Consider the following 124,287-nt stretch of genomic DNA (forward strand, 5'->3'; position numbering starts at 1 on the left):
GCTGAATGGTCTAACAACAGTAGTACCTAATATGTTAATCTATAGCTGAATGGTCTAACAACAATAGTACCTATTATTTTATTCTATAGCTGAATGGTCTTACAACAGTAGTACCTAATATGTTAATCTATAGCTGAATGGTCTAACAACAATAGTACCTATTATTTTATTCTATAGCTGAATGGTCAAACAACAGTAGTAGCTAATATGTTAATCTATAGCTGAATGGTCTAACAACTGTAGTATCTAATATTGTAATCTATAGCTGAATGGTCTAACAACTGTAGTATCTAATATTGTAATCTATAGCTGAATGGTCTAACAATTGTAGTATCTAATATTGTAATCTATAGCTGAATGGTCTAACAACTGTAGTATCTAAAATTGTAATCTATAGCTAATTGGTCTAACAACTGTAGTATCTAAAATTGTAATCTATAGCTAATTGGTCTAACAACTGTAGTATCTAAAATTGTAATCTATAGCTAATTGGTCTAACAACTGTAGTATCTAAAATTGTAATCTATAGCTAATTGGTCTAACAACTGTAGTATCTAAAATTGTAATCCATAGCTTTATGATCTAACAACAATAGTCCTGAATTACTATAATCTATAGCTTTATGGTTTAGCAACAATAGTCCTGAATTACTATAATCTATAGCTTTATGGTTTAGCAACAATAGTCCTGAATTACTATAATCTATAGCTTTATGGTTTAGCAACAATAGTCCTGAATTACTATAATCTATAGCTTTATGGTCTAACAACAATAGTCCTGAATTACTATAACCTATAGCTTTATGGTCTAACAACAGTAGTCCTGAATTACTATAATCTATAGCTTTATGGTCTAACAACAATAGTCCTGAATTACTATAATCTATAGCTTTATGGTCTAACAACAATAGTCCTGAATTACTTCTCTTTGTTTTTCATATTTACCAAGATTGTTAAGGATGTTTTAAATAAAAGAATTATGGTTGATGGGGTATTACTCAAGAGCTGTTCAGGTCATTAATATAAACAATCAACAACTAAGAGACCTCTCTCTATGTTGAAAGTAGCTACCTATCATAACTAAACCAATTACTTGTCTCCTTATTTATGTTGTTTGAGTGTTTCATGCTTCAAGATACTGTGAGTCAAATAGATTATATAACATCATTTCATATAGTTGAGTAATAAAGCCGTTAGAGAGTATACAACAGATTCTGATAACACATTCTTCCTTTCAAGAAAAAACTACAAGTAACAGAATATCATTTTGATCAAAGTATATCCAAGTGTGGTGATTTTTTATGTACTTCATCATGTAACACAAGGGATGTATACATGTGTCTCTTTGTCTTCTTGTAATAATATAGTATTTATTTTGTTTATGTACTTCATCATGTAACACAAGGGATGTAGACATGTGTCTCTTTGTCTTCTTGTAATAATATAGTATTTATTTTGTTTATGTACTTCATCATGTAACACAAGGGATGTAGACATGTGTCTCTTTGTCTTCTTGTAATAATATAGTATTTATTTTGTTTATGTACTTCATCATGTAACACAAGGGATGTAGACATGTGTCTCTTTGTCTTCTTGTAATAATATAGTATCTATTTTGTTTATGTACTTCATCATGTAACACAAGGGATGTATACATGTGTCTCTTTGTCCTCTTGTGATAATATAGTATTTATTTTGTTTATGTACTTCATCATGTAACACAAGGGATGTAGACATGTGTGTCTTTGTCCTCATGTAATAATATAGTATTTATTTTGTTTATGTACTTCATCATGTAACACAAGGGATGTATACATGTGTCTCTTTGTCTTCTTGTAATAATATAGTATTTATTTTGTTTATGTACTTCATCATGTAACACAAGGGATGTATACATGTCTCTTTGTCTTCTTGTAATAATATAGTATTTATTTTGGTTATGTACTTCATCATGTAACACAAGGGATGTATACATGTGTATCTTTGTCTTCTTGTAATAATATAGTATTTATTTTGGTTATGTACTTCATCATGTAACACAAGGGATGTATACATGTGTCTCTCTGTCTTCTTGTAATAATATAGTATTTATTTTGTTTATGTACTTCATCATGTAACACAAGGGATGTATACATGTGCCTCTTTGTCTTCTTGTAATACTATAGTATTTATTTTGTTTATGTACTTCATCATGTAACACAAGGGATGTATACATGTGTATCTTTGTCTTCTTGTAAAAATATAGTATTTATTTTGTTTATGTACTTCATCATGTAACACAAGGGATGTAGACATGTGTCTTTTTGTCTTCTTGTAATAATATAGTATTTATTTTGTTTATGTACTTCATCATGTAGCACAAGGGATGTGTACATTTGTCTCTTTGTCTTCTTGTAATAATATAGTATTTATTTTGTTTATGTACTTCATCATGTAACACAAGGGATGTATACATGTGTATCTTTGTCTTCTTGTAAAAATATAGTATCTATTTTATTTATGTACTTCATCATGTAACACAAGGGATGTAGACATGTGTCTGTCTGTCTTCTTGTAATAATATAGTATCTATTTTGTTTATGTACTTCATCATGTAACACAAGGGATGTAGACATGTGTCTCTTTGTCTTCTTGTAATAATATAGTATTTATTTTGTTTATGTACTTCATCATGTAACACAAGGGATGTATACATGTGTCTCTTTTGTCTTCTTGTAATAATATAGTATTTATTTTGTTTATGTACTTCATCATGTAACACAAGGGATGTAGACATATGTCTCTTTGTCTTCTTGTAATAATATAGTATTTATTTTGTTTATGTACTTCATCATGTAACACAAGGGATGTATACATGTGTCTCTTTTGTCTTCTTGTAATAATATAGTATTTATTTTGTTTATGTACTTCATCATGTAACACAAGGGATGTATACATGTGTCTCTCTGTCTTCTTGTAATAATATAGTATTTATTTTGTTTATGTACTTCATCATATAACACAAGGGATATATACATGTGTCTCTTTGTCTTCTTGTAATAATATAGTATTTATTTTGTTTATGTACTTCATCATGTAACACAAGGGATGTAGACATGTGTCTTTTTGTCTTCTTGTAATAATATAGTATTTATTTTGGTTATGTACTTCATCATGTAACACAAGGGATGTAGACATGTGTCTCTGTCTTCTTGTAATAATATAGTATTTATTTTGTTTATGTACTTCATCATGTAACACAAGGGATGTAGACATGTGTCTCTGTCTTCTTGTAATAATATAGTATTTATTTTGTTTATGTACTTCATCATGTAACACAAGGGATGTATACATGTGTCTCTTTTGTCTTCTTGTAATAATATAGTATTTATTTTGTTTATGTACTTCATCATGTAACACAAGGGATGTAGACATGTGTCTCTTTGTCTTCTTGTAATAATATAGTATTTATTTTGTTTATGTACTTCATCATGTAACACAAGGGATGTATACATGTGTCTCTTTTGTCTTCTTGTAATAATATAGTATTTATTTTGTTTATGTGCTTCATCATGTAACACAAGGGATGTATACATGTGTCTCTCTGTCTTCTTGTAATAATATAGTATTTATTTTGTTTATGTACTTCATCATATAACACAAGGGATATATACATGTGTCTCTTTGTCTTCTTGTAATAATATAGTATTTATTTTGTTTATGTACTTCATCATGTAACACAAGGGATGTAGACATGTGTCTTTTTGTCTTCTTGTAATAATATAGTATTTATTTTGGTTATGTACTTCATCATGTAACACAAGGGATGTAGACATGTGTCTCTGTCTTCTTGTAATAATATAGTATTTATTTTGTTTATGTACTTCATCATGTAACACAAGGGATGTAGACATGTGTCTCTGTCTTCTTGTAATAATATAGTATTTATTTTATTTATGTACTTCATCATGTAACACAAGGGATGTAGACATGTGTCTCTTTTGTCTTCTTGTAATAATATAGTATTTATTTTGTTTATGTACTTCATCATGTAACACAAGGGATGTATACATGTGTCTCTCTGTCTTCTTGTAATAATATAGTATTTATTTTGTTTATGTACTTCATCATATAACACAAGGGATATATACATGTGTCTCTTTGTCTTCTTGTAATAATATAGTATTTATTTTGTTTATGTACTTCATCATGTAACACAAGGGATGTAGACATGTGTCTTTTTGTCTTCTTGTAATAATATAGTATTTATTTTGGTTATGTACTTCATCATGTAACACAAGGGATGTAGACATGTGTCTCTGTCTTCTTGTAATAATATAGTATTTATTTTGTTTATGTACTTCATCATGTAACACAAGGGATGTAGACATGTGTCTCTGTCTTCTTGTAATAATATAGTATTTATTTTGTTTATGTACTTCATCATGTAACACAAGGGATGTATACATGTGTCTCTTTTGTCTTCTTGTAATAATATAGTATTTATTTTGTTTATGTACTTCATCATGTAACACAAGGGATGTAGACATGTGTCTCTTTGTCTTCTTGTAATAATATAGTATTTATTTTGTTTATGTACTTCATCATGTAACACAAGGGATGTATACATGTGTCTCTTTTGTCTTCTTGTAATAATATAGTATTTATTTTGTTTATGTGCTTCATCATGTAACACAAGGGATGTATACATGTGTCTCTCTGTCTTCTTGTAATAATATAGTATTTATTTTGTTTATGTACTTCATCATATAACACAAGGGATATATACATGTGTCTCTTTGTCTTCTTGTAATAATATAGTATTTATTTTGTTTATGTACTTCATCATGTAACACAAGGGATGTAGACATGTGTCTTTTTGTCTTCTTGTAATAATATAGTATTTATTTTGGTTATGTACTTCATCATGTAACACAAGGGATGTAGACATGTGTCTCTGTCTTCTTGTAATAATATAGTATTTATTTTGTTTATGTACTTCATCATGTAACACAAGGGATGTAGACATGTGTCTCTGTCTTCTTGTAATAATATAGTATTTATTTTATTTATGTACTTCATCATGTAACACAAGGGATGTAGACATGTGTCTCTGTCTTGTAATAATATAGTATCTATTTTATTTATGTACTTCATCATGTAACACAAGGGATGTAGACATGTGTCTTTTTGTCTTCTTGTAATAATATAGTATTTATTTTGGTTATGTACTTCATCATGTAACACAAGGGATGTAGACATGTGTCTCTGTCTTCTTGTAATAATATAGTATCTATTTTTAATTTATCCATTATTATGTATGTATGAAGATTTCACCTAACTTGTGGTCCAGAAACTATTAAGTTGAATTTGTTGTAGCTGTCTTTGTTTTGTTTTTGTTAGTCTTAAAGTGATAATACTTGTTTTCTCTGTGGTAAGTATTGCTGCAATGTTGTACATTGTCAAGAATGTATCCTTCAGCTGTTATTCAGGTGATATCTCAAGGCCTTGGTGATGTTTGAGTTTAACAATCAGTCTTGTGGGTAGTTTTAATTGTTCTATATAAATACAGTGTGTCTTTTGAAACAAGGAAAGTTGGATTTAGTCAGTCTAGAAGAAGAACATGCAATTTAAATAAAGAATCCACTAACATTGGCAGTCTCTCATTACATCAAAAACAAATGAATACAGTCTTTATAATTGTGAATTAATAATGTCTTTTTCTCATGACCATTAATAAGAGGATAATATTACTCTGTGTAAAATATCCTAATAGAATCTCCTGTTACTTTGTGGAGGTGTTCTGCTGCTTTTAACTAAATTGAATTTTGCTTTGTGGATGTTTTCATATGGATGGATGGTTTTAGCTAAAATTTCATTTGATTTAGATACTTGGAGAACTCTGCTTACAAAAAGTCCATTGCAAAAACATAATTTTTTTACATCTTATCAGGGTGTGGATAATGAATCAAGTCATAAGACAGCAGGTGCAGCAAAACAGAATATTCCAAAACCTTCCCCATGTATGGACAGTTACAGATTGTCTATGGCCAACTTAGAATGTAAGTTTAGACTGGACTATGTGTGACATCTGGTTTTAAATAGTCGATGATCGTGAGAAGTATAAGTGGAAGAGAGAACAGTTTATTGTCCTGTGTGTGGTTTGTTTGATTTGTATTGATAATTCTTATCACTTTATTGGTTTTTAACATCATGATTATATTTTAAAGCTGTTTCACTGTTAGTTTCAGCCCATTATAATCTGTTTCAAATTATTGTTTAACATCATGATTATATTTTAAAGCTGTTTTACTGTTAGTTTCAGCCCATTGTAATCTGTTTAAAGTTACTTTTTAACATCATGGTTATATTTTAAAGCTGTTTTACTGTTAGTTTCAGCCCATTGTAATCTGTTTAAAGTTATTTTTTGACTTCATGATTATATACTCTTCAAAAAAAGAAACTCAAAAGGCAAAATTTGAGACATATTGTTAACAAGTTTATTCGGGTAGTTCTGTATGACATGTGTGAAACTTTGCACATTCACTGCTGAACATCCAAAGTCTGTAAAGGGCGAAGTCCACGCTCACTAGTTGACGTTTAACGTCACTCATCATCAATAACGAGTATGCCCCCCGTGAGCATCAATAACTGCTTGGCATCTCCTGCCCATGGAAGCGATGAGATGACGAATCACATCCTGTGGAATGGCTGTCCACTCAGCCTGCAAAGCTGCTGCAAGCTGAGGTAGAGTCTGCGGTTGAGGTTGTCGCTGTCGCAGACATCGGTTCAACTCGTCTCAAAGATGTTCAATGGGGTTTAAAATCTGGTGATCTGGAGGGCCAGGAAGAATGTTGATGTTGTGGTGTCTCAAGAAGACAGTGGTGAGTCGGGCTGCGTGAGGACGGGTGTTGTCATGTTGAAAAACGTAGTTGACGTTCACCATGATGGGTTGCACATGGGGCCTAAAAATCTCGTAGACGGTTGCGTATGGTCTGATCGGAAATCCTACGCAGCCCTGGTATGGTTGAGGCAGTAGACGTCGCAGTAGTCATCCTATCCCGAAGGTGACATAACCAGATGTAGCGATCTTGTGCGGGCGTGGTCACACGAGGTCTGCCAGATTGTGGACGGTCACAAGTTGATCTATGTTGTTAGTGACGATTCCATAGCCTTGTGATGGTGCTTGGGTGGACATTCACAGCTCTGGCAACATCTGATCGAGATTTGCCTGCTTCCAAGCAACCAATGGCGTTTTTGCATTGTGCTTCAGTCAGTCTTGGCGTAACTGTATTGTGTGTCGGTGGCTTAACACTGAGCTATGGAAACCGAGAACCTGTCTCTTTTATAGGGATTTTGCACATGTTGCACTTGCAGAACATGCAGATCTCAAACAAATTTATTGGACACAAATGCATTTTGGCGAAAAATCCGATGTTTTCCTCCGTTTTCAAAGTGCACAACTTTTATTGTCATTTTGGTCTGACAATCAGTGCCTTAACACGTGTAACATCACATACTCTGAGCTTGTAATGTTATTACATATATTTTTCTTTAAAATAACAAAAATATCCCTTTTACGTTTCTTTTTTTGAAAAGTATATTTTAAAGGTGTTTTACTGTTAGTTTCAGCCCATTGTAATCTGTTTAAAGTTACTTTTTAACATCATGGTTATATTTTAAAGCTGTTTTACTGTTAGTTTCAGCTCATTGTAATCTGTTTAAAGTTACTTTTTAACATCATGGTTATATTTTAAAGCTGTTTTACTGTTAGTTTCAGCTCATTGTAATCTGTTTAAAGTTATTTTTTAACATCATGGTTATATTTTAAAGCTGTTTTACTGTTAGTTTCAGCTCATTGTAATCTGTTTTACTGTTAGTTTCAGCCCATTGTAATCTGTTTAAAGTTACTTTTTAACATCATGGTTATATTTTAAAGCTGTTTTACTGTTAGTTTCAGCTCATTGTAATCTGTTTAAAGTTACTTTTTAACATCATGGTTATATTTTAAAGCTGTTTTACTGTTAGTTTCAGCTCATTGTAATCTGTTTAAAGTTACTTTTTAACATCATGGTTATATTTTAAAGCTGTTTTACTGTTAGTTTCAGCTCATTGTAATCTGTTTAAAGTTACTTTTTAACATCATGGTTATATTTTAAAGCTGTTTTACTGTTAGTTTCAGCCCGTTGTAATCTGTTTAAAGTTACTTTTTAACATCATGGTTATATTTTAAAGCTGTTTTACTGTTAGTTTCAGCTCATTGTAATCTGTTTAAAGTTACTTTTTAACATCATGGTTATATTTTAAAGCTGTTTTACTGTTAGTTTCAGCTCATTGTAATCTGTTTAAAGTTACTTTTTAACATCATGGTTATATTTTAAAGCTGTTTTACTGTTAGTTTCAGCCCATTGTAATCTGTTTAAATTTACTTTTTAACATCATGGTTATATTTTAAAGCTGTTTTACTGTTAGTTTCAGCTCATTGTAATCTGTTTAAAGTTACTTTTTAACATCATGGTTATATTTTAAAGCTGTTTTACTGTTAGTTTCAGCTCATTGTAATCTGTTTAAAGTTACTTTTTAACATCATGGTTATATTTTAAAGCTGTTTTACTGTTAATTTCAGCCCATTGTAATCTGTTTAAAGTTACTTTTTAACATCATGGTTATATTTTAAAGCTGTTTTACTGTTAGTTTCAGCCCATTGTAATCTGTTTAAAGTTACTTTTTAACATCATGGTTATATTTTAAAGCTGTTTTACTGTTAGTTTCAGCCCATTGTAATCTGTTTAAAGTTACTTTTTAACATCATGGTTATATTTTAAAGCTGTTTTACTGTTAGTTTCAGCTCATTGTAATCTGTTTAAAGTTAGTTTTTAACATCATGGTTATATTTTAAAGCTGTTTTACTGTTAGTTTCAGCCCATTGTAATCTGTTTAAAGTTACTTTTTAACATCATGGTTATATTTTAAAGCTGTTTTACTGTTAGTTTCAGCTCATTGTAATCTGTTTAAAGTTACTTTTTAACATCATGGTTATATTTTAAAGCTGTTTTACTGTTAGTTTCAGCCCATTGTAATCTGTTTAAAGTTACTTTTTAACATCATGGTTATATTTTAAAGCTGTTTTACTGTTAGTTTCAGCTCATTGTAATCTGTTTAAAGTTACTTTTTAACATCATGGTTATATTTTAAAGCTGTTTCACTGTTAGTTTCAGCTCATTGTAATCTGTTTAAAGTTACTTTTTAACATCATAGTTATATTTTAAAGCTGTTTTACTGTTAGTTTCAGCTCATTGTAATCTGTTTAAAGTTACTTTTTAACATCATGGTTATATTTTAAAGCTGTTTTACTGTTAGTTTCAGCCCGTTGTAATCTGTTTAAAGTTACTTTTTAACATCATGGTTATATTTTAAAGCTGTTTTACTGTTAGTTTCAGCCCATTGTAATCTGTTTAAAGTTACTTTTTAACATCATGGTTATATTTTAAAGCTGTTTTACTGTTAATTTCAGCCCATTGTAATCTGTTTAAAGTTACTTTTTAACATCATGGTTATATTTTAAAGCTGTTTTACTGTTAGTTTCAGCTCATTGTAATCTGTTTAAAGTTACTTTTAACATCATGGTTATATTTTAAAGCTGTTTTACTGTTAGTTTCAGCTCATTGTAATCTGTTTAAAGTTACTTTTTAACATCATGGTTATATTTTAAAGCTGTTTCACTGTTAGTTTCAGCTCATTGTAATCTGTTTAAAGTTACTTTTTAACATCATAGTTATATTTTAAAGCTGTTTTACTGTTAGTTTCAGCTCATTGTAATCTGTTTAAAGTTACTTTTTAACATCATGGTTATATTTTAAAGCTGTTTTACTGTTAGTTTCAGCCCGTTGTAATCTGTTTAAAGTTACTTTTTAACATCATGGTTATATTTTAAAGCTGTTTTACTGTTAGTTTCAGCCCATTGTAATCTGTTTAAAGTTACTTTTTAACATCATGGTTATATTTTAAAGCTGTTTTACTGTTAATTTCAGCCCATTGTAATCTGTTTAAAGTTACTTTTTAACATCATGGTTATATTTTAAAGCTGTTTTACTGTTAGTTTCAGCTCATTGTAATCTGTTTAAAGTTACTTTTTAACATCATGGTTATATTTTAAAGCTGTTTTACTGTTAGTTTCAGCTCATTGTAATCTGTTTTACTGTTAGTTTCAGCCCATTGTAATCTGTTTAAAGTTACTTTTTAACATCATGATTATATTTTAAAGCTGTTTTACTGTTAGTTTCAGCCCATTGTAATCTGTTTAAAGTTATTTTTTGACATAATCTCCATATTTAGAAATGATACATTTAACAATATTTTTCTATTTCACAAGAGATTTTCTTTAAAAAATAACCATCTAATTATTTCTTTTTGTACTTACTTACTGTCCAGCTAGCCAGGATGGACAGCTTGATGCAATATTAGGAGACCTTTGTGCCCTTGGATCCACTTTTAACAAAGAAATGCCTAGAGGTCATGCCAGAAGTGTTTCAGGAGTGGCCGAAAGCTTGAGAGTATCAAACCATGCTACTGGAGTGACTCCAGAATGTCATGGTGCTGTACATCATCTCTCTCATCATTACAGTTCTGTGGGATCCACGTTTGAGACTCAAGAAGATATATTGGAAAGGGATGAAGGGAGAAAAGTTCAAAAACAGGAGTTTAAGCTCAGAACTGACAGCCCAGATAATGATTCAGCCTTTTCTGATAATGTTTCAATGTTGTCCTCAGAATCTTCAGCTTCTTCAGGAGGTGGGGCCATCAGAAGTGATGCTATGTATGGACAGAGTGTTCATGTACCCTCACAGGTATCACTTGTATGTGTTTTGTGGTTGATTGAAGTGATGCTGTGTATAAACAGTGTTCATATACCCTCATTGTATCACTTATACACTGCTGGCCAAAATCTTAAGGCCAATGAACATAAAGAAAAAAATATGCATTTTGTTTTGTTAGACCCAACCTCTTATTTGAGTAGAGCTTTGAAAGATGAAAATAATAAAAGGGAACATAAAAATAAAAAACATTTTTAGCATTTAATAGACAAAATGTGAACACTATGAAATTAGCCTAAATACTAGCTGGTCAAAAGTTTAAGACCATACTGAAACGAAGCATTAATTGGTAAACATGTAACAAAATTTAGTCATTTCTGTTTAATCAATAGCATTGTCAACATCTTCCACTGACATCTCCTGTGTTACATTGGGTAAAAACATGGCAAAGGCTAAAAAGTTGGCAGAGTTTGAATGTGGCAGAATTGTTGAGCTGCAAAAGCAAGGTTTCTCTCAACTTGCCATCGCTGGTGAGATTGGGCATAGTAAAACTACTGTTGCAAATTTCTTAAAAAATCCTGAGGGATATGGAACTCACTGCTGAGACTGTTTAGGACTTCTTTTGGGTAGGGACATAAACTTTTGACCAGCTAGTATTTAGGCTAATTTCATAGTGTTCACATTTTCCCTATTAAATGCTTAAAAAGTTTTTTATTTTTATTTTCCCTTTTCTTATTTTAATCTTTCGAAGCTCTACTCAAATATTTAGTGGAATTTAACAACACAAAATGCATATTTTTTTCTTTATGCTCATTGGCCTTAAGATTTTGGCCAGCAGTGTATGTGTTTATATGGTTGAATGATGTGCTGCTATGTATAGACAGAGTGTTCATATACCCTCACATTTATCACTTATATGTGTATATGTGGCTGAATGAAGTGATGGTGTGTATAGATAGTGTTCATGTACCCTCACATGTGTCACTTATATGTGTTTATATGGTTGAATGAAGTGATGCTGTTTATAGATAGTGTTCATGTACCCTCACAGGTATATGGTTGAATGAAGTGATGCTGTGTAAAGAGAGTGTTCATGTACCCTCACAGGTATATGGTTGAATGAAGTGATGCTGTTTATAGACAGTGTTCATGTACCCTCACAGGTATTACTTATGTATGTTTATACGGTTGAATGATGTGATGCTGTTTATAGACAGTGTTCATGTACCCTCACAGGTATTACTTATGTGTGTTTATATGGTTGAATGATGCAATGCTGAATATTTTTTATCAAGGTAAGTAGAAATCAGAATATAAAGAACTACATTAACATACAATGTGGAGAAGTGTATCATATTGGTGTTTCATGATAAACTTAACATGTAACATACATTAACATACAATGTAGAGAAGTGTATCATATTAGTGTTTTGTGACAAACGTAACATGTAACATACATTAACATACAATGTGGAGAAGTGTATCATATTGGTGTTTCGTGATAAACTTAACATGTAACATACATTAACATACAATGTGGAGAAGTGTATCATATTAGTGTTTCGTGATAAACTTAACATGTAACATACATTAACATACAATGTGGAGAAGTGTATCATATTAGTGTTTTATGATAAACTTAACATGTAACATACAATAATATACAGTGAAGAGAAGTATATCATATTAGTGTTTTATGATAAACTTAACATGTAACATACATTAACATACAGTGTGGAGAAGTATATCATATTAGTGTTTGATGATAAACTTAACATGTAACATACATTAACATATAATGTGGAGAAGTGTATCATATTAGTGTTTCATGATAAACTTAACATGTAACATACATTAACATACAATGTGAAGAAGTGTATCATATCAGTTTTGTGATAAACTTAACATGTAACATACATTAACATACAATGTGGAGAAGTGCATCATATTAGTGTTTCGTGATAAACTTAACATGTAACATACATTAACATACAATGTGGAGAAGTATATCATATTAGTGTTTTATGATAAACTTAACATGTAACATACATTAACATACAATGTGGAGAAGTGTATCATATTAGTGTTTTGTCATAAACTTAACATGTAACATACATTAACATACAGTGTGGAGAAGTGTATCATATTAGTGTTTTGTGATAAACTTAACATGTAACATACATTAACATACAATGTGAAGAAGTGTATCATATTAGTGTTTCATGATAAACTTAACATGTAACATACAATGTGGAGAAGTGTATCATATTAGTGTTTCATGATAAACTTAACATGTAACATACAATGTGGAGAAGTATATCATATTAGTGTTTCATGATAAACTTAACATGTAACATACATTAACATACAGTGTGGAGAAGTACATCATATTGGTGTTTCATGATAAACTTAACATGTAACATACAATGTGGAGAAGTATATCATATTAGTGTTTCATGATAAACTTAACATGTAACATACATTAACATACAGTGTGGAGAAGTGTATCATATTAGTGTTTCGTGATAAACTTAACATGTAACATACACTAACATACAGTGTGGAGAAGTGTATCATATAAGTGTTTCATGATAAACTTAACATGTAACATACATTAACATACAGTGTGGAGAAGTGTATCATATTAGTGTTTCATGATAAACTTAACATGTAACATACAATGTGAAGAAGTGTATCATATTAGTGTTTCGTGATAAACTTAACATGTAACATACACTAACATACAATGTGGAGAAGTGTATCATATTAGTGTTTCATGATAAACTTAACATGTAACATACATTAACATACAATGTGGAGAAGTATATCATATTAGTGTTTCATGATAAACTTAACATGTAACATACACTAACATACAGTGTGGAGAAGTATATCATATTAGTGTTTCATGATAAACTTAACATGTAACATACAATGTGAAGAAGTGTATCATATTAGTGTTTCATTATAAACTTAACATGTAACATACATTAACATACAATGCGGAGAAGTGCATCATATTAGTGTTTCGTGATAAACTTAACATGTAACATACATTAACATACAGTGTGGAGAAGTCTATCATGTCAGTGTTTCGTGATAACCTTAACATGTAACATACACTAACATACAGTGTGGAGAAGTGCATCATATTAGTGTTTCGTGATAAACTTAACATGTAACATACATTAACATACAATGTGAAGAAGTGTATCATATTAGTGTTTCATGATAAACTTAACATGTAACATACATTAATATACAGTGAAGAGAAGTATATCATATTAGTGTTTCATTATAAACTTAACATGTAACATACACTAACATACAATGTGGAGAAGTGTATCATATTAGTGTTTCGTGATAAACTTAACATGTAATATACATTAACATACAATGTGGAGAAGTGTATCATATTAGTGTTTCGTGATAAACTTAACATGTAACATACATTAACATACAATGTGAAGAAGTGTATCATATTAGTGTTTCATGATAAACTTAACATGTAACATACATTAATATACAGTGAAGAGAAGTATATCATATTAGTGTTTCATTATAAACTTAACATGTAACATACACTAACATACAATGTGGAGAAGTGTATCATATTAGTGTTTCGTGATAAACTTAACATGTAATATACATTAACATACAATGTGGAGAAGTGTATCATATTAGTGTTTCGTGATAAACTTAACATGTAACATACATTAACATACAATGTGGAGAAGTGTATCATATTAGTGTTTTATGATAAACTTAACATGTAACATACATTAATATACAGTGAAGAGAAGTATATCATATTAGTGTTTTATGATAAACTTAACATGTAACATACATTAACATACAGTGTGGAGAAGTATATCATATTAGTGTTTGATGATAAACTTAACATGTAACATACATTAACATACAGTGTGGAGAAGTATATCATATTAGTGTTTCATGATAACCTTAACATGTAACATACATTAACATACAATGTGGAGAAGTGTATCATATTAGTGTTTCATGTTATGTCTGACAGCAGTTTGTTACAACTGTTTTCTTGTGACATCTGAAGAAATATTTCTTGTGTTTGCTAATAGAAAATAATCAATTATTAAATATTGATAATATCTGAAGGATGCTCAACACCGAAGAAAATCAGAAAGAATCAAGCTTGCCACAGAAAACATCCAGGAGTCAAATACTAAAAAAGTGAGTTTCAGATTGTTGGTAATTTTGACATAAACTTTAAGCTAAATGATATTTATCATTTTATGTTGTGTTACATATGGTGTGGTATTTGAGACCACTAGAAGGTAGTCTGTGTATTCAAACTTTAACTTCTATGCCTTCATTGCTCTGGCAGGTATCTTAAATGAAATGATTTATTAAAATATTAAGTTAGTGAAAATGCTATAATTCTGTGTTTCCAAAGGTTGTGATAGTTGTTAGAAACTTTCCTTGGTCATATCAGATGTGGCCTTAGATTTGTATGTAAAGTTAAATTAAAGAATTACTTTCATAGTAAATACAACCTGTTTCAATAGCTTAGATTTTCATATCTTGTAAAATAACAAGTGTTAAATACTGTTTTCATGTAACTGCATATTCTGTATTCTTTGACAGCACTTATATTTTTGTTCAGTTCTAACACTACCTCAGAATTTCAGTCAAATACTATATAACTTATTATTTACTCTATCTTTCACTTGGCATTCTCTTTATTATGTTCACCTTTCTTATGTTGAGCTGGCTTGTCTATTTGTCATTTTGTTATGAGAGGTGGTTCACCTTCCTTATGTTGAGCTGACTTGTCTACTTGTCATTTTATTATGAGAGGTGGTTCACCTTTCTTATGTTGAGCTGGCTTGTCTATTTGTCATTTTGTTATGAGAGGTGGTTCACCTTTCTTATGTTGAGCTGACTTGTCTACTTGTCATTTTGTTATGAGAGGTGGTTCACCTTTCTTATGTTGAGCTGACTTGTCTACTTGTCATTTTGTTATGAGAGGTGGTTCACCTTTCTTATGTTGAGCTGGCTTGTCTATTTGTCATTTTGCTATGAGAGGTGGTTCGCCTTTCTTATGTTGAGCTGGCTTGTATATTTGTCATTTTGTTATGAGAGGTGGTTCACCTTTCTTATGTTGAGCTGGCTTGTCTATTTGTCATTTTGTTATGAGAGGTGGTTCACCTTTCTTATGTTGAGCTGACTTGTCTATTTGTCATTTTGTTATGAGAGGTGGTTCACCTTTCTTATGTTGAGCTGCCTTGTTTACTTGTCATTTTGTTATGAGAGGTGGTTCACCTTTCTTATGTTGAGCTGGCTAGTCTACTTGCCATTTTGTTATGAGAGGTGGTTCACCTTTCTTATGTTGAGCTGGCTTGTCTACTTTTGACAAATGTTTACTTTTAAACATTTCTATTGTCTGTTAGATTAACTATTTTTGATAGAGATTAGTTTCAGGTTGATTGACTCTTCACATTTTGTTATTTATAGAAGTAATCTTATTTGAAAGCATTACAAAAAATTATTTTAAAAACACACTCTCATAAATCTTCAAATTACTGTGTTTGGTATGTATTAATCATCAGTGAATATGTGCTCTTTAAATACAACTTTCCCACTCTTGTGACTCATGGAAAACACACAGGTATATCCAAGGTACATTTTGTTGATTTACATTGTTATAGGGTAACATTTAGCTGACAGTTTTTGAACCTGAATATAAATATTCTTTTCTCCAACAAAATAAGTCCCCTGCTGGGATAGTTGTAAGTCTATAGAGTTACACTGCTAAAATCAGATGTTTGATTCCTGTCGGTGGACAGAGCAGATAGCCAGATGTGGCTTAGTTATAAGAAAAACCAACTGACCGAACAAAATAAAATATTCATTTCAATTACATTCTGGTCTTTAATATTTTTATCAAGTATTAAAACTGTCAATGTGGTTCTTAAGTAGAAACTTGAAATGTAAATATTTTCATGGTGACAAGTTTAATGTTTTCAAAAGATTTCTAATATAACATGAGTTTGTGTCATGTTATTTGAAAATACAAAGTAATAAATATCTGCCCAGTTCTTATTAGCCCATGTTGTGTGATGCATGTAGAGTATTTATATAATGATTTTGTAACAATATTTAGATATGTAAACATCTATGAAATTATAGACACTTGTTTTGGTTTCTTCACAGCTGTTTATCAAAGCATACACTGATGATGGTCGTGCCAGAAGCTTACTGGTTGATGAACGGATGACGGTGGCTCACGCGTGCCGAATTTTATCTGAAAAATGTTGCACCAAAATGGATCCTCATTGGGTTGTTGTTGAACGAAATTATGACTTACACTTAGGTATACACCCACTTAGTTGTACTTCCACTTATATATGCATCAACTTAGGTGTACGTCCATTTTCTTATAAATAGCCAAAAAATAGAAGTTTAATTTAGGATCTCAGTGCTATAACACTGATAGTCACACCATTCTGTTACTGTGTACGTAACACTGATAGTCATGTCATTCTGTTACTGTGTATGTAACACTGATAGTCATGTCATTCTGTTACTGTGTATGTAACACTGATAATCACACCATTCTGTTACTGTGTATGTAACACTGATAGTCACACCATTCTGTTACTGTGTATGTAACACTAATGGTCATGTCATTCTGTTACTGTGTATGTAACACTAATGGTCATGTCATTCTGTTACTGTGTATGTAATACTGATAGTCACACCATTCTGTTACTGTGTACATAACACTGATAGTCATGTTATTCTGTTACTGTGTATGTAATACTGATAGTCACACCATTCTGTTACTGTGTATGTAACACTGATAGTCACACCATTCTGTTACTGTGTTGGTAACACTGATAGTCATGTCATTCTGTTACTGTGTAGGTAACACTGATAGTCATGTTATTCTGTTACTGTGTATGTAACACTGATAGTCACACCATTCTGTTACTGTGTTGGTAACACTGATAGTCATGTCATTCTGTTACTGTCTATGTAACACTGATAGTCATGTCATTCTGTTACTGTCTATGTAACACTGATAGTCATGTCATTCTGTTACTGTGTATGTAACACTGATAGTCATGTTATTCTGTTACTGTGTATGTAACACTGATAGTCACCCCATTCTGTTACTGTGTATGCAACACTGATAGTCATGTGATTCTGTTACTGTGTAGGTAACACTGAGAATTATACTGGTGTACTACTATATGTTAATAATTGTAGATAAAAGTGTTTATCACATCAATAACTGCTATTTGTTATGAAACTACACCTACTTTAAACTTGACTTTATTGAATAAGCAGTAATGTGATTTGATGAACCAATAATATTTATGAAACTTAGATTTTTGTATGATTTGTCAGATCGAATTTTTGAAGATCATGAAAACTTGTTAGAAAATATATTAATGTGGACTCCAGATGCAACGCACAAGTTGTTTTTTGTCAAGGAACAGGACAAAAATGACGTTTTTGTAAACCCAGAGGTATGGCTTATTATGTTAAGTAGCAAAGTCACTTCTGTGCTATCTGCTGAATGACATTGTAAACACAAATTTACAATTTAGATAATTATAAACATAACTGTGGTATGTATAACAACTATTTCTTTATGATAGAACAGAGTTTTAAATAAAAGTACCCTAGTCCAACAAATACACAGCGTGCACTAGGACTGTATGTCAGGTTTGTTTATATATTTACTGAGGTAATTTTTAAATCTACTTAAAAAACAACAACTATTAATATTCAGTTAATGGTATCACTTTAAGTATATAAAAACATTACAGTTTGTATGAATTAAACTTATGAACATTTTGAGCTCTGTACATTGAAACAATTTGATGGAATGTATGACTAAAGAATACTCCAGTGTATTCTACTTCCAGTAGAGTACTTCCCAGAAAAAATTCTGTTTTTTTAGAAAATGTCCAGTCTTGTAGAGAAAACTCTTCACCCTCCTTTATTGTACTGTTTGTTTATGAAGATTGTTTAATTAATTTATTGTACTGTTTGTTTATGAAGATTGTTTAATTAATTTATTGTACTGTTTGTTTATGAAGATTGTTTAATTAATTTATTGTACCTGTTTGTTTATGAAGATTGTTTAATTAATTTATTGTACTGTTTGTTTATGAAGATTGTTTAATTAATTTATTGTACTGTTTGTTTATGAAGATTGTTTAATTAATTTATTGTACCTGTTTGTTTATGAAGATTGTTTAATTAATTTATTGTACTGTTTGTTTATGAAGATTGTTTAATTAATTTATTGTACTGTTTGTTTATGAAGATTGTTTAATTAATTTATTGTACTGTTTGTTTATGAAGATTGTTTAATTAATTTATTGTACTGTTTGTTTATGAAGATTGTTTAATTAATTTATTGTACTGTTTGTTTATGAAGATTGTTTAATTAATTTATTGTACTGTTTGTTTATGAAGATTGTTTAATTAATTTATTGTACCTGTTTGTTTATGAAGATTGTTTAATTAATTTATTGTACTGTTTGTTTATGAAGATTGTTTAATTAATTTATTGTACCTGTTTGTTTATGAAGATTGTTTAATTAATTTATTGTACTGTTTGTTTATGAAGATTGTTTAATTAATTTATTGTACTGTTTGTTTATGAAGATTGTTTAATTAATTTATTGTACTGTTTGTTTATGAAGATTGTTTAATTAATTTATTGTACTGTTTGTTTATGAAGATTGTTTAATTAATTTATTGTACTGTTTGTTTATGAAGATTGTTTAATTAATTTATTGTACTGTTTGTTTATGAAGATTGTTTAATTAATTTATTGTACTGTTTGTTTATGAAGATTGTTTAATTAATTTATTGTACTGTTTGTTTATGAAGATTGTTTAATTAATTTATTGTACTGTTTGTTTATGAAGATTGTTTAATTAATTTATTGTACCTGTTTGTTTATGAAGATTGTTTAATTAATTTATTGTACTGTTTGTTTATGAAGATTGTTTAATTAATTTATTGTACTGTTTGTTTATGAAGATTGTTTAATTAATTTATTGTACTGTTTGTTTATGAAGATTGTTTAATTAATTTATTGTACTGTTTGTTTATGAAGATTGTTTAATTAATTTATTGTACTGTTTGTTTATGAAGATTGTTTAATTAATTTATTGTACTGTTTGTTTATGAAGATTGTTTAATTAATTTATTGTACCTGTTTGTTTATGAAGATTGTTTAATTAATTTATTGTACTGTTTGTTTATGAAGATTGTTTAATTAATTTATTGTACTGTTTGTTTATGAAGATTGTTTAATTAATTTATTGTACTGTTTGTTTATGAAGATTGTTTAATTAATTTATTGTACTGTTTGTTTATGAAGATTGTTTAATTAATTTATTGTACTGTTTGTTTATGAAGATTGTTTAATTAATTTATTGTACCTGTTTGTTTATGAAGATTGTTTAATTAATTTATTGTACTGTTTGTTTATGAAGATTGTTTAATTAATTTATTGTACTGTTTGTTTATGAAGATTGTTTAATTAATTTATTGTACTGTTTGTTTATGAAGATTGTTTAATTAATTTATTGTACTGTTTGTTTATGAAGATTGTTTAATTAATTTATTGTACTGTTTGTTTATGAAGATTGTTTAATTAATTTATTGTACTGTTTGTTTATGAAGATTGTTTAATTAATTTATTGTACCTGTTTGTTTATGAAGATTGTTTAATTAATTTATTGTACTGTTTGTTTATGAAGATTGTTTAATTAATTTATTGTACTGTTTGTTTATGAAGATTGTTTAATTAATTTATTGTACTGTTTGTTTATGAAGATTGTTTAATTAATTTATTGTACTGTTTGTTTATGAAGATTGTTTAATTAATTTATTGTACTGTTTGTTTATGAAGATTGTTTAATTAATTTATTGTACTGTTTGTTTATGAAGATTGTTTAATTAATTTATTGTACTGTTTGTTTATGAAGATTGTTTAATTAATTTATTGTACTGTTTGTTTATGAAGATTGTTTAATTAATTTATTGTACTGTTTGTTTATGAAGATTGTTTAATTAATTTATTGTACTGTTTGTTTATGAAGATTGTTTAATTAATTTATTGTACTGTTTGTTTATGAAGATTGTTTAATTAATTTATTGTACTGTTTCCTAGCACTATCTTCTTGGCAGCACCTCGTCACAGAACAGCATGGAATTTGACGATGAAGGCAGGGCAACATTAATTGAGGTATATTGTGTAGGACATTTACTAGTTTTAACATCACTAGAATGAAACCTTTCTAAATTAATTATAATTATTTATAGGAAGCTGTCAAGTGTCATGCGGAAGTCCGTGGTACTTGTGTTTGTTTTAGGTAGGTTTGGTATAGGTACAAGAGTAAGGGCCCAATTTATGTTAACATGAATGATGTGAAGCTATGTTTGATCATAATTATAATTCATCTAAAAAGGTGGTTCTAAGTTATTGGTCCATGGATTGTACCACTCCACAGGGAAATTTCAGTTAGTCTGCATGATGATTGAAAAAAAAATCAAAATAGCTACTGAAGTATATTATTTTCTAATGTAATTTAAAACTAATCTAAAAGTTAAGAGTTTGCAAAGTGGTCCATGTAATTTTGTGATCTGTGAAAATAAAAGGTTGAAAACCACTAATCTAGAATAAACAGAAAAGTGTTATAATTCATGTTAGAAAATAGCATCAGATGGATTATGTATTTGTTATATTCGATAAAAACTGATGCACTACAGTGCAGTATTGAGAAAATAGTATCGCTATAATGTATCACTGACTAGGGATGTGAAATAAGTACAACACAGTAGTGGGACTTTTATAATGTATTACTGACTAGGGACGTGAAATAAGTACAACACAGTAGTGGGACTTTTATAATGTATTACTGACTAGGGATGTGAAATAAGTACAACACAGTAGTGGGACTTTTATAATGTATTACTGACTAGGGATGTGAAATAAGTACAACACAGTAGTGGGACTTTATAACATTATCACTGACTAGGGATGTGAAATAAGTACAACACAGTAGTGGGACTTTTATAATGTATCACTGACTAGGGATGTGAAATAAGTACAACACAGTAGTGGGACTTTTATAATGTATCACTGACTAGGGATGTGAAATAAGTACAACACAGCAGTGGGACTTTTATAATGTATCACTGACTAGGGACGTGAAATAAGTACAACACAGTAATGGGACTTTTATAATGTATCACTGACTAGGGACATGAAATAAGTACAACACAGTAGTGGGACTTTTATAATGTATTACTGACTAGGGATGTGAAATAAGTACAACACAGAAGTGAGACTTTTATAATGTATCACTGACTAGGGACGTGAAATAAGTACAACACAGAAGTGAGACTTTTATAATGTATCACTGACTAGGGATGTGAAATAAGTACAACATAGTAGTGGGACTTTTATAATGTATTACTGACTAGGGATGTGAAATAAGTACAACACAGAAGTGAGACTTTTATAATGTATCACTGACTAGGGACGTGAAATAAGTACAACACAGTAGTGGGACTTTTATAATGTATCACTGACTAGGGACGTGAAATAAGTACAACACAGAAGTGAGACTTTTATAATGTATCACTGACTAGGGATGTGAAATAAGTACAACACAGTAGTGGGACTTTTATAATGTATCACTGACTAGGGACGTGAAATAAGTACAACACAGTAGTGAGACTTTTATAATGTATCACTGACTAGGGACGTGAAATAAGTACAACACAGTAGTGGGACTTTTATAATGTATCACTGACTAGGGACGTGAAATAAGTACAACACAGAAGTGAGACTTTTATAATGTATCACTGACTAGGGACGTGAAATAAGTACAACACAGTAGTGGGACTTTTATAATGTATCACTGACTAGGGATGTGAAATAAGTACAACACAGAAGTGAGACTTTTATAATGTATTACTGACTAGGGATGTGAAATAAGTACAACACAGTAGTGGGACTTTTATAATGTATCACTGACTAGGGATGTGAAATAAGTACAACACAGTAGTGAGACTTTTATAATGTATCACTGACTAGGGATGTGAAATAAGTACAACACAGAAGTGAGACTTTTATAATGTATTACTGACTAGGGATGTGAAATAAGTACAACACAGAAGTGAGACTTTTATAATGTATCACTGACTAGGTATGTGAAATAAATACAACACAGTAGTGGGACTTTTATAATGTATCACTGACTAGGGACGTGAAATAAGTACAACACAGTAGTGGGACTTTTATAATGTATTATTGACTAAGGAAAATACGTTACTAAAGTAAATTATGTTTTCAGTGGTATAAATTTTATGAAGTTGTCACAAATAGATTGTGTAGCTGGTGTCAGACATGTGTTAATGTATAATTATTGAGTTGTATTTGTATTTTAAAGGAGTATTTCTCAGCTACAAGAATAACGGCTCCAGAAATAGAAGGTTTTCTCTATTTAAAGAGTGATGGGAAGAAGACTTGGAGAAAGTATTTCTTCATCCTGAGAGCATCAGGGTTGTATTACAATCCTAAAGGAAAATCTAGAGTCAGTACCAGTTTTAAATATTATAATGTCAAGGTTTCTGTAAATCACCAGCACTACTGTATTTCTTAGCTCTGATTTTAATTTGTCTCATACTAGTTGAGTGTTCAAAAGGGCCAGTTACTTATTAATATCAAAACGATAAGTAGAAAGCATTAACTCTTGTATAGCTCTTTTCAGGTCAGTTATCTAAACCAACTGAATTACAACTACATTTGTTTCATATTAAAAAATGTGTATTCATATATGTTTAAATAAGAATGGTTGAATTTTAACAAACCTACCATTGTAAAACATACTTAGGTATATTGCTTAGTTTATTTAAGCCACCTTTTACCTGTCTCATGCACATATTTCTGTATGTCTTATGAAACTAGGCTGGTTCTCTAAATAAATTAAATGATTACCACCCTGGTTATCAATCTAATAACTAGTGTAACATTAATTTTTCAGACACAAAACACCTTTAATCATTATTTTTGTATACCAGATTGAGGTCACTTGTTGTTCTACTTCATATACAAATTTTGGTTTGTGAGTTTTACTTTCTGTAAATCAGAGACACATTCGTGAACATTGGTTTGTAAGTTTACTACCTGTAACTTAAAGACACACTCATGAATATTGGTTTGTTAACTTTGTATAACTTAGAGCAATGTTCATGAACATTGGTTTGTAAGTTTACTACCTGTAACTTAAAGACACACTCATGAACATTGGTTTGTAAACTTACTTTGTATGACTTAGAGCCATGTTCATGAACATTGGTTTGTTAAGTTAGAGCAATGTTCATGAACATTGGTGTGTAAGTTTACTACCTGTAACTTAAAGACACACTCATGAATATTGGTTTGTTAACTTTGTATAACTTAGAGCCATGTTCATGAACATTGGTTTGTTAACTTACTTTGTATAACTTAGAGCCATGTTCATGAACATTGGTTTGTAAGTTTACTTCCTGTAACTTAAAGACACACTCATGAATATTGGTTTGTTAACTTACTTTGTATAACTTAGAGCCATGTTCATGAACATTGGTTTGTTAACTTACTTTGTATAACTTAGAGCCATGTTCATGAACATTGGTTTGTTAAGTTAGAGCAATGTTCATGAACATTGGTGTGTAAGTTTACTACCTGTAACTTAAAGACACACTCATGAATATTGGTTTGTTAACTTTGTATAACTTAGAGCCATGTTCATGAACATTGGTTTGTTAACTTACTTTGTATAACTTAGAGCCATGTTCATGAACATTGGTTTGTAAGTTTACTTCCTGTAACTTAAAGACACACTCATGAATATTGGTTTGTTAACTTACTTTGTATAACTTAGAGCCATGTTCATGAACATTGGTTTGTTAACTTCCTGTAATTCAGAGCTACTTCTTCATTTTAAATGTTCTGCTGATAACTGAAGGATCTTATATATTTACTTTACTTATGGAGAAAGTTTGACTTTAAGTAAAATAACACTTTCCACTGTTTTATCAGTTTATAAATATCTTTATATTTTGTATCTACCAATCAAAGGTTAAAGGTTCTTGTATCTCTGGTTAGTTTGATTATGACAGTAACTGTTCTGCTCTTGTGTTATACAAGTCATTAATTTGACTTTGTTTGTTTCAGTCTGTCAAGCATCATAATAAAAACTACCATATTATAGATTGTGACACTTTCTCTGATATTCTAAATAGCTTTCCAAAGATTTGGTGTGTCTTACCAACTTTGATGTGAACCACGTGTACAAAGGTTTCAACTGGAGAAAGAAGTACAAAGCACCAACTGATTTTGGATTTGCTGTAAAGGTAAATGTTTTATATTATTAATTATAAGTTAGGTCACTCGTAGCATCTAGAGTAGTGTTCTTCAGTATCAGAGACTAGCTCAGTGATTCCATTAACTGTCATGGTCACTAAAATGCAAGTACAGTGGAAAACATTACAATTTATTTTTCATTATTGTTTTGAGTTTTTATGTATTTGTTTTTATAAATCTCATTGGACATGCAGTAAAAGTTTAATATTGTTTTACGATTAATGAAAGTAAGTAATATGAAATAATTAACTGAAGTGGTTTTTGTTTTCCATAAAATGTATCCATAGTTAAGGTAGGCTTAGCTTTCTAACAAAATAAACTCTCATTATTATGATATTCAAAGGCTTAAGTTTTTGGATTGATATTTAAGCTTGAGAATATATTTCAAATAATAAAGAGGAACATGGGGACATTTTAAAGATCTAGACCTGTCCAAGAAGAAACAAAAGAGGGATCATTATGAGTACTTTTTTTGTGAAGGAATGTTTTAAACTTGTATACTTAAGGCCCAAGATTCATTGGATCACTATTCAGTCATTAGTGTAGATAGACAAACCATTGTTGATTAAACGGATGTAACTAGAACAGTGTAAACAGGTTTAGAATACTTAGATAAAACTATTTTTTTTAAAAAACAAATTATATGATTCTCAATAATGGTGGTTAATTCATGACTGGCAAGGAATACCTTCAACATTGTTAGCACTGCTGTTGACTGTTGACATGAAACGTTGAATACCTTTTCTCTACCCATTTAGAAGAAGTGGCTTGTTCAACCTAAACATTCGTTCTGCTTATAGAAGGTGAATTTTTTTATAAAGAAATGACACTTTCCCAATTTACTTTCATTTGGTAGTGTGTGTTAACATATCATTAACATGATTTTTGTTTAATCTAATTACTAGCACCTAGTCTTATGTTAAAGTGTTTATCTTTTTATAATCTATTTATCAGCATCCAGAAATCCAGGTGAAATCCTGTAGAAACATTAAATTCTTGTGTGCAGAGAATCCTCATTCCCTGAAACTCTGGATGACTGGAATACGTGTAGTGAAGGTAAATAGAACTTTATTTAATAACAGACTGACAGCTTAGATCCAGTTCACTAAAATTAGTTTGATTGGTTTTAGGATGATAATTGACAAATCACATGTAATCAGTTTTTTGGTAATTGAGACATTTATAGCAATACAACATCATAAAACAGTTAATTCTAGTAGATTCACATAGAGAGAATGAACTTTCAAGTTTATCATTCTATTTACTCTTTAGAAATTAATGAAAAATATCTTATAAGAATATTCTGATGGTTTTGTCGTACATTCTGTGATTTTTATATTATTCTTCATTAAATTATTAAATTAATGTTTAATCTATGTTCTGTATGAACTGTTTTGTGATGCACATTTCTCTTTTTGTATAAATCTTTTACTGTCTCTAATTGTATTTGTTTTATTTAGTTTGGTCACCAGCTGAAAGAAAACTATGATGATATAATGATGGATATTGACGAAGAAGATTTGGATACACTGGCTCACGCTCGCAGTTTTTCTGTTAGTTCTGTGGCTAAAACCTCATGTACTGCTTCCAGTGGAATGGAACCTATTGACCAACAAGATCCCGTTGTACAAAAGGTTATGACACATTCGTCTACTCGGAGACGTAGCCTGGGTTCTGATTCAGCCTCAAGTCGTGTATTATTTGAACACGGCCGGCCGAGAAGTTCATTCCTTCGAAGAGACTCGATAAAGTCTAGTAGCAGCAGTAGTGGGTGCTCCAGTATAAATACTCCAACCAATGAACAAATAGTGTTTGAGGTAGATTTTCCTATTGGGACCATTAAACGAAAACCTACCTTGACACCAAAGATTCCACTTACTAGCACGACTCGCATCATAGCCAAACAGTCAATGACTGAAGATTCTCTCAACAGTGTTGTTAGCCTAGATACTGTACAGGAAACTGTTGGTAATAACACACATGGCAGAAACTCTATGGCTCGAATGAGCTTACATCGGTCTCACCCAGTGGATGAAATTACTTTACGTGGTTTATCAAAAGGTTTTCAGAAAAAGCTGTCTGTTGATTCAGATACTCTAACAAAACATAAGGAGAAACTTCAAGGAGTTATTTATGGAACCAGTGCTGAAACTTCTTCTGTGGACAGTCGTACGGAAACATCGATTAATATTACCAGTATTCGTGATGAATTTCCCCTTCCTCCACCACCACCAGAATTTGAATCTGGTGATGCATTACCTCCACCACCACCAGAAGCTTTCAACAGTGGAGGAAGTACCCTCAGCCTGGACTCCTTACCTCCACCTCCTTCGTCACTTGATGACCAGGTTAGTTGGCCCAGTACGTCAAGTTTAAATTCACTGCCCCCTCCACCTAGTGAAATTTCACAGAGGTTAGAAGACAGTAGATCACTCGAGGCAGGCTCTTATCTAACATGTCAGGATGAGCTGAAATATCTACAGAATGCCCCAGCTGTGCCACCTAAACCAGTATGTTGTACAGATTACAGGTCATCAGAGTCAGAAAGTCTTGTATTCTGCTTGCATCAAGGTCAGAGTAGTATTATACCACTGTTGTGTAAGAATGTTGAAACTCCTGTAGCTAACTGTTGTGCCACTCAGCAACAGTTTTCAGAATGTCCAATAGGCCCTGAGCATGGGTCTCTGAAAAGACGCATTTCTTCTTCCTACTCACCAAACGAGAGAGAACCTAGTGTTCAACTTGTGGTGGCTTCAAGTCCTAGCCAGTCAGCACCCTCAGACCAAGATATCATCAACCCTAACTATGTTAATAATATTAACCAAAAACCTGAACCTCCCAGAAGAAGTGAAACTACAAGACTGTCGGGTCGATTCCCTGCTGTGCGTAGATCTTCCTTCTCTATCGTCAGCTGTTGTGGTAAAAAAGACCAGCAGCGAAATGTAACGCCTTCTCCTCATTTTCTTCATGATTTACAACAAGTTATGGAAAAGAAGTGGAAGGTTGCTCAGCAGTTATCAGCTGATCTAACAACAACTCCACACCAAATAATGGGTTTCAGAGCCCCATGTTTCCTGCCCCCTGAATTCTCCACTCTTTCTCACACACCACCTCATCCCTGTCCAAAACTCCATGAAGTCCAACAGTTTACAGATGGACGTCCAGAGCAAAATGTTTTGGGCAAAAAGAAACTGCCTCCACCACTACCAAAACGAAGTGAAACTACTTACTTAACTAGAAGACAGTAACTATTCCCTGAATAGTGTTTGAGCCATTTACTTTGATGAACCCAATAGTAGGATCTACTTAACAATGCACAGTTTGTTAAAAGAATACCATCAGTGTGTGCTGGGTCTTCCCTCAAAGAATACCATTAGTGTGTGCTGGGTCTTCCCTCAAAGAATACCATCAGTATGTGCTGGGTCTTCCCTCAGATGGTGCTACCATATTTACTACAAGATTCCTCATGGGGTTTGCAATAATTCTTTAGGAAAAGTTGTTTTTAAAGTTTTTTGTGGATTATGTTGAATGGGCTTGTTTAACAAAGATGTGATTGAAAATGGGAGATGTTAAGCAGTATAAACAGAAGTTATTAAATAGAATAAAGAAATGGCTGCTTCCTTGTGGTTGGACAAATTTTGTGAGTGCTCAGAAATTCTGTGAAGTCAACATTGTGTCGTATAAATCTCTACCACACATACCACATTGATGTTTACATGTTTGTGTTTGTTTTATTGCCAATTTAAGTTTTTCATGTTAAAGTATAGTTTGGAAATAGAAGCATTTAGTTGAGAGAGTGAAACAAAAATAAAAATACAGGAACATGGACTGTGGATTCTTGCCAAGTTACTTTCAATCAAATAGGTAGTTTTTGTTATGTAATTCTGTTTAAAAGGAACTATGATTTTTAATGTACTTAACAAGTTGACTCCCACATGATGCACCATCATTGTCTTCCAGTAAGACCCACTGGCAAGTAGTGCTCTATTTTCTTTTTAAAGGGCCACTTATTAGTTGGAAAACAATGGTTACATATACAGTCTTACTATGAAAAGTAATGTAAAATGACTAGTGGGACAATAGGAAGTATCAGCAAAACAGGCTTGGGGGCCAATGTGTTAATAATTGGAAATTGTAGTGTTTTACTGAACATTTTCAATTAAATTTTTAAAACAACGTTTTGAGAATCACACATGTTTTTGGTTTGTTAATTCTGAAACTGATAATTTTGTGATAAAATTACATAATGTGATATTACGGACATCATAGTTTTTAAGATACATGAAAAGGTTTCAGTTTTGAATTTACAGAATACAAGAGAGATGTTTTGTGTGTCTAAACCTGATACGATTGTAAGTTGTTTCAGTGTATTAATAACTACATATAATTGTTTAGGGTACCTAAAGGATGTTAGAACTTACGAGCACTGCACTTGTTTGGAGAAGCAGAAGTTCTTATGTAATATTCATAAACAAAATCCAGTAAGCTTATAGTAAAATGGTCCAACAATACGTATACGAGTCCAGTTTTACCTGCTGGTCAGGTTTTACAAAATCTTAAAATTTTAAGGATGAAGTAACGGATATTTGTTTCCATGATTATATAAATATAACATTTTGAAAGTAATTCTTTAAGATGATGTGATCTTCATGAAGTCACATCCAAGATACTTTATTAGTATTCAGAATATCTCAAGCATCAATAGTAAAGAACTGAAGGTGACTATGAGTGTATATTAACATTCTTGTGAAAGTTGGTAAATCTTACCATTAACCACTATTTCTGCAGCAGTTCTTGTATTTAAAGTGTGATTGACCAAACTAAGCCACATTTTTTATGTTTTCTGTACTGTGTTTCCAAGATTAAACTTTACACATAAAGGTGATTTAGCTTTTGAACTTAATTTAGTGTAGTTGTTTCCACTGGTGACACTCCATCCTGATGTGTGTGACATCTCATGTGATAATGTTGACTTTATGTTATTCTTTGTTTGGTGGAACCCTTGTGATGCTCACAGACTGCTTCAATATGAAATATACAGAAGACTGCCTCAACACAATAATATTTATCACTAACTTGTATAATTGTCTTGTTAGTAGGGCCTGTGAAGTCTATACTTGGGACTCCAGGGGCATGTGTAGTCCGCCAGAAGAGTCAATACCAACAATTCACTTCAGGCGTAAGAGAACAATTCATATTTTGTGCAGGCTAAAATGTTAGATAAAAGTTTTTTGTTACCTTAGTTGCAAATAAATAAAACAACTGTATACTCCAGAATATCTTACAAACTGTTTTAGTTGGTTCAGCCTCACACCTTCAACAAATAAATAAAACAACTGTGTACTCCAGAATATCTTACAAACTGTTTTAGTTGGTTCAGCCTCACACCTTCAACAAATAAATAAAACAACTGTGTACTCCAGAATATCTTACAAACTGTTTTAGTTGGTTCAGCCTCACACCTTCAACAAATAAATAAAACAACTGTGTACTCCAGAATATCTTACAAACTGTTTTAGTTGGTTCAGCCTCACACCTTCAACAGGAGAATAGATTTTCTGTAATAAACTAGTTCATAATTAGAGTTCACTCATGATAAAGATGTTTACCAATGAAATGACTTGTACAATTTTTTGTGGTTCATGGTTGCTTTGTTTGTAATGATGTGTAACATGCTCCAGTCATCAATACTTAAATCAAATATTAAAAAAACATTCTTTTATCTTATCGAGCTCCTGACAAATTACAATTAACTTTGTAAAATAATCATTCTATCCCATTATTAAACTGAATCATAAACACACATAACACTGATGTTAGAAATTATTATTTTTACATTTCAAAATTTTATGTGGCTCAAACTTATTAAATGTCTTAAATACAGAACATGCCCTCTGACATTTTAATAGTTGTTTTGTACTTGTTTTAACTGACTTAAAGAAAAAATTCAACAAGGTTATTAACTTCCCCTCTGTTTATAACCACATACTTGTGCAATGACAGAAGTCGTACTGTAAGTTAATTAAGTAATTAGTTTTGTAGAATACATTATCCCATCAATTACAACTGTAATATGATTTTTAAAACAAATCATTTTGTTTTATCAAGTCTTGTACTTTTTTTTTAAATCAGTTTCATAATAAATGCGATCTTTATCAGAAGTACTTTTGTTAGATTTTCTACAAGTACATAAATATGCCAAATGTTTAGAAATATTTACATGTTTTACAGTAGTTTTTTCTTAAAACTTTTAACAGATTTTCTACTGACAATTAAATTAACACTTTTAAAAACTTTTGGAAACTTGATTGGTTCTTCTTTGAGTGTTACAAAAAGTTATCTTAGGTAAACAGAACAACAAACACCACCTTAGAAAAAAAACACCATGTAGTTTTCTCAAAGTTACCTTTAGGCTTAAGATAACACTTGGTGAATTTTGGACATGGTGATATTTAACTGTTTGCTTTGTATTCAGCTGTATAATATCCTTCATGTTTTTCTTCTATTGAGCTTGTAGGTAATTATTTTTACTTACAGCTTTGTATTCATCTGTATAATATCCTTCATGTTTTTCTTCTATTGAGCTTGTAGTTAATTATTTTTACTTACAGCTTTGTATTCATCTGTATAATATCCTTCATGTTTTTCTTCTATTGAGCTTGTAGTTAATTATTTTTACTTACAGCTTTGTATTCATCTGTATAATATCCTTCATGTTTTCCTTCTATTGAGCTTGTAGTTAATTATTTTTACTTACATATTCTACACTATCATTCAAACACTATTTTTTGTATTAACTTGCTGTTTTGATGAAAAGTTAAATACATGGGTTATGTGTTCTTTATCCAGTGCAGGGAATTAAACCCCAAATGTTGGAGAATTTCTGATATTAAAAGCAACAAATACTAGAGCACAGTAAAGAGAAATAGTTCTTTACCACATTTTTACAACCTGTCAGCCACAGGTTTGAATCCTTTCATCAAATGTGGGAGCTTATACTAAAATGGTCAATCCAGCTTTTCCTTGTTGAACATTTAGCAGTGGGTGTTATAGGCTAGTTGTCTTTCCTGCGATCTAACTTAGTTGGCACATATGGTCCCTTGGTGGGAAATTAACAATTTTTAAAAATAATATCTTTCTCAATCCTGGGTTGTTCCCAAAAGCTAATATTAGAGTTTCTGGTCTGAGAAGCTTATCAGGTTTTCATTTTTATCTCATACTGCTGAGTAGTGTGAAACAGTTACTGTAAATCATACTACTGAGTAGTGTGAAACAGTTACTGTAAATCATACTGCTGAGTAGTGTGAAACAGTTACTGTAAATCATACTGCTGAGTAGTGTGAAACAGTTACTGTAAATCATACTGCTGAGTAGTGTGACACAGTTACTGTAAATCATACTGCTGAGTAGTGTGAAACAGTTACTGTAAATCATACTGCTGAGTAGTGTGAAACAGTTACTGTAAATCATACTGCTGAGTAGTGTGAAACAGTTACTGTAAATCATACTGCTGACTAGTGTGAAACAGTTACTGTAAATCATACTGCTGAGAAGTGTGAAAGAGTTACTGTAAATCATACTGCTGAGTAGTGTGAAACAGTTACTGTAAATCATACTGCTGAGTAGTGTGAAACAGTTACTGTAAATCATACTGCTGAGTAGTGTGAAACAGTTACTGTAAATCATACTGCAAAGTAGTGTGAAACAGTTACTGTAAATCATACTGCTGAGTAGTGTGAAAGTTACTGTAAATCTTACTGTTGAGTAAACCTTTACCTATAATACACAAACCACTAAGAATCTCATGGTTTTCTGTGTTCTATTTTCATTTCTACTTCACAATACAGGATGTACTTGACAGTGTTTGTGGAGCATTTCAAGTCTGCAACAGTTTGTAGACAGTCCAACCACCATCATGTAAAGCTTGTGTGTGAACTCTGATCATCTGACAATTCTCTACACTTCTTTGGCCTGGCACGACAACAGAACTTAATATATAATATTAAACACCATTTTTATCAAGGTTTATTTGTGCAGTGCTATTAAATTTATTTATTTTAGCATATAATGGTACCATATCTTAGCTCCTTGCTAATTTATTTCTATATAGTTAAGAAACTGCAAGGGGTACCACAACAGTTATTTCAAACCCTAAATTTGATCAGTATGTTCATTCAAGTAGAACCCTCATGATGTGCCCTTGGTACGTGTATGTGGGAATTATAAACAATGATAAATATTCTCTAACTCATTCAATTATCAACCTGGATCAGTGAAACATTATCATTATAATGGTATGGAAGAATTGGCTTATAACATGTAGAGTGACAAAATATTCTTTTGTCCTAACACTTTTGTACTGTACTGTAATTTTCATGTCCTAACACTTTTGTACTGTACTGTAATTTTCATGTCCTAACACTTGTACAGTACTGTAATTTTAGGACATAATGGAGATGTTAGTAATAAAAATGTTAGCAATATATAATATTTATATATTTTATATCCTTAAGGTAATGGTCAGAGTTAAGGTTAATAAGAAACAAGGTAACCTATGGAAGGTTATTTTGTAAAGGTTAATTCATGACTTGTTTTGAAATAGTTATACAAGCATTTTTTTCTTTCAAAAAACAACCAAACATTTATGATTGTTGAATTAAATTAGGGTTAGGATTGTGCATGTTTTCTAATTTTGCTACCATCATTATTAGGGTTAGTAGTGTGCATGTTTTCTAACTTTACTACCATCATTATTAGGGTTAGTAGTGTGCATGTTTTCTAACTTTACTACCATCATTATTACGGTTAGTAGTGTGCATGTTTTCTAACTTTACCACCATCATTATTAGGGTTAGTAGTGTGCATGTTTTCTAACTTTACTACCATCATTATTAGGGTTAGTAGTGTGCATGTTTTCTAACTTTACTACCATCCTTATTAGGGTTAGTAGTGTGCATGTTTTCTAACTTTACTATCATCATTATTTTACTTGTATGTCATCGCCTTCACCTCCTTCCTTAATGTCCCTCAGTTGTTCTGTATAAAAGAAAATCTCTGGGTATTAGAAATATTGTGCTAGGCTTAAGTTATGTTGAACCATTGTTGTTGTTGCAGTAGAAATATGTTTCTTCATGTTGATGAAACTGTAGTAGAAGTGAGATAATTATAAACATCAGTCGTTCTTGTAAACTGATACACCATAGGCAGATTCAGTTACCAACCAGTACTAAGTAATACTGTCTTACTTACACCTGAAATCAGCATGAGATGTAGCAGATTCAGTTACCAACCAGTACTAAGTAATACTGTCTTACTTACACTTGAAATCAGCATGAGATGTAGCAGATTCAGTTACCAACCAGTACTAAGTAATACTGTCTTACTTACACCTGAAATCAGCATGAGATGTAGCAGATCCAGTTACCAACCAGTACTAAGTAATACTGTCTTACTTACACTTGAAATCAGCATGAGATGTAGCAGATCCAGTTACCAACCAGTACTAAGTAATACTGTCTTACTTACACCTGAAATCAGCATGAGATGTAGCAGATCCAGTTACCAACCAGTACTAAGTAATACTGTCTTACTTACACCTGAAATCAGCATGAGATGTAGCAGATTCAGTTACCAACCAGTACTAAGTAATACTGTCTTACTTACACTTGAAATCAGCATGAGATGTAGCAGATCCAGTTACCAACCAGTACTAAGTAATACTGTCTTACTTACACTTGAAATCAGCATGAGATGTAGCAGATCCAGTTACCAACCAGTACTAAGTAATACTGTCTTACTTACACTTGAAATCAGCATGAGATGTAGCAGATCCAGTTACCAACCAGTACTAAGTAATACTGTCTTACTTACACCTGAAATCAGCATGAGATGTAGCAGATCCAGTTACCAACCAGTACTAAGTAATACTGTCTTACTTACACCTGAAATCAGCATGAGATGTAGCAGATCCAGTTACCAACCAGTACTAAGTAATACTGTCTTACTTACACCTGAAATCAGCATGAGATGTAGCAGATTCAGTTACCAACCAGTACTAAGTAATACTGTCTTACTTACACTTGAAATCAGCATGAGATGTAGCAGATCCAGTTACCAACCAGTACTAAGTAATACTGTCTTACTTACACTTGAAATCAGCATGAGATGTAGCAGATCCAGTTACCAACCAGTACTAAGTAATACTGTCTTACTTACACTTGAAATCAGCATGAGATGTAGCAGATCCAGTTACCAACCAGTACTAAGTAATACTGTCTTACTTACACCTGAAATCAGCATGAGATGTAGCAGATCCAGTTACCAACCAGTACTAAGTAATACTGTCTTACTTACACCTGAAATCAGCATGAGATGTAGCAGATTCAGTTACCAACCAGTACTAAGTAATACTGTCTTACTTACACCTGAAATCAGCATGAGATGTAGCAGATCCAGTTACCAACCAGTACTAAGTAATACTGTCTTACTTACACTTGAAATCAGCATGAGATGTACATAAAAAGTTTATGAATAAAAACTTCCTGCTGAAGATCTGTATTAAAGTTCTCAGTTTTGGAAAATGGTTGTTTGGGAATAAAAATGTTTGTGTGGAGCATGTCTACAGGTGTACAGAATGTAAGTACAAGAATCCAGGATAACATCTCATCAGACACTGTTCCACCTTGGTGATTACTGACTCTCACTTTAAAACAAACTAACTTTTGATGTTGTATTCCTATTCATAAATATGGTTTTTCAAACATTACAAGTTACTTTGATAAGTTGCATACTTTGTGATAAACTATAAGACTTGAATGTGTTAATTAAATGAAGTCAAACACCAACATTTCTCTATTTTTATCAATATTCAAGAAGTGTTTCTGAACAATGTTTCAATTGTGGACAGTTGCTTAAGTTTTTCTTTACATGAATTGTCATATTTTTTGTTTTGTGTTCAGACAAATTTTTTTTCACATAAGTATGTATTTTGTATTTTAGAATCAATTTTTGAAAGCTTTTTAGTCTTTGTATTCAAATGAAAAATGTGTTTGATAATTATTTTATTGAAATAGAAACATTTATTTTTAATGAGATGTCAATTTTATGTAACAATGTGAAATTTCTCATCTTTAAAATTACAAGCTATAATTACATACATAATTAGGTTTTCACTTGGAAACAAACAAACTTTCAATATGTCTTCAAAAAATTTATAAAAAAATATATAAAAAGGTAGACCATATAAAAATATTTGGGTGAGACTTTGGCTGTGTCCCTAAGCATGCACACATTTTATTTTACAGATCTCTGAAAGTACTTATTGTGTTCTTTAACAATATTATTAACAGATTTACCAAACAATATTTTAAATTAACCTAAACTGTTAATTTAAAGATATAGTTCATATAATTTGTGTAATCACAAGGTTTTAAAATTTCCTATAAAGACTTGTAATTATAGTTTTGGAGGGTGGAGTTCTGCATTAGTGTACCAGAATTCTATCATGTATTTTTGTACACCAGGCTTCAACATAAAATTCCAATATTTATTCCCAAGAGTCAATATGTACTCATCTTGAAAGGCTTAACACAATATTTAGCAATGAAAATTACTTTGTTATGTTGGGCAGATACAGTTAAAAAATTAAAAACTTTAAAAACAGAATGAAATGTAAAAAAGGATGAAGATTTATAAATATGATTTCCCCTAACATTGTAATGAGTTATAAAGTTTGGTTAGTTAAGTTCAGTTCATGAAATAAAACTAGTGAAAACTCAAAGGAATGCTTAATCATCTGGTTAAGTAACTTGTTGTTAGAATACTAGACTGGTTCATGGACTAATGAAATCTGAAACAAAGGAATGTTTCATCATCTGGTTAAGTAACTTGTTGTTAGAATGGTTCATCGACTTATGAAATCTGAAACAAAAAAATGTTTCATCATCTGGTTAAGTAACTTGTTGTTAGAATGGTTCATCGACTAATGAAATCTGAAACAAAGGAATGTTTCATCATCAGGTTAAGTAACTTGTTGTTAGAATGGTTCATCGACTAATGAAATCTGAAACAAAGGAATGTTTCATCATCTGGTTAAGTAACTTGTTGTTAGAATGGTTCATCGACTAATGAAATCTGAAACAAAGGAATGTTTCATCATCTGGTTAAGTAACTTGTTGTTAGAATGGTTCATCGACTTATGAAATCTGAAACAAAAAAATGTTTCATCATCTGGTTAAGTAACTTGTTGTTAGAATGGTTCATCGACTAATGAAATCTGAAACAAAGGAATGTTTCATCATCTGGTTAAGTAACTTGTTGTTAGAATGGTTCATCGACTAATGAAATCTGAAACAAAGGAATGTTTCATCATCTGGTTAAGTAACTTGTTGTTAGAATGGTTCATCGACTAATGAAATCTGAAACAAAGGAATGTTTCATCATTTTAGTAACTAATGACTTAGACTGGTAACAGATCAACAACTGAAGACTTTTACTGGCTCTGTTGTAAAGTTAGATATTTTATAGCTTTGTAGGTTTAGCAAGAAATAAACTATGGCAGGTTTTGTAAAAGTGTGAGAACTGTCACAATTTATAGTACTAGTTGTTCACTCTGTTACTTTTATACAAAACTGGTTAATTAGAATGTACAATCTAAAGAGAAGAATGAACAGTTTATTATAATTGAAAACATACAGTACAGTGTATGAAAAATTACACCATTGGTAACAATTTCATTGTAGTAACAAAAAAATTATTTGTGTGGTTACAAACTAATTATCTCAGCAGAAAAGACATGGATGCTCGTACAAAGTTTGTTACTACTTGGATTGTTAAAATCTGGTTACATACAAAACATTTGATAAAATAAATCATAGATCAACAAATACAGAAACTTAGTTTAAAAAACAGCTAAATTAGAAGTAGAAAGTTATTTGTAAAAATTGTGAAATTTATGGTGTTAAACAACATTATAATACATTAACCTCAGAAGAAGCCCATCAGTGGCTGCTGACAGGTCGCACCTCCTTGGTTGGCTGTCTGCAGCAACACTGTTTTGTAATATCAAAACTTAATATAGAAAAATAATTTCTATCTTTACAGCAAATATGGATTTGATGTCTTATCAAGTCTACTAGACACACTGGAACAGCTGGAAAATTTTTATATAGACTTGTACAGGTCATCAACAATTCTTAAAAGCCAAGCTAACGACTGTGGACTTGGGAAGGGTATATTACTAAAGTAAACATAAACATTTTGAGAGTTAAACTTTGGTCTCTCCAATCTACATGTTGCTGCAGATGTACAGAAACCAGAAGATGTAATATATTGTCATTTATCAGTATGTTCCATAAAATCTACACTAGCTGCAATTTGGCTACTTTCAAAGTTTTTCTCAATAACTTTCTAATCTCAAGTACACCATTTGATATATGTGTGTGGGGATCCTCAAGGGAAGATATTTACAGCTGGTCCTAACTTCTATCTAATATACATTTTAAGAAATATTTAATTATAAGTTATACTCGTGGAAGCTAAATTTATGAACAAACCATCATCCTATCTTTCCACCAAATATCCCATGTGCAGGGCAAGACCTTAAAGAAATATCTCAGATTACTAGTGTTTAAATGATGGGTTTATAACTTCATTATTCTCTAAAGATGTACAGTATTTTATTAGTGTTACTAATGTTCTATTAAACCACAGCTCTGTTGTAATATATAAACAGCAGGACTGGTCAGTATAAATATTCACTCTAAAGATGTACAGTTTTTTATTAGTGTTACTAATGTTCTATTCAACCACAGCTCTGTTGTAATATGTAAACAGCAGGACTGGTCAGTATAAATATTCACTCTAAAGATGTACAGTATTTTATTAGTGTTACTAAAGTTCTATTAAACCATAGCTCTGTTGTAATATATAAACAGAAAGACTCATCAGTATAAATATTCACTCTAAAGATGTACAGTATTTTAGTAATGTTACTCATGTTCTATTAAACCATAGCTCTATTGTAATATATAAACAGCAGGAGTGGTCAGTATAAATATTCACTGTAAAGATGTATAGTATTTTAGTAATGTTACATATGCCCTATTTAAACAGTCACTACTTTCTGGTAGCAGAGGGTGAATTACACAAATAGTTTAAATCAAGCACAACTTCCTGTTATCAGGTTGTGAATTACACAACGAGTTTAAATCAAGCACAACTTCCTGTTATCAGGTTGTGAATTACACAACGAGTTTAAATCAAGCACAACTTCCTGTTATCAGGTTGGGAATTACACAAATAGTTTAAATCAAGCACAACTTCCTGTAATCAGGTTGTGAATTACACAAATAGTTTAAATCAAGCACAACTTCCTGTTATCAGATTGTGAATTACACAACGAGTTTAAGTCAACCATAGTCCAATAAATTCTGTGTGGTAAAACAGTAGTCAGTGGGAAGTATTGTAGTTATTTATAAAGATTAGTATGGTCTGTTTGAAACCAAATCTCTTCTCAAATCCAGAAATAAAAAAGGATTTTGTCATTAATATATAAAATAAGGGCAATCAGCATGGTTCAAAGTGTTACAACTAAATCATTAGAAACATGTTTGATTTATTACATTTTCTCTGTTAATTAGTATTGAATGTAATTGAAATCATGTACACTAAAACGGAGAAACGAATTAACAAGTCTACAGAATATATTCTGATGATAACCAAATGAAACAAGGACTACTTGCGTACAGATGAAAATAACCAAATAAAACAAGGACTATTTGTGTACAGATGAAAATAACCAAATGAAACAAGGACTACTTGCGTACAGATGAAAATAACCAAATAAAACAAGGACTACTTGTGTACAGATGAAAATAACCAAATGAAACAAGGCCTACTTGTGTACAGATGAAAATAACCAAATAAAACAAGGACTACTTGTATACAGATGAAAATAAGCAAATGAAACAAGGCCTACTTGTATACAGATGAAAATAAGCAAATGAAACAAGGACTACTTGTGTACAGATGAAAATAAGCAAATGAAACAAGGACTACTTGTGTACAGATGAAAATAACCAAATGAAACAAGGACTACTTGTGTACAGATGAAAATAAGCAAATGAAACAAGACCTACTTGTGTACAGATGAAAATAACCAAATGAAACAAAGCCTACTTGTGTACAGATGAAAATAACCAAATGAAACAAGGACTACTTGTGTACAGATGAAAATAACCAAATGAAACAAGGACTACTTGTGTACAGATGAAAATAACCAAATGAAACAAGGACTACTTGTGTATAGATGAAAATAACCAAATAAAACAAGGACTACTTGTGTACAGATGAAACTTCTCTATTTTAATTCTCCAATTTTCAATATTCTCAAAAACTCCACAAGTGGATATTTGTAACCACTTTGAAATGTTTTGATGTATGCAGTAAAACTTGAACAACAGGAGGGGATGTTTTATGTAAACCTAGATTATTAGTGTAGGTGAGAAAATCAGTCTCTGTAAAACTTGAACAACAGGAGGGGATGTTTTATGTAAATCTAGATTATTAGTGTAGGTGAGAAAATCAATCTCTGTGAAACTTGAACAACAGGAGGGGATGTTTTATGTAAATCTAGATTATTAGTGTAGCTGCGAAAATCAGTTTCTGTAAAACTTGAACAACAGGAGGGGAATGTTTATGTAAATCTAGATTATTAGTGGAGATGACAAAATCAATCTCTGTAAAACTTGAACAACAGGAGGGGATGTTTTATGTAAATCTAGATTATTAGTGGAGATGAGAAAATCAATCTCTGTAAAACTTGAACAACAGATGGGGATGTTTTATGTAAATCTAGATTGTTAGTGGAGATGAGAAAATCAGTCTCTGTAAAACTTGAACAACAGGAGGGGATGTTTTATGTAAATATAGATTATTAGTGGAGATGAAAAAATCAGTCTCTGTAAAACTTGAACAACAGGAGGAGATGTTTTATGTAAATCTAGATTATTAGTGTAGCTGAGAGAATCAGTCTCTGTAAAACTTGAACAACAGGAGGGGAATGTTTATGTAAATCTAGATTATTAGTGGAGATGAGAAAATCAATCTCTGTAAAACTTGAACAACAGGAGGGGATGTTTTATGTAAATCTAGATTATTAGTGTAGTGGCGAAAATCAGTCTCTGTAAAACTTGAACAACAGGAGGGATGTTTTATGTAAATCTAGATTATTAGTGTAGGTGAGAAAATCAGTCTCTGTAAAACTTGAACAACAGGAGGGGATGTTTTATGTAAATCTAGATTATTAGTGTAGGTGAGAAAATCAGTCTCTGTAAAACTTGAACAACAGGAGGGATGTTTTATGTAAATCTAGATTATTAGTGTAGGTGAGAAAATCAATCTCTGTGAAACTTGAACAACAGGAGGGGATGTTTTATGTAAATCTAGATTATTAGTGTAGCTGCGAAAATCAGTTTCTGTAAAACTTGAACAACAGGAGGGGAATGTTTATGTAAATCTAGATTATTAGTGGAGATGACAAAATCAATCTCTGTAAAACTTGAACAACAGGAGGGGATGTTTTATGTAAATCTAGATTATTAGTGGAGATGAGAAAATCAATCTCTGTAAAACTTGAACAACAGATGGGGATGTTTTATGTAAATCTAGGTTGTTAGTGGAGATGAGAAAATCAGTCTCTGTAAAACTTGAACAACAGGAGGGGATGTTTTATGTAAATATAGATTATTAGTGGAGATGAAAAAATCAGTCTCTGTAAAACTTGAACAACAGGAGGGGATGTTTTATGTAAATCTAGATTATTAGTGGAGATGAGAAAATCAGTCTCTGTAAAACTTGAACAACAGGAGGGGAATGTTTATGTAAATCTAGATTATTAGTGGAGATGAGAAAATCAGTCTCTGTAAAACATGAACAACAGGAGAGGATGTTTTATTTAAATCTAGATTATTAGTGGAGATGAGAAAATCAATCTCTGTAAAACTTGAACAACAGAAGAGGATGTCTTATGTAAATCTAGATTATAAATGGAGATGAGAAAATCAGTCTCTGTAAAACTTGAACAACAGGAGGGGATGTTTTATGTAAATCTAGATTATTAGTGTACGTGAGAAAATCAGTCTCTGTAAAACTTGAACAACAGGAGGGGAATGTTTATGTAAATCTAGATTATTAGTGGAGATGCAAAATCAATCTCTGTAAAACTTGAACAACAGAAGAGGATGTTTTATGTAAATCTAGATTATTAGTGGAGATGAGAAATTCAGTCTCTGTAAAACTTGAACAACAGAAGAGGATGTCTTATGTAAATCTAGATTATAAATGGAGATGAGAAAATCAGTCTCTGTAAAACTTGAACAACAGGAGGGGATGTTTTATGTAAATCTAGATTATTAGTGTACGTGAGAAAATCAGTCTCTGTAAAACTTGAACAACAGGAGGGGAATGTTTATGTAAATCTAGATTATTAGTGGAGATGACAAAATCAATCTCTGTAAAACTTGAACAACAGAAGAGGATGTTTTATGTAAATCTAGATTATTAGTGGAGATGACAAAATCAATCTCTGTAAAACTTGAACAACAGAAGAGGATGTTTTATGTAAATCTAGATTATTAGTGGAGATGACAAAATCAATCTCTGTAAAACTTGAACAACAGAAGAGGATGTTTTATGTAAATCTAGATTATTAGTGGAGATGAGAAATTCAGTCTCTGTAAAACTTGAACAACAGGAGGGGATGTTTTATGTAAATCTAGATTATTAGTGTAGGTGAGAAAATCAGTCTGTGTAAAACTTGAACAACAGGAGGGGAATGTTTATGTAAATCTAGATTATTAGTGGAGATGAGAAAATCAGTCTCTGTAAAACTTGAACAACAGGAGGGAATGTTAATTTCGTATGTTAACATCTGTCTCTCTTTATAGTTCTATCTATCTCTAAATATATATCTATATATACATATATATTATACACAGTCAAGTTAAAGAACACCACTAAAATATTCATTGTCTATCTTGAACAACAAAAACATTCATCTTAATGGAATTGATAAAAATATTTTACAAGTACTGGCATTGAGTGTGTAAAAATTAAGATCAATGTTTGTTTATAATACAAATCTACCAGTAACTATCATTGTTAATCGTGGTGTTTGATACGACTACATGTTAAGATTAATTATCAATACACATGTACAGTTACATGAGGGAAAGTGTTTACAGTTAATTCAACGCTTTCTTGGAAACTAACACTTATTAATATAATGTATTCAACATGCTCAGTGATCCACTACTGTCAGCTGTGACGATCACATGATGTAGGACAATAATAACTACTGGTACCTTAACATCACTAAAGTTAGATACGTCCATTTACATGGCTCATTCTCCTTCAGTCTGAGTACACCCCTTTGAAACAGTTATTTCTCCTGTGGGATCTTCTTCTATCCTGGAGGAGATTTCTCCATCTGTAACCAAAGCACATGAAGGACTTTATACAGTTCAGGTATCTTAAAATATCATTATAATGTATTCTTCAACTGAACAGGTTATTTTAAATTATTGGAAAATTATGTCTAGTTTCTAGATAAAATCTTACACCTTAAGATAAATCACAGCTGGAGTTTTCTAGATAAAATCTTACACTTTAAGATAAATCACAGCTGGAGTTATCTAGATAAAATCTTACACTTTAAGATAACTCACAGCTGGAGTTTTCTAGATAAAATCTTACACTTTAAGATAACTCACAGCTGGAGTTTTCTAGATAAAATCTTACACTTTAAGATAAATCACAGCTGGAGTTTTCTAGATAAAATCTTACACTTTAAGATAAATCACAGCTGGAGTTTTGTAGATAAAATCTTACACTTTAAGATAAATCACAGCTGGAGTTATCTAGATAAAATCTTACACTTTAAGATAACTCACAGCTGGAGTTTTCACGATAAAATCTTACACTTTAAGATAACTCACAGCTGGAGTTTCTAGATAAAATCTTACACTTTAAGATAACTCAAAGCTGGAGTTTCTAGATAAAATCTTACACTTTAAGATAACTCACAGCTGGAGTTTCTGGATAAAATCTTACACTTTAAGATAAATCACAGCTGGAATTTCTAGATAAAATCTTACACTTTATGATAACTCACAGCTGGAGTTTCTAGATAAAATCTTACACTTTAAGATAAATCACAGCTGGAGTTTTCTAGATAAAATCTTACACTTTAAGATAAATCACAGCTGGAGTTATCTAGATAAAATCTTACACTTTAAGATAACTCACAGCTGGAGTTTTCACGATAAAATCTTACACTTTAAGATAACTCACAGCTGGAGTTTCTAGATAAAATCTTACACTTTAAGATAACTCAAAGCTGGAGTTTCTAGATAAAATCTTACACTTTAAGATAACTCACAGCTGGAGTTTCTGGATAAAATCTTACACTTTAAGATAAATCACAGCTGGAATTTCTAGATAAAATCTTACACTTTAAGATAACTCACAGCTGGAGTTTCTAGATAAAATCTTACACTTTAAGATAACTCAAAGCTGGAGTTTCTAGATAAAATCTTACACTTTAAGATAACTCACAGCTGGAGTTTCTGGATAAAATCTTACACTTTAAGATAAATCACAGCTGGAATTTCTAGATAAAATCTTACACTTTATGATAACTCACAGCTGGAGTTTCTAGATAAAATCTTACACTTTAAGATAAATCACAGCTGGAGTTTTCTAGATAAAATCTTACACTTTAAGATAAATCACAGCTGGAGTTATCTAGATAAAATCTTACACTTTAAGATAACTCACAGCTGGAGTTTTCACGATAAAATCTTACACTTTAAGATAACTCACAGCTGGAGTTTCTAGATAAAATCTTACACTTTAAGATAACTCAAAGCTGGAGTTTCTAGATAAAATCTTACACTTTAAGATAACTCACAGCTGGAGTTTCTGGATAAAATCTTACACTTTAAGATAAATCACAGCTGGAATTTCTAGATAAAATCTTACACTTTATGATAACTCACAGCTGGAGTTTCTAGATAAAATCTTACACTTTAAGATAAATCACAGCTGGAGTTTTCTAGATAAAATCTTACACTTTAAGATAACTCAAAGCTGGAGTTTATAAAATAAAATTTTACACTTTAAGATAAATCACAGCTGGAGTTTCTAGATAAAATCTTACACTTTAAGATAACTCACAGCTGGAGTATCTAGATAAAATATTACACTTTAAGATAAATCACAGCTGGAGTTTTCTAGATAAAATCTTACACTTTAAGATAACTCACAGCTGGGGTTTCTAGATAAAATCTTACACTTTAAGATAAATCACAGCTGAAGTTTTCTAGATAAAATCTTACACTTTAAGATAACTCACAGCTGGAGTTTTCTAGATAAAATTTTACACTTTAAGATAACTCACAGCTGGAGTTTTCTAGATAAAATCTTACACTTTAAGATAAATCACAGCTGGAGTTTTCTAGATAAAATCTTACACTTTAAGATAACTCACAGCTGAAATTTCTAGATAAAATCTTATACTTTAAGATAACTCACAGCTGAAGTTTCTAGATAAAATCTTACACTTTAAGATAACACACATGGAATTTCTAGATGAAATCTTACACTTTAAGTAAAATCACAGCTGGAGTTTTCTAGATGAAATCTTTCACTTTAAGATAAATCACAGCTGGAGTTTTCTAGATAAAATCTTACACTTTAAGATAAATCACAGCTGGAGTTTTCTAGATAAAATCTTTGACTTTAAGATAAATCACAGCTGGAGTTTTCTAGATAAAATCTTTCACTTTAAGATAACACACATGGAATTTCTAGATAAAATCTTACACTTTAAGATAACTCACAGCTGGAGTTTTCTAGATAAAATCTTACACTTTAAGATAAATCACAGCTGGAGTTTTCTAGATAAAATCTTACACTTTAAGATAACTCACAGCTGAAGTTTCTAGATAAAATCTTACACTTTAAAATAACTCACAGCTGGAGTTTTCTAGATAAAATCTTACACTTTAAGATAAATCACAGCTGGAGTTTTCTAGATAAAATCTTACACTTTAAAATAAATCACAGCTGGAGTTTTCTAGATAAAATCTTTCACTTTAAGATAAATCACAGCTGGAGTTTTCTAGATAAAATCTTTCACTTTAAGATAACACACATGGAATTTCTAGATAAAATCTTACACTTTAAGATAACTCACAGCTGGAGTTTTCTAGATAAAATCTTACACTTTAAGATAACTCACAGTTGGAGTTTTCTAGATAAAATCTTACACTTTAAGATAACTCACAGTTGGAGTTTTCTAGATAAAATCTTACACTTTAAGATAACTCACAACTGGAATTTCTAGATAAAATCTTACACTTTAAGATAACTCACAGCTGGAATTTCTAGATAAAATCTTACACTTTAAGATAACTCAAAGCTGGAGTTTCTAGATAAAATTTTAGACTTTAAGATAACTCACAGCTGGAGTTTTCTAGATAAAATCTTACACTTTAAGATAACTCACAGCTGGAGTTTATAAAATAAAATTTTACACTTTAAGATAAATCACAGCTGGAGTTTCTAGATAAAATCTTACACTTTAAGATAACTCACAGCTGGAGTATCTAGATAAAATATTACACTTTAAGATAAATCACAGCTGGAGTTTTCTAGATAAAATCTTACACTTTAAGATAACTCACAGCTGGGGTTTCTAGATAAAATCTTACACTTTAAGATAAATCACAGCTGAAGTTTTCTAGATAAAATCTTACACTTTAAGATAACTCACAGCTGGAGTTTTCTAGATAAAATTTTACACTTTAAGATAACTCACAGCTGGAGTTTTCTAGATAAAATCTTACACTTTAAGATAAATCACAGCTGGAGTTTTCTAGATAAAATCTTACACTTTAAGATAACTCACAGCTGAAATTTCTAGATAAAATCTTATACTTTAAGATAACTCACAGCTGAAGTTTCTAGATAAAATCTTACACTTTAAGATAACACACATGGAATTTCTAGATGAAATCTTACACTTTAAGTAAAATCACAGCTGGAGTTTTCTAGATGAAATCTTTCACTTTAAGATAAATCACAGCTGGAATTTTCTAGATAAAATCTTACACTTTAAGATAAATCACAGCTGGAGTTTTCTAGATAAAATCTTTGACTTTAAGATAAATCACAGCTGGAGTTTTCTAGATAAAATCTTTCACTTTAAGATAACACACATGGAATTTCTAGATAAAATCTTACACTTTAAGATAACTCACAGCTGGAGTTTTCTAGATAAAATCTTACACTTTAAGATAAATCACAGCTGGAGTTTTCTAGATAAAATCTTACACTTTAAGATAACTCACAGCTGAAGTTTCTAGATAAAATCTTACACTTTAAAATAACTCACAGCTGGAGTTTTCTAGATAAAATCTTACACTTTAAGATAAATCACAGCTGGAGTTTTCTAGATAAAATCTTACACTTTAAGATAAATCACAGCTGGAGTTTTCTAGATAAAATCTTTCACTTTAAGATAAATCACAGCTGGAGTTTTCTAGATAAAATCTTTCACTTTAAGATAACACACATGGAATTTCTAGATAAAATCTTACACTTTAAGATAACTCACAGCTGGAGTTTTCTAGATAAAATCTTACACTTTAAGATAACTCACAGTTGGAGTTTTCTAGATAAAATCTTACACTTTAAGATAACTCACAACTGGAATTTCTAGATAAAATCTTACACTTTAAGATAACTCACAGCTGGAATTTCTAGATAAAATCTTACACTTTAAGATAACTCAAAGCTGGAGTTTCTAGATAAAATTTTAGACTTTAAGATAACTCACAGCTGGAGTTTTCTAGATAAAATCTTACACTTTAAGATAACTCACAGCTGGAGTTTTCTAGATAAAATCTTACACTTTAAGATAAATCACAGCTGGAGTTTCTAGATAAAATCTTTCACTTTAAGATAACACACATGGAATTTCTAGATAAAATCTTACACTTTAAGATAACTCACAGCTGGAGTTTTCTAGATAAAATCTTACACTTTAAGATAACTCACAGTTGGAGTTTTCTAGATAAAATCTTACACTTTAAGATAACTCACAACTGGAATTTCTAGATAAAATCTTACACTTTAAGATAACTCACAGCTGGAGTTTTCTAGATAAAATCTTACACTTTAAGATAACTCAAAGCTGGAGTTTCTAGATAAAATTTTAGACTTTAAGATAACTCACAGCTGGAGTTTTCTAGATAAAATCTTACACTTTAAGATAACTCACAGCTGGAGTTTTCTAGATAAAATCTTACACTTTAAGATAAATCACAGCTGGAGTTTCTAGATAAAACCTTACACTTTAAGATAAATCACAGCTGGAGTTTCTAGATAAAATCTTACACTTGAAGATAAATCACAGCTGGAGTTTTCTAGATAAAATCTTACACTTTATGATAACTCACCACTGGAGTTTCTAGATAAAATCTTACACTTTAAGATAACTCACAGCTGGAGTTTTCTAGATAAAATCTTACACTTTATGATAATTCACAGCTGGAGTTTTCTAGATAAAATCTTACACTTTATGATAACTCACAGCTGGAGTTTCTAGATAAAATCTTACACTTTAAGATAACTCACAGCTGGAGTTTTCTAGATAAAATCTTACACTTTAAGATAAATCACAGCACAGCTTGCTCGTTGCAGCAAATATACCTTATAATCACCTGATGGATGAAAAACATGTCACTATACATGTGTGTGTGTGTATTTTGACAATAAATTCTGATCCTAGTAAACAAAACTCAAAGTAATTCTGAACATCAGTACAGTCACTTGAGTTTCTTCTTGTAGTTTAGAATGTATTGTGCCCTCCTTCTCAGTTAACAAACTTTTAAGCCATAATGCCCACAACATCTCAAGAGGTTAAGCCAACTTAGAAGATTTGGGTTAGTCATAAATAAAAATGTTAAAAGCTAAAGTTCAAATCAATTCTAATAATAATAAGAAATGTATGTAGTCTGATATTATTAATATTGAATCAATATAGTATACTGCAGTTTAAAGTTATTCAAGTACACTCAAGTGTAGAAAACATACCCTAACAGTCATAACTGTTTCAGAAATGGTTGAAAATGTAACATAACTAACAGAGGACTTGTTGCTTTTACTTTTTGTCTTTAGAGTTTACAGAATACCTTTGTTAAAAACATTCATCAACACAACTCACCAGCTGTTTTCAACACCAGAAACTTAAGGATGTCTGAGAGAGAGACAACACCAATGACATGGTCCCAATCATCAACCATCACAAGACGATGAACCTATTGAAAATAATGGACATAAATGCCAAGCCACCTTACCTTGAAACTGAAATTTGTCAAAGTTATTGAGAAATCAAAGTACTGAATATTTCAGTCGTGTTTTAAGTTATTAAAGAGATGACCTTGCCAATTTCAACATCTTATTCAACAATTTCTAATTATATTTTATTTGTAAGTTTTACAAGAACTTTCTATTTCTTACTTAACTTGATATTTTTTGAAAAACAAAGTTCTCAGGTTATATTAATATAAGAGAGGATTAAGTAAAAACTTGGCTGAGTTTGTGACACATTTATTAAAAACACATCACTACAACATGCTCCAGAAGGGTCAGGACCAACTGGAAATCAGACAAGTTCACTGAACAAGAAAATGGATCTCTCAAACTAATCTTCCACTGAGGAAGAACTTACACCTTTTTGTTATTTTGAAAAAAACAAGAAATTTAAATTTGAAAATTATTATGACTATGTGGGAAACTGGAGACAATTCAGTTCTATAGTAACCTCTCACTTTAGTAAGGTTAAGTCAGTTCTACAGTAACTAAAGTGTAGTGCCACTTTAGTAAGGTTAAGTCAGTTCTATAGTAACTTGATGTGTAGTGCCACTTTAGTAAGGTTAACTCAGTTCTATAGTAACTTGATGTGTAGTGCCACTTTACGAAGGTTGAGTCAGTTCTATAGTAACTTGATGTATAGTGCCACTCTAGGAAAGTTGAGTCAGTTCTATACTAACTCAAGTGTAGTAGCACTTTAGGAAGGTTGAGTCAGTTCTATAGTAACTTGATGTGTAGTGCCACTCTAGGAAGGTTGAGTAAGTTCTATAGTAACTGAAGTGTAGTGCCACTTTAGGAAGGTTGAGTCAGTTCTATAGTGACTTGATGTGTAGTACCAGTTTAGGAAGGTTGAGTCAGTTCTATAGTAACTTGATGTATAGTGCCACTCTAGGAAAGTTGAGTCAGTTCTATACTAACTCAAGTGTAGTGCCACTCTAGGAAGGTTAAGTCAGTTCTATAGTAACTTGATGTGTAGTGCCACTTTACGAAGGTTGAGTCAGTTCTATAGTAACTTGATGTGTAGTGCCACTCTAGGAAGGTTGAGTAAGTTCTATGGTAACTGAAGTGTAGTGCCACTCTTTTAGAAAGTTGAGTCAGTTCTATAGTAACTGAAGTGTAGTACCACTTTAGGAAGGTTGAGTCAGTTCTATAGTGACTTGATGTGTAGTAGCACTTTAGGAAGGTTGAGTAAGTTCTATAGTGACTGAAGTGTAGTACCAGTTTAGGAAGGTTGAGTCAGTTCTATAGTAACTTGATGTATAGTGCCACTCTAGGAAAGTTGAGTCAGTTCTATACTAACTCAAGTGTAGTGCCACTCTAGGAAGGTTGAGTCAGTTCTATAGTAACTGATGTGTAGTGCCACTCTTTTGGAAAGTTGACTCAGTTCTATAGTTACTTGATGTGTAGTGCCATTCTAGGAAGGTTGAGTCAGTTCTATACTAACTGAAGTGTAGTAGCACTTTAGGAAGGTTGAGTCAGTTCTATACTAACTGAAGTGTAGTAGCACTTTGGGAAGGTTGAGTCAGTTCTATAGTGACTTGATGTGTAGTGCCACTCTAGGAAGGTTGAGTCAGTTCTATACTAACTGAAGTGTAGTTGCACTTTAGGAAGGTTGAGTCAGTTCTATAGTAACTTGATGTATAGTGTCACTCTAGGAAAGTTGAGTCAGTTCTATAGTGACTTGATGTGTAGTGCCACTCTAGGAAGGTTAAGTCAGTTCTATAGTAACTTGATGTATAGTGCCACTCTAGGAAAGTTGAGTCAGTTCTTTAGTAACTAATGTGTAGTGCCACTCTTTTGGAAAGTTGAGTCAGTTCTATAGTAACTGAAGTGTAGTACCACTTTAGGAAAGTTGACTCAGTTCTATGGTAACTTGAAATGTAGTACCACTATAGGAAAGTTGAGTCACTTCTATGGTAACTTGAAGTGTAGTACCACTATAGGAAAGTTGAGTCAGTTCTTTTATAGCTGAAGCGTAGTACCACTATAGGAAAGTTGAGTCAGTTCTATATTAACTTGAAGTGTAGTACCACTATAGGAAAGTTAAGTCGCTTCTATAGTAACTGAAGTGTAGTACTACTCTAGGAACGTTGAGTCAGTTCTTTTGTAGCTGAAGTGTAGTACTACTCTAGGAAGGTTGAGTCAGTTCTTTTGTAGCTGAGTATAGTGGCACTTTAGAAAGTTTGAGTCGCTTCTATAGTAACTGGTACTTTAACAGAAAGGACTGGATATGAGATATTACGTGTTTTCTCAGTTTAGAAACTTTGTATATTGACTTTCAAACATTCAGACAACTGTATTATCCAAACTTCTACAGAACTGGCTTGGGGAAACAAAAAGTAGTTTAATCTTATAAGATTATATGTCTTATCACAGTAGAAATCCTTTAAATATGAAAACCAACTTAATTTTGCATGACACAATCCAGAAAACTAAAAGACACAGTGTTCTGTGAAAGTCAGTATGATGGTTTAATAATGTTACTCACCTCAGCTTTCACGAGAATCTCCAACACTGAACCAAGTGTGTCATGAGATCTACACTTCACCACTCCTTCAAACCACTAGTAGGTAAAGTAAAAACAGAAAACACAATCACTAACAATTTAATTTAAAATATTGAACTCTGACACTTAGTGTCGTGCATTATATGCGATGCCATGTTTGTTCTTTATTATTACAATTAAAAAAAAAGAATTGTTGTAAACTGTCTGTTACAGTTTCTAGTGTGGAAAGAACTTGGCTATTATGTTTCACACACCTACTTTTGTGCAATTTGTGTTCCATGTGCTACCAACTATGAGAAATACTAAATATCAATAAAAATACATATTTATCTGCTGTACACACACAATTTATCTGCTTTCAAATAAAACATAACATTGCTTCCATATGCCACTTTTGTAAGAGAAAGTATCAGAACTTTGTTTAAAAGCATGTATAACTCAAGATAACATGTCTCTTTCTAGTAGAAAACACACCATATTAATACATAGAAACAATGACAATTAGAGAGAAAAAACCTTACTGTAAATAAACAAAAGCTAGTACAGAAGTAGATGTGACAAATATAAAACTTTAGTTGTGTACCTAATTTCGATGTTCTAATGCTTTAAGTTCTGTACCTGATTTCGATGTTCTAATGCTTTAAGTTCTGTACCTGATTTCGATGTTCTAATGCTTTTTTTACAGTTACATCAAGATTGTTGTAAGTTTTCTCAGCTGCAAGATTCTGAAACACAAGAAAGTAGCATTAGAAAACTGTTACTTTTACACCTACTAATGTCTTTACTCAAAGTTCTTCTATTAAAGTGGTGAAAGGAAAAACATATTACATAATTAAAAGGAAGGTTAATAAAATACACCCGATAAAGAAAGGTTAGTAAAAAGTTAAAATTAAATTTAGTAAAGTTCATAAAAGGAAATTAAGGTAAAACAAAACAAAGTTAAAAAAACCCATAAATATCATAAAACTAATGTTTACATCAAGTCTACAGTGGTATGAGATAAACTACAGAAATACAAGATGTAAAGAACTTTCTGTAACATAACTGTAATTATCATAACTCACCAGGAAGACTAACAGGTAAGTACAAAAACCACCGTTAGTCACCTAAAGTTGGCCTTACTAGTCCTGGTTCTGAGTTATTTGATGTTATAGCCATTTTCAGAAAGTAAAGTAATAAAAAGGTTTTAAAAGACATCTAGCAAAATTATAAATAATAACTCGCTAGGATGACTAACTGGTAGTTCAAACAGCAGTGTTAGTCACCTGAAGTTGACCTTTCCAGTCATGGTTTTGAGTCATTTAATGTTATGTCCAGTTTCAAATCATACTAGATGAACTGTGATTTTTAAAAGGGAACCACATTAAAAAGGTGTAGTGTATAAATAAAAAAACTGAAACGGTATTAGAAAGTTTAATGGTCTTTAAAAATCTAAAAACTTTACCCAGATGGACAGTGTCACCATCACCAATAACACTGTCTAATGTTATGGATAAACCTTGGGACAGAACATGTTTAAAATGGTGCTGTCGTTGAGAGTCATAACGACAGCAAGACAGTAAAATATGGCTTACAGTGATTTGAGTGTCACACAAACTACACACTGGTGCATCAGTTCCAGATTAAAATGTTGAGAACATCCAACAATGGTATTTGGTTGACCCTAGCCCGAGTGGACCAGCCAATTGACCAAAGTGGTGTGTTATGGTTGGACCCCTCAACCACCAGGATCCTCTCCTCCCATTCATGGTTTGCCATGCACAGCAAACATGTGGATGAATGTTTATATCACAGAGGATGTAAATTGAAAGAACAGAACCTTCCCTGGGAGGTTCTGTGATCACGTACAGGAATCCACACTGAGGGGAATCTCTTCTGTTCTAGAGAAAGTAAAATTGTCACCATAGTGACACTTTGACAGTGATTTCTTTTATATGTAATGTCACAATAACAAAATGACACAATTTTACAATGGTGACTGTCCTATGTCACAATAACAAAATGACACTGATAGTGTTTGCCATCATAATCACAGTAGGAATGCAACATTTTAATAAATGGAAGAGTCCAGTAGTAGATCTAGGATTTTGGAAAAGGGTGCAGTCATGTGGGTGGGAAACATACAATTTATACTCTTACATATAATAAGTTATCGGTCTGTAGCTAGAAGAGGCAGGAATCAATATACGTAAATTTGTTTTTAAATAAATGCACTTTAGAAAAATACAAAATTATGAAAGAGGGACAAAAGCACTCCCCTGAATCTGCTATTGGCACATTCACTCACTTATATGGACTATTTTGGTATTCAGTAAAAAATTCCCATTAAAAACACTTTTATTATCTCAACTTTTATAAGTACAATTCAGTATTTTTTGTTAAAATTAAAAATACTATAAAAGAACTATGAATGTGCATGTCAAGATTAATTACAAAATTAAAAATACTATAAAAGAACTATGAATGTGCATGTCAAGATTAATTACAAAATTAAAAATACTATAAAAGAACTATGAATGTGCATGTCAAGGTTAATGATAAAATTAAAAATACTATAAGAGAACTATGAATGTGCATGTCAAGGTTAATTATAAAATTAAAAATACTATAAGAGAACTATGAATGTGCATGTCAAGGTTAATGATAAAATTAAAAATACTATAAGAGAACTATGAATGTGCATGTCAAGGTTAATGATAAAATTAAAAATACTATAAGAGAACTATGAATGTGCATGTCAAGGTTAATTATAAAATTAAAAATACTATAAGAGAACTATGAATGTGCATGTCAAGGTTAATGATAAAATTAAAAATACTATGAACTATGAATGTGCATGTCAAGGTTAATGATAAAATTAAAAATACTATAAGAGAACTATGAATGTGCATGTCAAGGTTAATGATAAAATTAAAAATACTATAAGAGAACTATGAATGTGCATGTCAAGGTTAATGATAAAATTAAAAATACTATAAGAGAACTATGAATGTGCATGTGGTTAATGATAAAATTAAAAATATTATAAGAGAACTATGAATGTGCATGTCAAGGTTAATGATAAAATTAAAAATACTATAAGAGAACTATGAATGTGCATGTCAAGGTTAATGATAAAATTAAAAATACTATAAGAGAGCTATGAATGTGCATGTCAAGGTTAATGATAAAATTAAAAATAGTATAAGAGAACTATGAATGTGTATGTCAAGGTTAATGATAAAGTAAACTACATTTATTGTTCTTACAATAACATCGAACTTGGCATAAATATCGACGACTCTGCCGTGTTCGTTCACTACTGGCAGAGCCGATACTCTCCTCTCTATGAACTGGTTTAGTGCCACAATAACAGGAGTGTCTTCTCTGGCCTGGAAACAAACCATAATAATGACATCACTCTCGACATCACTGACCATAATAATGAATACCTTTTGTACAATGAAGAATAACATTTATTTTTATTTTACATTAAATGTGAAGCGTTTGTGTATTTAGAAGTTAAAAATATCACATTTTTAGCAAAAAAATTATTCATGTGAAGTTAATGTGAAAAATTAAACTAATTTACAACTGGATTAAAACTACAATATCCATGAGGGAATAGATTCCATTACAGATATTCTGAACAATGTATCATAAGAAAGCTTACTGCTGCTATGTTGGTGTAAGTTCCTATCTGCAGGTCTTGTAAGGTCTGGTTGAGATAACTTGGTTTTGGTAGCTCAGAAAACTAAAAGAAATGTAGAAATAGATTTGAAGATGATATAGAAAAGTGGTTTATACTTAAATATAGCTTATAACACTAGAACAATATTCTTCCACTGCAAAGTTGTTTGTTTTCTGATACTAATAATTTCACTTTAAAAAAAAAGTATGATTCATTTGTCATCAACCATTCACTAATGAAAAAACAGGTTTAGTGGGTTTGCAAGAAGTTGGGCCAACCAAGATTAACAACAACTAAAGTAATGTCATAGTACAAGCAAGGAATTAAAGGGAATTTGTTAGTGTACCGTCGCCTGTCCTTCCTCTGCTAGTGTACCATCACTTGTTCTTCCTCTACTAGTGTCCCGTCGCCTGTCCTTCCTCTGCTAGTGTACCATCACTTGTCCTTCCTCTGCTAGTGTACCATCACTTGTCCTTCATCTGCTAGTGTACCATCACTTTTCCTTCCTCTGTTAGTGTACCATCACTTTTCCTTCCTCTACTAGTGTACCATCACTTCTCCTTCCTCTGCTAGTGTACCATCACTTTTCCTTCCTCTGTTAGTGTACCATCACTTGACCTTCCTCTGCTAGTGTACCATCACTTGTCCTTCCTCTGCTAGTGTAACGTCACTTGTCCTTCCTCTGCTAGTGTACCGTCGCCTGTCCTTCCTCTGCTAGTGTACCGTCGCCTGTCCTTCCTCTGCTAGTGTACCGTCGCCTGTCCTTCCTCTGCTAGTGTACGGTCGCCTGTCCTTCCTCTGCTAGTGTGTGCTGGTCGCCTGTCCTTCCTCTGCTGTGTGTGCTGTTGCCTGTCCTTCCTCTGCTAGTGTGTGCCGTCGTCTGTCCTTCCTCTGCTAGTGTGTGCCGTCGCCTGTCCTTCCTCTCTTCTAGGTGTGCCGTCGCCTGTCCTTCCTCTCTGCTAGTGTTGTCTGTCGCCTGTCCTTCCTCTGCTAGTGTGCCGTCAGCCTGTCCTTCCTCTACTAGTGTGTGCCGTCACCTGTCCTTCCTCTGCTGGTGTACCATCACTTGTCCTTCCTCTACTAGTGTGTTATCATTTGTCCTTCCTCTGTTGGTGTAATTCTCACCTGTTTTCTTTCCTCTCTACTAGTGTAATTGTCATTGTCCTTCTCTGCTGGTGTGCGGTAATTGTCATTGTCCTTCCTCTGCTAGGTGTGCCATCACTTGTCCTTCCTCTGTTAGTGTAATTCACCTGTCCTTCCTCTGTTAGGTGTGCCCTCACCTGTCCTTCCTCTACTAGTGTAATTCACACCTGTCCTTCCTCTACTAGTGTAATCACACCTGTCCTTCCTCTGCTGCTAGTGTACCGTCACCTGTTCTTCCTCTGTTGTTAGTGTACCGTCACCTGTCCTTCCTCTGTTAGTGTACCGTCGCCTGTCCTTCCTCTACTAGTGTACCCTCACCTGTCCTTCCTCTGCTAGTGTACCCTCACCTGTCCTTCCTCTGCTAGTGTACCCTCACCTGTCCTTCCTCTACTAGTGTACTGTTGCCTGTCCTTCCTCTGTTAGTGTACCATCGCCTGTCCTTCCTCTGCTAGTGTACCGTCGCCTGTCCTTCCTCTGTTAGTGTACCCTCACTTGTCCTTCCTCTGCTAGTGTACCCTCACTTGTCCTTCCTCTGTTAATGTAGTGTCCTGTCATCTGTCCTTCTGCTGTTAGTATAGTGTCATCTGTTTTTCAATTGTTAGAGTACCATCATAATTTCAATTTCAATCTACTTATTCAGAAAAGATGAGTAGGACCTGAACAATACAATAATAATAATATTCTAAGTTACAATCTACTCGGTCAGTTTATGCAGAGAAAATGACTAGAACCTGAACCATACAATAATAATAATAGTTTTAGTTACAATCTACTACTAGGTCAGTTTATTCAGAGAAGGTGAGTAGGACCTGAACCATACAATAGTAATAATATTCTAAGTTAAAATCTACTCGATCAATTTATGCAGAGAAAATGACTAGAACCTGAACAATACAATATTAATAATAATTTAAGTTATAATCTACTCAGTTAGTTTATTCAGAGAAGATGAGTAGGAACTGAACCACACAATAATAATAATAGTTTAAGTTAAAATCTACTGGGTCAGTTTATTTCTATTAATTACAGTAACAAGTTTACATATATTACTGTTATTTTTTCAATGCATCACAAGAAAAACATACATATCTGTATTTGCTGATGTAAAAAAAAAGTGACTTGTTTGTAATAACATAAACTTCGTATGTTTCAGAACTGTAAACCTTATCTTGTAATAACATACTCTTCGTATGTTTCAGAACTGTAAACCTTATCTTGTAATAACATAAACTTCGTATGTTTCAGAACTGTAAACCTTATCTTGTAATAACATAAACTGTAAATCTGAATTCTCAAACTTTCTTCTTTATACTTTCTAGTTGATCTTGTTAATGATGTCCTACATTTAGGCCTAAAACCAAGATTTATAGAAAAACCTAAGTTACCTGAGTAACTGGGTCACTGTCAGTTAATTTCAGCATGAACTACTCCATCTGTTTAATCATGTTTGATCACAGTAATGAATCTAAAAAACTTACATAAAGAAATAGAAACTTGAGTATCCTCTTGTGAGTAAGGATGTACAACACATTTCTTGACTGAGGGTCAATTACTGGCAGTCGATGAATCTTATACTGAATCAGCTTCTTAATAGCTTCATACAGACTGTGCGGGTGAATTTAATTAGTTACATCACGAGGATAAAACACACTGTTAAAAGAAACTTTTGATTTTAAAATGTTTCTGTTCTCAATAATATTTAATGTCTACCAGAATGACCGTTACTTTGTTTATTAAGAATTATAACAGACTGTACAATATGTATATGTCTTATGTTTTTATATCATGGAAATTTTAATAAACTGAACAATACTAAGAAAAGTTAGAAAAACTCGTGAATCCAACCGTTAATCTTTAACAAACTCCCTAATACAACTGTTAATGTTCAACTAACTCCCTAATACAACCGTTAATGTTCAACTAACTCCCGAATCCAACCGTTAATGTTCAACTAACTCTAGAATACAACAGTTAATGTTCAACTAACTCCCTAATACAACTGTTAATGTTCAACTAACTCTGGAATCCAACTGTTATTGTTCAACTAACTCTGGAATCCAACTGTTATTGTTCAACTAACTCTGGAATGCAACCGTTAATGTTCAACTAACTCTAGAATCCAACTGTTAATGTTCAACTAACTCTGGAATACAACTGTTAATGTTCAACTAACTCCCTAATACAACTGTTAATGTTCAACTACCTCTGGAATCCAACTGTTAATGTTCAACTAACTCTGGTATACAACTGTTAATGTTCAACTAACTCTGGAATACAACTGTTAATGCTCAACTAACTCCCTAATACAACTGTTAATGTTCAACTAACTCTGGAAATCAACTGTTAATGTTCAACTAACTCTGGAAATCAACTGTTAATGTTCAACTAACTCTGGAATACAACCGTTAATGTTCAACTAACTCTGGAATCCAACTGTTAATGTTCAACTTACTCTGGAATACAACTGTTAATGTTCAACTAACTCCCTAATACAACTGTTAATGTTCAACTAACTCTGGAATCCAACTGTTAATGTTCAACTAACTCTGGAATCCAACCGTTAATGTTCAACTAACTCTGGAATCCAACCGTTAATGTTCAACTAACTCTGGAATCTAACTGTTAATGTTCAACTATCTCTGGAATCCAACTGTTAATGTTCAACTAACTTTGGAATACAACCGTTAATGTTCAACTAACTCTGGAATACAACTGTTAATGTTCAACTAACTCTGGAATACAACTGTTAATGTTCAACTCACTCCCTAATACAACTGTTAATGTTCAACTAACTCTGGAATACAACCGTCAATGTTCAACTAACTCTGGAATACAACTGTTAATGTTCAACTAACTCTGGAATACAACTGTTAATCTTCAACTAACTCCCTAATACAACTGTTAATGTTCAACTAACTCTGGAATCCAACTGTTAATGTCCAACTAACTCTGGAATCCAACTGTTAATGTTTAACTAACTCTGGAATACAACCGTTAATGTTCAACTAACTCTGGAATACAACTGTTAATGTTCAAGTAACTTTGGAATACAACTGTTAATGTTCAACTAACTCTGGAATCCAACTGTTATTGTTCAACTAACTCTGGAATGCAACCGTTAATGTTCAACTAACTCTAGAATCCAACTGTTAATGTTCAACTAACTCTGGAATACAACTGTTAATGTTCAACTAACTCTGGAATACAACTGTTAATGTTTAACTAACTCTGGAATACAACTGTTAATGTTCAACTAACTCCCTAATACAACTGTTAATGTTCAACTAACTCTGGAATCCAACTGTTAATGTCCAACTAACTCCGGAATACAACTGTTAATGTTCAACTAACTCTGGAATACATCCGTTAATGTTCAACTAACTCTGGAATACAACTGTTAATGTTCAACTAACTCTGGAATACAACTGTTAATGTTCAACTAACTCCGGAATACAACTGTTAATGTTCAACTAACTCCGGAATACAACTGTTAATGTTCAACTAACTCCGGAATACAACTGTTAATGTTTAACTAACTCTGGAATACAACTGTTAATGTTCAAGTAACTTTGGAATACAACTGTTAATGTTCAACTAACACCCTAATACAACTGTTAATGTTCAACTAACTCTGGAATACAACTGTTAATGTTCAACTAACTCTGGAATACAACTGTTAATGTTCAACTAACTCTGGAATACAACTGTTAATGTTTAACTAACTCTGGAATACAACTGTTAATGTTCAAGTAACTTTGGAATACAACTGTTAATGTTCAACTAACTCTGGAATACAACTGTTAATGTTCAACTAACTCTGGAATACAACTGTTAATGTTCAACTAACTCTGGAATAAAACCGTTAATGTTCAACTAACTCTAGAATACAACTATTAATGTTCAAGTAACTTTGGAATACAACTATTAATGTTCAACTAACTCCGGAATACAACTGTTATTGTTAAACTAACTCTGGAATACAACTGTTAATGTTCAACTTACTCTGAAATACAACTGTTAATGTTCAACTAACTCCCTAATACAACTGTTAATGTTCAACTAACTCTGGAATCCAACTGTTAATGTTCAACTAACTCTGGAATACAACCGTTAATGTTCAACTAACTCTGGAATCCAACCGTTAATGTTCAACTAACTCTGGAATCCAACTGTTAATGTTCAACTAACTCTGGAATCCAACTGTTAATGTTCAACTAACTCTGGAATCCAACTGTTAATGTTCAACTAACTCCCTAATACAACTGTTAATGTTCAACTAACTCCCTAATACAACTGTTAATGTTCAACTAACTCTGGAATCCAACTATTAATGTTCAACTAACTCTGGAATACAACCGTTAATGTTCAACTAACTCTGGAATACAACCGTTAATGTTCAACTAACTCTGGAATCCAACTGTTAATGTTCAACTAACTCTGGAATACAACTGTTAATGTTCAACTAACTCCCTAATACAACTGTTAATGTTCAACTAACTCTGGAATCCAACTGTTAATGTTCAACTAACTCCGGAATACAACTGTTAATGTTCAACTAACTCTGGAATACATCCGTTAATGTTCAACTAACTCTGGAATACAACTGTTAATGTTCAACTAACTCTGGAATACAACTGTTAATGTTCAACTAACTCCGGAATACAACTGTTAATGTTCAACTAACTCTGGAATACAACTGTTAATGTTCAAGTAACTTTGGAATACAACTGTTAATGTTCAACTAACTCTGGAATACAACTGTTAATGTTCAACTAACTCTGGAATACAACTGTTAATGTTCAACTAACTCTGGAATAAAACCGTTAATGTTCAACTAACTCTAGAATACAAGTGTTAATGTTCAAGTAACTTTGGAATACAACTATTAATGTTCAACTAACTCCGGAATACAACTATTAATGTTTAACAAATGTTTAAGAAGGCTAATAATCTTAATACACAAGCACATTTAAAACACACCAATAAAAAACTGTTAAAAATATACAAACCTTTCATTTGGTCCAATACTGACAAATTCTTTTATCTTGTCTTTCAACATACCTACAAATACACACCATAAGTGAAGTCTGAATAGTTAGAACATCACACTTCATTATTCACTAAAGAACAACATAATTAATCAAAATGTAAATAATATACAATTACATGAGAAACATTTGGTTTTAATAAATGGCCAGTAAATAAGTGTATTACATTGCTTTCTTATATATTCACATCATAATATGACAGATAAATAAACAATAAACATGTCACAATTTGTTCTCTATAGTTTACACTTAGTTGTGTACTTGTTTAGTTTTAGTTTCCTTCTTTTTATAAACAATGACTCTTTCTCTGTTAGTTTTGTTTTCATAAACTACAAAACTTAACATTTTTTTATATGTAAGCTTAATGTCAAGTATTTTCTGAAAGGTAACACCTTCAGAATCACTATGGCTGTGGATTTGATAATTTAAAGTTCTGTCACTAGATATTTATAAAAACAATACTTTCTTCTCCAGGTGTATAGATATTTATAAAAACAATACTTTCTTCTCCAGGTGTATAGATATTTATAAAAACAATACTTTCTTCTCCAGGTGTATGGATATTTATAAAAACAATACTTTCTTCTCCAGGTGTATAGATATTTATAAAAACAATACTTTCTTCTCCGGGTGTATGGATATTTATAAAAACAATACTTTCTTCTCCAGGTGTATAGATATTTATAAAACAATACTTTCTTCTCCAGGTGTATAGATATTTATAAAACAATACTTTCTTCTCCAGGTGTATAGATATTTATAAAAACAATACTTTCTTCTCCAGGTGTATAGATATTTATAAAAACAATACTTTCTTCTCCAGGTGTATAGATATTTATAAAAACAATACTTTCTTCTCCAGGTGTATGGATATTTATAAAAACAATACTTTCTTCTCCAGGTGTATGGATATTTATAAAAACAATACTTTCTTCTCCAGGTGTATAGATATTTATAAAAACAATACTTTCTTCTCCAGGTGTATAGATATTTATAAAAACAATACTTTCTTCTCCAGGTGTATAGATATTTATAAAAACAATACTTTCTTCTCCAGATGTAGAGCTGCTGTTCCTCTAATTCCTCCATCCTAACCTGTCATAAATAAAATATTTTATTTACTTACTAAATAATCTTTCAATTTAATTAATAACAAGAACAAAATGTGTTTCAAATACAACAAATGTTATTTCAGAAATAAAATACAAATTTGTCCATAATTTCAAAAGTGCAACATGTTGGTTCGTGACGTAGCACCACCATTTAATATTAATTTTAATGGAAAAACAATTATTAACAATAACAGAAGTTTGAAATACAGAAAAGAACAATATTTCTACAAATTAAACAAAAATACACATCACCATAAAATCAATGAAATGTCTGACACAGTTAGGAAACTTAAATAATTATATGTTACAGCTGATCAGCCCACTTACCAAGGGGGATTTATAGTATGTTCTGAGGATATGAATGAAATCTGTGATTGTTAACAACCCTAAAAACAGAAAGAATATTAAACTTCAATAAAACAATACACTGGTCTATATACTGACGAAGGTATATATAAGTGTAATGAAATGCATTACGTCTTTTAAATGAATACAACAAGTCAAAATAAGTTGAGAATAACTAGATATTGATATGTTTCCATAAAGTACAATATTACAAGTCAACTGGTGTACTTCAAAAAGAAAATGTCATATAGTGTTATACATGTCGACAACTGTAGTGCAAAAAGAAAATATGATAGTGTTATACATGTCGACAACTGTAGTGCAAAAAGAAAATATGATAGTGTTATACAAGTCCACAGTTCTGGTTCAAAAAGAAAATACGATAGTGTTATACAAGTTAACTGGTGTAATTCAAAAAGAAAATATTATATAGTGTTACACAAGTTGACTGATGTAATTCAAAAAGAAAATGTTATATAGTGTTACACAAGTTGACTGGTGTAATTCAAAAAGAAAATGTTAGATAGTGTTACACAAGTTGACTGGTGTAATTCAAAAAGAAAATGTTATATAGTGTTACACAAGTTGACTGGTGTAATATAAAAGAAAATATTATATAGTTTTACACAAGTTGACTGGTGTAATTCAAAAAGAAAATGTTATGTAGTGTTACACAAGTTGACTGGTGTAATTCAAAAAGAAAATGTTATATAGTGTTACACAAGTTGACTGGTGTAATTCAAAAAGAAAATGTTATATAGTGTTACACAAGTTGACTGGTGTAATTCAAAAATAAAATGTTATATAGTGTTATACAAGTTGACTGGTGTAATTCAAAAAGAAAATGTTATATGGTGTTACACAAGTTGACTGGTGCAATTCAAAAAGAAAATGTTATATGGTGTTACACAAGTTGACTGGTGCAATTCAAAAAGAAAATGTTATATAGTGTTACACAAGTTGACTGGTGTAATTCAAAAAGAAAATGTTATATGGTGTTACACAAGTTGACTGGTGTAATTCAAAAAGAAAATGTTATATAGTGTTATACAAGTTGACTGGTGTAGTTCAAAAAGAAAATGTTATATAGTTTTATACAAGTTGACTGGCAAGTCTAACCTTCACATTGTCATACGATATTTTTAATACTCCTGTCTTTATATGACTTCCCTGGTCTTAAACTGCTAGGAGTAAGAAGCTTCTACTCTAATCTGCACAAGTGTATTCTGTATCAAGTTTAGTAATCTCTCCTGTCCTGACTGTACTACACTTACAAATAAGCACAGAGATTTTCTGCAACATATAAGATGTCATTTGTTTCTTATAATACAGTTTTAAAGGTATTTGTAGAAATGACATTTCTCTACATATAAATATTTTTATCTTGCTTCTTTAGACAATTAATATTCTATAAATCCATAAACTTACCCACAAATTCTTGTCTGTTGCTGTCCCAAAGTGGTGCAGCCCGGACTCCTACAAATAATGTTATATGGTTCACTTATTTTTATAACTAATGAAAAATAATTTACGATTTTTTAATTAATCAAAATATATTAAACTACAGGAGCTTTAGAGTTTGCTAAGCTTATTAAATTATAGATTGTTTAGGTTAACGTAATGCTGTATATATTCGTATATATAAACTATAAATTGTTCAGGTTAACGTAATGCTATATATATATATAAATTATAGGCTGTTCAGGCTAACATAACGTTGCATGTATATATTTAAATTATAGATTATTTAGGCTAACGTAATGCTACATATATATTTGCATTATAGATTGTTTAGGCTAACGTAATGCTACATATATATTTAAATTATAGATTGTTTAGGTTAACGTAATGCTACATATATATTTAAATTATAGATTGTTTAGGTTGACGTAATGCTACATATATATTTAAATTATAGATTGTTTAGGCTAACGTAATGCTACATATATATTTAAATTATAGATTGTTTAGGTTAACGTAATGCTACATATATATTTAAATTATAGATTGTTTAGGTTGACGTAATGCTACATATATATTTAAATTATAGATTGTTTAGGCTAACGTAATGCTACATATATATTTAAATTATAGATTGTTTAGGCTAACGTAATGCTACATATATATTTAAATTATAGATTGTTTAGGTTAACGTAATGCTACATATATATTTAAATTATAGATTGTTTAGGTTAACTAATGCTACATATATATTTAAATTATAGATTGTTTAGGTTAACGTAATGCTACATATATATTTAAATTATAGATTGTTTAGGTTAACGTAATGCTACATATATTTTTAAATTATAGATTGTTTAGGCTAACGTAATGCTACATATATATTTAAATTATAGATTGTTTAGGCTAACGTAATGCTACATATATATTTAAATTATAGATTGTTTAGGTTAACGTAATGCTACATATATATTTAAATTATAGATTGTTTAGGCTAACGTAATGCTACATATATATTTAAATTATAGATTGTTTAGGCTAACGTAATGCTACATATATATTTAAATTATAGATTGTTTAGGCTAACGTAATGCTACATATATATTTAAATTATAGATTGTTTAGGCTAACGTAATGCTACATATATATTTAAATTATAGATTGTTTAGGTTAACTAATGCTACATATATATTTAAATTATAGATTGTTTAGGTTAACGTAATGCTACATATATATTTAAATTATAGATTGTTTAGGTTAACGTAATGCTACATATATATTTAAATTATAGATTGTTTAGGCTAACGTAATGCTACATATATATTTAAATTATAGATTGTTTAGGCTAACGTAATGCTACATATATATTTAAATTATAGATTGTTTAGGTTAACTAATGCTACATATATATTTAAATTATAGATTGTTTAAGTTAACGTAATGCTACATATATATTTAAATTATAGATTGTTTAGGTTAACGTAATGCTACATATATATTTAAATTATGGATTGTTTAGGTTAACGTAATGCTACATATATTTTTATATTATAGATTGTTTAGGCTAACGTAATGTTACATATATATTTAAATTATAGATTGTTTAGGCTAACGTAAGCTACATATATATTTAAATTATAGATTGTTCAGGTTAACGTAATTCTACATATATATTTAAATTATAGATTGTTCAGGTTAACGTAATGCTACATATATATTTAAATTATAGATTGTTTAGGCTAACGTAATGCTACATACATTTTTAAATTATAGATTGTTTAGGCTAACGTAATGCTACATATATATTTAAATTATAGATTGTTTAGGCTAACGTAATGCTACATATATATTTAAATTATGGATTGTTTAACTAATGCTACATATATATTTAAATTATAGATTGTTTAGATTAACGTAATGCTACATATATATTTAAATTATGGATTGTTTAGGTTAACGTAATGCTACATATATTTTTAAATTATAGATTGTTTAGGCTAACGTAATGTTACATATATATTTAAATTATAGATTGTTTAGGCTAACGTAAGCTACATATATATTTAAATTATAGATTGTTCAGGTTAACATATATATATTTTAAATTATAGATTGTTCAGGTTAACGTAATGCTACATATATATTTAAATTATAGATTGTTTAGGTTAACGTAATGCTACATATATATTTAAATTATAGATTGTTTAGGCTAACGTAATGCTACATACATTTTTAAATTATAGATTGTTTAGGCTAACGTAATGCTACATATATATTTAAATTATAGATTGTTTAGGCTAACGTAATGCTACATATATATTTAAATTATGGATTGTTTAACTAATGCTACATATATATTTAAATTATAGATTGTTTAGGTTAACGTAATGCTACATATATATTTAAATTATAGATTGTTTAAGCTAACGTAATGCTACATATATATTTAAATTATAGATTGTTTAGGCTAACGTAATGCTACATATATATTTAAATTATAGATTGTTTAGGTTAACTAATGCTACATATATATTTAAATTATATTGTTTAGGTTAACGTAATGCTACATATATTTTTAAATTATAGATTGTTTAGGCTAACGTAATGCTACATATATATTTAAATTATAGATTGTTTAGGCTAACGTAATGCTACATATATATTTAAATTATAGATTGTTTAGGTTAACTAATGCTACATATATATTTAAATTATAGATTGTTTAGGCTAACGTAATGCTACATATATATTTAAATTATAGATTGTTTAGGTTAACGTAATGCTACATATATATTTAAATCATGGATTGTTTAGGTTAACGTGATGCTACATATATATATTTAAATTATGGATTGTTTAGGCTAACGTAATGCTACATATATATTTAAATTATAGATGGTTTAGGTTAACTAATGCTACATATATATTTAAATTATAGATTGTTTAGGTTAACGTAATGCTACATATATATTTAAATTATAGATTGTTTAGGTTCACGTAATGCTACATATATATTTAAATTATAGATTATTTAGGCTAACGTAATGCTACATATATATTTAAATTATAGATTGTTTAGGTTAACTAATGCTACATATATATTTAAATTACATTATGTAACAAACGTTTTACTTTTCGTGTTTTCTGGACAGAAAGTGTTATTTCCCAATTGCTTATGCCTAAACTAAATGAAAAAGACCTATTTTACTTTTCAAACTTTGCTTTTGTGACCTGGGTAATGAAATTTTCAAATTTACTCATTTTCCAGAACATTCCAGGTAGATTCAGTGCTGAGTAGCTGATAGAGAATTTTCTCAAACTTACAAGAATTTTCAAAAACTTTCTAGAATGTTGTAGAACTTTCAAACATTTTCTAGAATTTTGTAAAATTTACAAAAATTTTCAAGAACCTTTTAGAATTTTCTAGAACTTTCCATAGTAATATATATACAGGGGCTCACCACTCACCACTTCAGTTTAGTTCTAGCTGCCTAAGTGAACACATAGATCTTGATGCAATCTGCTATGTATGTGGCCAATTTATCAAGACAAGAGTGAAAAATTACTCTGTGACAGCATCTGCTAAAATGTGTGAAGCCTACAAGGTATATTTTGGCATGGCTGTCAGGGATCAAGACAAACTCTGGGCACCTCATTGTACCTGCGAGCATTGCAAAAAACTGTAGAAGGTAAGACGGACAATTTTTGCTTGCTTGAATATAAAGGTTTTATATTATACAAATTATAAACCTTTTAAAATTTAAATCTTTTTTGTTTAATTTCCAATAGAATATAAAAAATATCACATAAAATATTGTGCATGAACCTTTAACACATCAGTTGTGGATGAAATAAACTTTCTTCATAATAATTTTATTTTGCTCTTTTGCAGGATGGTACAGAGGGGGAAAAGAGAGCCATGAAGTTCGCTGTTCCAAGAATTTGGCGTGAACCCACTGCCCACTCAAACAATTGCTACTTCTGCATGGTGGACACTTCCAAACGTCGGGCTGACAAAAATGCTTCTGTTATCATGTATCCAGATCTTCCATCATCCATCGCCCCAGTGCCACACTGTCCTAGGCTCCCTGAACCCACTCCGCCAGAGAACAAGCAGCCATCCTTACAAGAGGGCAGCAAATCAGAAGAGGAGGTAGACGTTGAAGATCAGATTACAATTTCAGAGGTGCCGCTGGAGAGAGAAACCCATACTACCCCAACCAAAGAGACCTCAATGACTTGATCAGAGATCTTGGTCTAACAAAGACTACATTTGGGGACTAATACATGAAAGTGATTTACATTACAAATCTCGAAAAACTACTCACTTCTAAACATTTGTGTATAACTTTAGTATAAATACATGTAAATCTTGATTCATATGTTGTTTTATTCAGACCTTATGTAAATGAAAATGATCAAATTTGCCTGTTTTTACATAGAAAATAGATTAATTTCTAAATTTCATTATCCAAGTCACAAAAGTAAAGTTTGAAGGAAATAAATGACCATTTTCTGTACTTTTACAACATAAGTAATTAAGAAATAACACATACTATCCAGGAACAAAATTTGTGTTATATAGTGTTATAGATTGTTGAGGTTAACGTAATGGTATATGCATATTTAAATTTATAGATTCTTTAGGTTAACGTAATGTTACATATATAGACTATAATGTGTTTAGGTTACTGTAATGGTATATATATATTTAAATTATAGATTGTTTATGTTAACATAATGCTATATATATAGCAATGTTAATGTTTTTAAAACTTATTAAAATGACCCTAAATTAGGACAGCAACAAGCTCATAAACGATGAAACATTGTAGCAGAAGCCGTCTGCAGCCCCCACTACAAGCATAAAATCGTGCTTTATGGCATAACCACGTCTCGTTTGTCTGAGCCTCTGAGTCTCCTTATTTAGATACACACACACACACACTTATATTGTCATCCTCTAGTTGTCAGACAACACGTTAAGAGGGCAAATTAACGGTTTTCCCACATCCATTTTATAATAATCAAGAAATGTGATTCTAACTTACCATTGTCAACAAGTGCAAAAAATGCTTTCTTTACCTAGAGAAACAAAAACAGACTATACAAACAACTGTTTATGTTGTGAACATTGTCATATTTACCACTAAGCCAGGGAGAGTTACTGAATGTTTGTTTCTCCTTTAGGACAAGTTAAATATTTGAAAACCTTGTGTGAAATACTAATATTACTCAAAAACTACTGCATCTAACTTCCTGACTTATTTTAACTCATGGTTGTCACACATCATCTCTTAAGAAAACAGAAATATATTTAAATAAAACATGCAGAAATTCCTACGACAACAAGTTTGTGGTCTAATGATCCTTCAATATAACAACATGTCAATCCTACACTAACCATCATTGCATCAACACAATTTTTTTAAAACTGAATTTGTTTGTTTTCAGAATTTTTTTAAACTTTCGTTTCTGAAAGTTGACAGCAAGTATAGCTAGGATGTCACATATTCTATCTGAAATATGCCACCTATCGTAGAATATTCTATCTGAAATATGCCACCTATCGAAGAACTATTCTATCTGAAATATGCCACCTATCGTAGAAATTATTCAGTATTATTTTCTCAATAATTAAATAGATATAAATTTATATCTTACACACAAGTCGTTGGGGAAACTTTTTTACTGCTATTTTTAATTTGAAATTTAAAATCAGTTTTACAAAGATAAATAAATGAAACGTTCTTGACCAGGATTCAGTAATATCTGTAAACACATAACACTCTATGTGGTGCATTGTTATATTGTAATGTGATCCAAGCTTAACACCTTCAATATTTTAAGTACAATGAGAAAACATTTATGAAACAGTTTTAGTTTCTTAAAATTACCAATAGTATAATAACCTTAACTGTTAACACTAACTCTAAGTGCTAGAACAGTGGTTCTTAACCTGGGTTCAATCGAACCCCAGAGGTTCGGCGGAGGTCAAGACACACACACTGTGTGTCTGTCCATTCCGTTCACCCTACTCGTATGGTTCATGACGTCATGCTCCACTTGGCCATCATTAGCTGCGACTGATCACGTCACGTCACTTGGCTTTAATCTGTGCTGCAGGGAACTTCGTGGGCTTAGCAGTCGACTTGTGACTGTAATAACCTTGCGTCATTTGTGATTTTTTTCCTAATCTTTCAATATCTTCATACTAACTATGTCAAGCAAAAACAGAAAGTGGTTGGACAAATACGTACAATATGGATTCACGTGTATAACGAAACATGATTGGAGTCAGCGTCCTCAATACATGATTTGCAATGTCAAGTTGAGCAATTCTAGTCTAGCACCAGCAAAACTAAGAGAACACTCCCTAGAGCTGCATGGAGATGGGAAATACAAAAATACAAGGCTTGCTGAAATCAAGGTAAAAAAAGCCAGGTTCGATGAAAAGGCTACTTTGCCTGTTCTCGGTTTTGTACCCATTGACAAACCAATCCTCACAGCATCGTACAAAGTTGCGTACTTGATCGCAAAGCAGGGCAAACCACACATCATTCATTTCGTAAAACCAGCTCTGTTGAAGATGGTGAATATCATGCTGGGAAAAGTTGGTGAAAATAAGTCATCCCAAATTCCTCTTTCAAATGACAACATCAGCAGCAGAATAGATGACATGAGCGATGCCATCTTGGCTCAAGTAGTTACAGATCTGATTTCAAGCCCAGCAAAATTCAGCCTTCAACTCGACGAGACCACCGACGTTTCCAATCTAAGCCAGCTTGTTGTATCCGTGCGATATGTGAAGAACGACGAGATAAAAGAGCTTTTATTTTGTAAACCTCTTACAACAACAACTAAGGCAGCTGACGTGAAGAAACTTGTGGATGACTTCTTGAGAAACAACGATCTTTCGTGGGATATGGTTTCTGCAGTTTGTTCGGACGGAGCTCCAGTCATGCTGGGACGAAACTCTGGTTTTGGTGCACTGGTGAAAGCCGATGCACCACACATCATTGTAACGCACTGTGGTCTGCACAGGCAATATGTTGGTAACAAAAACCTTGCCTTCAAAACTGGCAGAAGTATTAAATATTGTAATGGAATGTGTGAACTTTGTGTGAAATAGTGCTCTGAAGCTCCGCATCTTCAAAGAGCTGTGTAATGAAATGGACTATGAATTCGAGGTTCTTCTGTACCATTATAACGTTCGGTGGTTAACCCCAGGGAAAGGTGCTGAATGGTGTTTTTGCCATGCGTGTGTAATTATCCCTGTTTTTCCGAGGGCACCAACATTGTCATGCAGATTGCTTCGAAAAATCTAAGTTCATTCTTATTTTGTCGTACATGGCCGATATCTTCAATGCTCTCAATCAACAGATGCAGGGCGGTGAAGTCAACATCATCGAAGCGGAAGAAAACCTGAAGGCTTTTCCAAAAAAGCTACCGTTATGAAAACGACGAACAGAGGATGATAACTTCGCAAACTTTCCCCTGCTGGACAACTGTGTAACTAAGATCGAATATGTGTCTGAAATCGGAGACATTTCTGTACCCGTGGAACTGAAGCAAGCAATTACCATGCACTTAGATGAGCTCGCAAAGTCTCTCAACAGATACTTCCCCACCAGAGAGTCATATCCAGCATGGGTGAGACAGCCGTTCACGTTTAGTGTTGCGACAGCAGATGTCAATGATGAACACCTCGACGAAATCATTGAACTTCAGCAGAGCTAGGTTCAACAGCAACTTTTCAGAACAACAACGCTCTCAACGTTTTGGTGTCACCAGATTGTAGCGTACCCTATTATTGCTAAGAAAGCCCTTGAGGTACTCATACCGTTTGTTACAACGTATCTTTGCGAGCAATCCTTTTCGAGGATGGAAGACATAAAAACGAAGAAAAGGATCATACTTTGTTGCGAAAATGATATGAGAGTGGCACTTGTCAAGGTGAAGCCGCGCATTTCTGAACTTGTCTCTGAAAGGCAACAGCAAAAGTCACATTGATTTGCAGTAAATATTCATTGAGTTATATTTTTGTGTGAAATTCATCTTTTGTTGGTTTTGTTCTTTCAACACAATGATGTTGTGTATAACTGATGTATGGTTCATTTTGTGCACTAATAAAATATCTACTTATGTGTTGAATTTGAAAAAAAAAATCATATTTTATTTTTCCAACTATGAAGGGTTCAGTGAATTGAAGTACGAAACTTCCGGGGTTCTGTACCTCCAACAAGGTCAGGAACAACTGGTCTGGTTCAGTACCTCCAACAAGGTTAAGAACCACTGGTCTGGTTCAGTACCTCCAACAAGGTCAGGAACCACTGGTCTGGTTGTGTGCCTCCAACAAGGTTAAGAACCACTGGTCTGGTTCAGTACCTCCAACAACGTTAAGAACCACTGTGCTAGAATAATCTGATATAATCTCAACGTTCCAACTAGATTCACTGGTACTGCAAACTCAAGGTAGAATAAATATATTCAGCTGTTGGTGTTTAAAGTTATTACCAAAAACGGTAAACTATCTTAATAGCAGTCAAACGCACGAGATTCTAACTTACCAGCAACTGGGTGTCAAAGACAACTAGCTTGGCACTAATAGGAATGATATCATAGCAGTGAAAGTGACGAAAAAACTTATAATAGATCAAGTTTTCATCTTTCCCTGTAAAATTCAGCAACCAAACAACTGTTAAAAAGTTTAACAAGTTAAAAACCAATGTTGTCTTAAATATCATATTTCTCAAAACAACATAATGAAACCTACTTTTAACATTTATTTTGTTAATATTTCATATTTTGGTTTTGTCTGTACTGTACCAGAATTCATATTTTGGTTTTGTCTGTACTGTACCAGAAGGAGAGTTTTAATGGCTAATATAAATGATATCTTGCCTATTGAAAATAACTGCAGTATTTTAGTTGTTTGAAAGTTACCATGGGACAACTGGTTTCAAATAAATACAAAATAAGTAATGTAACCACATTAGTTTAGAACACCTTACCAGATGCTTAGCAGACTCAAGTTTATAATTAACCAAAACCACACAACATACAAGTTTTTGTTTGTTTTTCATATTAAATATCAGTTATCTCGTATGAAACATTTGTTCTTATGTTTTCACACTTATTTAGTTTCACATGATACTTATAAATATAACTTTGTATTTGTATCATTATTAGTTTAGATTTTGTTAACAAAAGCTGACCACAAAAACTATAAATCTCTAGTTGGAGATTATTCATAACTATTCCCCATATATTGTTAAAACACTTCACCACATTTTCAATTAAACCCAATTTTAGAATTTCTAAAAGTAATTTTTCTGATACACACACACACACATATATATATATATACAACTGCAAGTTAACTGGTTTAAAACTACTTGTAATGTAGTTCGTTTGTGAGGGAGCGTTTACATTATCAGTCAATTATTTGAAATGTCCAACTTGGTCTGAATGACGTTATGTCTCTCTAACTACAGTTCTAGGGCTAATGAACAATTAATCCATCTACTGTTACAATATAATGTGATATCTATTATCACAGAACATCATTTTATAATCTATGTTAGTTATAGACGTTTCGAGGAATAAAGTGAACATTACATCATCAAAAATTCTCTGATTAGCAAATAAATTACATTAACAATATAGCTTATGATTTGTTCTCTCTTGTTCTTGTAAAATATGTTTACATATCGTGAAGTATATACTACAGTAAACAAAAACTAATATATATTTTAAAAGCGAATGTAACTTGAAAGACTTACCCAAATTATCTATGTCAATTTTAGTAGAGAAAGGATCGCATGAGAACTAGAGATAAATAATGTGTTATTAGAGGTAATTATAACTGGTAGGAACACTAATTCTTAAATTTTTAGTTTATGACCGTCAACGTCATAAGTAGAAAACCACCATAGATGTATCGTTTAATTTTATATCTAATATTTTAGCACTTCATAAAAATGTATAAATAGAAATTATATCCCTTCACAACCAAATAAAACACTGGAAACATCAAGGTTATATTTAATATCTGGTTAATTTTATTTTTACTACTGAAAAACAACAGCTCAGACAAATAATATCTTTTTATATAAGAGTTAAGATAATTAGAGTGTGTGTAAATAATGTTTGATAATAACAATCCGAAGTTGTAACTGTAGATAAAGGTTGAGTGTAACACATTAACATGTATCGACAGATAACACACGTGTGGTTTCCAAATTAAAACGATTCTACACAAATTAAAGAAATCAACAGTTACATACGTCAGCAAGTCAAAAACAAATGACAACATATAAAAAACAGTTAATATCGCTGTAACAATAATTAATTTATTTGGAGATTTTCCTCCCAGTTCGATTCACAGCTTTGGATTTTAGAAAAATCAACCATAATGAATCTGTCCGTATTAATCATTCAGTTCTTTTACCAAATTAAAGAGAAAGTGAATCAACTACTACCAATTCACCATATATCTGTTATCAGAATTATCTTCACATAGTAGGAAACCAAGTAAGAGTAGATCTAACATAAAGTGTCCTCTCACGTTCACTGGTAGGAAACCAAGTCAGAGTAGATCTTACGTAAAGTGTCCTCTCACGTTCACTAGTAGGAAACCAAGTCAAAGTAGATCTAACGTAAAGTGTCCTCTCACGTTCACTAGTAGGAAACCAAGTCAGAGTAGATTTAACATAAAGTGTTCTCTCACGTTCACTGTAAATCAATACAGAACCATATCAAGGGCTAGAGTTGCCATAAAGTGTTCTCTCACGTTCACTGTTAATCAATACAGAACCAGATCAAGGACTATAGTTACCATAAAGTGTTCTCTCACGTTCACTGTTAATCAATACAGAACCAGATCAAGGACTAGAGTTACCATAAAGTGTCCTCTCACGTTCACTGTTAATCAATACAGAACCATGTCAAGGGCTAGAGTTATCATAAACTGTCCTCTCACGTTCACTGTAAATCAATACAGAACCAGGTCAAGGGCCAGAGTTGCCATAAAGTGTTCTCTCACGTTCACTGTTAATCAATACAGAACCAGGTCAAGGACTAGAGTTACCATAAAGTGTTTTCTCACGTTCACTGTAAATCAATACAGAACCAGATCAAGGGCTAGAGTTGCCATAAAGTGTTCTCTCACGTTCACTGTTAATCAATACAGAACCAGATCAAGGACTATAGTTACCATAAAGTGTTCTCTCACGTTCACTGTAAATCAATACAGAACCAGATCAAGGACTAGAGTTACCATAAAGTGTCCTCTCACGTTCACTGTTAATCAATACAGAACCATGTCAAGGGCTAGAGTTATCATAAACTGTCCTCTCACGTTCACTGTTAATCAATACAGAACCAGATCAAGGACTAGAGTTACCATAAAGTGTCCTCTCACGTTCACTGTTAATCAATACAGAACCATGTCAAGGGCTAGAGTTATCATAAACTGTCCTCTCACGTTCACTGTAAATCAATACAGAACCAGATCAAAGACCAGAGTTACCATAAAGTGTCCTCTCACGTTCACTGTAAATCAATACAGAACCAGGTCAAGGGCCAGAGTTGCCATAAAGTGTTTTCTCACGTTCACTGTAAATCAATACAGAACCAGATCAAGGGCAAGAGTTGCCATAAAGTGTTCTCTCACGTTCACTGTTAATCAATACAGAACCAGATCAAGGACTATAGTTACCATAAAGTGTTCTCTCACGTTCACTGTAAATCAATACAGAACCAGATCAAGGACTAGAGTTACCATAAAGTGTCCTCTCACGTTCACTGTTAATCAATACAGAACCATGTCAAGGGCTAGAGTTATCATAAACTGTCCTCTCACGTTCACTGTAAATCAATACAGAACCAGATCAAAGACCAGAGTTACCATAAAGTGTCCTCTCACGTTCACTGTAAATCAATACAGAACCAGGTCAAGGGCCAGAGTTGCCATAAAGTGTTCTCTCACGTTCACTGTTAATCAATACAGAACCAGATCAAGGACTATAGTTACCATAAAGTGTTCTCTCACGTTCACTGTAAATCAATACAGAACCAGATCAAGGACTAGAGTTACCATAAAGTGTCCTCTCACGTTCACTGTTAATCAATACAGAACCATGTCAAGGGCTAGAGTTATCATAAACTGTCCTCTCACGTTCACTGTAAATCAATACAGAACCAGATCAAAGACCAGAGTTACCATAAAGTGTCCTCTCACGTTCACTGTAAATCAATACAGAACCAGGTCAAGGGCCAGAGTTGCCATAAAGTGTTCTCTCACGTTCACTGTTAATCAATACAGAACCAGGTCAAGGACTAGAGTTACCATAAAGTGTTTTCTCACGTTCACTGTAAATCAATACAGAACCAGATCAAGGGCTAGAGTTGCCATAAAGTGTTCTCTCACGTTCACTGTTAATCAATACAGAACCAGATCAAGGACTATAGTTACCATAAAGTGTTCTCTCACGTTCACTGTTAATCAATACAGAACCAGATCAAGGACTAGAGTTACCATAAAGTGTCCTCTCACGTTCACTGTTAATCAATACAGAACCATGTCAAGGGCTAGAGTTATCATAAACTGTCCTTTCACGTTCACTGTAAATCAATACAGAACCAGGTCAAGGGCCAGAGTTGCCATAAAGTGTTCTCTCACGTTCACTGTTAATCAATACAGAACCAGGTCAAGGACTAGAGTTACCATAAAGTGTTTTCTCACGTTCACTGTAAATCAATACAGAACCAGGTCAAGGGCTAGAGTTGCCATAAAGTGTTCTCTCATGTTCATTGTTAATCAATACAGAACCAGATCAAGGACTAGAGTTACCATAAAGTGTTCTCTCACGTTCACTATTAATCAATACAGAACCATGTCAAGGGCTAGAGTTATCATAAAGTGTCCTCTCACGTTCACTGTAAATCAATACAGAACCAGGTCAAGGGCCAGAGTTGCCATAAAGTGTTCTCTCACGTTCACTGTTAATCAATACAGAACCAGGTCAAGGACTAGAGTTACCATAAAGTGTTTTCTCACGTTCACTGTAAATCAATACAGAACCAGGTCAAGGGCTAGAGTTGCCATAAAGTGTTCTCTCATGTTCACTGTTAATCAATACAGAACCAGATCAAGGACTAGAGTTACCATAATGTGTTCTCTCACGTTCACTTTTAATCAATACAGAACCATGTCAAGGGCTAGAGTTGTCATAAAGTGTCCTCTCACGTTCACTGTAAATCAAGACAGAACCAGATCAAGGACTAGAGTTGCCATAAAGTGTTCTCTCACGTTCACTGTTAATCAATACAGAACCAGATCAAGGACTATAGTTACCATAAAGTGTCCTCTCACGTTCACTGTAAATCAATACAGAACCAGGTCAAGGGCCAGAGTTGCCATAAAGTGTTCTCTCACGTTCACTGTTAATCAATACAGAACCATGTCAAGGGCTGGAGTTGCCATAAAGTGTTCTCTCACGTTCACTGTAAATCAATACAGAACCATGTCAAGGACTAGAGTTCCCATAAAATGTTCTCTCACGTTCACTGTTAATCAATACAGAACCAGATCAAGGGCTAGAGTTATCTTAAAGTGTTCTCTCACGTTCACTGTAAATCAATACAGAACCATGTCAAGGACTAGAAATACCATAAAGTGTTCTCTCACGTTCACTGTAAATCAAAACAGAACCAGATCAAGGGCTAGAGTTACCTTAAAGTGTTCTCTCACGTTCACTGTTAATCAATACAGAACCATGTCAAGGACTAGAGTTCCCATAAAATGTTCTCTCACGTTCACTGTTAATCAATACAGAACCAGGTCAAGGACTAGAGTTACCATAAAGTGTTTTCTCACGTTCACTGTAAATCAATACAGAACCAGGTCAAGGGCTAGAGTTGCCATAAAGTATTCTCTCATGTTCACTGTTAATCAATACAGAACCAGATCAAGGACTAGAGTTACCATAAAGTGTTCTCTCACGTTCACTTTTAATCAATACAGAACCATGTCAAGGGCTAGAGTTATCATAAAGTGTCCTCTCACGTTCACTGTAAATCAATACAGAACCAGGTCAAGGGCCAGAGTTGCCATAAAGTGTTCTCTCACGTTCACTGTTAATCAATACAGAACCAGGTCAAGGACTAGAGTTACCATAAAGTGTTTTCTCACGTTCACTGTAAATCAATACAGAACCAGGTCAAGGGCTAGAGTTGCCATAAAGTGTCCTCTCACGTTCACTGTAAATCAAGACAGAACCAGATCAAGGACTAGAGTTGCCATAAAGTGTTCTCTCACGTTCACTGTTAATCAATACAGAACCAGATCAAGGACTAGAGTTACCATAAAGTGTCCTCTCACGTTCACTGTTAATCAATACAGAACCATGTCAAGGGCTAGAGTTGCCATAAAGTGTTCTCTCACGTTCACTGTTAATCAATACAGAACCAGATCAAGGGCCAGAGTTATCATAAAGTGTTCTCTCACGTTCACTGTAAATCAATACAGAACCATGTCAAGGACTAGAAATACCATAAAGTGTTCTCTCACGTTCACTGTAAATCAAAACAGAACCAGATCAAGGGCTAGAGTTACCTTAAAGTGTTCTCTCACGTTCACTGTTAATCAATACAGAACCATGTCAAGGACTAGAGTTCCCATAAAATGTTCTCTCACGTTCACTGTTAATCAATACAGAACCAGATCAAGGGCTAGAGTTATCTTAAAGTGTTCTCTCACGTTCACTGTTAATCAATACAGAAACAGGTCAAGGACTAGAGTTACCATAAAGTGTTTTCTCACGTTCACTGTAAATCAATACAGAACCAGGTCAAGGGCTAGAGTTGCCATAAAGTGTTCTCTCATGTTCACTGTTAATCAATACAGAACCAGATCAAGGACTAGAGTTACCATAAAGTGTTCTCTCACGTTCACTTTTAATCAATACAGAACCATGTCAAGGGCTAGAGTTATCATAAAGTGTCCTCTCACGTTCACTGTAAATCAATACAGAACCAGGTCAAGGGCCAGAGTTGCCATAAAGTGTTCTCTCACGTTCACTGTTAATCAATACAGAACCAGGTCAAGGACTAGAGTTACCATAAAGTGTTTTCTCACGTTCACTGTAAATCAATACAGAACCAGGTCAAGGGCTAGAGTTGCCATAAAGTGTCCTCTCACGTTCACTGTAAATCAAGACAGAACCAGATCAAGGACTAGAGTTACCATAAAGTGTTCTCTCACGTTCACTGTTAATCAATACAGAACCAGATCAAGGACTAGAGTTACCATAAAGTGTCCTCTCACGTTCACTGTTAATCAATACAGAACCATGTCAAGGGCTAGAGTTATCATAAACTGTCCTCTCACGTTCACTGTAAATCAATACAGAACCAGGTCAAGGGCCAGAGTTGCCATAAAGTGTTCTCTCACGTTCACTGTTAATCAATACAGAACCAGGTCAAGGGCTAGAGTTGCCATAAAGTGTTCTCTCATGTTCATTGTTAATCAATACAGAACCAGATCAAGGACTAGAGTTACCATAAAGTGTTCTCTCACGTTCACTATTAATCAATACAGAACCAGGTCAAGGGCCAGAGTTGCCATAAAGTGTTCTCTCACGTTCACTGTTAATCAATACAGAACCAGGTCAAGGACTAGAGTTACCATAAAGTGTTTTCTCACGTTCACTGTAAATCAATACAGAACCAGGTCAAGGGCCAGAGTTGCCATAAAGTGTTCTCTCACGTTCACTGTTAATCAATACAGAACCATGTCAAGGGCTGGAGTTGCCATAAAGTGTTCTCTCACGTTCACTGTAAATCAATACAGAACCATGTCAAGGACTAGAGTTCCCATAAAATGTTCTCTCACGTTCACTGTTAATCAATACAGAACCAGATCAAGGGCTAGAGTTATCTTAAAGTGTTCTCTCACGTTCACTGTAAATCAATACAGAACCATGTCAAGGACTAGAAATACCATAAAGTGTTCTCTCACGTTCACTGTAAATCAAAACAGAACCAGATCAAGGGCTAGAGTTACCTTAAAGTGTTCTCTCACGTTCACTGTTAATCAATACAGAACCATGTCAAGGACTAGAGTTCCCATAAAATGTTCTCTCACGTTCACTGTTAATCAATACAGAACCAGGTCAAGGACTAGAGTTACCATAAAGTGTTTTCTCACGTTCACTGTAAATCAATACAGAACCAGGTCAAGGGCTAGAGTTGCCATAAAGTATTCTCTCATGTTCACTGTTAATCAATACAGAACCAGATCAAGGACTAGAGTTACCATAAAGTGTTCTCTCACGTTCACTTTTAATCAATACAGAACCATGTCAAGGGCTAGAGTTATCATAAAGTGTCCTCTCACGTTCACTGTAAATCAATACAGAACCAGGTCAAGGGCCAGAGTTGCCATAAAGTGTTCTCTCACGTTCACTGTTAATCAATACAGAACCAGGTCAAGGACTAGAGTTACCATAAAGTGTTTTCTCACGTTCACTGTAAATCAATACAGAACCAGGTCAAGGGCTAGAGTTGCCATAAAGTGTCCTCTCACGTTCACTGTAAATCAAGACAGAACCAGATCAAGGACTAGAGTTGCCATAAAGTGTTCTCTCACGTTCACTGTTAATCAATACAGAACCAGATCAAGGACTAGAGTTACCATAAAGTGTCCTCTCACGTTCACTGTTAATCAATACAGAACCATGTCAAGGGCTAGAGTTCCCATAAAGTGTTCTCTCACGTTCACTGTTAATCAATACAGAACCAGATCAAGGGCCAGAGTTATCATAAAGTGTTCTCTCACGTTCACTGTAAATCAATACAGAACCATGTCAAGGACTAGAAATACCATAAAGTGTTCTCTCACGTTCACTGTAAATCAAAACAGAACCAGATCAAGGGCTAGAGTTACCTTAAAGTGTTCTCTCACGTTCACTGTTAATCAATACAGAACCATGTCAAGGACTAGAGTTCCCATAAAATGTTCTCTCACGTTCACTGTTAATCAATACAGAACCAGATCAAGGGCTAGAGTTATCTTAAAGTGTTCTCTCACGTTCACTGTTAATCAATACAGAAACAGGTCAAGGACTAGAGTTACCATAAAGTGTTTTCTCACGTTCACTGTAAATCAATACAGAACCAGGTCAAGGGCTAGAGTTGCCATAAAGTGTTCTCTCATGTTCACTGTTAATCAATACAGAACCAGATCAAGGACTAGAGTTACCATAAAGTGTTCTCTCACGTTCACTTTTAATCAATACAGAACCATGTCAAGGGCTAGAGTTATCATAAAGTGTCCTCTCACGTTCACTGTAAATCAATACAGAACCAGGTCAAGGGCCAGAGTTGCCATAAAGTGTTCTCTCACGTTCACTGTTAATCAATACAGAACCAGGTCAAGGACTAGAGTTACCATAAAGTGTTTTCTCACGTTCACTGTAAATCAATACAGAACCAGGTCAAGGGCTAGAGTTGCCATAAAGTGTCCTCTCACGTTCACTGTAAATCAAGACAGAACCAGATCAAGGACTAGAGTTACCATAAAGTGTTCTCTCACGTTCACTGTTAATCAATACAGAACCAGATCAAGGACTAGAGTTACCATAAAGTGTCCTCTCACGTTCACTGTTAATCAATACAGAACCATGTCAAGGGCTAGAGTTATCATAAACTGTCCTCTCACGTTCACTGTAAATCAATACAGAACCAGGTCAAGGGCCAGAGTTGCCATAAAGTGTTCTCTCACGTTCACTGTTAATCAATACAGAACCAGGTCAAGGGCTAGAGTTGCCATAAAGTGTTCTCTCATGTTCATTGTTAATCAATACAGAACCAGATCAAGGACTAGAGTTACCATAAAGTGTTCTCTCACGTTCACTATTAATCAATACAGAACCAGGTCAAGGGCCAGAGTTGCCATAAAGTGTTCTCTCACGTTCACTGTTAATCAATACAGAACCAGGTCAAGGACTAGAGTTACCATAAAGTGTTTTCTCACGTTCACTGTAAATCAATACAGAACCAGGTCAAGGGCTAGAGTTGTCATAAAGTGTCCTCTCACGTTCACTGTAAATCAAGACAGAACCAGATCAAGGACTAGAGTTGCCATAAAGTGTTCTCTCACGTTCACTGTTAATCAATACAGAACCAGATCAAGGACTATAGTTACCATAAAGTGTCCTCTCACGTTCACTGTAAATCAATACAGAACCAGGTCAAGGGCCAGAGTTGCCATAAAGTGTTCTCTCACGTTCACTGTTAATCAATACAGAACCATGTCAAGGGCTGGAGTTGCCATAAAGTGTTCTCTCACGTTCACTGTAAATCAATACAGAACCATGTCAAGGACTAGAGTTCCCATAAAATGTTCTCTCACGTTCACTGTTAATCAATACAGAACCAGATCAAGGGCTAGAGTTATCTTAAAGTGTTCTCTCACGTTCACTGTAAATCAATACAGAACCATGTCAAGGACTAGAAATACCATAAAGTGTTCTCTCACGTTCACTGTAAATCAAAACAGAACCAGATCAAGGGCTAGAGTTACCTTAAAGTGTTCTCTCACGTTCACTGTTAATCAATACAGAACCATGTCAAGGACTAGAGTTCCCATAAAATGTTCTCTCACGTTCACTGTTAATCAATACAGAACCAGATCAAGGGCTAGAGTTATCTTAAAGTGTTCTCTCACGTTCACTGTTAATCAATACAGAACCAGGTCAAGGACTAGAGTTACCATAAAGTGTTTTCTCACGTTCACTGTAAATCAATACAGAACCAGGTCAAGGGCTAGAGTTGCCATAAAGTGTTCTCTCATGTTCACTGTTAATCAATACAGAACCAGATCAAGGACTAGAGTTACCATAAAGTGTTCTCTCACGTTCACTTTTAATCAATACAGAACCATGTCAAGGGCTAGAGTTATCATAAAGTGTCCTCTCACGTTCACTGTAAATCAATACAGAACCAGGTCAAGGGCCAGAGTTGCCATAAAGTGTTCTCTCACGTTCACTGTTAATCAATACAGAACCAGGTCAAGGACTAGAGTTACCATAAAGTGTTTTCTCACGTTCACTGTAAATCAATACAGAACCAGGTCAAGGGCTAGAGTTGCCATAAAGTGTCCTCTCACGTTCACTGTAAATCAAGACAGAACCAGATCAAGGACTAGAGTTGCCATAAAGTGTTCTCTCACGTTCACTGTTAATCAATACAGAACCAGGTCAAGGACTAGAGTTACCATAAAGTGTCCTCTCACGTTCACTGTTAATCAATACAGAACCATGTCAAGGGCTAGAGTTGCCATAAAGTGTTCTCTCACGTTCACTGTTAATCAATACAGAACCAGATCAAGAACCAGAGTTATCATAAAGTGTTCTCTCACGTTCACTGTAAATCAATACAGAACCATGTCAAGGACTAGAAATACCATAAAGTGTTCTCTCACGTTCACTGTAAATCAAAACAGAACCAGATCAAGGGCTAGAGTTACCTTAAAGTGTTCTCTCACGTTCACTGTTAATCAATACAGAACCAGATCAAGGGCTAGAGTTACCTTAAAGTGTTCTCTCACGTTCACTGTTAATCAATACAGAACCATGTCTAGGACTAGAGTTCCCATAAAATGTTCTCTCACGTTCACTGTTAATCAATACAGAACCAGATCAAGGGCTAGAGTTATCTTAAAGTGTTCTCTCACGTTCACTGTTAATCAATACAGAAACAGGTCAAGGACTAGAGTTACCATAAAGTGTTTTCTCACGTTCACTGTAAATCAATACAGAACCAAGTCAAGGGCTAGAGTTGCCATAAAGTGTTCTCTCATGTTCACTGTTAATCAATACAGAACCAGATCAAGGACTAGAGTTACCATAAAGTGTTCTCTCACGTTCACTTTTAATCAATACAGAACCATGTCAAGGGCTAGAGTTATCATAAAGTGTCCTCTCACGTTCACTGTAAATCAATACAGAACCAGGTCAAGGGCCAGAGTTGCCATAAAGTGTTCTCTCACGTTCACTGTTAATCAATACAGAACCAGGTCAAGGACTAGAGTTACCATAAAGTGTTTTCTCACGTTCACTGTAAATCAATACAGAACCAGGTCAAGGGCTAGAGTTGCCATAAAGTGTCCTCTCACGTTCACTGTAAATCAAGACAGAACCAGATCAAGGACTAGAGTTGCCATAAAGTGTTCTCTCACGTTCACTGTAAATCAATACAGAACCATGTCAAGGACTAGAAATACCATAAAGTGTTCTCTCACGTTCACTGTAAATCAAAACAGAACCAGATCAAGGGCTAGAGTTACCTTAAAGTGTTCTCTCACGTTCACTGTTAATCAATACAGAACCATGTCAAGGACTAGAGTTCCCATAAAATGTTCTCTCACGTTCACTGTTAATCAATACAGAACCAGATCAAGGGCTAGAGTTATCTTAAAGTGTTCTCTCACGTTCACTGTTAATCAATACAGAACCATGTCAAGGGCTAGAGTTGCCATAAAATGTTCTCTCACGTTCACTGTTAATCAATACAGAACCAGATCAAGGGCTAGAGTTACCTTAAAGTGTTCTCTCACGTTCACTGTTAATCAATACAGAACCATGTCAAGGGCTAGAGTTGCCATAAAATGTTCTCTCACGTTCACTGTTAATCAATACAGAACCAGATCAAGGGCTAGAGTTACCATAAAGTGTTCTCTCACGTTCACTGTAAATCAAAACAGAACCATGTCAAGGACTAGAGTTCCCATAAAATGTTCTCTCACATTCACTGTTAATCAATACAGAACCAGGTCAAGGACTAGAGTTACCATAAAGTGTTCTCTCACGTTCACTGTAAATCAATACAGAACCATGTCAAGGACTAGAGTTCCCATAAAATATTCTCTCACATTCACTGTTAATCAATACAGAACCAGGTCAAGGACTAGAGTTACCATAAAGTGTTCTCTCACGTTCACTGTAAATCAATACAGAACCATGTCAAGGACTAGAGTTGCCATAAAGTGTTCTCTCACGTTCACTGTTAATCAATACAGAACCAGATCAAGGACTAGAGTTGCCATAAAGTGTTCTCTCACGTTCACTGTTAATCAATACAGAACCAGATCAAGGACTAGAGTTACCATAAAGTGTTCTCTCACGTTCACTTTTAATCAATACAGAACCATGTCAAGGGCTAGAGTTATCATAAAGTGTCCTCTCACGTTCACTGTAAATCAATACAGAACCAGGTCAAGGGCCAGAGTTGCCATAAAGTGTTCTCTCACGTTCACTGTTAATCAATACAGAACCAGGTCAAGGACTAGAGTTACCATAAAGTGTTTTCTCACGTTCACTATAAATCAATACAGAACCAGGTCAAGGGCTAGAGTTGCCATAAAGTGTCCTCTCACGTTCACTGTAAATCAAGACAGAACCAGATCAAGGACTAGAGTTGCCATAAAGTGTTCTCTCACGTTCACTGTTAATCAATACAGAACCAGATCAAGGACTAGAGTTACCATAAAGTGTCCTCTCACGTTCACTGTTAATCAATACAGAACCATGTCAAGGGCTAGAGTTGCCATAAAGTGTTCTCTCACGTTCACTGTTAATCAATACAGAACCAGATCAAGGGCCAGAGTTATCATAAAGTGTTCTCTCACGTTCACTGTAAATCAATACAGAACCATGTCAAGGACTAGAAATACCATAAAGTGTTCTCTCACGTTCACTGTAAATCAAAACAGAACCAGATCAAGGGCTAGAGTTACCTTAAAGTGTTCTCTCACGTTCACTGTTAATCAATACAGAACCATGTCAAGGACTAGAGTTCCCATAAAATGTTCTCTCACGTTCACTGTTAATCAATACAGAACCAGATCAAGGGCTAGAGTTATCTTAAAGTGTTCTCTCACGTTCACTGTTAATCAATACAGAAACAGGTCAAGGACTAGAGTTACCATAAAGTGTTTTCTCACGTTCACTGTAAATCAATACAGAACCAGGTCAAGGGCTAGAGTTGCCATAAAGTGTTCTCTCATGTTCACTGTTAATCAATACAGAACCAGATCAAGGACTAGAGTTACCATAAAGTGTTCTCTCACGTTCACTTTTAATCAATACAGAACCATGTCAAGGGCTAGAGTTATCATAAAGTGTCCTCTCACGTTCACTGTAAATCAATACAGAACCAGGTCAAGGGCCAGAGTTGCCATAAAGTGTTCTCTCACGTTCACTGTTAATCAATACAGAACCAGGTCAAGGACTAGAGTTACCATAAAGTGTTTTCTCACGTTCACTGTAAATCAATACAGAACCAGGTCAAGGGCTAGAGTTGCCATAAAGTGTCCTCTCACGTTCACTGTAAATCAAGACAGAACCAGATCAAGGACTAGAGTTGCCATAAAGTGTTCTCTCACGTTCACTGTAAATCAATACAGAACCATGTCAAGGACTAGAAATACCATAAAGTGTTCTCTCACGTTCACTGTAAATCAAAACAGAACCAGATCAAGGGCTAGAGTTACCTTAAAGTGTTCTCTCACGTTCACTGTTAATCAATACAGAACCATGTCAAGGACTAGAGTTCCCATAAAATGTTCTCTCACGTTCACTGTTAATCAATACAGAACCAGATCAAGGGCTAGAGTTATCTTAAAGTGTTCTCTCACGTTCACTGTTAATCAATACAGAACCATGTCAAGGGCTAGAGTTGCCATAAAATGTTCTCTCACGTTCACTGTTAATCAATACAGAACCAGATCAAGGGCTAGAGTTACCTTAAAGTGTTCTCTCACGTTCACTGTTAATCAATACAGAACCATGTCAAGGGCTAGAGTTGCCATAAAATGTTCTCTCACGTTCACTGTTAATCAATACAGAACCAGATCAAGGGCTAGAGTTACCATAAAGTGTTCTCTCACGTTCACTGTAAATCAAAACAGAACCATGTCAAGGACTAGAGTTCCCATAAAATGTTCTCTCACATTCACTGTTAATCAATACAGAACCAGGTCAAGGACTAGAGTTACCATAAAGTGTTCTCTCACGTTCACTGTAAATCAATACAGAACCATGTCAAGGACTAGAGTTCCCATAAAATGTTCTCTCACATTCACTGTTAATCAATACAGAACCAGGTCAAGGACTAGAGTTACCATAAAGTGTTCTCTCACGTTCACTGTAAATCAATACAGAACCATGTCAAGGACTAGAGTTGCCATAAAGTGTTCTCTCACGTTCACTGTTAATCAATACAGAACCAGATCAAGGACTAGAGTTGCCATAAAGTGTTCTCTCACGTTCACTGTTAATCAATACAGAACCAGGTCAAGGACTAGAGTTGCCATAAAATGACTCCCTTTTGTGAAGAAAGCAATCTATTCATACGTATTCACCAGTGAGAACTTTCATCAGAAAAGTTAACACAAGTTTGGATATAGGTATGAAAATCTGAGACAAGTGGTCTGACGACAACCTAGTTCATGTACTCCTGAGACAAGTGGTCTGACGACAACCTGGTTCATGTACTCTGGAAATTCACCAAAGTAATTATGGGTTGATAAATAAGACAATCTGTGGAATAGAAATCCCAGTTCATGTACTTCACGGGCTCTACACAGTAAGCCTTGCCATGACCCTAATCATCCTATGGTATTGTGGTCACTATATGTTTAGAATAACAGTATTTCTCCCCTTCTTCAGTCCTTTGGAGTTTTGTTGTAATTGGCTGAAAGACTTTTTTTCAGCTCGGAAAATAAAGTTTTATCATTCTTGTAGTTGAAACTAGGGTGAAAATTCCAAACTTCTGTGATACCGTCTCAAACAAAGTGCAGGTAGAAATGCTCTACCTGGACTTCGTGGCCCGGCATGACCAGGTGGTTAGGTCACTCGACTCCTAATCTGAGGGGTCGCGGGTGCGAATCCCTGTCACACCAAACATGCTCGCCCTCTTAGCCGTGGGGGCGTTATTATGTTACGGTCAATCCAGCTATTTGTTGGTAAAAGAGTAGCTTAAGAGTTGACGGTGATGACTAGCTGCTTTCCCTCTAGGGACGGCTAGCGCAGATAACTCTCGAGTAGCTTTGCGCGACATTCAAACCAAACCTGGACTTCGTTTCCCAAGCATACGTTCTCTATAAGTGACGAGTTTATAAAAATGGATGAAATGGAGCTATTCTCAAAATAATTTCGTTGAAGAATGTTCTTGTGTTGTTAAACTGATTTTTTAGCTGTCTAAATTTGGCATGTGTAAATATTTTCCTCACAATTACAGCACCTAGATAAAAAAAAGAAAAGAAACACATCTAGTTTGTTGACCAGAGAGGACAACAGGAACCTGGAATTTTAATGTTTTGTAAATTATGAATTTTCTGTAATTGATAGGAACCTTACATTGTGTTTGTTTACTCAATGAACTATACTTGTCGAACCCACTACAAGTATTCAAACCCGGTTTATAACGTCACAAGACCCCAGACATATCAATGGGAGTGATAATTTAAATCGAAGAGATTTTAGTGAAACTTTACCCACTTCGACATCATTGTGACTTACAAAAGTTAGTTGTGACGTGTTAGAATAACATTGGTTATAGTGCTCTGGGGTATAGCTGGTAATATTAAATAACGATACAGAAAACACTGGCTAAGTTCGTTATGAACGTTATATAGAACTAATGGGAATTAATATGTAAGATGAAACACCAAGTTCCACGACAAGTTGTGACGTAATAATCTGTCATGTACAGATGTCTCAGCGTGGTAGAGGGTAATGATGTTCGGCCGACATTATGACTGAATTTTATTCTGTTAGAATTAAAATGGTACTTGACACGTGAAGACAAACACAACACAATACGATGTAATCTACAAGTAACGTTTAAACGTCTGTGTGTGTGCGATCACAGTCGCCATGATGAAAATCTGTAACGTTTCAATATCCAAAATAGGAAGATAGAGTCTACATTAATTACAGTTATATGATCCTAATACAGATAGTTAAACAAGTATAAAAACGAACACTGAGGAATTTAACACCTCTGAAATGTAATGTTATAAGTAAGGTTAAGTAAGGTAGAACCATACACACGGTAATGAGTACTGAAACCGAACCTGTAAGTTCTGAAGATTACAAGAAATAACCATGAATAATCTTTATTATAAACATGTCGTGAAGTAGATAAATATTTGTGTTAAACAAAAAAATTCAAAATACGAAATCCAATAAATCAAGTTATAGAAAATAACCTACAATACCCATTAGAACAACTCTTGAAGACTTAATAATGAACTATTTTAAGGTCCAGTTGAGAATTTTGTACGAACTAGTCTTCGGATTTACAACGCTATAAACAGGAGTTCAACTACTCTCGGTGGAAACAGAATAACTCTCACACACTATGAAATAGAGTTTAAGTCTTCCAGAAACAACCTGTGATAACGCTGGCCAAGTTGGAGCACCCATGTATCGAAGGAAGAGAGGTGTGTTTATATCAGTCTTACCAACATCCATCTTTATAAGATTGTTCTCTTTGGTACATTTCACTTACTGATTAAAATATGAGTCAACCACAATTTAAAGAGCCGTTGCACATCGAGAACAACAACATTAACAATAAATGTTTCCTTTATAACTGTGATTGTTAACAACAACAACTAGACATTAATAAATGGTTCTTAACAAAATGACATGAAAATAGAAGTAGAAACCGAGTCTTCAAAACGGACTTTCCCTTAACGACACAATCTGCCATGATGAAGAAAGACCCACCTTTATATCTCAGGGCGGCTGGTATGGATATTAACACTTTTACCAAAATAACCTGAAGATGGCCTAAGAACAACAGTTTAAAATATTTTATAACTCATCAGTGAAAGTGTCCTACGCATGCTCGTTGGAATCCCACAGTCAACTATGAAAAGCAGCTCTCAACAACAAATGATGACCATTCCTTGGAATGAAAGAAAACGAAAACTCAACATACCAGAACACCTAATAAACACAGCCACAAGACGTTGTTCATTAGATAACCTTATTGGAACTCGACTCATGAAAGAAAACGAAAACTCAACATACCAGAACACCTAATAAACACAGCCACAAGACGTTGTTCATTAGATAACCTTATTGGAACTCGACTCATGAAAGAAAACGAAAACTCAACATACCAGAACACCTAATAAACACAGCCACAAGACGTTGTTCATTAGATAACCTTATTGGAACTCGACTCATGAAAGAAAACGAAAACTCAACATACCAGAACACCTAATAAACACAGCCACAAGACCTTGTTCATTAGATAACCTTATCGAAGAAGTCAATCAAGTGAACAGATTTTATCAACATGAATAAATACCCAACAAACAGTATGGAAATACTTAACCACAACAACCAACACAATCCAAGAGACAACAGAACACTACACTCCCGCATACAATGCACTTCAAATATCTAACATGTCGGAAAACCAAACATAACATAAATTAATTCAGAAATCAGGTAAAAATAAAATTATATTCACAATCATAATAACAGCGTCATGTATAAAATGCAACGTAACAACTGATATCATTTATATATAGGAGAAACAAGCCGAAAAATAGAAACCAGGTTTAAGAAACACAAAAAATAGCCCTTGTATGTTTTTGAACATTGTATCTCAAATAAACACAGCATAACCACAGAAAACAATAATGCATAAAATAATAAAACACACGTAAACAAAGGAAAAATGAAAAACTCTGCTAATACAAGAACTTAAACCCACATTAAACCAGAGCCAAGAAACACTTTTATATATCTACTAATTGTTACTTAATATTAACTACCATATAATAGGTTTATTTATAACGTCACCTATTATTACTAATGTGCCATTCTCAACCTGATGGTAACCTAACGCTATTAGTTGTTTTCAAATTAAAGTTTTTTATACCATACCACTCGTCTCTACTATATCTAGACTCTTCGTCATAAGACAGAGAATGGTTCTTCCTACGAGAGTATTGTAAAAATTTCTATTGTTCCTTTGGTTAAATATTAATAACAAAAACACTTTACTTCTAGCTTTACTAACATTCAACGACAGCCATAACTGTACAGTACGTGCGTACACAATTCACTTTCTTACAATACCTTACTTCGAACGTCGTATTTTGTTGAAATGCGCACTTAGTATTAAAACAACTGAAGCGAAAGACAACTGACTGATAAACCTGTTAGCTCAATACCGACTGTAATAAAATCGTTGACCAATAAGTATTCTAATATAGTTTCACCTAAACATGTTTGATTCTAGTAATTAAGCCGTATGCTAGTCCAATCGCCTCGGAGGTTCCCTCTAGCTATAATTAATATAAATATTTAGATTGGAAAATACAGCTCACAACAATGCCTCCTTCCAAGACTGTGAAGGCCGTTGAACAATTTTTTTACACAAATAAGATAATGGTTTATTAAAGAGGGATACTCTGCTAAGATGTTTGAAACAAGTCTAACTTCACACCTATGTTACAGCATGAAGTTTATTCTCAATCATAGTTAGAAAACTAGTGTCGACTGATACATTACAGGATTCATACGAGGGTTTATTTAATTAATGAAATTTGTATTTTAATTGGAATAGACGGAGTATTCTTATTCTTAGGATATCATCTCATTGGCTTATTATCAATGATTGATCAATCACAATTTACTTTTTCCCAACTATCTTTTGGCAAGCCACTTTATTTTGTTTTATGCGTTGTCTAATGTTTATGGAAATATGTCCTTTTACATTGATATTGAAACACCTATTGGTCTGTGGCTTATTACTTTCAATTAGAGTAACAAATTGTAGAATTAATTCTCCAAACATCCACCAGAGAGAGATAAAGCTCGAAACCTATTTGATCTCATGCTCTTAATCTCTGGATGACTCACTTAGTTGTTTATTTAAAATTTTAATATATTTTGGCTGTATAAACAACAGTACAAATTTCCTAAAACAGGTACACGTACTCTGTTTTAGCCTAATTTGAATATTCTCATCCACTATGACATCTGAGAATTTGTCACGTGCCAACAATAAATCCATTATTTCACTTGGAGCATTTGAATATTAATACGTTAATAATAATAAGTCTAACTTCCCTGTAGATGTTAATACGTTAATAATGATAAGTCTATCTTCCCTGTAGATGTTAATACGTTAATAATAATAAGTCTAACTTCCCTGTAGATGTTAATACGTTAATAATGATAAGTCTAACATCCCTGTAGATGTTAATACGTTAATAATGATATGTCTAACATCCCTGTAGATGTTAATACGTTAATAATGATAAGTCTATCTTCCCTGTAGATGTTAATACGTAAATAATGACAAGTCTAACTTCCCTGTAGATGTTAACACGTTAATAATGATAAGCCTAACTTCACTGTAGATGTTAACACGTTAATAATGATAAGCCTAACTTCACTGTAGATGTTAATACGTTAATAATGATAAGTCTAACTTCCCTGTAGATGTTAATACGTTAATAATGATAAGTCTAACATCCCTGTAGATGTTAATACGTTAGTAATGATAAGTCTAACTTCCCTGTAGATGTTAATACATTAGTAATGATAAGTCTAACATCCCTGTAGATGGTAATACGTTAATACTGATAAGTCTAACTTCCCTGTAGATGTTAACACGTTAATAATGATAAGTCTAACTTCCCTGTAGATGTTAATACGTTGGTAATAATAAGTCTAACTTCCCTGTAGATGCTAATACGTTAATACTGATAAGTCTAACTTCCCTGTAGATGTTAATACGTTAGTAATGATAAGTCTAACTTCCCTGTAGATGTTAACACGTTAATAATGATAAGTCTATCTTCCCTGTATGTGTTAATACGTTAATAATGACAAGTCTAACATCCCTGTAGATGTTAATACGTTAATAATGATAAGTCTAACTTCCCTGTAGATGTTAATACGTTAATAATGATAAGTCTAACTTCCCTGTAGATGCTAATACGTTAATACTGATAAGTCTAACTTCCCTGTAGATGTTAACACGTTAGTAATGATAAGTCTAACTTCCCTGTAGATGTTAACACGTTAGTAATGATAAGTCTAACTTCCCTGTAGATGTTAACACGTTAATAATGATAAGTCTATCTTCCCTGTATGTGTTAATACGTTAATTATGATAAGTCTAACTTTCCCGTAGGTGTTAATACGTTAATTATGATAAGTCTAACTTTCCCGTAGGTGTTAATACGTTAATAATGATAAGTCTAACTTTCCCGTAGGTGTTAATACGTTAGTAATGATAAGTCTATCTTCCCTGTAGATGTTAATACGTTAATAATAATAAGTCTATCTTCCCTGTAGGTGTTAATACATTAGTAATGATAAGTCTAACATTCCTGTAGATGTTAATATGTTAATAATGATAAGTCTATCTTCCCTGTATGTGTTAATACGTTAATTATGATAAGTCTAACTTCCCTGTAGATGTTAATACGTTAACTTCACTTGCTAACATTCTCGAATGTACGGTACTTTTTACATTTCCTGTGCATCGTTGAAACACAAAACTGAAATAGCACAAACCATTGACTATCGAACTCGCTGACCAACCCACCTCTTTATCATGAGTATCGAACTCGCTGACCAACCCACCTCTTTATCATGACTATCGAACTCGCTGACCAACCCACCTCCATATCATGACTATCGAACTCGCTGACCAACCCACCTCTTTATCATGACTATCGAACTCGCTGACCAACCCACCTCCATATCATGACTATCGAACTCGCTGACCAACCCACCTCCATATCATGACTATCGAACTCGCTGACCAACCCACCTCTTTATCATGACTATCGAACTCGCTGACCAACCCACCTCCATATCATGACTATCGAACTCGCTGACCAACCCACCTCTTTATCATGACTATCGAACTCGCTGACCAATCCACATCTTTATCACACTCACTACTATTCAACCGATGAAAACCTTAACCTTGTGTCGTCTCTTCCATATGTTTCAAAATTGAGGAACTTAAGTTATTCAGTTGGCACTAATCACCTGACAAAACTCCCTCTTGCCAAAAACAATACAAGTGGCTACATTAAAAGAAAATAAGAAAAAAACTGGGTGAATGCGAAGAATATCCGCCAGGAGCTTGAAAACTGTCAAAACTATTCTTACCCACTTCAAACTCATCACCAGTTTTTCTCTTTGAATCCATATTATGCATTAATCTGATCTTCGAAACTGAAAATGTAAAGCCACGCTATATAAATCACTGACGTAAGAAAAATTACCATAAATAATTTTCACCTTCGATTTTCTCGTGAATCATAACAAACATCCAGATGTTATTATTATAAATCTGCTGATAAATAGCTTGAATACTCAATGATACAATCACTTGACCTCGTCCAGATGGAGACAACAGTTACGACAGTAATTTAGTGGAATAGTGCAATAAATCAGTTGTTCCATGTTTGTATTTCACATAAAGTCACTCAAGGTCTGTCAGCACTAGCCGTCCCGAAATTTGAAGCGATGGTCTAGAGAGGAAGGGCAGCTAATCCACACCATTCACCGCCAACTCTTGGGCTACTGTTTGTCAATGAGCAGTAAGATTGATCATCATAATATAGAGCTGAAAAGGTAAGCATGTTCTGTGACGGTATTCGAACTTGGGACCCACAGACAGCGAGCCGAGTGCTCTAGCAATCTGAACATGCCACGCCTTAAAGTTATTTACGTTCTGTTCACCACGCCCACCCCTTTGGAAACTGCCAGTTAACACTTTTATTTCATTACCGGCAGTGATTCAACCTTTACGTTTTAGTTTGTTTTGAATTTAGCGCAAAGCTATCTGCAATAGCCGCCTCTAATTCGTCAATGATAGACTGGAGGGAAGACAGCTGGTCAACATCATCAGCCCTTGGGCTAGCTACTCTTTTACCAACGAATAGTGGGGTTGACTATCGCATTATAATGTTCCCAAGGCTAAAGGGGAGACTATGGGTGGTGTAAGGGGGATTCAAACCTGCAAATCGAGCGCGCTATTCCACCAGTCCTCAATCTTTAGGCTAGTTATTGCTTTTAATTTAGTGATAACACCAGATAGTTTTCTGCCTGGTTAGATAATTCATTGTTGTTTAACTACATGGTAGCAATTAAAAAAGTAAAAGCATATTTTTAAAACTTAATTGCGCCATAACTCAAGATTAATTTGGAACTAACTGTCTTTGTAACGTATGATTTTATATTTCCTTGAGTCTCACATATTTAGGTCACTTGAATAAATGCAAAGTTATAATATGTATTTTTAATGTTGTAATTTAAATGTTTGCTAGAGGGAGCAGTGGTCCTAATGATCATGTAATGATCCTAGAACAGAGCTTAGATTATAAATGTGATATGAAAGATAGTGTAAGAGAAATAAAGTAAGCTTGTAGCGAAATGTTTTTTCACAATAGAAAATTGAATAAATTAGCATGTTTATATAAGTATTTAGACATGTGTTTGCTATCGTGCGTGTTGTTACGTCAGACAAATAAGTTATTTTCTTTCACGTTCGTTAAAATTACTTGCAAAGTAGACCTATAACAATTTACAAGAGCGTTCAAACATGAATAAACTGTAATGGATAAAAGAAAGTAAACTATAATATTACATGGACTGGACGTTACATTATTTTCACCAGGTAATTTGAAAGAATCCGCCAACGAATGTACAATGTTACTATTTGATATATCATTTCACATATTATAGACTTTTTCCTTTATATTAAAATGGGAGACATTTGAAAATAACACAGTAAGAACATTGATCTCGCTACTTCCCTGATCTCAAGATGATCGGGCTGAGGAAGACACCCACAAAAATAAACAATTCCATAGAATTTTTCACAAACAAACAGGGCCTACAATATGATTCAGTCATTTGACACTTACTCATCTACAGACATACCACAGGAATGAAGTAAACTGTAAACAGGGCCTACAGTATGATTCAGTCATTTGACACTTACGCATCTACAGACATACCATAGGAATGAAGTAAACTGTAAACAGGGCCTACAGTATGATTCAGTCATTTGACACTTACTCATCTACAGACATACCACAGGAATGAAGTAAACTGTAAACAGGGCCTACAATATGATTCAGTCATTTGACACTTACTCATCTACAGATATACCACAGGAATGAGGTAAACTGTAAACAAAGCTTACAGTATGATTCAGTCATTTGACACTTACTCATCTACAGACATACCACAGGAATGAAGTAAACTGTAAACAGGGCCTACAGTATGATTCAGTCATTTGACACTTACGCATCTACAGACATACCATAGGAATGAAGTAAACTGTAAACAGGGCCTACAGTATGATTCAGTCATTTGACACTTACTCATCTACAGACATACCACAGGAATGAAGTAAACTGTAAACAGGGCCTACAATATGATTCAGTCATTTGACACTTACTCATCTACAGACATACCACAGGAATGAAGTAAACTGTAAACAGGGCCTACAGTATGATTCAGTCATTTGACACTTACTCATCTACAGACATACCACAGGAATGAAGTAAACTGTAAACAGGGCCTACAGTATGATTCAGTCATTTGACACTTACTCATCTACCGACATACCACAGGAATGAAGTAAACTGTAAACAGGGCCTACAGTATGATTCAGTCATTTGACACTTACTCATCTACAGACATACCACAGGAATGAGGTAAACTGGAAACAGGGCCTACAGTATGATTCAGTCATTTGACACTTACTCATCTACAGACATACCACAGGAATGAGGTATACTGTAAACAGGGCCTACAGTATGATTCAGTCATTTGACACTTACTCATCTACAGACATACCACAGGAATGAAGTAAACTGTAAACAGGGCCTACAGTATGATTCAGTCATTTGACACTTACTCATCTACAGACATACCACAGGAATGAAGTAAACTGTAAACAGGGCCTACAGTATGATTCAGTCATTTGACACTTACTCATCTACAGACATACCACAGGAATGAAGTAAACTGTAAACAGGGCCGACAGTATGATTCAATCTTTTGACACTTACTCATCTACAGACATACCACAGGAATGAAGTAAACTGTAAACAGGGCCTACAGTATAATTCAGTCATTTGACACTTACTCATCTACAGACACACCACAGGAATGAAGTAAACTGTAAACAGGGCCTACAGTATGATTCAGTCATTTGACACTTACTCATCTACAGACATACCACAGGAATGAAGTAAGCTGTAAACAGGGCCTACAATATGATTCAGTCATTTGACACTTACACACCTACAGACATACCACAGGAATGAGGTAAACTGTAAACAGGGCCTAAAGTATAATTCAGTCATTTGACACTTACTCATCTACAGACATACTACAGGAATGAAGTAAACTGTAAACAGGGCCTACAGTATGATTCAGTCATTTGACACTTACTCATCTACAGACATACCACAGGAATGAAGTAAGCTGTAAACAGGGCCTACAATATGATTCAGTCATTTGACACTTACTTATCTACAGACATACCACATGAATGAAGTAAACTGTAAACAGGGCCTACAGTATGATTCAGTCATTTGACACTTACTCATCTACAGACATACCACAGGAATGAAGTAAACTGTAAACAGGGCCTACAGTATGATTCAGTCATTTGACACTTACTCATCTACAGACATACCACAGGAATGAAGTAAACTGTAAACAGGGCCTACAGTATGATTCAGTCATTTGACACTTACTCATCTACCGACATACCACAGGAATGAAGTAAACTGTAAACAGAGCCTACAGTATGATTCAGTCATTTGACACTTACTCATCTACAGACATACCACAGGAATGAGGTAAACTGGAAACAGGGCCTACAGTATGATTCAGTCATTTGACACTTACTCATCTACAGACATACCACAGGAATGAAGTAAACTCTAAACAGGGCCTACAGTATGATTCAGTCATTTGACACTTACGCATCTACAGACATACCATAGGAATGAAGTAAACTGTAAACAGGGCCTACAGTATGATTCAGTCATTTGACACTTACCCATCTACAGACATACCACAGGAATGAAGTAAACTGTAAACAGGGCCTACAATATGATTCAGTCATTTGACACTTACTCATCTACAGACATACCACAGGAATGAAGTAAACTGTAAACAGGGCCTACAGTATGATTCAGTCATTTGACACTTACTCATCTACAGACATACCACAGGAATGAAGTAAACTGTAAACAGGGCCTACAGTATGATTCAGTCATTTGACACTTACTCATCTACAGACATACCACAGGAATGAAGTAAACTGTAAACAGGGCCGACAGTATGATTCAGTCTTTTGACACTTACTCATCTACAGACATACCACAGGAATGAAGTAAACTGTAAACAGGGCCTACAGTATAATTCAGTCATTTGACACTTACTCATCTACAGACACACCACAGGAATGAAGTAAACTGTAAACAGGGCCTACAGTATGATTCAGTCATTTGACACTTACTCATCTACAGACATACCACAGGAATGAAGTAAGCTGTAAACAGGGCCTACAATATGATTCAGTCATTTGACACTTACTCACCTACAGACATACCACAGGAATGAAGTAAACTGTAAACAGGGCCTAAAGTATAATTCAGTCATTTGACACTTACTCATCTACAGACATACTACATGAATGAAGTAAACTGTAAACAGGGCCTACAGTATGATTCAGTCATTTGACACTTACTCATCTACAGACATACCACAGGAATGAAGTAAACTGTAAACAGGGCCTACAGTATGATTCAGTCATTTGACACTTACTCATCTACAGACATACCACAGGAATGAGGTAAACTGGAAACAGGGCCTACAGTATGATTCAGTCATTTGACACTTACTCATCTACAGATATACCACAGGAATGAGGTAAACTGTAAACAAACTTACAGTATGATTCAGTCATTTGACACTTACTTATCTACAGACATACCACAGGAATGAAGTAAACTGTAAACAGGGCCTACAGTATGATTCAGTCATTTGACACTTACGCATCTACAGACATACCATAGGAATGAAGTAAACTGTAAACAGGGCCTACAGTATGATTCAGTCACTTGACACTTACTCATCTACAGACATACGACAGGAATGAAGTAAACTGTAAACAGGGCCTACAATATGATTCAGTCATTTGACACTTACTCATCTACAGACATACCACAGGAATGAAGTAAACTGTAAACAGGGCCTACAATATGATTCAGTCATTTGACACTTACTCATCTACAGACATACCACAGGAATGAGGTAAACTGGAAACAGGGCCTACAGTATGATTCAGTCATTTGACACTTACTCATCTACAGACATACCACAGGAATGAAGTAAACTGTAAACAGGGCCTACAATATGATTCAGTCATTTGACACTTACTCATCTACAGACATACCACAGGAATGAGGTAAACTGGAAACAGGGCCTACAGTATGATTCAGTCATTTGACACTTACTCATCTACAGACATACCACAGGAATGAAGTAAACTGTAAACAGGGCCTACAGCATGATTCAGTCATTTGACACTTACTCATCTACAGACATACCACAGGAATGAGGTAAACTGGAAACAGGGCCTACAGTATGATTCAGTCATTTGACACTTACTCATCTATAGACATACCACAGGAATGAGGTAAACTGTAAACAGGGCCTACAGTATGATTCAGTCATTTGACACTTACTCATCTACAGACATACCACAGGAATGAAGTAAACTGTAAACAGGGCCTACAGTATGATTCAGTCATTTGACACTTACTCATCTACAGACATACCACAGGAATGAAGTAAACTGTAAACAGGGCCTACAGTATGATTCAGTCATTTGACACTTACTCATCTACAGATATACCACAGGAATGAAGTAAGCTGTAAACAGAGCCTACAATATGATTCAGTCATTTGACACTTACTCATCTACAGACATACCACAGGAATGACGTAAACTGTAAACAGGGCCTACAATATGATTCAGTCATTTGACACTTACTCATCTACAGACATACCACAGGAATGAAGTAAACTGTAAACAGGGCCTACAGTATGATTCAATCATTTGACACTTACTCATCTACAGACATACCACAGGAATGAAGTAAACTGTAAACAGGGCCTACAATATGATTCAGTCATTTGACACTTACTCATCTACAGATATACCACAGGAATGAGGTAAACTGTAAACAAACTTACAGTATGATTCAGTCATTTGATACTTACTCATCTACAGACATACCACAGGAATGAAGTAAACTGTAAACAGGGCCTACAGTATGATTCAGTCATTTGACACTTACGCATCTACAGACATACCATAGGAATGAAGTAAACTGTAAACAGGGCTTACAATATGATTCAGTCATTTGACACTTACTCATCTACAGACATACCACAGGAATGAAGTAAACTGTAAACAGGGCCTACAGTATGATTCAGTCATTTGACACTTACTCATCTACAGACATACCACAGGAATGAAGTAAACTGTAAACAGGGCCTACAGTATGATTCAGTCATTTGACACTTACTCATCTACAGACATACCACAGGAATGAGGTAAACTGTAAACAGGGCCTACAATATGATTCAGTCATTTGACACTTACTCATCTACAGACATACCACAGGAATGAGGTAAACTGTAAACAGGGGCTACAATATGATTCAGTCCTTTGACACATACTCATCTACAGACATACCACAGGAATGAAGTAAACTGTAAACAGCGCCTGCAGTATGATTCAGTCATTTGACACTTACTCATCTACAGACATACCACAGGAATGACGTAAACTGTAAACAGGGCCTACAGTATGATTCAGTCATTTGACACTTACTCATCAACAGACATACCACAGGAATGAGGTAAACTGTAAACAATATGATTCAGTCATTTGACACTTACTCATCTACAGACATGCAACAGGAATGAAGTATACTGTAAACTGGGCCTATAATATGATTCAGTCATTTGACACTTACTCATCAACAGACATACCACAGGAATGAGGTAAACTGTAAACAATATGATTCAGTCATTTGACACTTACTCATCTACAGACATACCACAGGAATGAAGTAAACTGTACTCAAATGTTAACGTCTTAAAGGTGAATTTTCAAGAAATTTAATATGCAGATCCTCGAACTCAAGTTCCTCTCGGTCGTTCGGCTGTTTCCGTGACGTTTTACAACTATGACGTAATAGTTGCCAAACATGCTTCGTTGTGTGCCGACCATTTTGTTCCTTTCAGTGCTGGTGTTTTATGTAAATCTATCGGTGCTTGTTTTGCATTACATACTTTGTGAGACTATTTTTTGTCTTGATATTGCTACTTTATGTTTGTTTTTGATAACATGGTTTACTGCGTTGCTCATGGTTGTAAAAACGGTTTGGCATCGGGCTAAAGCTTCTTTTCGTTTCCGTGCAAGGAGAAGGAACCGGCAAGGTGGTGACAGTGGGTGCGGATGGTCAATAGGAAGAACTGGTCTCCTTCACACCATGCAAAGCTTTGTCAAGATCACTTTGAACGCTCATATTTTGTGTCGGATCCCACTGTTTTGAATTTCGTGGGTTTCAAGCCAGGCAGATTGAGACTGAAAAAGCCATCGGCAGTAGAAAGGATCGTCCCCACCATCTTTCCTCGTGTAGAGCTGAGGACTGATCTCAGCCTGCAGCATACAGGTTCCACCCCTCTGAAGCCATCCCTTGCCATCACGAAATAAACTTAAGAATAAACTTAAAGAATAAACTTTAAAAATAAAGAATAAAATTAAAGGTATGTGTGCAGTATAAAGCGATAAACAATAACTAGTATAATATAATAATTTAAAAAGTACAAGTTTTTGAAAAATGTAACTAGACATATACATTTCACATTCATGAGCATGTTTTGCGTTTGTGGCACCAGAAAGTCAGTGAAACCTTGATTACAATGATTCTGGAAGGGCCGAGTATTAGTTACCATAGTCGGCAAAATATAAACAAATAAAACCCAGTCTGTGATACCAATAATTTATAAACACCAGACAGGTCTCGAGATGCTTAAAATTGCACGTAAAATAATACAGACCATATTTGTTGTCATGACTTAGGCTTACCATTCTTCCATTGGAGGTATGACCGACCTGGTCGCTATCAGTATCGCTCACAGTTCCTCTACTCTCGCTTGCGGAACTGTCCTCATCACTAGAACTTGTCACATCTGTATCAAAAGTAACTGTTCTAGGTTCGTTCAGAGTAGGTTCGAATTGATATGGTGCTACTCAACACTGTTCAGAACACAAAGTCAAAACAGACTCCGCCACTGTTTCTCTCATTCAACGCGCTGGCGTTGGTGGTTTGTTTGGCAACTATTACGTCACAGTACTTTTTTCTAGCGGCGAACGTAAAAACTAAAACGTTCGGATTGCCGCTCGGAAAGGGCTCTTTCTGTACCAAGTTCTGTTTCATTTATAAGAACATATTTTTTATAAAAAATGTAGACCTGCAAAATTAATCAGTATGAGTGGTTCTTTTGACTGCAAAGTTTTATTTTTTCCGTAAAATTCACCTTTAACGTGTATTTCCGACATAAATTACTTTCAGAAAATTACTTTTCTCAGTCGTTCATCTATCGAAAAGAACGAAATTGAAACGCCAACCTAACAACAAACGCCAACACTATTTTCCGTTAGATATAATGAAGATTGCCTTGAACAAAGAATAAATCTTTAAAATTTTCACGTAGGTGTTTAAGGCTTAAGTGGAGAAATTCTTAACCGCAAACAACTTCTGTAAAAAAAGGGAAGATATACACTTTGTTGTTTTATTTCAATTTTTACATCTTCCTTAATTTATATTTTAATATACAAAAGTTATCACTCGATAACGTGGGCTTGACACACCCGAAACAAGTTTTATCAAAACATGGATTGTTTCTTCCAGCAGCCTGCAGGAATAAACCCATCAATCAGGAAACTATTATAACTGAACATAAGACGGGTGAGTACTAAGCCTATGTCATTATGTAATAAGATAGTGATTATTATTAATTATATTTCCAATAAAATATTAGTATTAGGCCTGTTATAGTTTTAATACTATATTTTTTATTCATATCCTAAGGAACTTTTCCAAAAAGAAAAGTATATAATGGTATTTCGACCCATTTTTTTGCATTATCTATTGCAAATGACGCATTTCGCTCAGTCTGAAACTTTTCATGTACGATAAAAACAGTAGCAGTGATAACATTTATACCAAAGGAAGTCGTTGCAAGCTAGCACGTATCTCGTATTACAGATAGACGGCCATACTATTTCGAATATGTGTCTACACTGAGGGCTTAATATCTTGGATTTCCGTTCAACGTAGCTTCAGGATTACCGAGGTCTTAGATTATTTTCAATTTCATCACTTTTAAATCGTATATCTTACACCAATTAAATGCAAAATGTCAAACAAAAACTTTTACACAAGTAACTTCATGATATTTGTTTCCTAAAGTAGAAAATCGAAATTTCACTAACTGCAGAATTTCCCACAATCCCTAGCAAAATGTGTGTTATTCGGCTTATTAGCTCGTGTTCTCTGCTAGTGTGGTGGGTACGCTGTTAGACGTGATTTAGGCTTATTGCTAGTAATTTTGATCAAATATTTATTTTTTATAGTAGTCCTTATTCTAATTAATTCACCTATTGATTATAGATTGCATCACCAAATAGGTCTACGTCAATAATTTTTAGTGTGTGGGTCTAACCCTTAGATCTACAATTAACCTTTTATCACAGCAGCTAGTAGTCATTTTGTAAGCCATTTACTGCAAAAACAATTATGTTATGAACGCCTTTTCTTAAATGGCAAAGCACAATTTTAATTAATTACACTTGTAATAAAATACTAGAACTAAGATCAGCCTGTTTAATGACTTTAATAAACTGTAATAATAGATTATCTGTTCAAAGTACATTCTAACTTCAGGATTAAACACTTTAATATAATTGATTATATTTGTTAAAAAAAAAACTAGGACTAAATATCAACTTGTTTAATGTCTTTAATAAACTAAGAATTAAATTATGTTCAAAGTACAGCCTAACTTTTTGTGAATAGTGTATAATAGTATTCAAACAACGTTGTTTACGCCATATCAGTTGAACTCAACAAACACTAGTGATTGGAACACGATACAAGTCATGTGGGACAATAACAGTTCTATGTGAACACCTTTCCTAAATTGACCCTCACCGATTAAGAAGTGAAAGAATTGTTATAGAATTTATTTTCAGTTGCATGAGAGGAGTTCAATGTTTAGCCACGTGTATTTTATTTTAGAGGAAAGATGGCACACCTTTTATTCCAGAATTGTTTTTAGTTTCGTTTCAACAGTTTGATAGCTTTGACCCAATGCTTTTTTATAGCTGTAGCAATATATTTTAAATTATTGGTCGAATCAAGTTAAGCCCTTTTATCCCCCCTAACGGCACTTTTTAGAATGCTTAAGCTTCAAGGCAGCGTGTTACGAAGTGAGAAAACTATATAGATTCAGCACGTACTAAGTTTTATAATAAGACCTAAATATATTAACATATATTTATTTTGTCCACACATTTTTGCGTTTACTATCACAGGATTGAAGGTACAAGTTTGCAAGTCAATTACACACGTAGAGAACAGTATCGTTTATGAATACGATATCCAAGGAGAATAATTTCACCAAAACCATAGGAGTTAGGAGACAACTCTAAACGCTGCGTCCAAAACCAAAACTAATAAATAATTGTCGCTGATTATTATATGACTCAAAACTTTCAGGAATAATATTTAAAAAAAAACGAAAACAAAAGCTCTTAGATAAACTTTCAATCGACGTAATTCAACTATATTAAATGTATGATATTTAAAGCTACAAAAACACCGTAAGGAGTACGAGGGTTATGACAACCTGAGAATTAACCAAATTCATTGTCATAATTTGTTTGTCCTTAATATTAACTGTTTTATTATAAAGGCAAAATATTTCATTAACTATTTAACAAAGGTCAATAACCCTATCAAATATTTATATTCTTAAACTATACATACACTGCCAGTCATCACAACAGTCCTAATATTCTAATATATTTAAACATTGTCAGTTATTACAATAGCCATAATATTCTAATATATATTTAAACTACAGTCATGTGAAAAAAGTTAGGACACCCTATGAAAGCCTGTGTATTTTTGTAACATATTTGGATATATACATATTTAATCTCAATATTTAAAATAGTGAGAGATTATAGGGATATAACTAAACAAATAAAACTGAAGAAAAGACTTTTCAAGATCTTCTGTAAATGTAATTCTACAAAAATGCAAACTGAGGAAAAAGTTAGGACACCTCCACAATTATTCCCACTTAAAATGGCTCAACTCACACACAGGTGTATCACACCAGGTGCACATGATTAGAAGATCGTTACTCAGCATTTTGAATGAGGCTTGCCCTATTTAAACCTCAGACATTTAGTTTGGTGTGCTCCTGACTGTTGAAGTCAGAGTGAGCACCATGGTGAGAGCAAAAGAGCTGTCTGAGGCCTTCAGTAAGAAAATTGTAGCAGCTTATGAGTCTGGTAAGGGATTTTAAAAGATCCCAAAATGTTTTGAAATCAGCCATTCCACTGTCTGTAAAATAATCAACAAATGGAGGGCTTTCAAAACAACTGCCAACATGCCCAGGTCTGGTTGTCAAAGCAAGTTCACCCCGAGAACGGACCGCAAGATGCTAAAAGAGGTCTCCAAACACCCTAACATGTCATCACGGGACCTACAGCAGGCTCTGGCTACTGTTGATGTGAAAGTACATGCCTCTACAATCAGAAAGAGTCTGCACAAATTTAACTTGCATGGGAGGTGTGCAAGGAGGAAACCTTTGTTCTCTAAGAGAAACATCAAGGCCAGACTGAAGTTTGCCAGAGAGAATGTAGACAAAGACCAGGACTTCTGGAATAATGTTCTTTGGATAGATGAGTCCAAAACTGAATTATTTGGACACCAGAACAGAGGACATGTTTGGCGTAAACCAAATACAGCATTCCAGGAAAAGAACTTCATACCAACTGTGGAAGTGGTGGTGGAAGTGTCATGGTTTGAGACTCCTTTGCTACAGCAGGACCTGGACAGCTCACAATCATAGAATCCACCATGCATTCTACTGTGTATCAGAGGGTGCTTGAGGATCATGTGAGACCATCTGTACGAAAATTAAAGCTGAAGTGGAACTGGACCCTGTCACACGACAATGACCCAATACATACCAGTAAATCCACCAAGAACTGGCTGAAAACTAAGAAATGGAGAGTCCTGGAATGGCCGAGTCAAAGCCCAGATCTTAATCCCATTGAGATGCTGTGAGGTGACTTGCAACGGGCTGTACATGCAAGAAACCCCTCAAACATCTCACAGCTGAAAGAATTCTGCATTGAGGAGTGGGGTACTCTCTCTTCAGACCGATGTCAGAGACTGGTAGATGGTTACAAGAAGCGTCTCACTGCAGTTATTTAAGCCAAAGGGGGTAACACTAGCTATTAGGGGGTAGGGTGTCCTAACTTTTTCCTCAGTTAGAATATGCATTTTTGTAGAATTACATTTACAGAAGATCTTGAAAAGTCTTTTCTTCAGTTTTAATTGTTTAGTTATATTCCTATAATCTCTCAGTATTGTTGAAATTGAGATTAAATATCTATATATCCAAAAATGTTACAAAAATACACAGGCTTTCATAGGGTGTCCTAACATTTTCACATGATTGTATACCCACACTGTCAATCATTACAATAGTCATAATATTTTGACATATACTCTTCAAAAAAAGAAACGCAAAAGGCAAAATTTGAGGCATATTGTTAACAAGTTTATTCCAGGTAGTTCTGTTTGACATGTGTAAAACTTTGCACATTCACTGCTGAACATCCAAAGTCTGTAAAGGCGAAGTCCACGTTCACTAGTTGAAGTTTAACGTCACTCAACGTCAATAACGAGTATGCCCCCGTGAGCATCAATAACTGCTTGGCATCTCCTGCCCATGGAAGCGATGAGATGACGAATCACATCCTGTGGAATGGTTGTCCACTCAGCCTGCAAAGCTGCTGCAAGCTGAGGTAGAGTCTTCGGTTGAGGTTGTCGCCGTCGCAGACGTCGGTCCAACTCGTCCCAAAGATGTTCGATGGGGTTTAAATCTGGTGATCTGGAGAGCCAGGGAAGAACGTTGATGTTGTGGTGTCTCAAGAAGACAGTGGTGAGTCGGGCTGCGTGAGGACGGGCGTTGTCATGTTGAAAAACGTCGTTGACGTTCACCATGATGGGTTGCACATGGGGCCAAAGAATCTCGTCGACGGTTGCGTACGGTATGATTGGAAATCCTACGCAGCCCTGGTATGGTTGAGGCAGTAGACGTCGCAGTGGTGGTCCTATCCCGAAGGTGACGTAACCGGATGTAGCGATCTTGTGCGGGCGTGGTCACACGATGTCTGCCAGATCGTGGACGGTCACAAGTTGATCCATGTTGTTGGTGACGATTCCATAGCCTTGTGAAGGTGCTTGGGTGGACATTCACAGCTCTGGCAACATCTGATCGAGATTCGCCTGCTTCCAAGCGACCAATGGCGTTGTTGCGTTATGCTTCAGTCAGTCTTGGTGTAACTGTATTGCGTGTCGGTGGCTTAACACTGAGCTATGGAAACCGAGAACCCGTCACTTTTATAGGGATTTTGCACATGTTGCACTTGCAGAACATGCAGATCTCTCAAACAAATTTATTGGACACGAATGCGTTTTGGCGAAAAATCCGATGTTTTCCTCCGTTTTCAAAGTGCACAACTTTTATTGTCATTTTGGTCTGACAATCAGTGCCTTAACATGTGTAACATCACATACACTGAGCTTGTAACGTTATTACATATATTTTTCTTTAAAATAACAAAAATATTCCTTTTGCGTTTCTTTTTTTGAAGAGTATATATTTAAACTGTACCCACACTGTCAGTCATTACAATAGCCATAATATTCTGATATATATTTAAACTGTACCCACACTGTCAGTTATTACAATAGTCATAATATTCTGATATATATTTAAACTATACCCACACTGTCAGTCATTACAATAGCCATAATATTCTAATATATATTTAAACTATACCCACACTGTCAGTTATTACAATAGTCATAATATTCTGATATATATTTAAACTATATCCACACTGTCAGTTATTACAATAGTCATAATATTCTGATATATATTTAAACTATACCCACACTGTCAGTTATTACAATAGTCATAATATTCTGATATATATTTAAACTATACCCACACTGTCAGTCATTACAATAGTCATAATATTCTGATATATATTTAAACTATACCCACACTGTCAGTTATTACAATAGCCATAATATTCTGATATATATTTAAACTATACCCACACTGTCAGTCATTACAATAGTCATAATATTCTGATATATATTTAAACTGTACCCACACTGTCAGTCATTACAATAGCCATAATATTCTGATATATATTTAAACTGTACCCACACTGTCAGTTATTACAATAGTCATAATATTCTGATATATATTTAAACTATACCCACACTGTCAGTTATTACAATAGTCATAATATTCTGATATATATTTAAACTATACCCACACTGTCAGTTATTACAATAGTCATAATATTCTGATATATATTTAAACTATACCCACACTGTCAGTCATTACAATAGTCATAATATTCTGATATATATTTAAACTATACCCACACTGTCAGTTATTACAATAGCCATAATATTCTGATATATATTTAAACTATACCCACACTGTCAGTCATTACAATAGCTATAATATTCTGATATATATTTAAACTGTACCCACACTGTCAGTCATTACAATAGCCATAATATTCTGATATATATTTAAACTATACCCACACTGTCAGTTATTACAATAGCAATAATATTCTGATATATATTTAAACTATACCCACACTGTCAGTTATTACAATAGCCATAATATTTTGATACATATTTAAACTATACCCACACTGTCAGTCATTACAATAGTCATAATATTCTGATATATATTTAAACTATACCCACACTGTCAGTTATTACAATAGCCATAATATTTTGATACATATTTAAACTATACCCACACTGTCAGTCATTACAATAGCTATAATATTTTGATACATATTTAAACTATACCCACACTGTCAGTCATTACAATAGCTATAATATTCTGATATATATTTAAACTGTACCCACACTGTCAGTCATTACAATAGCCATAATATTCTGATATATATTTAAACTATACCCACACTGTCAGTTATTACAATAGCAATAATATTCTGATATATATTTAAACTATACCCACACTGTCAGTTATTGCAATAGCCATAATATTTTGATACATATTTAAACTATACCCACACTGTCAGTCATTACAATAGTCATAATATTCTGATATATATTTAAACTATACCCACACTGTCAGTCATTACAATAGTCATAATATTCTAGTCTATTCTTTATATACCATACAGACGTACCGTAATGACTTGAAACATTCTTATTTCTTTATTTATTGAATTTCGTTCAGATCTATTCAAGGACTATATGGAGTAGCCTTACTCAATTCTAAAGTAACAGACCAAAGAAAACGTACACGGTCATCACCACCCACCGCCAAACTCATGGGCTATTCTTTCACCAACAAATAATGGGATTAACATTTACCTTATAATGCTTCCACAGCGAACATGTTCGATATCAGGATTTGGAGGGCTGTAAAATTTTGAAAATTAAAACTGAAGAGTAAATTAAGTTACTAGATAACATACACAAGAACACAAGTCAAAACATACCGTGTACTTATCAGATAACATACACAAGAACACAAGTCAAAACATACCGTGTAGTTATCAGATAACATACACAAGAACACAAGTCAAAACATACCGTGTATTTATCAGATAACATACACAAGTACATAAGTCAAAACATACCGTGTAGTTATCAGATAACATACACAAGAACATAAGTCAAAACATACCGTGTAGTTATCAGATAACATACACAAGAACATAAGTCAAAACATACCGTGTAGTTATCAGATAACATACACAAGAACACAAGTCAAAACATACCGTGTAGTTATCAGATAACATACACAAGAACACAAGTCAAAACATACCGTGTAGTTATCAGATAACATACACAAGAACATAAGTCAAAATATACTGTGTAGTTATCAGATAACATACACAAGAACATAAGTCAAAATATACTGTGTAGTTATCAGATAATATACACAAGAACACAAGTCAAAACATACCGTGTATTTATCAGATAATATACACAAGAACATAAGTCAAAATATAACGTGTAGTTATCAGATAATATACACAAGAACACAACTCAAAACATACTGTGTAGTTATCAGATAATATACACAAGAACACAAGTCAAAACATACCGTGTATTTATCAGATAACATACACAAGAACATAAGTCAAAACATACTGTGTAGTTATCAGATAATATACACAAGAACACAAGTCAAAACATACCGTGTATTTATCAGATAATATACACAAGAACATAAGTCAAAATATACTGTGTAGTTATCAGATAATATACACAAGAACATAAGTCAAAACATAACGTGTAGTTATCAGATAATATACACAAGAACACAACTCAAAACATACCGTGTAGTTATCAGATAATATACACAAGAACACAAGTCAAAACATACCCGTGTTGTGTTTGTTCGAGGTGTCACTATTTTGAACTAATGGTTGTATATATTATGTAGTATTTAGAGGTTCCGGTATTTTGAACTAGTGTTTGTATATATTATGTAGTATTTAGAGGTGCCGGTATTTTGAACTAGTGGTTGTATATATTATGTAGTATTTAGAGGTGCCGGTGTTTTGAACTAGTGGTTGTATATATTATGTAGTATTTAGAGGTGCCGGTGTTTTGAACTAGTGGTTGTATATATTATGTAGTATTTAGAGGTGCCGGTATTTTGAACTAGTGGTTGTATATATTATGTAGTATTTAGAGGTGCCGGTATTTTGAACTAGTGGTTGTATATATTATGTAGTATTTAGAGGTGCCGGTATTTTGAACTAGTGGTTGTATATATTATGTAGTATTTAGAGGTGCCGGTATTTTGAACTAGTGATTGTATATATTATGTAGTATTTAGAGGTGTCGTATTTTGAACTAGTGGTTGTATATATTATGTAGTATTTAGAGGTGCCGGTATTTTGAACTAGTGGTTGTATATATTATGTAGTATTTAGAGGTTCCGGTATTTTGAACTAGTGATTGTATATATTATGTAGTATTTAGAGGTGTCGTATTTTGAACTAGTGGTTGTATATATTATGTAGTATTTAGAGGTGCCGGTATTTTGAACTAGTGGTTGTATATATTATGTAGTATTTAGAGGTTCCGGTATTTTGAACTAGTGGTTGTATATATTATGTAGTATTTAGAGGTTCCGGTATTTTGAACTAGTGGTTGTATATATTATGTAGTATTTAGAGGTGTCGGTATTTTGAACTAGTGGTTGTATATATTATGTAGTATTTAGAGGTGTCGGTATTTTGAACTAGTGGTTGTATATATTATGTAGTATTTAGAGGTTCCGGTATTTTGAACTAGTGGTTGTATATATTATGTAGTATTTAGAGGTGTCGGTATTTTGAACTAGTGGTTGTATATATTATGTAGTATTTAGAGGTTCCGGTATTTTGAACTAGTGGTTGTATATATTATGTAGTATTTAGAGGTGTCGGTATTTTGAACTAGTGGTTGTATATATTATGTAGTATTTAGAGGTTCCGGTATTTTGAACTAGTGGTTGTATATATTATGTAGTATTTAGAGGTGTCGGTATTTTGAACTAGTGGTTGTATATATTATGTAGTATTTAGAGGTTCCGGTATTTTGAACTGGTGGTTGTATATATTACCAGTAAAAAGTTAGGCTATCTGCGCCAAACATCCAGTAAAAAGTTAGGCTATCTGTGCCAAACATCCAGTAAAAAGTTAAATTTAAATTTAGTAAAATTCATAAAAGGAAATTAAGGTAAAACAAAACAATGTTATAAAACATAAATAGCAAAAAAACCAATGTTTACATCTTGTCTACAGTGGTAAGAGAAAACCTACAGAAATACAAGATGTAAAGAACTTTCTACAGCATAACGGTATGTATCATAACTCACCAGGATGACTAACGGATAGTTGGAAAACCACCGTTAGTTACCTGAAGTTGGCTTTTCAAGTCCTGGTTCTGAGTTATTTAACGTTACGGCCATTTTCTAATTTCAAATCGAACTAATTGGACTTGGATTCTTAAAATGGAATCACATTAAAAAGTTTAACGTATAAATTAAAAAAAAACTTAAATGACATTAAAAATATTAATGGTCATTAAAAAACTAAAAACTTTACCAAATGTCACCAATAACACTGTCTAATGTTATGGACAAACATGTTTAAAATGGTGCTATTGTTGAGATTCATAACGACAGCAAGACAGTAAAATGTGGCTTATTATGACCTGAGTGTTATACAGACTACACACTGGTACATCAGTTCCAGATACAAGAAAATGATGAGTTGAAAAGCTGTAATCAGTCATAGTCCAGTTAGAACAACTTCCTCTTTCCAATCCTTACGGAAGCAAGACGGCCAAAGTCCAATACAGGGTTTTATTTGGAAAAGCTTGTTTTTGTGTTACTCACTCCAAGTCGACTGCCAGCTAGCACAGAGCCGAGCCTTGAATACAGGACCATAGTACAAGTATGGAACAGGCACAGCAGTGATAGAGCCAGAGCAGATAGATTTAGCTGCAGTGTTGGAGAGCTCATTCTCACGAATACCAACGTGGCCCGGTACCCAGAAAAACTGGGTAGAAGTAAATATCAAAGAGAAATGGGCCAGTTGGTTTTGAATATCGGTGAGAACAAGGTGTGAACCAATGTGAAGTAATTCCAGGGAAAGTAGAGAACTAAACGAGTCAGTATAAATAGTGCAGTTTGAGTACTGCTTAGCTTCAATATGATCCAGGGCAAGAGAAATGGTGTACAGTTCAGCAGTGAACACAGAAGCTGTAGAGGAGATTCTGCGCGCAACCACCGAACCACAACAAACCATGGCAGAGCCCACAGAGTCACCGGACTTGGAACCATTCGTATAAATTGGAATGGAAAGATTGTTCGAAAGATGTTCAGTAAATAAAAGACGGTACTTCCAATCGGGAGTATCTGCTTTTCTCAGATAAAGAAAGGTCACATTTGGGGACTGTAATAAGCCATGGTGGGATGGGCTGACCTATGGAATCTGCAATGTTATCCAAGGACAGACCCAATTCATCCAATTGCACCTGGATGCGAAGGCCAAATGGAGCAATGGCAGATCGTCTGTTCTGAAAAAAGTATGGCCCACTGAGGAAGGAAAACACATCCCCAGGTGGGATGCTCTGGTAAGGAACGAAGTTTCTAAGAATATAGTAAAGACAGTTGCAAATGACAAAGGTGCAAAGAAGGTTCATGAGATTCTACGTATAAGCTTTGAACTGGGGGAGGTGCAGAAAGCCCCAGTGCAGAGTCGAATTCCACGATGATGAATGGGGTCCAGCATCTTTAAGGCCGAGGTTCTGGCAGAAACATATACCAGTGATCCATAGTCGAGTTTCGATCGAATAAAAGCACGAAATTTAACATAGAACATCGATCCGTTCCCCAAGTGGTAGTAGAGAGGACACGGAGGATGTTCAGTGCTCTTGTGCATTTGACCCATAGCTGCTTAATGTGTGGTATAAAGGTCAGCTTACGATCAAAGATAAGCTCCAAGAACTTGGTCTCAGGGACCACACGAAGCACAACTTCACCGATACGGAGTTCAGGATTAGGGTGAATACCCCGTTGGCGGCAAAAGTGCATGCAAACGGTTTTAGAGAGAAAGAAATTAAATGTTCTCCGTGGTCCACTTCAGTAAATGATTGAGGGCAGTTTGTAGTCGCCGCTCAATATATCTTATGTTCAACAACTGACATGAGATGTGAAAGTCGTTGACATAGAGCCCGTTTGTAACAATAAGAGGGAGTTGTTCAGTGATGGAATTAATCTTTATATTGAAAAGTGTTACACTCAAAACACAGCCCTGAGGGAGTCTATGTTCCTGTACAAAAGAACGGAAAAGTGTCAAACTCACACAAACCTAGAATCACCCGTTTATTGAAAATATTTTAATAAACATGGGTAAATGGCCACGTAACCCATATATATGGAGGTCTCGCAAAATGCCATACCTCCATGTTGTGTCATAAGCCTTCTCAATGTCAAAGAATATTGACACAAGATGTCATTTGAGAAAAGCTTCTCTGATTGAAGTTTCAAGTCTAATTAAGTGGTCCACGGTGGAGTGCTGTCGTCGGAACCCACACTGGGTGGGCGAGAAGAGGTTGTTTGATTCGAGGAACCAAACAAGACGAGCATTAACCATCCTCTCTAAGGTCTTACAGAGACAGCTCATCAAAGCAATTGGACGGTAGTTTGAAGGGATCTTAGGATCTTTCCCAGGCTAAGAGAAAGGTAAGATAATAGCCTGGTGCCACACACCAGGAAAAACATTCCCCTGCCAGATCAGGTTAAAAACAATTAGAAGGACATCAAGAGAAGCAGGAGAGAGATAGCACAGCATGACAAAGTGTACATCATCAGGTCCAACAGATGTACTGCCAGACTGATGAAGGGCCATTTTCAGTTCCACCAGTGTAAAGGGACGATTATAGTGAAAGAGATAGTTTGAAAGGAAAGAGGTGAATGCTCTGCCTGAGTCTTGATGGCTAAGAAGGTGGAGGAACAAGCAGAAGTGATAGATACCCGGCAAAAGCTTTTACCTAGAGTATGGGCAATGCTCTGGGTATCAGCTACTTCCTGGTCATCAGAGAGTAAGATCGAGAGGGGACAGAATTGTAGTGCCCACTGACCTTTCGAATCCTGTCCCATATGATTTTGGAACTGGTGGTAGAAGATATGCTAGTTGTGAACTTAATCTAAGATTCTTTCTGGCTTTGACGTCTTACCCACCTAGCATGTGTACGGACCCATTGGAAAGCAATGCGGTTTGAAAGTGTGGGATATCTACAGAAAGTATCCCAGGCCCGTTTTTGAGCCTTCCATGCCATGTGGCAGGCAGGATTCCACCATGGACGAGGATATTGAGGAAAATGTGTCGAGGGTTTAGGAATACAATGAGCAGCTGCTTGTATAATACAGTCAGTTACTGCTGCCACACAGTTGATGCCTTACAGAAGATGGCAGGACCAAGTTCTGTGAGAGCAGTGAAAGAGTGCCAGTTTGCCTGATCCAGCTTCCAGTGGGGCATGCGAGTCAGGTGGCTTCAACCACAGCCAATCTCTCAAGGTTATAGGAAAATGATCACTGCCTCATGGATTATTGTCAACCCTCATGAAAATTGGGAGAATAATGAAGAGGAGCAAATTGAAATTTCAATAGCAGTAAAGGACTGACTAGGTGCATGAAAATAAGTAGAAGAACCAGTATTGAAAAGAGAAAGGTTGTGATCAGAGAGCAGACGCTATACGGAGCGACCCCTCCTATCAATATCCCCAAAGGGGATGATGTTCATTAAAGTCCCCCAGGATTACAAAGGGTGATGGCAACTGTTCAATGAGAACATCAAGGTCTGATTGATCATATGTCTCTTGGTGACAGGTAGAGAGAAGAAACAGTGATGCTATGACCTAAGCAAATATGGATGGCTATGGCCTCCAAGGGTGCGTCAAGTAGCAAAGACAAGGCGGGCATATGCTGATCAACCAACAGTGCCATCCCTCCATGCACTCGTCCATCACACAGCCTGTCATTTCTGTACAGAGAAAACTGCCGAAAGGTGACTATATCGGCAGGTTTCAGAAATTTTTCCTGTAAGGAAAGACATACAGGATGGTAGGAAGCAATCAGTGTTTTGATGTCATCCAGATTAGAACGTAAACCTCAACAGTTCCACTCTATCAAGGTGGCCATTTTTATTTATGATAAATTATAAAATGTCATTCACGTCGCGTGGTTTATTATAAAACTGTTACCTAACTCAATCATGACACAAAAATACCTGTCAAGCGTTTTCATATATTTATTACCACTAACACGTATGCTCACATATTTCCACAAGTAATTCTTAACACATTATATTGTGCTTGCTACTGTTTACGTGTTAAGAGGTGTTCTTAAAATAATTTTATTCAAGGTTAAGCATGACGCTGCCCAATGGGCTAACTATTCAGTGCTTATTTGAGGGATCGAACTCTGAATTGTAACATTGCAAGTGTTGAAGCTGAGATATCAGGAAAGAGCATCACTCAATATCCACACACACAAAAAAGAACACGGGTGTTTGAAAAGTCAGGCTTACAGAAATCTATTGTAATCAAAAAAGAAGCTTGACCCACGGGTGTTTGGAAAGTCAGGATTACAGAAATCTATTGTATTCAAAAAAGAAGCTCGACCCACGGGTGTTTGGAAAGTCAGGCTTACAGAAATCTATTGTATTCAAAAAAGAAGCTCGACCCACGGGTGTTTGGAAAGTCAGGCTTACAGAAATCTATTGTAATCAAAAAAGAAGCTCGACCCACGGGTGTTTGGAAAGTCAGGCTTACAGAAATCTATTGTATTCAAAAGAAGCTCGACCCACGGGTGTTTGGAAAGTCAGGCTTACAGAAATCTATTGTAATCAAAAAAGAAGCTTGACCCACGGGTGTTTGGAAAGTCAGGCTTACAGAAATCTATTGTAATCAAAAAAGAAGCTTGACCCACGGGTGTTTGGAAAGTCAGGATTACAGAAATATATTGTAATCAAAAAAGAAGCTCGACCCACGGGTGTTTGGAAAGTCAGGCTTACAGAAATCTATTGTATTCAAAAAAGAAGCTTGACCCACGGGTGTTTGGAAAGTCAGGATTACAGAAATCTATTGTATTCAAAAAAGAAGCTCGACCCACGGGTGTTTGGAAAGTCAGGCTTACAGAAATCTATTGTAATCAAAAAAGAAGCTCGACCCACGGGTGTTTGGAAAGTCAGGCTTACAGAAATCTATTGTATTCAAAAAAGAAGCTTGACCCACGGGTGTTTGGAAAGTCAGGCTTACAGAAATCTATTGTATTAAAAAAAGAAGCTTGACCCACGGGTGTTTGGAAAGTGAGGCTTACAGAAATCTATTGTATTAAAAAAAGAAGCTTGACCCACGGGTGTTTGGAAAGTGAGGCTTACAGAAATCTATTGTATAAAAATAAGAAGCTTGACCCACGGGTGTTTGGAAAGTCAGGCTTACAGAAATCTATTGTATTCAAAAAAGAAGCTTGACCCACGGGTGTTTGGAAAGTCAGGCTTACAGAAATCTATTGTATTCAAAAAAAGAAGCTTGACCCACGGGTGTTTGGAAAGTGAGGCTTACAGAAATCTATCACGGGTGTTTGGAAAGTCAGGCTTACAGAAATCTATTGTATTCAAAAAAGAAGCTTGACCCACGGGTGTTTGGAAAGTGAGGCTTACAGAAATCTATTGTATAAAAAAATAAGAAGCTTGACCCACGGGTGTTTGGAAAGTCAGGCTTACAGAAATCTATTGTATTCAAAAAAGAAGCTTGACCCACGGGTGTTTGGAAAGTCAGGCTTACAGAAATCTATTGTATTCAAAAAAGAAGCTTGACCCACGGGTGTTTGGAAAGTCAGGCTAACAGAAATCTATTGTAATCAACTGCATTTATCTATTGTTATCTGCATTGACAATAACTTACTCCTCGAGAATCCGTTCTCTGAATCAAGATGGCATGGTGATCAGAACCATCCGATGACCTTTGACCTAACGATCCTCTTCGTCTGTCTGGGTCAACTGAATGTCGTCTGAGAAAGGCACCTATATAAAAGGTAAAAACAAAGTGTTTAAACAAACCCATATAAAGATAAGAAGTGTTCTGTTTGTTTTATATTTATTTATTTTATGTATATGGGAAATGTTAAAAAAGTAAAAAATACCTCAACAGAGAACTGTTAATAAAAACAGTTCAAGTAAATCACACTTATATAAACAAAGAGTAAACAAATATCTTTATTGAGATCAGATACGACAACAGGAAACCTATCGAAATAGTGAAGACCTACAATAGTTAGATTTAACAAGAGGTTTCTATCTGAACATTCTTCTAAGGTACGAAAGAATGAAGAAACCAGGGGTCATTAATAGAGAAGACAATATAACTCATCACCAGCTTTAGAAATATTAAAATAGATACATTAAAAGTTAACACATTTCATTGGTTAGGAACGCTAGAGGTTTTATCTGAGAGGAAGAACCTATGGACGAAACATTATAAAATAATTGTAACATAAGTACTTTTGATAACAGTCAATAGTTTCAACCATTGTTGTGGTAATATGGATGGTTATACAAAAGTAATCTGAATTACAACTAGCTGTAATATTATCCAAGTACCAAGATGAATTAATTTGAAATGTTCGATATTTTTATGGTACAAGTTTTGTTTTTAAATCAACATTTGGAAATAGAATAATAACTAAACCTGGTTTTCACACATTTTAAGGAATATTTCAGTCAGGTTCAGTAACTTATACGGGGGCAAAACTTTGGAATTGTGTCCCATAAGAGAAATGAAGTCGTTTCGAAAGCTACGTATTAAAACAGTGACGTACTCAATGTGTGCAATGTAATTTTAAAACGTGGTATCTCATGTATTAGATTCTATAAAAAGTGTGTATATATATACACACACGTTTCGTTTGTTTTATCACTATTACTGCGGTTTTGTTAGAGGGATTCACACAGTAAAGTTCAGCAGTTTGTGTGTTCCTTGTTCAGCACAAAACTACAGATCGGGTAACCTCGAATTTGCAGATAGCGAGCATCAGTTTTTAGCGAGATAAGCCCTTAGACTATGACTGAGCCACCGAGGGACGATTTCTGTGGAAGTTCTGAAAGTTCAGAAAATCGGACTGGAACTCAGCAAGTAGAGGTTGGATTAGTAACTACCACAGAAACGTTACATGGAAACACCTTTATTAACCTATCAAAAAGTCAAAGTTCATGCTCACAAAAATGGAGTTTCTTGAATATTTCTGTTCCGATCATGCTGACAAGCAATCAATAAGCTTATATCGATAAGTTGAGTAACAGTCACACTATACGTCACGGAACGTAAGAAATATTTTAAATCTTTCACAACTAAAATCTGGACTTTATACACGAATATCGGAAAAGATGAAACCGGTTATTACATAAGTGATGAAACGGTCCAGAATATTATCACTTTCATACGTACAGTCACTCACGGTCCAGGATCTGATAACTGTTACACGTACAGTCATCCACACTACAGAATCTATTAACTGTTACACGTACAGTCATCCACGGTACAGAATTTAATAACTATTACACATACAGTCACCCACGGTACAGAATCTATTAACTGTTACATGTACAGTCACCCACGGTACAGAATCTAATAACTATTATATGTACAGTCACTCACGGTCCAGAATCTAATAACTATTTATGTACAGTCACTCACTGTCTAGAAATTAATTATTATATGTACAGTCACTCACTGTCTAGAATTTAAGTATTATATGTACAGTCACTCAATGTACTGAATATAATAATTTATATGTACAGTTACTCACGGTTCAGAATCAAATAACTGTTATATATACAGTCACTCATTGAACTGAATATAATAACTTATATGTACAGTCACTCACGATCCAGATTATTGTGAAAACACACACATTGAAAATACTTACTAACCTGGAAGAGAAAACTTACGACCATCCCACAGTGATCCCTTTTTAGGTGTTACCATAATTTCAAACTATCACGTGGTGTATTCATATAATAAAGCATTGGTATGTCAGTCACAGGAAGTCCGAGATAAGGTTTCTCGCAGAAAGTGAACTCCGTATAAAAGAAACGTTTTGTCAGTTTACAGAGAAACAAAGCCGCGGAATATTAACTTTCCTGGGTCTAGAGTATCGCTACCACCAATCCTAGTGTGTGACGGGAAAGCTTGACGTCACAGGTTAGAGCGAAGCGTCATCTGAGTTTGTTCCGTGTAGATGGCAGAAGGCTCGAGTATGTTACAGAGAAGAGCACATTCCAGGCTCATAAACGGGTCCGATCAATCGCGATCTGCCTCGTAACCATGGCAACGATAAAGAATATCTGGTAGGTACGACAACATCCAACAAATATTCGACTACCTCGATTTGATTTTTTGACATGAGTGTGGAAGATGGGTTTTGGAAACTCGTGGGTTTCGTCATTCAACATGTAAGTTTCTTACTTATCTATTCGCTCACTTATTTGAAGATTTTAACACAAGTTTCTAAGTAAGTTTACCGGTACCAGTAGGTTTTTACTCATGGGTTATCTAACCTGACTACCCTTAATATAGGCAGCAACTTAATAATACCCGCCACCAACTCCGACTGAGAAATAGGATACAACCCACACACCCACTGCTCCGATTTTAGACCACAACATATTTCCATTTAATACACCGACTTTACAGCGGTGCTCCAAAGGTTCAGTAGACGAAAATGTCACGCGGTATAATATATACATAATACATAACTATAATACACTATTGTAACATAACAAATGACTATGATACACCATTGTAACATAACAGATGACTATGATACACCATTGTAACGTAACAGATGACTATGATACACCATTGTAACATAACAGATGACTATTATACACCATTGTAACATAACAGATGACTATTATACACCATTGTGACATAACAGATGACTATGATACACCATTGTAAAATGACAGATAACTATGATACACTATTGTAACATAACAGATGACTATAATACACCATTGTAGCATATCAGATAACTATGATACACTATTGTAACATAAGAGATGACTATGATACACCATTGTAACATAACAGATAACTATGATACACTATTGTAACATAACAGATAACTATGCTACACCATTGTAACATAACAGATGACTATGATACACCATTGTAACATAACAGATGACTATGATACACCATTGTAGCATATCAGATAACTATGATACACTATTGTAACATAAGAGATGACTATGATACACCATTGTAGCATAACAGATGACAATGATATACTATTGTAGCATAACAGATGACTATGATATGCTATTGTAGCATAAAAGATGACTATGATACACTATTGTGGCATAACAGATGACTATGATACACTATTGTGGCATAACAGATGACTATGATATACTATTGTAGCATAACAGATGACTATGATATACTATTATAGCATAACAGATGACTATGATACACTATTATAGCATAACAGATGACTATGATACACTATTGTAGCATAACAGATGACTATGATACACCATTGTAGCATAACAGATGACTATGATACACTATTGTGGCATAACAGATGACTATGATATATTGTAGTGCATAACAGATGACTATGATATACTATTGTAGCATAACAGATGACTATGATATACTATTATAGCATAACAGATGACAATGATACACTATTGTGGCATAACAGATGACTATGATACACTATTGTAGCATAAAGATGACTATGATATACCATTGTAGCATCACAGATAACTATAATACACTATTGTAGCATAACAGATGACTATAATACATTATTCTATATATAATACACAACTGCAATACATTATTATATATATATATACTCTTCAAAAAAAGAAACGCAAAAGGCAAAATTTGAGACAAATTGTTAACAAGTTTATTCCGGGTAGTTCTGTATGACATGTGTGAAACTTTGCATATTCACTGCTGAACATCCAAAGTCTGTAAAGGCGAAGTCCACGTTCACTAGTTGAAGTTTAACGTCACTCAACGTCAATAACGAGTATGCCCCCGTGAGCATCAATAACTGCTTGGCATCTCCTGCCCATGGAAGCGATGAGATGACGAATCACATCCTGTGGAATGGCTGTCCACTCAGCCTGAAAAGCTGCTGCAAGCTGAGGTAGAGTCTGCGGTTGAGGTTGTCGCTGTCGCAGACGTCGGTCCAACTCGTCCCAAAAGATGTTCGATGGGGTTTAAATCTGGTGATCTGGAGGCCAGGGAAAACGTTGATGTTGTGGTGTCTCAAGAAGACAGTGGTGAGTCGGGCTGTGTGAGGGACGGGCGTTGTCATGTTGAAAACGTCGTTGACGTTCACCATGATGGGTTGCACATGGGGCCTAAGAATCTCGTCGACGTATCGTTGAGCCGTAAGATTCCCTCGAATGTGCAAAAGGACTGTTCTGGCATTGTAGACGATGGCAGCCCATCATGACGCTGCCACCACCAAATCTGTTAACATCCTGCACACAGTTTGCTGCAAAACGTTCACCTCGGCGACGGTAAACACGGGTCCTGCCTATGAAGCATAAAACGTGATTCATCGCTGAACCAAACATGCCTCCATCGTCGATGAGGCCATACCCGATGTGCCCGAATCCACTGCAGTCGTGCTTGACGATGTTGCTGGGTGAGGATGACGCCTCTGACTGGACGTAGGGTCGGATTCCTGCATCTCGTAGACGGTTGCGTACGGTCTGATCGGAAATCCTACGCAGCCCTGGTATGGTTGAGGCAGTAGACGTCGCAGTGGTGGTCCCTATCCCGAAAGTGACGTAACCGGATGTTCCGATCTTGTGCGGGCGTGGTCACACGAGGTCTGCCAGATCGTGGACGGTCACGAGTTGATCCATGTCGTTGGTGACGATTCCATAGCCTTGTGATGGTTCTTGGGTAGACATTCACAGCTCTGGCAACATCTGATCGAGATTCGCCTGCTTCCAAGCGACCAATGGCGTTGCGTTGTGCTTCAGTCAGTCTTGGCGTAACTGTATTGCGTGTCGGTGGCTTAACACTGAGCTATGGAAACCGAGAACCCGTCACTTTATATAGGATTTTGCACATGTTGCACTTGCAGAACATGCAGATCTCTCAAACAAATTTATTGGACGCGCGAATGCGTTTGGCGAAAAATCCGTTGTTTTCCCTCCGTTTTCAAAGTATACAACTATTTATTATAAA

At 33.8% G+C, this 124,287-nt stretch overlaps 2 protein-coding genes across 4 annotated transcripts in view; one reads left to right on the forward strand and one right to left on the reverse strand.

Moving 5' to 3' along the window:
- LOC143235794 (uncharacterized) overlaps positions 1–30,764 on the forward strand; it is a 46,823-nt gene extending 16,059 nt beyond the window's left edge. Inside the window, exons 3-12 of the mRNA XM_076473994.1 lie at positions 5,932–6,040; positions 10,410–10,825; positions 14,927–15,001; positions 16,985–17,144; positions 18,185–18,306; positions 20,976–21,050; positions 23,263–23,406; positions 25,100–25,210; positions 26,175–26,276; positions 26,681–30,764. Coding sequence (XP_076330109.1) covers positions 5,932–6,040; positions 10,410–10,825; positions 14,927–15,001; positions 16,985–17,144; positions 18,185–18,306; positions 20,976–21,050; positions 23,263–23,406; positions 25,100–25,210; positions 26,175–26,276; positions 26,681–28,468 — 3,102 coding nt within the window. The 3' untranslated portion in view covers positions 28,469–30,764. The remainder of the gene's footprint in view (positions 1–5,931; positions 6,041–10,409; positions 10,826–14,926; positions 15,002–16,984; positions 17,145–18,184; positions 18,307–20,975; positions 21,051–23,262; positions 23,407–25,099; positions 25,211–26,174; positions 26,277–26,680) is intronic.
- Positions 30,765–37,878: 7,114 nt separating this feature from the next.
- Positions 37,879–121,444, reverse strand: LOC143234710 (5'-AMP-activated protein kinase subunit gamma-1-like). 3 transcript variants are annotated; one of them, XM_076472269.1, is made up of 16 exons: positions 120,993–121,431; positions 118,969–119,087; positions 74,729–74,774; positions 73,514–73,641; positions 69,995–70,028; positions 64,911–64,958; positions 63,465–63,523; positions 63,074–63,120; positions 61,987–62,037; positions 58,456–58,582; positions 55,817–55,897; positions 55,413–55,535; positions 52,818–52,889; positions 52,147–52,221; positions 49,510–49,603; positions 37,879–43,707 (listed from the first exon to the last, which is right to left on the reverse strand). In XM_076472269.1, exons 1-16 carry the CDS (start codon positions 121,045–121,047, stop codon positions 43,622–43,624), a joined length of 1,245 nt encoding a protein of 414 aa, XP_076328384.1. In that variant the 5' UTR covers positions 121,048–121,431; the 3' UTR covers positions 37,879–43,621. The 3 variants fall into 3 exon arrangements, with proteins under 3 accessions (XP_076328384.1, XP_076328386.1, XP_076328385.1); XM_076472270.1 differs by having other exon boundaries at positions 40,658–43,707; positions 73,514–73,617; positions 120,993–121,418; XM_076472271.1 differs by lacking the exon at positions 55,413–55,535 and having other exon boundaries at positions 120,993–121,444.
- Positions 121,445–124,287: the final 2,843 nt, after the last annotated feature.

This window comes from Tachypleus tridentatus, chromosome 12 (genome assembly GCF_004210375.1).
Source record: "Tachypleus tridentatus isolate NWPU-2018 chromosome 12, ASM421037v1, whole genome shotgun sequence".
Classification (NCBI taxonomy): Eukaryota; Metazoa; Arthropoda; class Merostomata; order Xiphosura; family Limulidae; genus Tachypleus; species Tachypleus tridentatus.

Excerpts from the sequence above, each read along its gene's own strand:
- LOC143234710 (XM_076472269.1), bottom strand. The coding sequence starts at position 121,047 with ATGGTAACACCTAAAAAGGGATCACTGTGGGATGGTCGTAAGTTTTCT. Across the intron at positions 55,536-55,816 it reads CTTACACCAACATAGCAGCA|GCCAGAGAAGACACTCCTGT; the intron begins GTAAGCTTTCTT and ends GTTTGTTTCCAG. Across the intron at positions 49,604-52,146 it reads AGATTCTCGTGAAAGCTGAG|GTTCATCGTCTTGTGATGGT; the intron begins GTGAGTAACATT and ends TATTTTCAATAG.